Source organism: Dromiciops gliroides, chromosome 3 (assembly GCF_019393635.1).
Source record: "Dromiciops gliroides isolate mDroGli1 chromosome 3, mDroGli1.pri, whole genome shotgun sequence".
NCBI classification, from domain to species: Eukaryota; Metazoa; Chordata; class Mammalia; order Microbiotheria; family Microbiotheriidae; genus Dromiciops; species Dromiciops gliroides.
This window is the reverse complement of record NC_057863.1, coordinates 511,690,764-511,822,183: the sequence shown is the minus strand read 5'-3', so window position 1 is coordinate 511,822,183 and position 131,420 is coordinate 511,690,764. Positions and strand designations below refer to the sequence as shown.

General features: G+C 38.3%; 1 protein-coding gene and 1 pseudogene across 1 annotated transcript; both read right to left on the bottom strand.

Moving 5' to 3' along the window:
* Positions 1 to 4,007: 4,007 nt before the first annotated feature.
* Positions 4,008 to 4,500, bottom strand: LOC122746062 (annotated as a pseudogene).
* A 12,023-nt stretch (positions 4,501 to 16,523) lies between these two features.
* On the bottom strand, positions 16,524 to 105,332 carry HEPHL1 (hephaestin like 1). Its single transcript, XM_043996385.1, has 20 exons — positions 105,163 to 105,332; positions 81,347 to 81,591; positions 70,024 to 70,236; positions 68,928 to 69,107; positions 66,372 to 66,626; positions 64,219 to 64,387; positions 61,909 to 62,048; positions 61,633 to 61,764; positions 57,012 to 57,223; positions 53,396 to 53,546; positions 46,931 to 47,143; positions 41,191 to 41,404; positions 38,755 to 38,894; positions 34,076 to 34,216; positions 30,480 to 30,586; positions 24,713 to 24,935; positions 22,178 to 22,317; positions 18,595 to 18,757; positions 16,816 to 16,890; positions 16,524 to 16,723 (listed from the first exon to the last, which is right to left on the bottom strand). The coding sequence occupies exons 1-20, from the start codon at positions 105,330 to 105,332 to the stop codon at positions 16,524 to 16,526; spliced, it is 3,483 nt and encodes a 1,160-aa protein (XP_043852320.1).
* Positions 105,333 to 131,420: the final 26,088 nt, after the last annotated feature.

The window sequence follows — 131,420 nt, the reverse complement described above, 5'->3', positions numbered from 1 at the left end:
TACGTATCACTCTCCTTCATAAAATGAATATACAGAACATGCAGTGTATATTTCCTTCATACAAAATATATAGTATATATTATCACCAAACTGGCTTTCTTACTGTTCACTTCACAGGACATGCTTCTCTACTTCTTCCTTTCCCTTACCCCTTACTCGGAATGTTTTGTTGTTGTTGTTGTGGTGGTGGTGGTGGTGGTGGTGGTGGTGGTGGCATTTGAGTCATGTCTGGCTCTTTGTGACTCCATTTGTGGTTTTCTTGACTGAGATCCTGGAGTGCTTTGCCATTTCCTTCTCCAGCTCATTTTACAGAAGAACTGAGGCAGAGTAAAGTGATTTGCCTGAGGTCATATAGCTAGTATCTGAGGCTGGATTTGAATTCAGGAAGAAGACTGACTCCAGAGCTGAAGCTCTATCAACTATGCCACATAACTGCCCCTAATATTTTTACACAGTGGAAAACAGTAAAATGAACATTAATGTCAGTCATGGTGGGGAAAAGAAGTCAGGAAAGGTCAGCCTAAGTGTGGGGAGGGGTATATAAAGACAAGTAAAAGCAGGACTCATCTCCTTGATGGGAAGAAGAGGAAAGTGATTACATAGGATGACTATATGTACATAACTCAGGTCTTTTTTTTTTCTTAAACAAAAGGCTAGGGAGCTGAGCCATCTTCCACCATAGATTGCTCATCTTCCCAGCAATCCTTTGTGGAACTCAGCCCCTAAGCCAATGATCATAAATAAGAAGTAATGGAATTAAAATCAATGAATGGCAACCTTCACAGTAGCAATGATAAATATTTAATTTGGAAATTGTCAGTAAGTAGAAACTTATATTCTGTCAGGGCCCTCGTACAAAACATTCCTACAGGGGGTGAGAGGTTGAACTAAATGAGGCAGTCTGTCCTGGCTCTGAAGCTAGAGGAACTCTGGGTTCAGATTCTGCTTCAGATCCTTAATAAGGGTGGGAGTGACATTGGAAAGTCACTTAATATTCCTGGGTCAGCCTCAGTTTCCTCAATTACAAAATGAGGGAGTAGGAATTGGTGGTCTCTGAGGTCCCTTCTATCTCTGAATTTATAATCTGTCTGTGAGTCTAAGGAACATACAATTGTGGGTGCCAGGATAATTGCCACATTCCTATTTGAGTAGCAAAGGGAAATGGTTTCTCCTCCAGGGATATATGTATGTTACAAGGTGGGGATGGTAACTGGTAGAAACTGAAGAAAGCAAAAAAGAAAGAAGAACCGGGAGGAGAGTGTAGTAGCAACCAGGAGCGTGTTAAAGGATTGTGAACAGATTATCCTGCACTGAGAAAATGGCACTAGAAGTTGGAGAATTTAATAGGTTTCTTCCACCTGCCCTGTGAAGTCAGGAGACTAGATGGCCTTGCTATGGAAACACAAGGAAGAACCCGAAAAAGGAGAGAGAGGTATAAACCCTCCCTGCTCCCATCATGACACAACTTGTGAGTAAGCAACCCTGGTTCCTTCCCAAAGAAGTTCTCATCATGGGGAATGAATAACTGGAGATTTGTTCAACTTAAAGTTGTGAATTCAAGGATGTCTATTTCAATTTCCTCCTTTTTCATCATCAATCAAGAAGAATTAAGAACCTACTAACATTTAGAATCTACTAGAATAAGATTAAAAAGACAAAGAAGGAAATAATCCTTATACTAAAGGAATTTACATTCTCAATGCATTAGTGACAGGGACATATATAACTATATATACAGAATAAAGAGAATAATTACAAATACAATGTAATTAACTATATGGTAGTTTGCAAAGGAGGGCACTGGCATTTGGGGATGGGGAGGAATCAGGGAAAGCTTCATGTAGAAGATGATACTTGATCTATCTATATCTTGAAGAAAGAGAGATTTTAATGAGATGGAGGTGAGGAGGAAGTGCATTCCAGTCTGGGGGATGGCAGTAAAAATGCAATGAACAAATAAAATAAAAATCATTTTTTAAGCACTTACTATGTGACAAGCACTGAGCTAAGGGCTGGGAATACAAGTAGAAAAACTTGCTCTAATTGTGGGAGACAATATATTAAAAGAAAGTTCAGTTCAGGATATGCAACAAGGACTGAATGTTCTAAGAGTGCAGTCACTGTAGTATGGAAAGGTCTTAGGAATAGGCAGGATGACAGTACCTAAGACCTGTAGGATATAGGAACAGAATGGAAGTTAAGGCTTGGAAGACCTTAGGATGCAGGGCAGATAGTAAGGTCTGGTGGTCCCCCATCTCATGAGATGGAGTATTTTCATAATCTTCCTAAGACAATTCTTTTTTTTTTTTTTTTGGTAAGGCCATTGGGGTTAAGTGACTTGCCCAGGGTTACACAGCTAGTAAGTGTTAAGTGTCTGAGGCCAGATTTGAACTCAGGTACTCCTGAATCCAGGGCCGCCGGTACTTTATCCACTGTCACCTAGCTGCCCCTTCCTAAGACAATTCAAATGGAAGCAAATCAATTTCTTGGCATGGTACTGTTAGCCGAACCAGGTTTGACAGGTATACAACAATGAGGTCAGCACAACAGCTCTGAAGACCTTCAGTTTGCTCAGCAATTTAATACCTCTTCTCTCCCATTCTTTCTTTGGAGCTTTCCAAACACTGAGTTTGCTCTGGCAATGGGTACCTCAGCTTTATCATGTGTGTACATCCCTTGGAAGTATACCGCCAAGGTAAGTGAACTTATCCAAAATTTCTCCATTTGCTCTAACCAATGGTTCCATGTGTGATGAAATAATGAGATTTAGCAGATACTCAAAGACCCACCTGGAGATTAATCTAGACTGATTGAATCAAGTGAGAGTGATTAACTGCTGATTAGCCTACTTCAACTTAACTGGATTGTAATCACACCTTCAGAACACCTTCAGAACCAATGGATTTGGATGACGACAACCAATCAGCTTGAAGCAGTGTGTAAGGGCTGCCTCTGTTCCAGACCTATAAAAAGTTTCCACACTCAGCTTGCTGGAGAGAGATCGTGATTGAAGCAGGCTTGTGGCAGAGAACTTGAGGAAGAACCAGACCAGGCTGGAACTCTAGGCTAAATAGGCTTTTTTCTTAACTTTCTGAACTCCATGGGAAGATCTGTATGCTTTAATAAATGTTTAATGCCCAAGGACTGGTGCTAAAGCTTCTAATTTAAGGCGACCACAATTTAGATTTTAAACATCACACGTGTAAGGATGGTATGGTGCTGGCTGGTGGAGAAGCTGCGTTTTCTTGGTGTTAACTGTTAGGCCAAAATTAGCACAAGCAACAGAGAATTATGTATTAACTCTCCTTCCACTTTAGTCTTGGCTTATAGACTTTTCAAGTTAAATAATCACAGGAGCAGCTAGATGGTGCACTAGATAAAGCATAGGCCCTGGATTCAGGAAGACCTGAATTCAAATCCAGCCTCAGACACTTGACATTTACTAGCTGTGTGACCCTGGGCAAGTCACTTAACCCTCATTGCCCCGACAAAACAAATAAATAAGTTAAATAATCACCATCAGCACGGCAGCTGACTTTAATGTCATTTTCATCCTTCTGACAACATTGCTGAAAACAATGACTGGGAAAGCATAAGAGCATCATCCATTACCCAGAACCCATACATGATGCTATCATGAAACTGACGTGCAATACTGATAAACTTCTCCTGTCAACCAATTTTTTTTTGGCCACTGCAGGTTTTACAGGTTTATTTGCAAATTAATGCAAAATAAACTGAATAGAAATTAAAATATTGTTTAAGGAAACATTGTAAAGTAAGAAATTCTTGGTATTACATGCCTTATATAATCTGTTTCAAACCATACAGATACACATCTTTACATGTGTCACTGTTACAAGACAATAAACAAATTTTAACAGCTAAAACATTTTTAAAATACACCGAGCTTATGAAGGCTCAAACAAAACTTGTAATGTTGTGTACATGCTCCTGTCAAATGAAGGCTTACTTCCTGTACATCACTCCTCTTGAAAGCTGATGATCTATTTCCTTTCATTTGACCTAGAGCGATTATGAGACCTGGAAAAGGAACGAGAAGGCTTATGATTTCTCTGTCGTGACAGTGATCTCTCTCTTCTTCTATCTCTTGAATATCTCTTGCTCCTGCTTTGTGAAAAGCCTCTTCTTCATGATGATCTGTGGCGGGGTGGAAGACTTCTTCTCGGATAATCATCCCTTGGACAAAGACCCCAAGAAGATGGTGGACCATGATTATGACTCCTTTTCTCACCATTCCACAGTTCCACCCTTACCCGACAGCCACAAAGTGCCCTTCTATCTATTTCTCTAACAGCATCAGCTGCATCTCTGGGATCTTCAAATTCAACAAACGCAAAGCCAGGAGGATTTCTTGCAACCCATACTCGGGAGCGGTCCATAATATCCAAAAGCTCACACCAATTCAGTCTTGTTGCCATTGTTACTGAGGTTACCTACATAAACCTTATAATCCAGTGGACAAGGGTCACCATGCATCTTGGGTGCTGTGGCTTAATACGTGGGGATCCAACTGCCACTGCTTAACCGGGTTTTTCCCCCTCCTCCCAGCTCCATCCCAGCAGAGCTTTTGTGCTACTCCCCCTCATGTCCACAAAATGGCTGTCAACCAAATTTGGCCATGATTTTTCATGAGTCCTCATATCAAAGGCCTTGAACAGACTGACAAATATTGTGTACAGTTCTCTGTTGTGCTACTGACATTTCTTCTGGATTTGTTGGGCAGCAAACGCCAGATCAACAATCCTTTAGCACTTTTTGAAGGCACACTGGCTCTCAGGTAGATGACCGTCTTCCAGGTGAAGGTCAGCCTACTAAAGAGGACTCTAGTGAGCTTGCCAGGAATGACTAAGAGAAAGACCCCTCCTTTAATTGTCAGAGGACAATCTATTTCCTTTTCCTTTATAGAGATGGACTGAAAGCATCCTTGAACTCTTGAGGAATAACCTCCTCTTGCCATATATCAGAAAATTTCAGTCAGCTTTTGTATGAGCAGTGAATTCCCTTTCTTGTAAATCTCATCAATTTTCCACACAGGAGGAGACTAATGGCATTCAACGCCTCTTCTTCAGTTGGACTTTTGGCTAGAGAGGGATTGACTTCAACCCAAGGTATATGGTCAGTGGCTTCAGCTTTGATTGATTATGGTCTGCTGAGAATTTTATGGAAGTATTCAGCCCATCTCTCCAGTACCATGTCCTTATCACTAATCAATATGGCTCCATCAGCATTGAGTGGTCAAGATGCATCATAAATCTTTGGTTCATATATAGCCTTTAGGGCATCAGCATAAAACTGCATTTTTTCTGTGTTCTTACTGAGCCAAGAATCCTGTATCTCTCTAGGTTTCACTTGCTCTTTACTTTTGATGAAGTTATATGTTTCCTTCTTAGAGATGCATGGACAATCCTGCTTGTAAACCTTGTGAAGTTCTTGTTTTTCACTTGGCAGCTTCTGAATTTCCCCAACATGTTCATCAAACCGATCTTGATGTTTGAGAGTATTCTGGCTCAGATGAATAAATGTAGTGCTGAACACCAAGTTTTTGAAAGCTGCCTAGTCCTTTTCTGCTCCACTCTTGCCAACCATGTGTTAGTTCAGCTTTCCCTTCATGTTAGAAACAAATTGTTCCCACAAGGAGAAGTGTTATAAACTATTGACATTGTCTTTTGGTAGTTGTCTTGCCTTTAGACCACTGCTTTTGTTGAATTCACATGTTTAGCTTGGAGAGGATAAGTCTATGATCAGTCTAGCACTCTGCACCACACATCACCTTTGTTACTCTCACATCTTACAAGGACAGTCTATAAAATGTCAATGTTTGCTGTGGGGGTGAATCCACAAAGTTTTATTATGTTTAGGTAAATGGAAGACAGTGTTGGTAATGAGAAGGTCATGAAATGCACAAATCTTCAGTAGTAAGTGGCCATTGCTGTTTCTGATTCTATTCCTCCCAAGGACTCCCTACCAGTCTTCCAGATTCAAAGACTGAGTCATCTCTGACTCCTCTCTCCCTCACCTCCTCTATACTATCTGTTGCCAAAATCCCTCAATTCTTCCTTTAAAAGTTTATATATTTGCATTCCTTTATATTCCTACTGCAACCTCCTTTATTTATCTCTTGCCTACACTATTGAATTAATCTTCAAACTGGCCTTCCCGTCTCTGATTCCTCTCCTTTCTCATCCATCCTCCGTAGGGCTGCCTGATTAATCTTCTTAAAGCAATCCTTTGATTATGTCTTTCTCTTGCTCAAAAACTATTGCTAGCTCTCCATTGTAAACTAAAAAAAAATGCACGGATCCTTCCAAGTTGGCATTTAAGAACCTTTAAAATTTGGTGTCCACCTATGGTTTCAGTCTTATTTCTCACTGTTCCCTATGTGCCAGTCAAATGAGATTACTCACCATTACTTTCTCTTCCCCACCTTCATCCATTCATTCACGTGCTTTTCTCCTACTGAAATTCCCGCCTCCCTCCATCACCTCTGACTATAAAAATCATTCCACATATTCAAGGACTAACTCAAATGCTTCCTCCTCCAGCTAATCTCCCCAGCTAGAAGACTGATTCTATCTAATTAGAGTATTCTGAGGCCTCCAAATCATTCCTTCCTCCTCTGGACATCTATATAATTTTGTATGCATCTTTCACATGGTACTTACAACATAGAGTCTCCTCTGTTTTTAATTTTAAATTTGCCTTATCTCATCCCAGGTGCACCAAAATATTTATGGCAACTCTTTTTGTTGTATTGAAGAACTAGGAAAAAAGTAATCATTAACTAGAAATTTTAGTACATGAATATAATGAAGTATTACTACACCATGAGAAGTGATGACTATAAAGAACACAGAGAAGTATAGGAATCTATATCTGAGCTGATGCATGTTGTAGTGAGCAGAACCAGGGGAACGATATTCACAGTGACTACAACAATGTAAATGGAAAGAAAAGAAAGTAAAACTGAATTCTATATAATTTAAATAATCAAGATTAGTCTTGGAGAAGAGCTAAGGAAGATGAAACTCTTTTTGTTCCCCTTCCCTCCCAGCCCCACTAATTCTTTGCATAAGTGGAAAACTATGATCATGGAACATGATATGTATTTTCAACTCATCGACATGTCAGTTAGTTTTGCTAAATTACATATCTTCCCCTTCTTTATTTTTGTTATAAATGCTCTGAGCAAAGGAAGGTATTATAAAACAAAATATTTCAGTTTTTAAAAGTAGAACTGGCCATATATCTTCACTAAATAGTAAGATCCTTGAAAACAGGGAGTCTGCCTTAACCATCTGGAAAAAGTCTGTAATAGTAGGCCCATGGCTGAACTAAGGAGGTAGCTTTCTCTTCTTACCAGGTTTGGATCTCCTCAGTTCAAAAATGACCTATCCCTTAAAGGGTTAGAACTCACACCAAAATAAGCATCAGATCTGTCCTAGAGCTTGAAAAGCAAAAGTTACAATTTTTTCCTCTGACCTTCAGGGACAGCTGAGTCATTGTCAAGAAGATGTATTGAAGCATCATAGATTTGGAGTTAAAATGGACCTCAGAGGTCATATAACCCCCTCTTAATAACTTCTCATTTTACAGATAAGGAAACTAAGGCCCAGAAAAGTGATTTGCCCAGTCTTAGTGCTCAGCCTGAAAAAGCTAGAATTAGTAGGAAGGTCACAAGAAAGACATGGTCATAGAATGTTTACTCTATATTTTTTCTCTTCTCTAAGGAACAGAGAAAAAAAACTCGTAGGCAGCACTTTCCCTCTGTCTCTGACTCCATGCCCAGAATCTGGTATTCTTTTTTCATTTTCATTTTCAGAGTCCTGGTTTTCTTTTCTGGGAAACAGAGCAGCAGCTAGCACCAAGGGATGATCTCAACTTGTTTTATGTACAGGAAATGCTTGTCTGTTCATGTGCCATTGGGGTTATTATTAAAAATTATATTCTCTAATTTGTAGGAACCATTTTAGATGAATTTACATGCTTGTATTGCCTAGAAATTTTCCCCAAAGCCTATGTGCTAACAAGGCCTCATTAAATACTGTCCTTCCATAATAAGAGCTGTTGCATCGTCTTGTTTTTTAATTGAGTGAGATCCAGCATACTAGAGCACTCTACATATTACTTGCTAAAATATCCCAATAGTATATTTTCTAGAAATATACAAAAATATCCCCAACCCCATCCCAGAAAAGATGCTATTCTCTCATTTCCCCACCTTCTTCCTTGTCTTCAATACCTCTGATATAAAAAAAACATTATTGTACCTTTTTAAAACTTCACCAAGGGGGCAGCTAGGTGGCACAGTGGATAAAGCACCAGCCCTGGATTCAGGAGGACCTGAGTTCAAATCTGGCCTCAGACACTTGACACTTACTAGCTGTGTGACCCTGGGCAAGTCACTTAACCCCCCATTGCCCCGCAAAAACAAAAAACAAAAAACAAAAACAAACAAACAAAAAAACTTCACCAAGATGTCCAGACAATGTCCCATCTCTGTATCCCTAAATCTCTTTCTGAAGCAATATTACTAATAGTCTGGCACAGAATGCAGGCATAGAATTTTAAAAGATTGAAGTATTGACACGGTATAACCTTGACCTCCCAGCTTCATTTGCCCAAATGAAGAATTGACTCTGCTACAAATTTCACTAATTTGGTGAGATATTTTTTAACTTAGTTTTGGAGAATCCTGGGGAAAGGAAGCCAAAACCAGTACCATTAGGTGACACTTGGGAGGAAGAATCACAGGCAAGGTTGAGAAGTATGTCCACGTTGGATACCTGCTGTTTCCCTGAACCCTCATTCTATGAGCTGTTACCACGGAAGAGCATTTGGAGTTGTGAGAGCTCAGAGATATCACCAAGAGCTGATAGTAATAAGCCCATCGACTTACTTTCCCAGTGTCGATATTCTAGGTGAGGAAAATGCCCTCGTCAAACGCCCAACTCATCTGAATACTGTCTCTCCTCCCTTCCAGTGATGAGGAGGAGCTAAAATGAGACTGCAATCATAAGTAAACTAGCTTATATCTTCTAGCAAGACTTATCAAACTGTTGCACCCCAAATGCCCTGGGGGCTAGTACTCTCAGGATCTGCTACATGCTGGACAATAGGATACCTGGAAGCTGAAACCCACCGATTAACGACTTAATTTTTCTGAAGAGAAAGTATTTAATGAGGTATTAAATTCTGGGCTTACTAATGAATAATACATGTATACTTGATACCTGTAAAGCACATGGACCATTAGGTAAATTTTCTAGCCCAGGATCAATGTACAAATCTATCAAAAATTATTCAAAGAAAACAAAAAAAATACAAATAGCTAGGGGCGGCTAGGTGGCACAGTGGATAAAACACCGGCCCTGGATTCAGGAGGACCTGAGTTCAAATCCAGCCTCAGACACTTGACACTTACTAGCTGTGTGACCCTGGGCTAGTCACTTAACCCTCATTGCTCCACAAAAACAAAACAAAACAGATAGATAGGTAGATAGATAGATAGATAGATAGATAGATAGATAGATAGATAGATAGATAGATAGATAGATATGTAAGTAGAGCGTTGATGTGGGTTTTTTAAAACTGCTTCTCTTTATCTCACCCAGGCTGAAAATGCAATGGCCGCTCATAAATCTAATCCTAATACCTATTAGAATTGAAGCTTAAATGGGTTCCATTTTTTTTTTTTACCTGGGCTGGATTCCCCCTCCTTAGGCGTCCTGGTGTCTATCTGCTACTAGGGGCTTACCATATTGATGCTACACAATTGGTGGATACACAATTGGCGGATACACAATTGGCTTTTAGTCCTACTTCAGCTCAGAACTCCTGAATTCAAGCAATCCACTAGCTTCAGTTTTCCTAGCAGCAGGGTCTAATAGTATATTTAATATTTTATATCCACAGCCCCCCACATATGAATCCCTCATATATGCAAAATATGAAGTGATTTTTGAGGGGCACTAATAGCTGAGGGGATAAAGAAAGGACTCTTAAAGTAGGTGACACTTGAATTGAGCCTTGAAGCAGTTTCTAGAGACAGAGGTGAGGAAGGAGCACATTCCAAGCACGTGGAACCCTCTAGGCAAAGACACAGAGGTGGGAGATGGATTATCATGTATAAGGAACAACAAATAGGATAGTTTGTCTAGAATGTAGAATGCACACATGAGAACGAAGTGTAATCAGGCTGAAAAATGTAGTGGAGATAGATTGTGAAAGACTTTGTCCTTTGTCAGAGGAATTTGTATTTTGTCATAGAGATAATACAGACAAGACAGACAGGGGAGGGGAAGAATGATAGGATGGTGAAGTCACATGGTCAGATCTGTTTTTTAGGAATATCATTTTGGAAACTTTGAAGAGAATGGGTTATAAAGGGAAGAGACTGGGTTCAGGGAGACCAATTGGAAGGTTCCTGCAATAGTTCAAGTAAGGAGTGATGAGGGCCTGAACTAAAGTAGTTGTTCTAGGAGTAGAGAGGAGACAGATGCAAGAGATGTTAAGGAGGTAGAATTGACAAGACTTGGCCACTGTTTAAGTATGGGGCACAGAAAGGCATGCTTCCATTTATATTCCTTCCAAGGAGGATTCAGATCTGCTCAACTGTGCCCTCTTGAGGCTTGAAAGTGACACTGTAATTTCTACATTCCAAGTTTTAAACAAATTAATGAAGGTTTGTTTTCTCTTTTTCCAAGTGTGGGGGCCAAATTTAATATAGGGAGAGTTAATTGAGTGGCTCGCCAAAATGTTGGGGTCCTGGAAATAATGAGGAACCTCTAGGTCCAAAGCTCCCTCCCCTCCGAACTGCCTTTTTAGATATTTCTCCCAGGCTAATAAGAAAGGAGCCTAACAGCCTCTTTTCCACAAACAAATCAGGTTTTATTAATGGGAATAAAATAAACAGCAAAGGTGAAATTAATAAAATCAAAGACAAGGAAATAGGGAAAAAGAAATATGGATAATCCCCCTAACTCTAACCTAAGTCTATACAATCCCCAAATTCCCTTCCAGTTCAGCTAATTCAAAAGAGCAGGGCTCATATGTTAACTCACCACCTGGGGTCCATAGCTTCAATGGAAAACAGATTTACAGCCAGGGCCCATAGGACAGACTGCCAAGAAAGAACCTCTTTCTGCCCGCTCCTGCAGCTCACACTACTGGAAGGAAAATGTGCTCCCCTCAGCAAGCATTTACTCTTCCTCACCCAAAAGTGGAGGTCCTTCAAACTTGATTGGAGATTGGTTTCTCCTGCTGACATCAGCAGCATATGTCACTCAGAACAGGCCAGGTATGGCCCATCCTATTTTACCACACAAGGAAAAACAATATCATACCTAGGAGATCCTGCCCTATTCACAATAGAAAAACACTTTTGTCTGTGAATGATTGAAGATCACTCTTTCCTGAGACTTATTTTCTTGGCTGGAACCAAGTCAGGGCCCTGTCATTCTATAATACCCCATTACCACCCACAACTACCAAGTTTAAAATATCTAGAAGGTAATTTGGCATCAGTTGTTCATGATGATATTGCTAAGGTTGGAATGGAAGCATCCTTTCAAGAAATGCCCTATACTGGTGGGTTCATGATGACTCCAGTCATCAAGTCTACCACATCATGGCTAAATATGCAAGCCTCCAAAGAACAAAACACACACAAAAAAATAGGCAAGCCTCTAAGATTTTTGTAATTGTCTTTAAGCATTACAATATGACCTACATAATATGTGAAGCATATTCATGATATGACCTATCCCTTAAAGGGTTAGGTTCATTCATTTCAGAAGAATTAAAATGACACTCTTGAAGGCAATGGAAAGATGGTGGGCACAAGCAGGCTGCAATATATTAATAGAATGTAACAACTGGCATGGAATGGATGGAAGAAATGGCATGTTGGATATTATATAAGGTATGTCTGCTTGGAAAAGGAGATAAGTTAATAAAGCTGTGACAGTAAGTGTCCAGACAAACAATAGAATGGGATAGCACTATCTCCAAGATTTGTTGTCAATAGTGTCTGATTCTTCTTGACCTCATTTAGGGTTCTTTTTACAGCTCATTTTATAGATAGGGAAACTGAGACAAATAGGGTTAATCAAATTGATAACTAATAAGTGTCTGAAGCTGGATTTGAACTCAGAAAGATGAATCTTCCTGATTCTAGGCCTGGCACTCTATCCACTGGGCCAGCTAGATGTCCCATCCCCTATGATGCTAAATAACAAAAGAAAAGCTTCAGTTGCTTGGGTAGATCTTCTGTATATAACTTAATGAGAAAATGTAGAGAAGATCCCTTCTCTCATGAGAGGAGAAGGCAAAGTAAGTGTACCCACCCTGATAAATCTATTAATCTTTCAAAGATGAAGGCAAAATATTAATAATTTTTAAAATAAATATTTTAATTTCCCCCAATTACACATTAAAACAATTTTTAACATTTAATTTTTTTAATTTTTAAGTTCCAAATCCCATCCTTCCCCTCCTCCCTCCCTGAGACAGTAAGCAATCAGATATAGGTTATACAAGTGCAATCGTGTAAGCATTTCTGTATTAGTCATTTTGTACAAGAAGACTCAAATAAAAGAAAAAGAATAAAAGAAAGAAAGTGAAAAATAGTATGATTTAGTCTTGTGTTCAATCAATATCAGTTCTTTCTCTGAGGTCAGATAGCATGCTTCAACATTAGTTCTTTGGGATTGTCTTGGATCATAGTATTGCTGAGAATAGCTAAATCATTCACATGTCTTCATCATACAATATTGCTTTTACTATGTATAACATTCTCCTGGTTCTGTTTACTTTTCTTTGTATCAGTTCATTTAAGTCATTCCAAGTTTTTCTGAAACCATCCTGCTTGTCATTTCTAATAGTACAATAATATTCTATCACAATCATATACTACAACTTGTTTAGCCATTCCCCAATTGATGGGCATTCCTTTGATTTCCAATTCTTAGCCACCACAAAAAGAGCTACTATAAATATTTTTGTACAAATAGGTCCTTTCCCCTTTTTGGGGGTGTCTTTGGGATATAGTAGGGGTATTGCTAGATCAAAGGTATGCACAGTTTTATAACCTTTTAGGCACAGTTCCAAATAGCTCTCCAAAATGGTTGGATCAGTTTACAGCTCCACCAACAGTGCATTAGTGTCCCTGTTTTCCCACATCGCCTCCAACATAGATCATTTTCCTTTTTTTGTCATATTGGCCAATCTGATAGATATGAGGTGGTACCTCACAATTGTTTTAATTTGCATTTCTCTAATCAATAGTTACTGAGAGCATTTTTATAAGACTATAGACAGCTTTAATATCTCTGTCTGAAAACTTCCTGTTTATATCCTTTGACCATTTATCAATTGGAGAATGATTAGTATTTTTCTAAATTTGACTCAGTTCTCCATATATTTGAAAAATGGGGCCTTTATCAGAGATACGTGTTGCAAATTTTTTTTCAGTTTTCTGCTGTCCTTTAAATTTTGGTTATATTAGTTTTGCAAAAACTTGTTAATTTTGTATAAACAAACAAAAATATCTATTTCACATTTTGTAATGCTTGTCTAAGTTTTCTTTGGACCTAAATTCTTCCCTTATTCATAGATCTGACAAACTTTTCCATACTCTTCTGATCTGCTTATGGTATCACCCTTTATGTATAAATCATATATCCATTTTGACCTTATCTTGGTAAATGGTGTGAAATGTTGAGACAAATACACACACATATAACATATATAGACATACCCAGTTTCTGCCATACTATTTTCCAGTTTTTAAATATTAACAATTTAAAGAATACTTTGTGGTTTACATACATTACATACATATCAAGTGATTTACATACATTAATATAAGTATTATTATCCCCATTTTGCAAGTGGGGAACTGAAATTCATAAAGAGTAAGTGACTTAGAGGGCAGCTAGGTGGCGCAGTGGATAAAGCTCAGGCCTTGGATTCAGGAGAATCTGAGTTTAAATCCAGCCTCAGACACTTGACACTTATTAGCTGTGTGACCCTGGGCAAGTCACTTAACCCTCATTGCCCAGCCATAAATAAATAAATAAATAAACAAACAAATAAATGAATGAATGAATGAATGAATGAATGAAAAAAAAATTAATAAAGTGACTTGCCCATGTAAATGGCTAGTAAATGGTACCGGTGATATTAAACACTAATCTGATTAACCCTGTCTAGTATTCTTGCTACTATTCCACAATACCCTTTTTTTTTTTTTGGCGGGGCAATGAGGGTTAAGTGACTTGCCCAGGGTCACACAGCTAGTAATTGTCAAGTGTCTGAGGCCAGATTTGAACTCAGGTCCTCCTGAATCCAGGGCCAGGGCCACCTAGCTGCCCCCACGATACCTATTTTTTATATTGGCTTTTATTCCCTGCTGGAAAGATCTCACACACATACCCCAATTCTACTTTTACTGATAGGAACACTCTTTGTACCTAGGTGATTAAGTAAAACAAACCATGCACATTACAATCTATTAATATATGAAACTTTATTAAATAGGGTATTAGATAGAAATTAATTACTCTTTTATACTTATAGTTCCATCAAAATTAAATCAATTTAAAAGAAAAAATATATCAAAATAATTTGCTTGTTCTAAGGAAAAAAACTTATGAAGAGTATTACATACACAAAAAAGGACATTTATTATTGGCATTACTCTAAATTCTAGTTAAGTAACTTCACAGCATTCACAGAATTTGTTCATGAACACCATGCTATCACATTACCTATTAGAATACATTATATCTTTTTTTGTTCTTGATTAAGTGGTACTGAGATGAAGATAATTAAGGTTCCCTGATTGACATTAGATATTCATCTAGTAAAGAACAGAACCAAGAGTTACTCAGGTACTGTTAAGATTTTCTGTGTTCTTATAACTATCTTAAATTACTTTTCTCCCTGCTTTTCTCCCTAACCCCTAGATGCAAAAGAATATGCATAAAAGATCCCTCCACCAAGATTTATATTTAAATATTCCTCAGTCACCCCCATATTTGCTTGATCTACTCTTAACTTAGATTAACTACCAGTACACTTAACTGCTTTGCAGTGAGTTTCTTGCCCTCAGTCAGTAATGTTTTATTAACCTAATGGCAAAGAATGTTGCTTTTATCTGTCTTACTTATTCCCTAATAGTAGGGAATAAGGGGCAGGGAGCGGTTAGTTAGTTATGAAACTGGGTGGGCCTATAAAATGTCAATGCTTATCTGCAAGGCTGTTGAAATAAAAGTTTTTAAAAAGTAAAAAAAGTCCCTTCTTTCTAGACACGCCCTTCTCCCGACTGCTTCCTCTCATCTCTTCTTTCCCCTCCTTCCCAAAGCTCCAGTTTTAAAAACATATGAAATCTATGGTTTTGTCAGAGGTCAGTCAGATAGACAAATTTCCTTATAGTGTTTCTCATACTATTTCGATCTCAATAGAAGATGGAGCTTTGGAATGATCCCCTAAACTGAATGGAAAATCAGATTCAAATGTTCAGTACTGAACTCCTCTGCTGGGCAGCAACCTTCTACTTCTGAAATTCCCACTATAGTTTGATTGAAGCCCCCTATGTTTTGCTGCACATGGAGGCCAGACTCAACAGTGGGAGGACCTGGCCTATTATTTCACAGATTCTAAAAATCCTACTTTTCTAAGTATAAATATGAAGTTGATTTAAAAAAAAATACAAACCTTGCTACAGAAATATATTGTCAAAACATCTAGTATTAAAGAAGTTTGTAAACCTTCAAGTATCACTAAAAGTTTGCAAAAAACAAGCAGCAATGTTTAAAAACAAAATAAAACCAAAAAAAAAAAACCCTGATAACCTTACTTTTGGTAATTAACCAGTGTACAACCTGTTGGTGTAACAAAAGAAAAAGGAAGATTAGGAGCACCAGCTTATTGAGCAAAGAAGATTCATTATTAGGTCATATTCTGCCAGCAGATGCTTTAAAAAAATCCTTCAGATTCAGTAGGTAGTGAATTTCCTTGAATAGCTTAGGGAACAGTGTGGATTTGGGAAAAATCAGGGCCATTTCATTGGGTTGCTACAGTGCTTCCTGGTACTTTGCAAGGGATGTTAATCACCCAGGAACTAAGTCTGATGGCCAACTAGGAAAGCTTGATTTCTAGAGTAGGAAAAATAGAAAATGGAAACATCTTTCCAAATGTCCTTCAGGTATCTTCACTTAGAGGACAGCCTTGGAGTGGACTTTTCTCGGCTGAGCTATTATCTTGTTTGTGTGCGTGCGTGCGTGCGTGTGTGTATCCCTGAGAATTCATCAAAGCCCATTTCAAAAAATAAAAACAAATTGCTTTGAGTTAGTTATTTTTTGAGGGAAGACCAGTCTAGGATACAGTATTTTGTCACTGTAAACTTTGCCTTATATAATCATGTTGCACTGGCTTTCCCTCCATCTAAGGGTGAGGTTTGACACCTTTTTCTGCATGCTAGCTGATGAAGGGCAGGTTTACAAAGCATCAGTGGGAAGGGCACAAGTCTGAATGGCTCGGTAAGCCATTCGGTTTCTCAGAGATCGGAGAGTGAGGAAGAGACCGATGACCACTAGGAAGAGAAGGAGGCCAATGATAAAGAGGATGACTAAAGCTGCCTTTGCTGCTCTGGGAGCCAGATTTTTGCCAAAGAAATGTATATTTTCCTTATTGACTCCTGTGAAAACAAGAAGTAGTGTCAGCGACTTCTGCATTTCTCTAGTGGAATTGTTTAAAACATATATAGATAGGTATGAAAGAGGCAATAGCTACCATCAGTAGGCACAGTGGGAGGGACTGGTTCTTCTTTAGAGGAGGTCTTAGTGGAATAAGGAATCCCGTTATCTGGAGAAATTAGATAAAGAGAATATTTTGTCAGCAAGAGAATTCTAAAGAGCAATCTGTCCCACCGTTCACAGTACTGTTTCTTCAGTGTTTCATCCCACTCATTGGGACTAAAATCTAATCACAGAGCCTCCCTGTCATTCCTTGGTAGCTCAGTAGCACCCACTTTGGTCTTTACTATTAAGACCCTTTAAGAAGTCTATCTTCTCACCATATGTATTCTTCACACCACATAAGTGATGAATAATCATACCTTTCAGTTTTATATTATTCCCTTTTATGGGCTATATATTCCAGTCAAATTGAACTATTTCTTGTCCACAAACTGTGTGCTTACAGCCCTGTGCTCATGAAGTTCACTGTGCCTGAGATGTCTCTCCTCACAATCTTTATTTAAAAAACTCTTTCTTTTAATCTTATTTATATTCTGAATTTGACCAACCAGGTTCCCCACCAATCCTGAGCCATGTTGCATGATAGCATAATTAGTGGAGAGAATGCTGACTCAATGTTGCTTGCTATCTGCTTAGATAAATTGGTTTACATACTGTTCATTATTTGTGAGGATCCTCTGTGTAACCTGCATTTGGTGGGAAGGGAGTAAGATGGTGTCTACAAGGTTGGGGTACTTTTCTTTAACTTATAATGGCCAGGGATGCAGTTTTTTGTTTGGAACCAATTGTATCTCTAGATCAACATATTTACAGAGTCAAGCTGGAAATTGGGGGCACCATAATAAAGAGTTGATTTTTCCTTTAGTCCCCAAAAGAATCTGGTACCATACATATCCTCCTTTTGAAGAAATGAAGAATAATTCATGAAAATGAAAATGCCTTTTCAATGCATACAATAACCCATCAGCATTCTCTCCACCTGTGTGGAGAGACTCATGCAAAATGCTTCGGGCTTCACTGGAAACCCAGGTTGCACTAGCAAATGAGCATTTCCTCAAATAAAAAGAAGAGAAAAATATGATTACATGTAAAATATCCTGAATCTCCACCATATATTGCTTTCCTCTTTTCTTCTTTAATGTGTGCAAAAAAGGCAGGATATTGGTTCCAAAGCTGTCCCATTTGTGTTTTCCTCTGAACTTCTTTCTGTTTCTTTCTGTGCTTTTTAAAAACATCACTATCACACCCCTTCCTCCCCCTGTTCTCCCTCCCTGCCTTAAAAACTAAAAAGGCCTTCCTTTGTAACCAATAAGCATGGTCAAGCAATACAAATCATTATATCAGCCATGTCTAAGGAAAAAAATATGCCTCATTCTGCACCTATAATTCATCACCTCTCATGAGGTAGGAGGCATGTTTCATCATTAGTCCTCTGGAGCCATGGTTGGGCCCCCTTTTATATGTTGAATTACTACCTGTCCTATAAAACCCAATTCTAATGCAGCCTTTTGCAGGATATCTTTCCAAGTTGCTCCAGTGAGTGATGATTTTTCCCTTCATATTTCACATAACCCTTGGCTTTGTAATCATGTAACATTGCCTATTTTATTTTTTTAACATTGTCTATCTTAGTAATTTGTATTTGTGTCTTATCCCCTTGTTAGACTATAAATTTTATGAGAGCAAGGACCATGACTCATCAAATGTTATCTCTCCTTTAGCACCAAGTACAAGAAGTGCTATGCACACAGTCCACATAAATATTGATTGTGTTATATAGTATTAAATACCAATGATTCGGAAAAAGCACCTAAATTCCTGAAGACAGTATAAGTTGTTTCCATGCCCGCATGGATGTGATCAGATACGTGACAATGCAAGAGCCATGTTCCTGGATGATCTGCGATCAATTCAATAGTCTGAAATGTCCCAGGAAAGAGATCATACACATCTTCACGAAAAGATTTATCCAACTGTGGAAACAAAACAAATCCCTGAGTATTTTCTTGCCTGGCTTCAAGTGAGGCTAATAAGAGCACAAAGAACTTGGGGGGAATCTAAACTTTCTCCACCCACAAAATGTCTTCTGATTCTTCTTACTCATCTACAGACAAAGGGTTGACACACAGTTGATGGTCATGACAGTTCTAGCATCAGCACTCTAACCATTTCCATAAAAAGTTATTATTTGTCCCTGGCTTTTATTCCCCTGGCTTCCAAATCAAAGAAAACTTACTTATCTGAAATAACAATATTCTAAGGAGTTTCTATCTAAATGGTGCAATTAAATGAATCAAAGTATTAAGATGTTATGTAAGTCAATAAAGTGCTTTGAAGAAGAATTCCCAAGTCAAGTCAAGGTTATTCAGTGTTGGAAGGTAATCCTGAGTGTCTTAGTGCCCTTAACACCCCAGGGTAGAACAGATAGATAGTAGTACTCTAACAGTAGGGGACTTTAATTTTCCCCTCTCAAAATTCGATAAATCTAACCAAAAAATAATAAGAAATAATTTAAGAAAATGAATACAATTTTAGATAAACTAGACATGATAGATATCTGGAAAGAAATGAATAGAAATAGAAAGGAATACACCTTTTTTCTCAGCCATTCGTGGTCCCTTTACAAAGATTGACCATATTTTAGGACTTAAAAATTTTATACTTAAAGCAGAAAAGCAGAAATATTAAAAGTATCCTTTTCAGAATTGGAAGTTGAGGGGGTGCCCATCAATTGGGGAATGGCTGGACAAGTTGTGGTATAATAATACAATGGAATACTATTGTGCCGTAAGAAATGATGAGCAGGAGGAGTTCAGAGAAACCTGGAGGGTCTTACGTGAGCTGATGATGAGTGAGATGAGCAGAACCAGAAGAACATTGTACACAGTATCATCAACATTGAGTGTTGACCTACTGTGATGGACTATATTCTTCTCACCAATGCAATGGCACAGAAGAGTTCCAGGGAACTCGTGATAGAAGAGGATCTCCAAATCCAAGAAAAAAAAAAAAGAACTGTGGAGTATAGATGCTGATTGAACCATATTGTTTCTTTTGTTTTGGGTGCTGTTGTTTTTTTTTTCTATTTTGAGGTTTTGCATTACTGCTCTGATTTTTTCTCTTATAACAGGATTAATGCAGAAGTAGGATTAATGTTACTATGTGTATATATATGTGTGTGTGTATATAGATATATGTATATGTATATAGATATATAGATATAACCTATATCAGATTGCCTGCTGTTTGGGGGAGGGGGGGAGGGAGGGGAGGGAGGGGAGGGAGGGAGAAAAATCTGAAATTGTAAAGCTTGTATAAACAAAAGTTGAGAACTATCTTTACATGTAACAGAAAAAATAAAATACCTTATAAGTAAAAAAAAAAAAGTATCCTTTTCAGAACCTCATCAATAGAGATGGCCTGGTACATAATGGTATGATTTCAGATGAAGCAAACAATCTCATCCAGGTATGTTCAAAACACTTGTCTACCATGCTCTGATTGGTATCAGAAAAGTCACCCACTAAAGTTTCATTCTATTGATTTAAGGCTTCAGTGCTTACTAAAATGCTTTCTTTTCTATTCTTAGTGCAAGCATCATAGTCTACCAGGGCTTCCTAGAACTTAAATCTGCACCACTGCAATAGCCTCCTAATTACCTGCAGTATGGGGGAAAAAACAAGTAGACCCATTGAGGCTGGACCATAGAGTATGTGGATGGGGAGTTAAGAAGAATGGAGGGGGCAGCTAGGTGGCACAGTGGATAAAGCACCGGCCCTGGAGTCAGGAGTACCTGAGTTCAAATCCGGCCTCAGACACTTAACACTTACTAGCTGTATGACCCTGGGCAAGTCACTTAACCCCAATTGCCTCACTTAAAAAAAGAAGAAGAAGAAGAAGAAAAAGAATGGAAAGATAAATAGGGATCGGATTGTAAAGAACTTTTAAATGCCAAAAAGAAGATTTTATGTGCAGTCCTAGCAGTGACAGGGAACCCTTGGAGTTGGCTGATTTGGGGGATTTGTGATATAGTCACCCCTGTGCTTTTGGAAAATTGAGAATGGATTGTAGTGGAGAGAGACTTGACATGGAGAGACCAATTTAGAGGTTAATGTAATAGTCTAGACTAGAGGTGATAAAGGAATAAAGTAGGAGGGTAGCTGTGTGAAAGAAGGGGGCATATGCAAGAGATGTGGAGATAGAAGTAACAATATTAGACACCTGATTGGATATTTGGGATGAGGGACAGTGGGGAGTTGAGGATGCCACCATGGGTCACCCTTGAGTCACTAGGAGGATGGTGGTATCCTGGATAAACATAGGGAAATTTGGAAGATGATTGGATTTTGGGGAAAAGATAATCAGTTTTGTTTTAGGTATGCCAAGTTTATTCCCATATTATAGATGAGAAAACCGAGGTTCAGTTTAGTTGACTTGCCCATGATCACAAAGCTGATTAGGTATCAGAAGCAGGAGTCAAACTCACATGTTTCCTGACTCGGAAGTTCAGAGTTCTTTCTACTACACAGTGGTACCATCATGGTGATATAATATATGTTAGAGATGATTCTTTTAGTCTCTTCAATCTCTAAGGGACACTGATCTAAGCTAAGCTAAAAACTCTTTTTAACTCTTTCTCCAGACCCTCCTCTCTTTGAATGGATTCATAAATATTTTCCTGAGGACCAGGGACTTTCCATTGGTAGAATATTTGTAAAAAGACCTGGGTTCAAATCCTATTTCTGCTACTCACTAGTTCTTATGACCTTGACTAAGTAATTTCATTCCCCTGAACCTCAGTTTCACCATCTTGAGGAATGGGATGATAATATCTTCCTTGTCTATCTTAATAGAGTTATTACAAAGATCAAATAGAATAAGATATATAAAAGCATTTTTCATCTGTAAAACACCATGTACATAAAAATGATGTGTTTTAAACTGGGATGTATTACAGAAGTTAATTAGGTAATGTGAAGGTATAAAATATATATGATCATAGAACACATTGTTAGGAGGGTATCATATTTATATGATTATATTCTGTCATCTATGTGAATTGAGAGAGACACTGTGTGATATGGAAGAGTTAATGTAATAATATGGAAAAAGAATTGGGATTTGGAGTCAGAGGACTTGGGTTCAAATCTCTACTTTGCCACATATTAGTTATCTGACCTTGGACAAGTAATTTTCCTTCTCAAGGGCCCAAGTTTCTACCTCTGTAAAATGAGAGAGTTGAGCTTACTTCTAAAGTCCCTAGATCTTAAGAGTTTATAAATCATAATATATCACAAATAGTATGATATAACCTCTATTTCATGGTGAAAATAAATTAATTCTATTCTGTAGTGTCTCTCTAGAAAATTAAACATTTAGAGCTTTTAACTTACCTTGAAAAGAAAACTTTCGGCATGAAAATGGACCGTATGTATGTCAACTTCATTTCCTATTCCCAACAGGTACCAGTTTGTCATCGTATTTTCATTCATTATTAAACCATGGAGGTTTCCAAAAATCTTTCCATTAATTGCTGGGGAGATGAAGAGCTATTCATTAGTCTAAGGATATTTATTATTTAATCCACCTTTGAGCTGAGCAACAGCTTTGTGCCAAAAAACATTTTCATTGGTCTTCTAGATTTGGAATCATCTTTCCATGTTTACAAATATTCCCACTTATCAAGTCAAACCTGTCCCATATATGTCACTAGTCTAAAATAGAACAAAAGCATCAGATACAACTCCACATTCTGTTTTTTTTTGGGGGGGGGGGGGCGCGGGTTGGCAGGGCAATTAGGGTTAAGTGACTTCCCCAGGGTCACACAGCTAGTAAGTGTCAAGTGTCTGAGGCTGGATTTGAACTCAGGTCCTCCTGAATCCAGGGCCGGTGCTCTATCCACTGTGCCACCTAGCTGCCCCACAACTCCACATTCTGAATGATATGAATTCCTAATAATGAATAGACAATAAAGTATTTATTGAGTGCTTTTGTTCAGTTATTTTTCAGCCATGTCCTACTCTTTGGGACCCTATATGGGGATTTCTTGGCAAAAACATGGAGTGATTTGTCATTTCCTCCTCCAACTCATTTGACAGATGATGAAACTGAGGCAAATGGGGTTAAGTGATTTGCCCAGGCTCACACAGCTAGTAGGTGTCTGAGGCTAGAGTTGAACTCAGGAAGATGAGTCTTCCTGACTCCAGGCCTGGCACTCTATGCACTATGGTGCCACCTAGCTATACTACTAAGTACTTACTACAGGTCAAGCAGTGTTCTTAGGTGCTAGGAATACAAATACAAAAGTAAAGATAGACCCTGCCCTATAAAAATTTATATTTTAACAAGGAGGGATATGTTGCTTGCTAAATTATAGGAATGGTGATTGGAATAAAAAAAGGAAACCAATGGAAAGGCAAAATTCAAACTTTCTAACCTCAAAGGTCAGATTTCAAACTATTATTCCTCAACTAGGTCCTCAAAGATGCTTGATAATCCTCTATTCATCTTTAGCTTAGTACCAAGTAAATTCCCCACAGCATGAGTTCCAAACCTTGAATACTCTCTGAAGCTCCTAATCCCCACTCCTCTCTCTTCTAAAGGTCTGTCATATGGGAAAAGGTTTACTTTTCTTGGCTGTAGATTAGGCTTATTCAGCTTGGTCTTAGACAGTACAACTGATAACAGTGGGTTGTTGTTGTTTGTCCTTTGTTCTCAAAGAGAACCATGACATCGGGGTGATATCATGACTTGCTTGCACTGAATTGGATTTAACTGAGGGAGAGTTGTGCAAGGTCACCAATCTCAGTTTCTCCTCCAGAGCCATCTGGTTCCAGGGCAAGATATACATCAGGACAACTGGAGATGGCCCCATGTGTTTTTAAGGCAATTGGGGTTGTGACAGAGTCACATCGCTTGTAAAGTGTCTGAGGTGAGATTTGAACTCAGATACTCCCAACTTCCAGGCAAGTGCTCTATGTACTGCACCACCTAGCTGCCCCTGGTAACAACAGGTAGGAATTACAGGAAAGCAATTCTAATTTTAAAAAAGGAAAAATTTCCTAGCAATAAGAGCTGTCCAACAATGGCTGGTGTACACTGGAAGTCTTTCATCAGAATTTGTGGTTACTTATCAGGGATGGTGTAAAAGGGATTCATACTGCAGGGAGAGTTGAGCATTAGGTCTTCCCTTCCAACTCCCAGGTCTGTGACTCTAAATGCTGTGATAATTTTCTGTGCCCTGGAGAAAAACAAAATATACCTCCAGGAGAGGCCAGACAGGAGCTATTGCTAAAACTTAGATGGGTGTGCAAAGATACATGCCTTTGATAGTTTTAATTTTAAAAAATACTGCACAGTCTCTATCACATGTTAAGGATGTGTTGACATTCAGAAATAGAATACTGTAAGTTGAATCAGTGACTCAGTGATATGATTCGGCCAGCTCACCAAAGGCTAACTAAGACATTATGTTGAAAGAGTAATGGAGAACTTTCTTTAGCTGTCTTTTTGGAAAGAGGGGTAGTCGGCAAGATGAGGAAGAAAGTCACAGGATCTCAGAGTAAGAAGGGACTTTTTTGGTCATCTAGTCCAATCTATAGCTAAACAGGAATCCCTTTTATAATGTAACCAACAAGTGGTCATCTAGCGTTCTGTCTAAAGACGCCAAATGAGGGGGAAACTATTTCCTCTTAAGACAGCCTGTTCCCTTTAATAGACAACTCTCAACATGAGGAACTTTTTCTTGATTCTTCTATCCTTGATAATAATAAGTCTAAATCTATTTCTCTTCCATTTCTATCCATTGAGCCTAATTCTGCCTCCTGGGTTCAAAGTGAAATAAGACCAAGGACTCTCAGTAGTTAGAGATTCCAATGGCTATGTTTTTGATCTGACCTTTGCATGCCCTTGGCCCAGCCCTTACATACCATGCATTTTGTTGCTCTCCACAAAATCATCTGTGTGCTTAAATTTTCGGGGATCTTTGTTGAGATACTTTTTGATATTTTCATCCAGATACCAGGATTCATTTTCATTAAAAATCAAAAACAGAAGGGCAAATTCATAGTCAATATCACTTCTTAGTCCCTTTTCATTCAGCACTCCTTCTCTGCAAGTTATCAAAGCACCCGTTAAACCGCTATATGTGTCCTGGAAGGAAAAGAGGCAATAATTAAAGGTATATTTAAAAGTACCATTCAGCTCTTTAATAATTTGAGTAAAAGACTCTGGAAAATACATTAAGAGAAAAATTTTGATTATTTGAGATAACTATGTTAATAAACCATATCTCATAAAACCCAAATCCTGAAATGGAATTAGTGCAGAGATCATCTCATAATTTATTTTGTATCCCTGACTGTACCTAACACAGGTTAATTATCTGTTGGATGAACTTGCCCTAGATCCCAGAAGATAGAACTACATAGTTTGTTTTATCACTTTCATAAGACCTTTCTTATATAACTGAACTATAGCTTCAGTCTGTAGAGCCTAAATATTTACAATATGAGTCATCATTTATCTGAAATTGAAGTTGAGATAATTCTTAATTTCAGCTAAGATAGTAAATACTGAAACTTTCTTTTGAATCTGGCTTTAGTTTGATTTCTGGTCATAGTATATATTTCATGTTTGTGGTTATTTCACTTCATTACTTCAAAAGACCCATGATTCCATCAATGCAAGTATTTCCTCCACCCATACAGATTGCTACTCCTTCCTGAGTTACTCTGACTACAGAATTCATCACTGGGTGATCAGAATTCTGAGGGTGGGCTTCTCTAAACTTGGCTGATCATAGGGTGTCAGACGAGCAGTCTAAACAAGACATAAACTTGAACCTTTTTTGGGCTGGTAGGTCTTTCTAGGGCTTGGGCTCTGAAAGCAGCAAGCCAGAGTGGAAAGAGCACTGATTCTGGAGCCAGAAAACAGGATTGATCCCTCCTCTTCAGACTGCTACATGTGTACCTTTGGGCAAAACACTTTATCTGCACCTTTGTAGCCTCATCTATAAAACAAAAGGGATGGACTAGATAGTTTCTGAGGATCCTCCCAGCTGGCAGGGAGGAAGGGAAATCTATGATCCTTAGAGAAACCAGAGTTAATTCCATGTTACAATTTGCCATGAGAGGAGGACTTGAGTGGAGGCATGAACCGAGAAATGAACCAAATATAACCTCATTCTCTTAACATTGATTTAACCTTTACTTTATGAAACCACATCGACCTCTTCAGACATTTAATTGTTTTTTTTAATCTGGTGCTGGACTTGGAAACAGGAAGACCTGAGTTTTAATCCTGCTTTAGATGCTTACTAGCTATGTGAACTTGGGCAAGTCATTTAACCTCTCTAAGCCTCAGTTTCCTCATCTGTAAAATGGGGGTGATAATAATAGCACCTACCTCACAGAGTGATTATGAGGACCAAGTGAGATATTTGTAAAGCTCTTTGCAAACCTTAAAATACCATCTAAATATTGTTTATTATTATTATTACTAGAGCCTTTGCTTTATCCACCTCCTCAGCAGCCCTGTGTTTACATTAGTTCCTTCTCCAGGACCCTGCCCACAACCACCTTCCCCAACTCCCTTCCAGCCCGTTTTTATGTTTTGTCTTCCCCTATTAGAATGTAAGCTCCTTTAGAACAGATCATCTTGTTTTCCTTTATTTTTATCCTCCCTACTTATCCCAGTGCAGCTTAATGACTTCTAATCTATCAGTCAAATGAGAATAATACCTTTATTGCAAGGCTCAATATACACACATATATATACACATGTATATACATATATGTGTATGTGTATGTATATACACATATATATGTATAGGCATAAACATATATAAACATATATTTATAATGTAAAGTACTATATAAATATTATTATTATTACTTCTAAGTGAAATTAATCCCTTTTACTTTAAAAATGGTCCACATGGATGAAGTCTTCTCTCTTTTCTTTTTCCCCAAAGTATAACCCATACAAAGTTAGATATCCAAAGGGGGACAATAAAGCAATTTCATTTCTAAAATGTGTTTGATTGTGTCTAATTCAAATATCCCAAGGTTCCTCCTACAGCTGGTTTTAAATAAGAAATTAACATAGAAATTTCCAGAATGACATTTTGAAATTGACTTATATGTTCTGTGGTCTTTGTGATTGAGCCTGTAGTGAGAAAGTACAAGGAAGAGAAAATATGAGATAGCTAAGAAAATTCTTCCCACTTGAAGACATGTACAACTCTCAGGGATAGAGACTTCCAGTTCACCTTCATATTCCCAAAGAAGTCAAAGAAAAAGTTGACTAGGGAAAGATAGGAAACTCTTATGAAGGTAATACCATAGACGCAAAAGAAAAGCAACTAAGATGAGAAGGAAAAATGGGAATTGTCTGGAGAGTCCAATATGGTTTCATAGAGAACTTACCAAATAACTTAGATATTTTTTAAACAGATTTGTAGAAAAGATGGCAGCAAGAAAAAGCAATGGAGGATTAATGCAAAAGTGTGACAGAGTCCTATAAAAGTTATGTCAGGAAAGCTAATGTTGAGAATGAGCAGAAATTGGCAAGGAAAGCTAAGAACAATATACTAGATTTGGGGGTTTTGTTTATTCATTTGTTTTCGTCATATTGGGGAAAAGGGAGAATCAGAAAAGGGATCGGACTTTCTTCTTTTGGGGGGTGAGGCAGGGCCATGAGGGTTAAGTGACTTGTCCAAGGTCACACAGCTAGTAAGTGTCAAGTGTCTGAGGCTGGATTTGAGCACAAGTCCTCCTGAATCCAGGGCTGGTGCTTTCCCCACTGCACCACCTAGTTACCCTCAGGATTGGACTTTCTAAGGGCAGGTGAGATGATGATAATTAAAAACAGGAAGTTGACTCAAGTCTTTTATTTTTTTGCTTTTGTCTTCTGCCAAGGTATTTATATATATATGTGTGTGTGTGTATGTGTGTGTGTGTGTATGTATATGTATTTATGCATATATTTGTATTCCCTGATAAAAATGGAAGTTCCTTCATTTTTTTCTTCACATCCCCTGTGCCTACACAGTGCCTAGAATATAGGAGATGCTTAATAAGTGCTTGTTACTTGGTTGATGAATGGCCTGCTATTAACAATTGACTATCAACAATTGTGCTATGACAGTCTAAACAGCCAATGACATCTTGGGCTGAATTGAGAGTTGTCCTTAGCTTCCTGGAATATCGAAGTGACAGTCCCACTGGACTCTACCCTCATCAAGCCCTACCTGAGTATTATTACATATATTTCTGGGTACCACAATTTTTAAAAAGACATTAATAAGCTGGAGATGGTCCTTCAAGGTGGTAAAGGATATTGAATCTATCTTATAAGAGCTTTGGCTGAAGGAATTAGGGATGTTCAGCCTGCAAGAGATAAGACTTCTAGTGGGTATGATAGCTATCACCAAGTATTTGAAAGAATACTATATGGAGGAGAGATTAGACATGTTCTGTTTGGCCCTAAGGGACAGAACCAGGAAAAGTGGATAAAATTTAAACTTGCTATCAGGAAAAACTTTCTAATAATTAGCACATTCCAGAAGTAGGATGATGGGTTAAGACATCCTTGGATGTCTTCAAACAAAGGCTTGTTGACTACTTGTTGGCTATGGTATTAGGGATTTATTTTAGTATATGGGCTAGACAAAGTGTTTGTTGAAGTACCTTCTAACTATCAAATTCTGTGATATTGGTGTGACTATGGGCATATCATCTATCCTTAAAACCTCTGGCCTTTACAGGCAGCCATGTGACAAAGTGGATAGATTGCTGCACCTGGAGTCAGGAAGATATGAATTCTAAAACTGCCTCAGATACTCACTAGATCCTAAACACGTCATTTAACCTCTCAGCCAGTTTCCTTATCTGTAAAATGGGGGGGGGGGCTATAATAATACTTATCTCAAGGGCTTATTGTGAGGATTAAATGAGACCACATGTATGGTGCTTTTTGAACCATGAAGCATGAAATAAATGCTAGCCACTTATATTTTTAAAATAATGGGATTGGACTTTGATGACTCTTTCCTGGAAAGTCCCTTCCAACTATGATCTTATGGCCTGACAAGGCTTGCTTTCCATAAGAATAGTCTTTGAAAATGCAAGGTCATGGGGCAACTAGATGGTGCAGTGGATAGAGCACCAGCCCTGGAATCAGGAGGACCTGAGTTCAAATTAAGTCTAAGACATCTGCTAGCTATGGGATCTTGGGCAAATCACTTACTCCCAATTTCCTCAAAAAAAGAGAAAGAAAATACAAAGGCATGTTCATTTCAGAGGGTGGAGCTTAATCAGAAGAAAAAACGATTAATTCAAAGCACATGTGCTCTTGACAGTGACTCAGTGGGGTCATTTCTGTAGAGGAAGAGCCGTATATCTTCTAAAGATGAGCATATTTTCAACAATTATTTAACAAAATTAGTATGATTGAGATAGCATCTCAAAGTAAGAATTCTAAGTTATTAACAACTATATGATGGATTTCTTCAACTCACTGGTATTAAGAGAAATAGAAATCAAATCATGCCTGAGGTTTCATCTCATACTCAGCAAATTGGTAAAGATGACAAAATATAGGAAACAATCAATGCTTGATGGGTTGTGGAAAGATAGGCACACTAGTACACTGTTCATGGAGTTGTAAATTGATCTAACCATTCTGGAAAGCCATTTAAAACTATGCTTTAAAAAGTGACTAAAATGTTTATACCCTTTGAGATCCTATGGCAAAGAATATGCCCTAAAGAGGTGAATGTAAGGTCTCATTTATATGAAAATGTTTATAATAGCACTTTTTGTAGTAGTAAAGAACTAGAAACAGAGCACATGTCCATAGATATGGGAATGGTTAAACAAATTGTGGCAAATGAATGTAATGGAATATTATTCTGGAATGGAATGGAATAAGGAACTATGACTATGAAGAGGTATGAAGATGCACACAAACTTCTGAGAAACAAAGTAAAAAATCATAAAAATGGTACATATAATGAGTACAGCAACATAAATGAAAGAAAAATGGCAAAAAATAAGTGAAAATTTGAAATTATAATGACTAAGAAGGGCTAGTAGACTATACTCCCTCCCTTCTTTTCAGGGGAAGGTAGAGTGTCAATGAGTGTGGAACACCACATATACTTGGTCCTAGAACTGATTTTGGTATTGAATGGCATTTTCCCCCATCATTTAAAATGTTTTATTATAAAGAATGACTTTCTTGGAGAGGGAGAGTCAGGGACATGTAGGGAAATGAAGGTGATAAAGGTATCAAAAATTAAAATCAAAAATTAGAATGGCAATGATTGATATATGGATGACAGCTTTTGTGGAGGCTGAATTTCTCTTAGTTGTACAATGACTGACTAAAGACACACCATTCTGAGTCTAACCAGCAGCACTTACCAACCATTTAAGTAGCACAAAATTTCAGCAACAACTTTATATTTATTTCAGTTTCTCTCTATATTATTTTTGATACTTACTCCAAGAAGTCCCAAACTTGAGGGCTTAATTATTAGCTTTTCTTTTTTTCCTTCTTCAATATTTTGCACTAGGAATGACATACACCTTCACCTTGTACCTGTCATTACTGTTTGAAGGATCAAGTTAAAGGTATATTTTTAACTTTACTGCTATGTATATGAATGTCATAGTTGCTTCTCCATGTTACCTTTATAAAATTTGCTGTTGAGTAGTAGGCCCAAGGGATACAATTTGGGTCAGAGGGGCCTGGCCCTGACCTTTTAGGGATATTCCACTGGTATGTTTTTACTTCTCCTGCAACAAATAAAAATAAATAGAAAGGCTTTATTAATATTAGCCACTTATGCAAAGTATGGCCTGTGGCTCTTCAAGGTGCTGATCCATAGTTGTCCTCGACTGGCGGAAGCCCACCTACCTACCCAAAGTATCCAAAGCCACTTACCTGAAGTATCCAAACATGTAATTGTACATATTAGTCTCCCATTGGGTCATGCTTTTTAATTGTGGACATAACTGTCAGGTCCTTATTATCCACATTTTGATTCTTTACTTTGTGGAGTTTTCATGGCAAAGTTTCAATCTCATTCAGACTTGTCCCACAACAATAGATCACAGCTCTGGGACATATTTCTCCTTTTGTTCACCCCCCCCCAAATATCTTTTTTCAAGAAAATCATTGATACATGGCTGTCATTGACTGTCATAAGAAAGGTACTGATATGACTGTTAAGTCATATATGGTCAAGGAATTAAAACTCATTTTATTAGACTAGATTACATTTTATTAGGATGGTAAATATGCTACAAAATACATGTTTTGAGGCCAAAGAGAGATTCTTTTGAAATAACTTTTGTTTCACATTATTTGGGGGGGGGGCAGGGCAATTGGGGTTAGGTGACTTGCCCAGGGTCACACAGCTAGAAAGTGTCAAGTATCTGATGCTGGCTTTGAACTCAGGTCTTCCTGAATCCAGGGCCAGTGCTTTACCCACTGCGCCACCTAGCTGCCCCTTTGTTTCACATTCTTGTCATGTCTCTGATCGACTAGTGGAAACCATGTAGAATTGAGTATGTTTGCAATAAAATAAGTAATTCTTTTCAAATATCAAGATGATACATGGTATACTGGGGAAAAAATGCTGGACCAGAATTCAGAAGATCGAGGTTGATAACCAACCTCTGCCACTAGTAACTGCGTGACTCTGACAAGTCACTTAACCTCACTGATCCTCAGTTTCCTAATTTATTGACTGAGGTTAATAATATTTGAACTCTCAAAAAGTTGCTCTGAGAGGAGCAACTAGATGGCACAGTGGATAGAGCACTGGCCCTGGATTCAGGAGGACCTAAGTTCAAATCCAGTCTCAGGCATTTGACACTCACTGGCTGTGTGACCCTAGGCAAGTCACTTAACCCCAATTGCCTCATCAAAAAAAAAAAAGTTGCTCTGAGGATCAAATACACTAGAAGTAATGTTCACATAAAGTGTTAAATCAGTATCATTTTGTATATATTTATCTTTCCTAGCTAGAGCATAGATAAAAATATTTAACCCAAACTTAAAATTTCAGGATGAACCACCTGAGCCCCATTCCCACCTTTTTCAATAGACATGATTTCATGGGTGACTCAAACTTCTGGTAAGGAAACTTACTTTATCAGTTCAGGTCAGCAATTGTACTGCAATTTGTGGTTTTAGAGATTTGCCTGGGTAAAAGGCAAGGTTCAAGAGATTAAGTGACTTTCCTAGAATCATTCAACCAGTATATGTCAGAGTTAGGACTTGAACACAGGGTTTTTTGACTCTGGCTGGTTCTCCATCTATGCCACGCTGTCTCTTTGTTAACTGCATAATAATGAGCTTTCCTGTTTTCCTATAAAATGTGCAATTGTTTGGGTGTATAGCAGAGAGGGAGAAGAGTGGCAATGTGTAGGAACTAATTTCTCACCTCTGAATTTAGTCTTATATTTATTGTTTTCAACATTTTTGCTCATTCTTACCCTCCCTATCCTGCCCTACAAGTCTACTTCCCCATTACTGTAGTTTCTAGGTCACTTCCACCTCTAGAATTCTTGCAGTCCCAATCCTTGCAGATTATCCTTGAGCCATAGCTATATTGATAAGCTCTATAAAGAAAAGACTGGTTCTCCAGATTCTCATATATCCCTCCAGCATCACTGTAAGAGAGGGATTGACCCCATAAAATGATGCAATAGAGAAGCCTATAAGCAGAAGGACAAGAAATCTTGTCCATATTCCACTACTGCATTCAACTAGTCTGGAACCCTGCCCAGTGCAGTTCTAAGAGACTCACTCAGGGGAAGGTGCAATAATTTAAACCAGAATTGTCAAACATGTGGCTCACAAGGGCACATGGCCTATAATACTCTATGTGTTCCCCAAACAAGATTTAAAATGTAATTGGGGGGCAGCTAGGTGGCGCAGTGGATAGAGCACTGGCCCTGGAGTCAGGAGTACCTGAATTCAAATCCGGCCTCAGACACTAAACACTTACTAGCTGTGTGACCCTGGGCAAGTCACTTAACCCCAATTACCTCACTAAAAAAAATATATATATATATATAATTGGGAAATATTTAGCAAAATAAATACAAATACAATATAACATAGACAAGTTAATTTGTAGTTTTCTAAATCAATGTGTGACCTGTAGGGATCCTTGTGTGTAGTTCAGTGTGACACCTCTAATCTAAAGCATTGTTACCACCAAAAACTAAGGGATATGAGTGAAGGAAGAGTTATTGCCTATTCCACCACTTACTCTCCTGATGCCCTTGTGAAAGGCCACTGTTTACTTTGTCCAGCACTACATTGCAATTCTCTTTGCTCTCCCTACTTCCTAAATAAATCCTACCCATTCTTTAAGCATCCTTTCAAGACCTTCCTCTTCCATGAAGAGACAATATAATGGCAGTAGGAAAAACACTAGCATTGGGAGGAAAAGACCTCATTCTGCCACTTATTATCTGTATGACCTTGGGTAAGTCACTTAACCTACATGGGCCTCTGTTTTGTCACCTGTAAAATTAGAGGGTTGGACTCAAGAGACCATAGCTCTAAATTTATCATCCTGTGGCCTTGAGATTCTATGCTCCTTGCTGTGATTCTTACTAACTTCGTGACCTTCACCAATTCACTAGGCCCTGCTGGATCTCAGTTTCCTCATCCGGAAAATGGGAAGGATTGTATTGATTGGGATCTCTAAGGCACCTCCCAGCTCTAGACCTATGGAGATGATGTAATCAAGGATTCCCCAACTATCCAGCCCTCACTCATTTCCCACTTAACTCCTACATCTCGTCAGCATTTTTCCATAGCATAAGATTCAGTGCATGATTTTGCTGCCTTGAATGGTTATTTGTTGTTGTTGTTGTTGTTGTTGTTGTTTTGCTGGGGTTTTTGTGAGGCAATTGGGGTTAAGTGACTTGCCCAGGAACACACAGCTAGTGAGTGTCAAGTGTCTGAGGCTGGATTTGAACACAGGTCCTCCTGACTCCAGGGCTAGTGCACCACCTAGCTGCCCCTTGAATGGTTATTTGAATGTTTCCTGGTTGTTATCTATGATTCTCCAGCCAAATTGGAAGCTTCTTGATAAAGCCTGAACTGGACATATAGGAGGAACTCAGTAAATACTTGCCGATTGATTGATTCATTAGTTATCTTATATCGAGATTAATTATTGAACCCTTAGATGATGCACAAGAGGATGCTGAGCCTGGCACGGCCTCTACACTGTCATTAGAACTCAAGTTGAGCCTTACCTGGCATTGTGATTGGCACTGAAAATCTTTCCCCAGTATTCACATCTTCCACACCATGGGCTGATATGGAGTAGGGTCTGGTGGCTTTGTTCTTAAATATGATGAGGACAGTATCACCGACCTCTGCACGGATCAATGGGCCTAAGGTAAAACAATAGAACCATGAAGATTTTTACTACTGCTCTTTTCTTTTTTTTTTTTTTTTTTGCTGGGCAATGGGGGTTAAGTGACTTGCCCAGGGTCACACAGCTAGTAAGTGTTAAGTGTCTGAGGCTGGATTTGAACTCAGGTACTCCTGAATCCAGGGCCAGCGCTTTAACCACTGCGCCATCTAGCTGCCCCCACTACTGCTCTTTTCAATATTCACGTCCTTAGCATTTAGGAAAGGGTTAACAAAGCAACATTGGAAACAAAGTCACGGAACCTTCAACATTAGATTCATTCCCTGAAACTTGAGTGTTGCTTCTCAATGAACTTCAACAGCACCACCCGGTACTGTTGAGTGGGTTTTGTCTGTCCCCACTAACAAGATGAAGCCTAGTACAAATTGTTTTAATTTCTCAGCGACTTAGAATCTCCATCTCTAAAAGGCACCTACTCTTCCTGGCTCACAAACTTGTTGTAAATGTCCAGTGAGATAATTTATGTGAAAATTCTTTGAAAAGAATAAAAGGAGGATTCAAACGAGAAGCAGTATGATACAAGGGGAAATAGATAGATTTAGAGTTAAAGTCCCTCGGTTCAAGTTCCAGCTCTGACATTTGCTACTTACGTGATAATAGGCAGGGCACTTACCTCTCTGGGCCTCAAGATCCTCAGGTGTAAAATGAGGGGATTTGACTAGATGGTCTTTGAGGTAACATCCAACTCTAAGTCTATCCTCTCAAATATTCAAGTGGATCTATGATCAATCTCATCTATTCAAGAGTTTCCTCCAATAATGCAAACCCCAGCCTGGGCACATCTGCCCATGTTGTGAGACTTTCACCCATGTTCTCCCAAAAGTTTAATTCATTCAATGCTTTGGAGGACTTCTTTGATTTCTCCTGATATCTTGAGGGTACTAATAGAGCCTGGTCATCTGACTGTCATCCCTTGATCATTCTGTATAATCAGCCCACTTTTTTTCCCGATCATGCTAGTTGTATGACCCTGGGCAAGTCAATTAACCTCTGATTGCCTCAGTTTCCTCAGCTGCAAAATGGGGATAATAATAGCACCTATACTGCAGGGTTGTGCTATGGGTCAAATGAGATCATAATTGTAAGGTGTTTAGCACAGTTCCTGATACATAGTAAGTGCTATATAAATGTTAGCTGCTATATTGTTATTATGTTGTTCTTTGATGATATCCTTTACTCTTTGGAGATCTTCATTGGTTATATTTGCAGCCTTGCTTATATCAGCTATACTGGACTCCATGCGCTCTGCAGGATACTCATCTTAGCTCTTCAACAGTGGAGATCTTCCAGGTCTTGTTGACTAAAGCTGAGTGGTACAGTGGATAGGGTATTAGGGTCTTGAGTCAGGAAGACCTGAGTTCAAATTCAGCCTCAGACACTTACTAGCTCTGTGACCCTAGGCAAGTCATTTAACCTCTGTCTGCCTCAGTTTCTCAATTATAAAATGGGAGTCATAAAAACACCTACCTCTTAGGGTTGTTGTGAGGATCAAATGAGGTAATATTTGTAAAGGGCTTAGGACATAGTTGGTGCTTAATAAGCTTCTTTCTTTCCTAAAGCTTGTCATATTCCTTTTGCTCTTTGTTGCATAAATAGTTGGTGACCTTCTCTTGATATCCAATTCTCACTTATATGGGAACTACATGATATCATTGAAAGAGTGGGGAAGCTGGAGTTAGAAGATACCTGCTTTCAAATCCTTCTCTGATCCTTTCTAGGTATGTGACTAAGAACTGGTTAGCAAACCTCCCTAAACATCAGTTTTCTCATCTGTAAAATGGGAACAGTGGTAATCTGTAGTAATTGCTTCATAAGTCTAGTGAGAGCATCAATTGAAAGAATGTATTCACAGTGCTTTGCAAACCTTAAAATACCATGTAAATGTTCACTATTGTTTGTAACTATAGCTTGGAACATTTTTGTCAACCAGATCACTGACCTATCACAGAAATAAATTTTTTTCACTGTAGTAGTGAGTTTTGAAGAAAATTAATTCCATATTAATTTCTCTGAAAAGTGTCTATTTTCATCATAAAGTTGTTGAATTCAATACTTCATATTGTTGTTAAAAGAAATTTAGATATTCTACATCTATAGGTACATGTGTGTATTGTGTACATATGTATTTGTGTGTGCATATACATCTGTGTGTGTATGCACACATATATACATATATAAGCACCAAAAACATATATAAATACAAACCATCAAATAATTTAGAAATACAAACTCTTATATGCCTAGCTTCACTGGGCAAGAGCAAAATGCCTTGGATCATGAGGGTTTATTTGCTCTGTAAGGGTGTGGATTTACTGAAGGTGTGTCTATTCTGCCCTTTGTGCCAACTTTAGAAGTGAAACTCTTGCCTTTAGCTTTTGAAAATGAATAGCAGCAAGTCAACTGCAATCATACAATTTTAATTCTCTCCCCATCCCTTGAAGCCCAACTTAAATGCCACCTCCCTGACAAAGTATTCTTTGATCTTCACTACTCATGCCAGTTTGTAATAACTTTTCCCCTCAGACCTTATAACATTAGTATGTAATATTGTATATTATTGCTGTGTTGATATCTTATACCTTCCATAAGGGTAAAAGTTAATATCTTTTCTAAATATTTATTATGCCTATATTATTGTACTTTGCCACTTTAAGTACTAAGACTTTCAGTCAGACACTAATACACTATTGGTGGAATTGTGAACTGATCCAAATATTTTGGAGAGCAATTTAGAATTATGTCCAAAGAATTATAAAACTGTGTATACCTTTTAACCCAATAATACCATCATTAGATCTGTTTCCCAAGGTGACCAAGGAAAAAGGAAAAGCATCTTTATGTCCTAAAATATTTATAGCAGCTCTCTTTGTGGAGGCAAATAATTGAAAACTATGGGAATACCCATCAATTGTGGAATTGTTGAATAAGCTGTGGTAAGTGATTGTGATGGAATGCTACAAATACAAAAAGAAAAAGAAAGGAATAAAGAAAGAAAAAGAAAGGAATAAAGAAAGGAGGGTAGAATGGAGAGAAAGAGGAAGGGAGGGAGGGAGGGAGGGAAGAGAGAATGAGAAAGAAAGAAAAGATAAAAGGAAGGAAGAAAGATTTTAAGCCCTAACATGCTAGTGAAATGTGAGTTATTACTATTATTGTTGTCATTAACAGTAAAAATAAAATAATAAAAAAGTTTGTTGTGTGAATGCATACTTCCAAGGTTGTTTGGTTTAACCATGGTAGAATCTGTCTGTTCTGTGATACGATGTATACTATCTAAAACCATTATATTTGTAGTACATATTGGACTATAAATATTAATTGAAATATGCCTTCAAAATTTAATATCCCTCAAGAAAGTCAAAGATCCTAGATCTTCCAAAGGTCATCTAGTTCAGTGCCCTTTCTTCAGGCTCTCTGCTTATCAACCAGTTCCACTGATTTCAGATTAAATAAATTTAAGATGGAGAAATGGGAAACAACTGTCTAAACAAGAAGTCAGATATTTCCAGGAGGCATAAAAGTCTGGAATACTATCTAACCAGAATTTTGGCACTTTACCCTACTCTCCCCAGATATTAATCTTTCTTCCTTCTACAAAAGCTATTATTACAGTTATTACCAGATTAGGTCCTTCTAGGACCTTAGAGATATTGTACATACTCTGATTTTCCTCCTCTGTAATTATTATTGTTGTTGTTATTATAAAGGAAAAAAATCATTCTTCTTTTGTTCATCTTCATCTTGTTCGTTCTTCATCTTGCTCAATGAAGGTACAAATGATGTGGGAACAAGTTCTCCTGATCCTATTCTCTTATATTCAATGTCTACACAGATGAATAAATCAAATTACTTTCTCTATTATATTACTGTTGGTGGTGGTGGTGATGATAATGATGATGTATTATCAGCTCACATTTATATAGTATTTTAAGGTTTACATGGTGTTTTCCTCACAGCAGCCCTGTGAGGGATGTATAACAAGATGATTGTGACCATGTTTTAGATGAGAAAACAGTGGTTTAGGAAGGTTCATTGATATAGTGACTGGGTTTTTAGAGGGGCTATATAATTTTGGAAAGGCAGCTTTATGATAATTAATGTCATTAGGATTACTCTGTAAATAAACTCATGTATCTGTGCTATACCTGGCACTAATTTTATAAAAATAAATAACTACTTTCATCTAGGCAATTTTTCATATAAACTTGGTACCCATCAATCCTTTAACAAAAAATAATCACAGAATATCAGAGTTGGAAGTAATTTCCCATAGGTGATCAGTTCAACCTGCACCTCATCAGGAACTTCTCAATGGAAAGATACTAAGAAACTCTACTGTCAATGCAAGTTTTCTCTACGGTAAAAGAATCAACCCTTTTGGAAGAATTCAGATTATATTTTCTTCCTTTCCCTTCAAAGTCACAAAGCTAAAAGGAAACAAGGATGGGTATACAGAGGGAACAGACAGTAAGTTGGTACGGGATTGTACTTTCCACTTACCCAGGATTTCCAAATGCTGTTCCCGAGGGGAACGGGCTTTGATCTCCACAAACTCTGCATTGGTGTACTCCCTATAAACCACCTTCTTGTATTGAGAGCCAATCCAGTTTTCAGTACGATTCATAAATATGTCCCCATGTCTACAAATGAGAAACACAAAAATTAAAGATGTCCCCAATTATATTATTGTTGTTGTTGTTCATCCTTTGTTCTCAAAGAGGACCAGTGTGATGTCTTCACTTGAGCATTAATTGGATTTAAGTGAAGCAGTTTCACAAAGTCATTAGCCTTACTTTCTCCTCCAGAATTATTGAAGCTCTGTGGCAAGACAAAAGTCAAGACGACTGGTGATTGGCTGGGATGAGAACATTAAAATGAGAGCAACTGAGGAAGGGTTTCTAGTTACCATGATGATAGCACTCTGGTTTTCTCTACCTGTTCTCATGTACTTGTTTTGTTTTGTTTTGGGGGGCGGGGATACCCTGATCCTATGAACACATACACATTTACAGCAGGCATTCATATCAATTCTCTAGTAACCCCTCAAAAAGACTGGCTCTGAAATCTGCCAACATTTAAATCTACAGACTATCTCATTTTGTCCTTGTTTCTACACTATGGTTTGTTTTCTAGTCGTTTCTTGTGTGTAAATATTATCTCCCAAGTTAGACTGTAAACACTTTCTTGAAAGAAGATTTCTCTTTTTACCTCTGAGAGTATGTAACATAATGTTGGGCATTCTTGAGATAAATGTTTGTTAAATGAATTGATGTTAATTTCACCATCTTTCAAAATCATTGTCAAAGAAATTCCTACCTTGAGGTAAGTCCTTTCCAACTCTGAGATTCTATGATTGTGTGAAATACTTGTAGAATGAAACAAAGCATGAATAGATGGCTTGCTCCAAAAGATAAATCATACTAATGAAAATGGTTTTGTTATTAAGGGGGGGAAAGGATAACATTTCTTAAGAAGTGAACTTTTTTTTCATGGAAATATTTTTAGTTCAGATAAGAAAAAAATAGAACCATACCTCGCTGAGTTCTCCTCTTGTATCAGAACCAGTTAAAATCATGTACTAGCAACACCAGCTCAAGAAGGGAAAACTACTTGGTGAATTAATGAGTTGATGAACTAATTAATTTTTATCTTTGAAACCTATCTTTTAAGTTTTATGCTTTCCCAATTTTAAAGGATGATTCCCCTATTTATCCATAAGGTGGCACTGTTGTACTTGCCCTCCTCAGTAAACATGCAGCCGGTAGGTCTGGAAGAGTCCTGACCTCAGAGCTTGAAGAGCTGTTGAAGGTCATCCAGCTCAACCTGCAAGGGAGCTCAACCTTCTATGATATCATCCAGTCTCCATGGCCAAAGAGAAGTCAAAAATGAAAATGAACTGAACTTTATTTCCAGAATAGGCGCATTTGCCATAAACCACCTTAATGTACTGAGAGCTATATATTTATAGAAGTGGGTGTATATATATATATATATATATATATATATATATATATATATATATATATATATATATATATATATATATATATATATATATATATATATATATATATATATATAAAGAGTACGTGTATATAAGAGTTATCCAGGAAGGCGTGTTTACGTGAATGTGTTTCAATAAGCAAGCATTTATTAAGTGTTTACGATGTGCCAGGTATATGCTAGGTGCAAGGGACACAAAGACAAAAATGAAATTGTCCCTGCCTTCAAGGAACTTATGTTCCATTGGAAGAAACTACATGTCGAGTGAGAGATGTATATATGTAAAATAAATTAATAATAAATGTAAGGTAATTTCACGAGGATTTGTTAATAGATTGTGTCTGGGATATGTGTGTATATATACATACATAGTTATATTTATACACATACACACACAAATATAAACACTGGTCCCCAGTCTTCTTTCTAATTCCATCCCCATCCAAGCCAGAACCAGTCCTCCAAAGTCACTCCCAGCCCACTTCCTGTTGAATTCAGTTCGCTTTCACTTACCTTTCCCCTCCCCTAAATCTATATCCAAGCTTCCTGAGGGTTCCGTCCTTTGTTTCACCTTTCATCTAAAGTATTACACAGTCTCAAGACATTCATTCACTGTGAACTCTGCCTTTCTTAGCATTCAGTCTTTCATCTTTCCATGCCAACTCAAGGGGGACCTTTCACAGAGAGACACTGACCACCATCCAAAAACGCTAGTACTAGGCGTGCCCACAAAGAAAAATGGGCTCAAATGAGGGCTTTCTAGTTCCCTTTCAGTGATAGAAATGGGCAATTCTCATACACAGTAAAAGTCCTTCTCAAAATCCCACTCTAAAACCTGTAAAATCAATGCATCTTTGGGTTTCTATCTTTTAACAAATTTTAGCAAATGTTCCTATCAGTCACATGACCACTCATTGGATTAGTCTTTGATACCTTTCTCCTCCTGCATCCAAGTGCTGTTTTTCAGTCTCCCAATTTTTGTTAGGTGCATAATCCCATTCTACCTCTTCAGCAGCAATGTAGAAGGTCCTTATCATCCCATAGGGCTTCTCCAACACTTCCATGTTGCCACAGCCACTGACTTCATACATTTGTTTCATACCTCTTGCAAAGTGATCCATTGTGCTACAAAATACCTTAAAAATGCCTGAAAGAGAAATTGTTTGGGATTTGTGCAAGTGGTTGCTTGACTTTGTCTTCAAGAAATCTAAATATTTGTCTCCAAATCAAACTTAACCAATCTGAAATTATCTAATTCAGCCAAAAAATGTTTTCCAGTATGGAATTCATTTATGATGAAAAAAATATTTTGTGACCATAAAGCAATTTATGTCTTTTCTCCTGTTAGTATTTAATGAATATATGTTATTTTGTGTCATTGATAGAATATTACTCTATTGGATCATTTTACCATGGTATCTCACTTCTAAGTCTTTGAAAATCATGTGTTTTCCCCTAAAGGCAAATGCATTATTTTACACAACCTACAGCCAAAGGAAAGTTTTCGTTATTGAGGCCATGAACACATTATGACAGAACTAGATGAGTTATAAAGGTTAACAACCAGTTGTTTTATATCTGATATCAAAAAACTTAAGTGATTTTAAATTTTATACTAATGATTATCATTAATCATCACCATTACTATTTTGCTAAATTAGCTCAATGTTTTGGCAATTTCTAAAACACATGCTCATCAAATGCCATCAGATAATATAAAACCCAATGAGAATTTCTACAGGGATCCAAACTGGAGAATGGAGAAGTACTTAGATTGACATTACAGTTATTTTTTCCCCTAGCAAAGACTTGCCCCCAAAATGAACTGCTCAGTGAACCTTCCATTACCCATCTTTGGATTCTGAACAACTGTGGAGAGGGAAATTTCAAGTTATCTTCTTTGCCTCAGTCTAGATGTGCAATACTTTGCTTAGCAGAGTGAAATAGAAGCTGACACTATGCAAACACTTTCAAGATAAGCAACTTTTGTTGGTATTACTCTCTAACCAATCAACTCCGTGTAATGCTTGGATGCTTCCTTGCCCCAAAAGGTGCATGCATGATGAAGGTGTTTCTGGGGATACGGAGCAGGAGAGAGGCCCTTATGCAACCTTTTTTGGTGGGACTAGAAATTCCTACAAATTTAGGAACTGAAAGTAATCTAGTGGGACTGGTATGCAATGATCTTTTCAAAGGATAAAAAGGAAATAGTTGAGGTGGATTAAAAAAAAAAACCTAGCCTATTTTAACTACTCTCTTGGCATTCTTTCTTGTTTTTCAGAGAATGAGGGATAGGGATTGATGAAATGAACAATTTCCAAATGTCAAGAATCATGTCTGGTATAAACACTGTAAAATGTCATTAAGAAAGCTTTGAAAACTTTAAAAAGCTTTCCAAAAATTGAAATCAAATGAAATGGAATGAGCTGCCATAAAACATAGTGAATTCCCTGTCATTGAAGATTTTAAAGGAAAGGCTAGGAGACCCCTTAGAATTGTAGCTTTTGAGTTGGAAGGAGTCTTATGGGCCATTTAGTCCAACCTCCCCCCCGCCCCCGATTTTTTTAGATAAGAAAACTGAGGGCTGGGGCAGCTGGGTGGTGCGGTGGATAGAGCGCCGGCCCTGGAGTCAGGAGTACCTGAGTTCGGGTCCGGCCTCAGACACTTGACACTTGCTGGCTGTGTGACCCTGGGCAAGTCACTTAACCCCAATTGCCTCACTAAAAAAAAAAAAAAAAAAAGAAAGAAAGAAAGAAAAAAGAAAACTGAGGGCTAGAGAAGTTAAATAATATGCTCAAGATGATACAGATAGTAAATGGCAAAGCACTGATATTATAAATGGGATTTATGTATCAGACAGGGCATTAAATGCCATCACCTTTAAGGTCCCTTCCAAGTCTGAGAGTCTGTGATACTATGGTTTTAAGAGATCCAGGAATCTTATTTAAGACATTAAGAATCGAATTAGGACCTAAAATGAATTCTACAAATCTTATAAAAATATTTGTCATTATGAAATTCTAAAATTTCCATGTTGCAAGGGATCTCATTGGTCATTTAGCCCAATCTATAGCTGATCAGAAATCCCTTCTATTGAATTCCAAACAAGTGGGCAATCAGTCCTCTCTTGGTGACCTCTGGTGATAAGAAACTCACAACTGTCAATTCAACCCATTTTTTGGTCAATTCAGCAGCTAGGTGGAACAACAGAAAGAGCACTGGGCCTGAAAATCAGGAATAACTGAATTCAAATCCAGCCTCAAACACTATATATGACCCTGGGCAAGTCACTTAACTTTTACTTGCCTCAGTTTCTTCATGTGTAAAATGGGGATGATAATAATAGCATCTGTCTCCCAAGGTTATTGTGAAGATCAAATAAAAAAATAATTGTATAGTGCTTAGCCCAGTGCCTGGTGCTATATAAATGTTAGTTACTGTTGTTCTTATTATCGATTCTAATTGAGAGGAAGTTTTTCTCTATACCAAACTGAACTGTATCTCTACAACTTTCTCCCATTGTTCCTAATTTCTGTAGTGGGCCCTAATTCTGGGGCCAAACAGAACAAGAATCAGTGGGCTCACAGTAGCTAGCTACCCCAGGGAATGACACTTTTACAGGGCTCCCTCCCCCAACCCCAGCCTTCAGTCCAGAAGAGTGAAATTTGAGGAAATAGCTTTGTGTTGGGGGCTGCCCTCTGGTTTGGAAGTCACAACTGATCTTCTAGTCTACCAGAGATAGGTTAAAAACTAAGACTGCTTACTAGGCAAAGATTACGGAGCTCCTAGTCTCAGTCAGTTCTCAGGCAAAGATTTTGTAGCTCAAGCCTCAGGTGTGTATTGCTGACAACGTCTTCACTGACGATACTGAGAGGCCTCTAAACAGCGATTCAGTGTTTGGGGCAAAGAAGCAAAATGTGCATTAATAAATTTGACACAGCAGGCAAAGACTCCTTTTGAAAGGCAGACTGATTTCTGGACACAATGTAGGTTCAGTGTTTAGAAGATGAGAAATTTGCTCTTCGGTGTTTCTGTCAGTGCTGAACCCCCGCAGCACTTACTGCTGCTACTCTGATTGATTGTGTATGTGTTTTAAAGGCAGGGACCCTGCTTTACATCTCTTTGTATCCTCAGCATTCACCACTGTGCTAGTATATGTTCATTGTTTTGGAGAATGATGGAATTGAAAGTATGACACAAAAGAAACATCTACTCCAATCCAATAAGTATTCATTTTGTGCATTCATTTCAGTTGTGTCTGATTCTTTGTGACCCCATTTTGGGTTTTCTTAGCAAAGATACTGGTGTGGTTTGCCATTTCCTCATCCAGATCATTTTTACAGATAAGGATACTGATGCAAACAGGGTTAAGTGAGGTGATGAGTCTTCCAGCAGACTATCCACAGAGCTATATGCTCAGTGTACATAGCTATGTGCAATTCAGGACAGCCATGTGGTATAGTGGATAGAGCACTGGGCCTGGAGTCAAGAAGACTCATCTTTCTGAGTTTAAATCTGGCCTCAGACCCTTACAAACTGTGTGACCTTAGGTAAGTCACTTAACCCTGTTTTCCTCAGTTTTTTCATCTGTAAAATGAGCTGGAGAAGAGAATGGTAAACCACTCCAATATCTTTGGCAAGAAAATTCTAAATGGGGTCATGAAGAATCAGACACGACTGAAATGACTGGACAACAACATGTGCAACGTATGGTTGTAGGCACTGGAGATAGACAAAGATAAAACAATTCCTGTCTTCAAGGTACTTACATTCTGTTGGAGGTTATACATATAAACAGATAACTATAACTATAACCACATATATATATATGATATTTTGAGAAAAGAAGGGTTACAACTAGTGGGTGGTAGTGGTGGTGGAGGGGGATCAGAGAAGGCTTCCCAGAGGAGGCAGCACCTGAGCCTTGAAGGAAGCTAAGGATTCTAAGAATTGGACTTAAGGAATGCATTCCAAGCAAAGGAGCCAGCCTGTACTAAGGCATGACAGGGAGAGGTAGGATGCTAAAATCAAGAAAGCCAGTTTGTTTGGAATGTAGATTGAACGAAGGGAAATAATGGGACAAAAACCTAGAAAAGTTAGACTGGAGCTAGATGGGGAAAGTCTTTGTGGGTCATGTTGAGGAGTTGCTTTTTCATCCCAGAGAGAGCTGCTGAAGGTTACAGAGAGGGATGTGGTCAGGTAGACTTGTGCATTAGAAGATTACCCTGCCAGTTGTGCAGGGTGTGGACTGCAGAGGAGAAATACAGAAAGCTGGAGATCCAATAAGGAGGTCACTGCAAGACTCCAGGTGAATGGTGTAAGAAGGGCCAGGCTTACATTTATGGGATGGGAAGAAAGGAAGTAATGCAAGGTATGTTGTGGAAACAATTTCTAAAATGCAGCAACTGACCAGATAGGGTGGTGGGGAAGGGGATGGGGATTAAAAGTTGAAGATGACTCCAAGATTGAAGACCTGGGTGACAGGAAGGTATGGTGATGCCTTCAACAGAAATAGGACAGTTTGGGTGGAGAGTGGGCTTTTAGGGGAAGGAGAAGGTAGTGAGTTCCATTTTGTACATGTTGAGTTTGAGATGTCTACAGGACACCCAGTTTGAGATGTACAACAGACAGCTGGTAATGTGGTCCTGAATCTCAAAGAGAGATTAGAGCTGGATATCTATCTATCTAAAGGCAGACAAATAAAAATGTATGTGTACGCAAATATATGTGTATGTGTATGCATATATACATACATATATGTACACATTTGTGTGTGTTTATATATTTGTGTGTATATATACATATATATGTCATCTGCACAGAGGCAATAAGAGGAACCCAGGTAATATTACGATCTTATCAAGAGATGGTATAGAAAGGGTAACGAAGAGAGTGAAGGACAAAGCAGTGAGGGAAATACGGTTAGGGGGTGGGCCATGGATTATAATCTTGTAAAGGAGACTAAGAAGGAGAAGTCAGACCCATAGGAGAGCAGGAGACAGCAATGGTACAAAAACCCAGGAAGGAGATCCAGGAGGAAGAGTTGGTCAGTAATGTCTAATGCAACAGAAAGATTTTTAAAATTCTGTACATACATATATGTGTGTATAGGTATATATGTATAGGTATATATGCCACATATACATACATATATACACATGTGAGTAGGTTTTACCTTTCTGTTGCATTGGACATCACTGAACAACTCTTCCTCCCGGATCTCCTTTCTGAGTTTTTGTATGCGTGTATGTATACCTATGCATATATATATATATATATACATACACACATGTGTGTATATGTATATGTACATGCATACATGCATACATACGAAATGTGTCTTTTCTGGGAATTGGGTTGCATCGTTTTCTTTCTTTTTTTTTTTTTACGGGGCTATGGGGGATTAAGTGACTTGCCCATGGTCACACAGCCAGTAAGTGTCAAGTGTCTGAGGCCGGATTTGAACTCAGGTACTCCTGAATCCAGGGCTGGTGCTTTATCCACTGTGCCACCTAGATGCCCCTGGGTTGCATCATTTTCAAGACTTTTATGGCTAGATATGGTTTCAGAGGATTTTCCAGTAACATGCAAGGAAGTCATTCTTATACAGAGAACCCCATAGAGATATAGAATCTAAGAATCTGACCAAGTAAGACAGAACACACAAATTTACCTGCACGGTCTGGCTGCATAAATGCTGTTGTGGCCATATGTGGAAATAGAGCCAGAGTATCCCTGTGAGTCCCTCTCAGATGAACAGTATTCCCTGGAAAGTAAACTCCATGCATATCTGTGTCAGTACCCATTCCAATCAAATGCCAGGAAACTTTATCACCTTTGCACATATCCAGGCCTGGCTGATTGCCAAACATGTAACCATTTACAGCTAAATAAAAGAAAAAGAAGACAAGTGGTTAGAGACCGTGCTGATATTATGGATGCTGATAAAACACTGGGGCATAATCTTAGTGAAAGATATTGACTTATATTGAGTAGGAAGATTTGCATTAAATATCACTGATAAAAGTTCAGTATAGGGGGGGCAGCTAGGTGGCGCAGTGGATAAAGCACCAGCCTTGGATTCAGGAGGACCCAAGTTCAAATCTGACTTCAGACACTTGACATTTACTAACTGCATGACTCTGAGCAAGTCACTTAACCCTCATTGTCCCACAAAAAAAAAAGTTCACTATCAAAGGTATTTAAGAAATCTATAAAATAGATAAAGCCAAGAGCTATTCACTAACAGAAATGAGGTCAAAGAATCTGAAGAGTTTTTTGGTTTTTGTTTTTTTTTAGGGCAATGAGAGTTAAGTGACTTGCCCAGGGTCAAACAGCTAGTAAGCATCAAGTGTCTGAGGTTGGATTTGAACTCAGGTCCTCCTGAATCCAGGGCTGGTGCTTTATCCACTGCACCACCTAGCTGCCCCCTGAAGAGTTTTAAAAAGAAAAATTGCAAACTATATACAACCACATGAAAACATGCTCCAGATCTCTAATAGTAAGAGAATTATTAATTAAAACAATTCTGAAGTTCTTTCTCCCACTTTGCAAATAAATCGAGATGACAAAAAATGGGAACAATGTTGGGGAAGTTTGGGGAAGATGGTCACATTAATCATTCAGGCAGCTAGGTGGCCCAGGAGATGGAGTGCTAGAACTGGAGTCAGGAATACCTGAGTTCAAATTCTGCCTCAGACACTTCCTAGCTGTATAACTCTTGCCAAGTCATTGAGCCTCTCCTTCCCTTCATTTCCTATCTGTAAAATGGGGATAATAATAGCACTTACCTCCCAGGTTTGTTGTGAGGATAAAGTGAGATATTTGTTAAGTGCTTCACAAACTTTAAAGTGGTTATAGAAATGTTACTATTATTGCTATTAGTAATAATAATAGTGATTTGTTGTTATTGTTCAGTTGTTTTAGTTGTGTCTAACTCTTCTTAACCCCATTTTGGGTTCTTTTGGCAAAGATACTAGAGTCGTTTGCCATTTCCTTCTCCATATCATTTTACAGATGAGGAAACTGAGGCAAACAGAATGAAGTGACTTGCCGAGAGTCACACAGCCAGCAAGTATCAATTAATATGGAAAAACATACATAATAATAATTATAACATATTTTCTGTACTATAGTCGTCCTCGGGTGCCTCAACATACCATAGAGGGGGCTGTGGATTCATACTAGCTGTAAGGTACCTTAAAAGCCATCTAGTACAACCCATTAATTTTACAAATGAGGTAACCAAGGTCCACAGGTGTTAAGTGATTTGCCCTCGGTCACACAACTATGAAGGGATAATGGTAGGATTCTGGAAGGTTAAGCCAGTAAAGCACAAGATCAAGCTTGAAAGTGTTACCCGATTTGATATTATCATTAAAATCCTAAATTTCGAGTCTAACCAGAGAGGGCAGATTCCTGCCAACTGCATTCCAGTGTACTGGAAAGAGCACTGGCTTTGGAGCCAATGGAACTGCATTTGAATCCTGGCTCTTGTATTTATTTACTATCCTTATGACCTTGAGAAAAATCATTTCTTGTTGCTGGTCCTCAATTTCCTCTCCTATAAATTAAATGTGTTGGAACTTGTAAGGTACCATCTGGATCTAACTGAGTCATTGCAGAGATAACTCAAACACAGACCCACATACATAAATACAATTACAAATGGAGAATCACTGTACATAATAATGGGTCTGGAAAAAAGTCTGCATTTTACATTAAAATTTTGTTTTTTAATTAATAGAAATCTACGTTTCTCTCCCTCTCTATTTGTTTTGAAAAAAGAAAAACAAATTCCTTGTAACTAATATGTATAGTCAAGCAAGCATTGGCCATCTTCCAAAAATATATCTCATTCTGCACCCCAAATCCTCTCTGTAAGGAGGTATTAGTCCTCTGGAATCATGGATGATTATTGGGTTTATCATAGTTTTTACAGTTTTCAAAGTTTTTTTGTCTTTTACAGTGTTGTTGTTACTGTGTAAGTTATTCTTCTGGTTCTGCTCATTTCATTCTTCATCGGTTTATAAAATCTTCAAAATTGTCCATTTTTATAATAGCGATATTATAGCATAAATTGTTATAGTACTGCTTACTGTGAAGTGAGTCTGAGTCAGTCCATACAAGTTTTTCCACATTTCTTTAAAGTAGTCTGTTTCCTCATTTGTAACAGCACAATAATATTACATCACATTCATAAAATAGTATTACAGCACAATAGTATTACATCACATTCACTATTTGGTTGGTCATTCTTCACTTGATGAGTGTCCCCTTAGTTTTCAGTTTTTTGATACCACAAAAAGCTGTTATAAATATTTTTGTACTATAGGATGTCTTATGGAACGGTTTAGCTAGGTCAACTGGTCACTGCTTAATGATATTTTATGTATAATTTCAAGTTATTTTCCAGATTGGTCACACCTATTCACAGTTTCAACAACAGTTCCTGTTTTTTCATAGCCCCTCCAACATTTCTTGTTTTACATTTTTGCCTGGCACATAGTAGGTGTTTAGTGAATGCTCATTTACAGACTGACTGACTGGCATCTTTGCCAATCTAATAGGTGTGAGGTGGAGTCTCATAATTACTTTAATTTGCATTTCTCTTTTTATATCATCATTAGTAGCCAATGTGTATATGTTCACCTATACACATCTTACACAAGTTCACCCCTTTTATCTGCTCTAAAAGTTTGGCAATTGCAGAGGAGACTTAAATAAACTCTGTATTGCCTATGCCTCTATTGACAGCTTCTTGGCTAGTAGTAATGATTGTAGACTGTCTCATGCATCCCACAATTGTTACATAACCACTGCGGATTATGTAACCATTCAGTGCCATCTACCCTTCCAGACATCTTACAGGGCTCCATTCCACACACTCTACATCTGGCCACAGTCAGGGCCTTCATGACTAAAATACCTAATGCCCTCCCTCCATCTGTCTATTTCCTACCTATCATTTAAAGTTCAAGTGACCCTTCTTCTAGCTAGTTCTCCAATTAAGCTCCTTTCTTCTTCTTCTTCTTCTTCTTCTTCTTCTTCTTCTTCTTCTTCTTCTTCTTCTTTTTTGCAGGGCAATGAGGGTTAAGTGACTTGCCCAGGGTCACACAGCTAGTAAGTGTCAAGTGTCTGAGGCTGGATTTGAACTGAGGTCCTCCTGAATCCAGGGCCAGTGCTTTATTCACTGCTCCACCTAGCTGCCCCAAGCTCCTTTCTTCTTCACCATACCCAGGTTAGTTTCCAAACACTTCATGGTCAACATAATCCCTGAGGCTATTTCCTGACTCCCTGAAATGGGTAGAGAGAATAACTAGCAGCTACATGCCCTTCCCCTATTCCCAGGTACATCCTCAATCTCAGATATCTTTATTTTCCTCTCACTATCCCTTTGCCCATACATGTTCTCTGTGGCTGAAAGACTCTCCCTTCCACTCAACCTTAATTCCTACTCATTCAGTAAGCTGAACTCAAGTGCCACCTCTTCTGGAAAACTTTTCCTGATCTCTTTTTTCAAGAATGACCTTCCTTTCCTAATTCATAAAACATGTATAGTTATTCATCTGGCATCACAAGATCATAGGTTTAGAGCTGGGAGGACATCAGAAACATTTAGTCTAACCAATTCATTTTTTAGATGAGGAAACAGACTTAGGGAGGATAAGTGACTTGCCTAAGGTCACAGAAGTGACCAAATAAGCATAAGAGGCCAGATTTGAACCTAGGTCTTCTGATTCCAAACCCAGTGCTCTTTCTACCATACCACATGGCTTTTGTGTATCTTGCTAAATGGCAAGTTCCATGCTAATGAGAGGGTTTGTGTCATAGGGGATAGAGAACTGGCTTTGAATTTAGGTTAGGTTCAAGTCCCACCCCTAACACATAGCAGCTATGTAACCCCAAGTCACTTAATCTATCAGGACTCTAGAAAGCTTTCTAAGAATTATAAATTGTAGAACAGTTGCTGAATTTCACTGGTAAAAGGGGTTTCTTCATGGGAGATTCTCTACACTAATGAAATCACAGTTGTAGATAAAAAAAATCCTTTGGTTGGACTGTAGTTTCTATCATTGCAAGGACTGTGTCTTATCTAAGCTTTATGTCTTCCATAGTGTCCTAGTAGGTGCTTAATACAAATTTACTGAATTTATTTGAATATGTTGTGAAATAAAGTCACTAGCTAATGGGATGGATTAGTAAATTCTACTGCTGAGACTGCCATATTGAGATGATTAGATACAAAACTGGGTTCCATGGATGCCTCCTGTCCAGTGGCAGGTTTTTTAGACCTTTAGTTCCCCATAAATTTGTTGATTCATAGACAAAAGCTTAGGAAATCTACCATCCTCTTTCTTCCATAATTCACAGGAGGGTTTCTATAGTGTTGAAGTAGTCATCTAATATAGGAAGTCCAGAAGGCTGAATACTGTGGTAGAAAAAGGGTTGAATTTGAAATTCAAAGGTCTTAGTTTGATCCCTATTTTTTTTGTGGGGAAATGGGGTTTAAGTGACTTGCCCAGGGTTACGCTGCTAGTAAGTGTCAAGTGTCTGAGGCCGGATTTGAACTCAGGTCATCCTGACTCCAGGGCCGGTGCTTTATCCACTGCGCCACCTAGCTGCCCCAATCCCTATTTTTGATACTACATTCATAGCCATAGGAAAATGACTTGAGCTTTCTAGGCTCTGGTTTCCTCATTTGTAAAATGAAGAGGTTGGACCAGATAGTTTCCAAGGTTTCTTTCATCTCTAAATCTATGGTCCTATGTTTGGCCAACCAGACATTGCCCAGGACCAAGTTTTAGTCATCTATAACAAGATAAATTGCTATTGTTATAACTGATCTGAAAGGAAAAGACCATTTATTTAATAAATGTTTGCTCAATTAAATTGTCGAAAGTGAAAAAAATTGACAAATGAGTTTGTACAGAGGTGTACAAAGACCAAATGTTTTCCAGCTTTAAGCAATCACTAATTCTTGGAGTCTTTATCTTTTTGTGCCCTGGACCCTTTTGTTAGTTTAATGTGGGGTATTCTTAGAATAATGTTTTTACAAGCATAAAAATAATGCATAGGATCACAAAGGAAACAAACTAATTAAATTTTAAAAGTTATCAAAAACATTTTTTTAAAAAAGAAGTTCATACATTGTACACAGTATCATCAACATTGAGTGTTGACCTACTGTGATGGACTATATTCTTCTCACCAATGCAATGGTACAGAAGAGTTCCAGGGAACTCATGATAGAAGAGGATCTCCAAATCCAAGAAAAAAAAAGAAAGAAAGAACTGTGGAGTATAGATGCTGATTGAACCATATTATTTCTTTTGTTTTGGGTGCTGTTGGGTTTTTTTTCTATTTTGAGGTTTTGCATCACTGCTCTGATTTTTTCTCTTGTAACAGGATTAATGCAGAAATAGGATTAATGTTATTATGTGTATATATATGTGTGCGTATATATCTATATCTATATCTATATGTATAGAGATATATAGATATAACCTATATCAGATTACCTGCTGTCTAGGGGAGGGGGGAGGGAGGGGAGGGAGGGAGAAAAATCTGAAATTGGAAAGCTTGTATAAACAAAAGTTGAGAACTATCTTTACATGTAACGGAAAAAATAAAATACCTTATACATTAAAAATAAAAATAAAAAAAGAAGTTCATAGACCCCAGATTAAGAGCTCTTTTTCTACTTATGTTCTATGATGGAAGGATGTCTGAAACTGTGTTGGGTACTCTAATTATCCCAAAGCTTCACTGGACTTGTAAACCCAGCAGAAGGTATTTAGTTAATTGTTTTCTGCATTTATTGAGGGAAGGTTGGTTAGACTTGATAATACAACTGAATATTGCTGCTGAATTTGTGTTGAGCCATTCAAGGCTTATAGTTTCAGAAGTATTCATTAAGCTTCACAACATTCCTGAAAGACTGATAAATTACAACATAATAATTTAAAGGTTATGAATTGGGAAACTGAAATAACTTGCTAGTGAGCAAGGACATCAAAAAGAAATCAAGGAATCAAAATAGCAACAGCTGCAAAATGTAGGTTTGAAATCCCCAGAATATTTTACACTTCAAAGCAAATGGTTTTCCATTGACAGAGGTCATAAAGGTTTTTGGTACCATGCATTCGGTTGGATTTCACAAACTCTTTATCCTCTTTGTCAACACCAAAGGGACGCCAGGTAAACTTCCGAATGTTTTCATCCAGGTAGTGGCTCAGATTCTCATCAAAGACTGTGAAGACTAGGTAGAATTCTTTGTCTATTCCTTTCTATAATGAAGAAAGAAACAAGTGCATGAAAAATGCATGACAAACAACAAAAAGGAACAATTCTTAGCATTTTCCCCTTTAAAATTGAATACAGAGTGCATCCTAATGGACATATGTTTGCCAACTCAGCACTTTATTTTTTCAAATGAGGAGTTCTGGGGGCAGCTAGGTGGCGCAGTGGATAAAGCACTGGACTTGGATTCAGGAGAAGTTGAGTTCAAATCCAGCCTCAGACACTTGACACTTACTAGCTGTGTGATCTTGGGCAAGTCTCTTAACCCTCATTGCCCCACAAAAAAAAAAAAAATTTAATTAAATTAAAATCAAATGAGGAGTTCTGATGAATGTCAACAGTGCATCATTGACAGTCTCCCATTCAGAGCCCTTGTTTGTTGACAGCTAAAGTCCCTCTGCCCTCTCCCTTCCAAACAAGAACACATAGGAAAGGAGCTGCAAAAATATAGACATATAGAATATACGAGTGCCCAGGTATGGATGAGAGGGAAGAGATAGTGAGCAATGAAAAGAGTTCTTAGAAACTGATGCAATCTTCCTCATCAATAATAGATATAGCCTAGAGGCTTGCCTCTACCAACTCCAGGAAAATTACCATGGAAGGAAGTGGCCAATTATTTCCTAATTGCAAAGTGCATTTTTGGTCTTTACTTATTGCTTTCAATCCTGCAAGCGGTAGTAATTTTGATTTATTGGTTATCCAGTTCTAATCCTCTAACTCAATATTTCCATTCCTGTAAAAGTCATGCCAGTCAATTGTTCTGTGGCTCCACTCATTCCTGTGACTTTGTGGTTCAAAACATCCTATCCCCTGTCACTATTTCTTTATATTCTTGTTATAGGATGCTGTCAAATAAAAGCAGGTACTAGGTTTAAAGAAAAATGTATCTCTAGCACTTAGTACGGTGTCAAACAGAAAGTAAGTCCTTAACTGGTGGTTTTTCATTCATTTGTTCCTTCCTTTTTATGTGAATTTCTCAATGTACCAAACTCAGAGTTGCTGTCAGTACTTTTAGCATGCCTCCATTTCCTCCAGAGCTCTAAATGTTGGTGCTATCCTTGCCATCCCAGAAATTACTTTGTTTTTACTTTGTATATATTTTGTTCATTCAGTCATTTTAGTGGTGTCTAACTCTTTGTGACCCCATTTGGGGTTTTCTTGCCAAAGATACTGGAGTAGTTTGCCATCTCCTTCTCCAGCTCACTTTACAAATAAGGAAAATGAGGCAGACAGGGCCATGACTTGCCCAGGGTCACACAGTTAGTAAGTGCCTGAGGTCAGATTTGAACTCATGTAGATGAATCTTCTTGATTCCAGGCCTGGCACTCTATCCACTGTGCCACCTAGCTGCCCCATGTTTTGTATTTATTTGTCCATATACATATTGGTTTTGCCCAGTAAAATGTAAGCTCTTTGTAATCAGGGGCTATTTCATTTTTGTCTTTGTGATTCCAGGACCTATTACTGGCACACATGAACTCATGATAAATATTTGCTGAATTGAAACTACTTCATTTTGTTAGGGTGCCCTATTAGGAACATTCACAGAACTATGGTAACCAGGATTTCTTTCCTCAAAGTGTTGGTAACCCTTGTCCCCTCTTCAATCCATCCTTTATACAATAACTGTTAAAATGATTTTTCCCAAAGCATAGGTTTGACCACTTCATTCCCCTACTCAATCAACACCAGTGACTCCTTATTGTCTCCAGGAACAAATGCAAGATCCCTTTCTTTGACATTTAAAACCCTTTACAACCTGGCCCCAACTAACCTTTTCAAAGTTATTATGTATTACTTCTCTTCATGCATTTTACTATAGTGCAACAAAACTGACTTCTTACTGTTCCTTACAACAAAGCTCTCTATCTCTTGTATGTCTTCTTTTGTACTGGCTCCCATAACAGGGGAATGCTCTCCCTGGCTAGATCCTAAGTACTTTGAGGATTTGTATTTGTATTTGTATCCTCAGTGCTGAGCATATATTAGACACTTAATAAATACTTGTTGGATGACTAATGGATGGACTTGTATGGGTTAGTGTATCTCCCTTATAATATGTCTGTTTCGGTCTGAGTCAAAGAAGCAATATTTTTCTCAAGAGAATATAGATCAGGGCAGTTAGGTGGTGCAGTGGATAAAGAACTGGCCTTGGAGTCCAGAGAACCTGAGTTCAAATCTGGCCTCTGATACTTACTAGGTGTGTAACCTTGGGCAAGTCACTTTATCTGAATTGGAGAGAGAGAGAGAGAGAGAGAGTGAGAGAGAGAGAGAGAGAGAGAGAGAGAGAGAGAGAGAGAGAAGATATAGATCCTTGCTAGGGGTCCTATCCCCACCTCTTTGTGAATAATGCGTGGAAACTAGGAAGCTTGTCTCCAATTAATTACAGAAGGCAAGAAGGGAAGTTGACACTGAGTAGCTTGGTTAGGCAGAGTGTGTAGCTGAGGCACTCCCAGACAGTACAGTACCAGTCAAAGAATTATCCTTCCTAAAAGATTCAAACAAATTTCTCCCTTGCTTTGAGCATCATTCTCCCAGAACATACTTTATTCTCTTTCAGTAGAAATACTTGCGAAAAGAAGAAAGCATGGACTGAAATTCAAAGCTGAAAACCCACAACTGGATTCTTTTTCTCTTGGGAATAGCTCATTTATTAGCAATGTATTCAGAAGGCCTTTATGACCAACAAATTGATAAAATTTAGCACCATTTTCTAGTCAGAAATTTTCTTTTTAGGGCTAATAATAAAGAGACTTTTAAATTATACATATGCCTTTGTCACTGGGAGAAAATACGGCTATAATGCTTAACGTATGGTATTTAGAACTTAGCACTCCCAGGAAATTCAGGGAAGAAACTTCTAGCAGACCATGTGTTCTACTACATAGCTACCTACTAGGACAGAATTGTTTCTTCCTCTATCCTTTCTTATATTAAGGTCAACATAATGTTTTGGGGGAGGTAGTGAGGTGGTACAGTTTTTAGAGTATTGGGCTTGAAATCAGAGAGACCTAAGTTCAAATATGGCCTCAGACACTTACTAGCTATGTGACCCTGGGCAAGTTACATATCTCTGTTATTGTCAGTTCCCTCATCTGTAAGATGAGCTGGAGACGGAAATGGCGAAGCACTCCAATATCTTTGCCAAGAAAATCCCAAAAAGGGATTTCAGAGTCAGACATGAATGAAAATGACTACGCAACAGAAGCCTACTATTGGGTGCAACTTGATAGAACAGAATTGTTTCTTATTCTATTCTCTGATATTTAGGTCAATTTGATTTTATCTATTTGAAAGAGACTAAATAAGGTACTGAAAAAAGGACTTGACAAAGAAGCAGAGGACTTTTCTGTTCCTGTTCCCACTACTTGCTAGTTGTGTGACCTTGGATTAGGTATTTCTGACCAAGTAAATTCAACAATCATTAAGTGCCTACTGCATTGATGTACCTGTCTTCCATCATCTTTGAGAGTGTCCCTTTTACACACCAATAATGGCCCTATTAGACCAGAGCTCGTGTCCTTGATTGGATCCACTGCTGAGAAGTACATATACGTCAAACAGGGGGGGTCATCAACTGCTGGGCTTACACTTTCAGGCACCATCCACCTGTATGTGAATTTGTCACCTGGTTTTACATGAGCTCCAATCTTCTGAAACCCTTGGGAAAAAAAAAACAAAGTAAAATAGTCAATTATACAAAGGGAAGCATAAGTACAGAACAACATAAAAAACCTTAGACTTTTGATCAATCCAGGCTGGGCTGTTCCTCCCTTACAGTGGTACTAAAGGATATCTAGCTTAATAGAACTGTTGTTCTTGTGTCTAAAGCAGAATGCAATTAAAGTATGGCTACAGCTTTTTAGAAATTTAAGGCAATGGACAAACGTCCTAATCTTTGATCCTGAATAGTTGAAGGATAGGAGAGAAGGGTTTAAAGATGGGGGCAGGGCAGGGGAATGTAAAAATGCCAAATTTTACTTCTCACTTTCTTCTTTGTCCCTGAAGCAATCCTTTTGAGTTTTCCTGAGTACTTTGTACTATTGACAGCAACAAGAAATAGATGGGTAAAAATAACATGTATTCAATTTGATTTGACAAATATTTAAGTGTTCGTTGTGTTCAAAAGTAATATGGCAGCATAATTCCTACCCTCAAAGATGGCAATAGAAGTTAGAATATGGTGAAGGGCATAGGACAGGTCAAATAGTCATGTAAAGTTTAAACAATGCTTAAGAGTCTCAAGAAAGATTGTGAGATTCAGTGGAATGTAAATGGAGCTAAACCCTAATCATTCTAACTTAATGGTCTTCCCACTTTACCACACTTACTCTGACAAAGGATAGAATTCACCCTAAATTTCTGATTTAATGCATTAAGCATCAGTTGAAGGTAAGAGAACAACATGATAGTCATCCTTCTTGGCATTAATCCCCAAAGTTGGATTCTTCCAATATCCTTAAAACCTCAACTTGTCATTGATTCATGAATTCATCTAAACCATTAATTTCTATCTTTATGTTTTCAGTTCCTCAGCTAGAATCATACCCAAATGTTGGATGACAGAGTGAAGGTGGCCAAGGGTATGCTAATGGAATACAAGATCTGTCAAGTCTTACCGAAGTGGAAAGTCTTCAGATATGAGCCTAACGATAAGCCATCTGTTGGTATACTGAGGCCAGGTATGTTAAACTCAGAGACTCATCACCAGGTTGACCATGGGGTGATACATTTTTTAGCCACTGCAATTTTCAAAGTAAGGCATAGAGAGGTTGCAATATGCCTGGGTAGAGGGAAAGCTCCCACTGATGAAATCCTATATTGTTTAAGTATTAAGGTATATTTTCACCTGTAAAGTCTCTTGGACAAATGCATTCCCTAAGTTTATTACCTTTTGACAGTCAAAATAAAAATATCCAGAATTCTGTTATGGGCTGTAGGTCCTTGGAGACTTTTGTATAAAGGATTGACAATGGGTTACATATCCTCACTGCCCAAGCCTATGGCTTAGAAGATCAGACAGGACCTGAATATCCTATACCTTGAGCCAGGTTGGAATTCTACCTCTCCACCATCCTTCAGCAGCACTATCAGGATAGACCAGCAGAACATATGGGTCTAACCTGAGTAAAAAGCACTGCAGCCCAGCTGTCTACACCAGCAAGACATAAACAATCAGTCTGGCCAAATTCTGCACTCAAGAGCAATGTCTGGGAATCTGGGAATCTGCTCCCCTTTGTGGCTGACCTCTCCGGGGCATGTGCTGGCAATGATCAGATGCAAACAGGAATTCATACAGGAAGGACCACACCTGCTTCAGCCTACATAAGTGGGAGCTCACCCTGTGTTCGGTTTTACATGTGGTTTATGAAGAACTGGTCGCAGTACTGAGATCAGGAAATAGACAAAAGAAGAGAGCTGCCTGGTTTGGGCTATTGAAATATGTTTTCTTGTGTTGTTGTTTCAATCAGAACTGTTTTCCAAGTGATAGTTACATTGTCCTGGGGAATGATTCCTTTTCTTAACTAGACCAGAAAATATTACAGGGACATTGTGTAAGAAACTTTGTTCTTTGTAATGAGAGACAGCCCCATATAGGGAAGAGGGGACTGCACTGGAAATCGGGAGACATGCAATGAAGTCTCAGATTTGCTAAGAACTAGCTGTGTGATAGGGCAGTCAGTTGAGATCCCCGAACCTTAGTTTTTTCATCTGTAAATTGAAGAGGTTGAACAAACTTAAGTTTATATGGATGGAGGTAACAAGGAGATAAAACCTGGCCTCAGAATGCTGCTGATGAGAACACAGCTGTAAGGAAGGGGAGGAGTTGTCATAAAAGTTTGGCCTCTCCTTCTTCTTCTTTGCCCTTGCTACCTGGCGGGCCTGCCACCACCCAGCCTATCCTTGACTGAAACTGGACTAGTGGTCGAGCAAGCAAAAAGCTATCGTCAGAGTTCTGGAGGTAGATATGCCAGATACAAACTAGCAGAGCTAAAACTACACATTTTTGTGCCCAAGGCAAGGAGGAGTTGCCTTAGCCAGATATCTGATAGCTTTCTACTTTAACTAATTATTCTTGCTAACAAGATGCTAAGCTCTGGGTTGTTGGTTTTTTCTATACTGCTAAAGGACTTTGACTGTCATTAGTACCTCATAAATCTGTGGTCCTGGGGCCAACTCCTAATAATTTTCCCCTAGTTAAAGCTCCTGACAACAAGCTCTGAACTAGCAAAGGAAAAAGTGAGGGTTGAACTCCTTTCAAAGGAAAAATGAAGATAGAAGATAGAAGGGAAGTTTCCTTAATCACCATTCATAAATAAAGACATATACAGCACTATATATACTATTTTCCTAAGTTAAAATCTGGCCTCAGACAAATGCTGTGTGACCCTGGGTAAATCTCTTAAACCTGTTTGCCTTAGTTTCTTCATCTGTAAAATGAACTGGAGAAGGAAAAGGCAAACCACTCCAGTATCTGCCAAGAAAGCCCCAAATGAGGTCAGGAAGAGTCAGACAGATTGAAACGACTGAACAACAAATTACATTATACTATAGATACACATACTATCATGTCATATATTTTGTCATGTCGTGTAAAGTTGTTATATTACATTGCACGAAAATATGTTATAGGAACAATGGTTCACTAATTGTTCCATATGTGTATGTCTTCTTCCTGGCTAGGCTGTAAGTTCTTAGTAGGCAGGAAATATGCCTTTTACTTCTTTTATACTCTCCAAATGGTAAGTACATAATTATCAGCACAAATAAATACTTGATTGCTACTGATCAAAGATCAAATAAGACTGATATGAACTGAATACAGAATACATATGAATTCTATTGCCTTCACCCACAGTATCCTTTCCAATCTTCCCTCCAAAAGATCTCCTAATGGACCAATGCTTATAAACTATATTATATATATTATATTATATATATATTATATTATATATATATATTATAATTATATAAATAATTATTGTATAAGCTATATAAACTAGCAAAACTAATAATTAGCAAACTAATAATAATAGCTAATATTTATATTGTACTTACTATATGCCAGGCACTGTGCTAAGCACCTTGCAAGTATTATTACATTTGATCCTCACCACAACTTTGGGAGGTATATTTTATTATTTTCCCCTTTACAGATGAGGAAAATGAGGCAAATGGGGGTTAAGTGACTAAACTAGGACACAACTCAGGTGATATTGATGCAAAGTCATCTCTGACCCCACCAATACACATGCCTTCTCTCTATGAAAGTTATTCTTCCCCAAATAGCTCATTCTCCTTCCCCTTGACCTGTCCTTTGCATTTTTCTCTCTCCACCTCGTATGCCTTCTTCCCTGTTATTTATGTACCTGTCTTTCTTCCAAGTAAATGGGAAACTCTCTGTGAGCAGAATCTGTCTTATCTATCTTTGTAGCCCTAGTCCCTACTGTTGAAAGTGGAGGAGGAGTTTTGCTGTACCTGACCCTTCACAAACACCAGTTGTAGCTGTAGCAGCTGCACTGTCCTTCAGTGTCTCCTTTTCTCAAACTCTTATTGGTACAAAAAGACTTAGTTTCTGAAAATGGAAGATTCCAGAGTCCTGCAAATATCCTCCTTCATTTTCTGGCTTAATGGGCAGTTTTCTTTGATTTAGTGAAACTAGTCATACTAATACAACACCTGCCTTATCTGTCTCTGTATAGCAAAAAAAACCATTTTTTTTAAACAAGCGTACGCTACTTTGTATGGCCACCTGCATTTATAGGAAAAGCAGTCTTCGTTTTTCTCTGTTTCATATAATGTATAAATGTTGTTTGCTGAATTGTGAGTAATACATTCCCCATCAATGGAGAATATGTGGAAAGTGCCACACTCTGAGTATAATAAAACCTATTCCTGATTCATTTTTGGCTTATTGGTGTTAGTTAAATTGATAAGTAAATTTGTGTTATACTAACACAGTGCTTTGCTCCTAAAAGGAGTTTAATAAATGTTTCTTGAATTGAATTGAGCTAGTGAAGCTGTTCACGCTTTGACTAGCTGCACTTATACATACAGAACAGCACTTACCATCAAGGTTTGGTGCTGCATCCGATGCCTTGTTGTAGAACACGCCATGGGGCAAAATGCTATAGACCCTGTCTGCTTTGTTGGCAAAAGTCACTATTATTGTATCACCCACCTCAGCTTTGATCACTGGGCCTGTGAGAGATTGAGAATGAAGAGAAAGTGAAAGGAAGAGAGAAGGGAAAAGGAGAGTAGGGAGAAAAGAATCTATTTAGAATGATCAGGTGTCACAACAAAAATCTATCCCCAGGTTGAAATATTTGGAATGATTTACTGTACCAAGTATTCCAAGATGCATTTCTGCCCCAGACCGGCTCTTTCTTCTGGTAAAAGTTGCATCAGTATACTCCACATACTGAACTTTCCAGTATTTTCCTCCTATCCTAGTTTCCCCTTGTGTGAAGAAGGGCTCAGATTCACTGTGAAAGGATGCGGGAACCTAATTGAGAACATTTCCAAGTGCACACCAAATGCTTCACTTAAAGGCCATAAGCTCTTTATCTCTTTGACCCCCAGAAGAGATTCTGGATAGGTCTTGGGTAAGTATTCTTCAACAAAGTCCCTAGAGACATTTAACCAACTGAAAGTGAAAAGGCTGGTAGAAGCTGGCAAACATTTATACCCTAGCAATTCAATCCAATTCAATAAGCATTAATGCCTACTATGTTCAAAGCAGTGAGGGCATAAAAACAAAATGGAAAATAGTATTGCCCTCAAGGACCAATATCCTACTGAGGGAACACAAGCATTTAAGCAGATAAATAAATGTAATATAATTTGAGGGGGTGAGAAAGCACTAATAACTAGGACAGTCAGTCAAGATTTCTGTGCTACCTGGTGAGCCTTCAAGGAAGCTAAAGATTTTAAGGCTGGAGTTTTTAATCTCCTTTGTGTCATGGATTCCTTCAACAGTCTATTGAAGACTAGGGACCCTTATTGAGCACTTTGACTTTAAATACATAAAAGAAAATAATTATGATTACAAAGGAAACCAATTATATCAAATGCAGTTATCAATGCATATTTTAAAAAAAAGTTCTTGTACCCCAGATTAAGAACTCCTATTCAAAAGGATGGAGGTAAAGAGAGGATACATTGCAGGCATTCAAGACACCAAATACAAAATCATGGAAGTGGGAGATAGAATACCAAGATCTAGAAACAGCAAATAGACCAGTTTGACTGGAACTGAGGATGCCCAACTTAGCAACATGAAATAAGTCTAGAAAGGTAGACAGGAGTCAGACCATGAAGGACTTTATGTGACAGTAAGTATAATAACCATGAATCTACATTAAGCAACAAATAAATAAATGAAAGAATAAGCAAATAGAAGAATGAATAAGTAAGTAAATGAAGGAATGAATGCACAGACAAATGAATGAGTAAATGAATGAATGAATAAACAAATGAATGAACAAATGAATAAATAAATAAATAAATAAAAATTGTTATGCCACTGTCCTTCACAGAGCTCTAGTAAAACAGGATTAACTCCTTCCTTATTAGTGACTGGATCCAATAAGGACCAGATTTTGTATTATGATGATTTGCATATATGTTTTTACTAGAATGTAACTCCTATGTGGGCAGGATCTAATTGTTTTTTGCCCAGCATAGGGTTCTGCATATCTTAGACATTTATATATTAGACATTTGACACATTTTTTAAAAAATCAATTCAACAAATGTTTGTTAAGGTTTTCCACAAAGGAATAGATAACTTTTCTTTGCATAAAAAAGTCTCATCACCTCAAATTTCAGTCAGTACCAATATATATAATATATAATAAATTCCTAATTATCTGAGCTCTTGATTTTCTACTCAAAACCCTTTCATAGATTTCTACTGCCTACTGAATAAGGAATATGATATTATTGATAACCAAATATTCTGATTAAAAGCTACTTAATAGGCTATGCATTAATTATTTTTCTTTAAAGAAGAACACAATAATACTTATTTCACTCTAAAATTATGCTGACTATAGAGTTTAGCACAGAACCTTGCACATGGTGGATCCTCAATAAATATTTCTTTTTCTTGAGTGACCAATTGAATTCTATTCAGGCTACCATATATGCTAATGAGATATAGCAATCTCATGGACAAATTTAATGTGTCAAATAGTCTGAGCCAAAGTATCCTTTGTCATTTCATTCACCTGCTCAGTGAAATTCTGCCATTTTCTTTTCTTTGTCTTACCTTTATTCCAGGGGTTCTTAACCTTTCTTGTGTGGCATGGACTTCTTTTGTCAGTCTGGTAAAGCCTATGGACCCTTTCTCACAACAGTGTTTTTAAATACATAAAAAGAAATACACAGGATAATAAAGAAAACCCAATTATATTGAAATACAGTTATCAAATTTTTTTAAAGTTCTTGGACATATACTATATATGTAGTATATATGTAGTACATATACTATATATGTAGTATATATGTAGTACATATACTATATATGTAGTAGGCACAAGACCCAGCAGGGAGGTATTTAGTTCTCAAATAGTACACAATAGATTTTTCTTGTGAGAGTCTTAAAAAGTATCTCCACTAGCAGTAATGATCTCTCAAAGGGCAGTGACTTACCTGCCAGTGTAATTTAAGGGCAGACCACTGTACTTATTGTAGCCCTGAGGACCATAATCCCAAAGAACTTTTTCTGCAGCAATAAAGTAACTTCTCTCCCGGCCTTTCATCGTGGATTGATAAATATCATTTGTGCATGTCTTGACATTATACTGTCCCAGCATACCGGCTGTATAACAGAAGGAAACTATGAGTCAAGTTAAAATATTGCTGATGGCTACCTGTTTTTAAAGAGTTTTCTGATATTGCCATTGATTTTCAGGGCATATTATTACATTCCAAGAAAAACCTAAATGCCATCTATACTCAAGGTTAATATTAGCCTGAAGGGTCTTGCTATTGTTCTTTGGGGAGGGGGGGCAATGAGAGATAAGTGACTTTTCCAGGGTCACACAGCTAGTAAGTGTTAAGTGTCTGAGGCCGGATTTGAACTCAGATGCTCCTGAATCCAGGGCCAGTGCCTTCTGCACTATACCACCTAGCTGTCCCAGGATCTTGCTATTGTTAAAAGGTGATAACTTAATGATAAAAAAGTCACAGATTTCTGCTTACTTTTCACAGATTGTGTACCAATATTAAAACTAGCTAGGCAATGTTAGCATGAGTCATATTTCAACTTTTTCAGGAAACTATTCGGGTTGGGTGGACTTTGGGAAAATCTACCAAATGGGCATATTCTTCTTCCCTCCTTCAATTTCCTTCTTCCCAGGAAGCTGGGTGGCACAGTGGGTAAAGATGAGTTCAAATTTGGTCTCAGACACTTACTAGCTGTGTGACCCTGGGCATGTAACTTAACCTCCATCTTTCTTAACTTCCTTATATGAAAAATAGGGATAATAATAGCACCTACCTCACAGGGTTGATGGGAGAATCAAATGAGATATCTGTAAAGCACTTGGCAAACTTTAAAAGTGTTATATAAATGCTAGTGACATTTTTATTGTTGTCATTATTCATTTTTATTAATTATTAATTATTACTGTCATTATTATCATTGCCAGCCCCTGCCCCAGACTGTGTAAGAACCTATCCCAGCAATGAGAAGACCTGCTACTATTTTACCCATGGGGATACCAGGCACCTTTGCCTTTCCCACTTCAGCTTTGCCCAAGTCGGGGTCCCTCAGAGCCCATCTGGGATGTTTGACTACTTCTAGAACTTATCTGAGGTGGGAACCCCCAACTCTGCTCATTCTGATAAAATGGAGGACCACTGGGCTTTACCAGGTACTTTGCCATTGCCTCCTAAGACCCTCTATGACTTAATATGTGCTCTGTACCCTATCATCATCATCTGATCTACAGTATCTAAGACTTGAAGACTTTTCCATCTGGCCCCCAGCTAGCTTTCTTCTCTACGTTTTCTCTCCTAATTAGGGGACAGGCTCCTTGGGAACAGAAGCTATCTCACTTTTGTATTTGGTTCCCCATTGCTTAGCAGGTTCCTCTCTAGGCAATTAAATTAATTGACATCTCCCATAATAGGTTATAACAGCTTAAGAGGAGAAACACTATCACATATCTCCCTGTGTGCTAAAGGAGATTGTCTTCTTTAGGGTTAGAAGATGGCCCTGTCCTAGGTTGTCATTTAATAAATATTTGCTAAATAAATGTTGTAATATATTCACATATATGCATGTATATATTAGTGTACATTAGTCCTATCTCCATTTGTGGCAAGTTTTAATAATTGAACCATCTAACAAAAAGAAGTACTTACCATATGCAAGATATCATGTGAGATATTGTAGATGAAAGATGAAAGATGAAAGTTCCCATACTTACAGTCTAATGGTAAGGGATATGCCTTTTGGAGGAGAGGATGCTGGTATATAACTTGTTTTCTATGCAGTGTCTGATCAATGAATGCTAGTAATTGATGGGAAGCCACACAGTATAATGGAGAGGGTGCTGGCTCTGCTATCAGAGAATCTGGATTCGAATCTGTCCTCTGCCATTTAGTACTTGGGTGGCCTTAAGCTAGTCATTTTAACCTGCTGGGACTTAGTTTCTTCATCTGTGAAATAAAGGGTTTATACTAGATGAGCTCTAGAGTGTCTCTTACAGCTCAAAATCTACAGGACTCAATGATCAGTGATCCCATGATGGTCAAACTGAGTGGAGGTATCTTTCTATACTTCCCTATCTCTTTACCTTGTAAGTGGTCGCTGACTTGACAGGTGATCATCCACTTCCCAGCATTCTCAGCTGTCATTTCTGTGGTAAGAAAAGTGGCTGGGAACAGGTTGACAACATCTGTCCGATGTCCTCGGCTGATGAAGGTGTTCCCATAAAAGTAGATGGAGTGGATGTCAATCTCATTCCCCATTCCAAATAAGTGCCAGGACACAGAGTCTCCCACACACATCTCTGGCTCGGGGAAGTTTCCAAAAAGATAACCATTAAGAGCTAGAAAAGAGGGGGAAAGAGGGAGAGGAGAAGAAATCAGAGACTTTCAGAAAGTAAACAGACTCTTTTCCTGAAGTGTAAAGTGGGAATATTTATTTTTTCAATATTCTGAAAGGTTATAATTTAAGGGAGTTAGCCCTTCACACGACACACCAAAAACAAACTAAAAGAAATAGGGAGGAAATAATTAAAAAAACATACTCATACTAAAAACCAACTAAAAATCTTTAAATGAGCAAAACAGTGTCAATGAACTAAAAGATGCCATATAACAACTGAATCAGTAATGGAAACTGAACAAACAATGTGAGGTCTCCTCAAATGGATACAAAAGAAAAAAACAAGGATTTTATTAAGCATCTACTATGTGCCAGGCATTGTGCTAGGTGCTTTTCCATAGTGTTTAACTCGATCCCCACAACGACTCTGTGAAGGAGGTACTATTATTAATTCCATTATCCCCATTTTATAGTTGAAGAAACAAATAGAGGTTAACTACCCACGGTCACACTAAAGCTAGTAAGTGTCTGAGGTCAAATTTGAGCTCAAGTTTTCCTGATTCCAGGCCCAGGACTTTATCTACTGCATCACCTACCTAGCTGCTGAAAGATTATAAAGAATTTAAGCAAGAACAAATAAAAGAAGGCCTTGAGGTAAGAAGTGGCGCGAAGAAATCAAGTGAGAACTAAGATACCAAAATAGAGTAAGAGAATTAAAAAAAAAAAACATTATGGAGAGGGGCAGCTGGGTGGTGCAGTGGATAAAGCACCAGCCCTGGATTCAGGAGGACCTGAGTTCAAATCCAGCCTCAGACACTTGACACTTACTAGCTGTGTGAACCTGGGCAAGTCACTTAACCCCAATTGCCCTGGTCCCCCCCCCCCACAAAAAAAACAAATCCAGCCTCAGACACTTAACAATTACTAGCTGTGTGACCCTGGGCAAGTCACTTAACCCTCATTGCACTGCCCCACCCCCACAAAAAAAAATTATGGAGAATATAAGAGAAAACCTCCCAAATTCTGTAGACTCCATCAATAATAATAGAAAATAGAATTGCACATCATGCAGAGAAGTTGGTGATAGAGGCTCAAGATATCACTGAATTGTCCAGACTGTGGGACAACATGTAGACTCAACTGATGGACCTGAGCAATAGACCACACTCACCAATCTCAGGATTGTTGACATCACAGAGAACTAAGAAAGATAAAAGGATATGAATTTTTTTTGGCATGGCAATGAGGGTTAAGGGACTTGCCCAGGGTCACACAGCTAATAAGTGTCGTGTCTTAGGCCAGATTTGAACTCAGGTCCCCCTGAATCCAGGGCCAGTGCTTTAGCCACTACGTCACCTAGCTGCCCCTGAATATTGTATTTGATGGAATCTCTGTCCCTGAACATTGTATTTGAGGAAATCAAATAATTTTTCCCAAAATTTGATAACATAAATATTAGGTTTACACAGGATGCTAATAATATTTTATATGCCATGCAATTTGTTAAACTCCAACACTATATCATTAAGGAAAAAATATATTACAAGCAACTAGAAGTGAATAAATCAGTTACAGAAACAATAATTATGAAGAAAATAGAACTTTGAAGGAGAAAGGGGTAGGATTGAAGAAAAAGGAATGCAACATTTAAAAAATTAAGAAGTATGGACTATGAACCAAGAATTATCTCCCCAGAAAAATTCAGCATACTCTATGAAGGCCAGAAATGGTTATTTGAGAAGTAACCTTCTAAAGATTTTCAGAGAGCTATAAAGATTTCAAAGACATCTTTGAAAAAAATAATCCTCCCAGAGAATGAGATAAGGATTTAAAGTAACTCAGACTTCTCACACCAAATTAAAAGACTTGATAACAAGACATGAGAATAGAGCATTGATACTTTCTACCTTCATGACATTGGGGAAGTCACTTGATCTCTTTGATCCTCAATCAGTTTTTTCATCTGTGAAATGGGAAAAAGAATATCCTATCTATTGTCAAGGGGTCATTGTGAGGAAGTGTTTTATAGAGCTGAAAATGCGATATGAATGTAAACTATATTAATATCTTATATATCACAGCATCTTACAGCTGGAAGGGACCATAGATGTCATCCTGTCCAGTCCTCTCATTTTACAGTTAAAGAAACCAAGGCCAAGAAATTCTTCTTCCAATGTTCTCTCAGTAAGAGAATAAGTGCCTCAAGAACTGGAATTTTCATTTATGCCTCTCTATCCTCCACAATTCTGGACATACCATAGATGCAAGTAATTTTTGTTTTAAACTCGTTGATGACACTCACCATGCATTTTGTTGCTCCTCTGGAAAACGGCATCATCTTTGTCAACCGTACCAGGGGCAGTGCAGAAATTCCTAATGTTTTCATCCAGGTACCAGCTTTGATTTTCATCAACCAGTGTGAACATCACTATAAATTCCTTATTGACATCAGTCCTGATTGCTGGATTATTAGTCAGAATTCCTGCAGGACATAGATTTTTTAAAAATTGTAACATCAAGATGGATGCTAATTAAATTAGGAAGTAAGTTTTAGCACTAAGTTCCTTTGATGGTGCTATTTGATAAGCATTGAAGCGTTTCAAAAAGCCATGGGTGTTTTATCATATAAATAATAGTCATTATAATAATAGCTTATATCATGTAGTCTATCATAATTTATAATACACTTCTATGAATTCTGAAGACACAAAGAGAAAATATTACTTTGAAGAGGAACTGTGTGCTATGCTGTAGAGGGGATTCTTATTCAGGTGTGGATTTGGCTAGAGGACCTCTGGGGTTCCTTACAATTCTGAAATTCTAAGATTCTGGGATCTAAGGACTATCTTCCTTGGCAATTTCATAAAATGGGAGTAGCCTGGGGAAACAAACTGAACTCTGAGGGAAAAAATGAGAAGCCATGTCCTGAAATGAGGGACTGCTGATAGTATTTTTCTGGAAATCAGCACAACTTCAGGCCTAAAAATCTTCTGCCTGTTCATAAGTAAATCAGACCATATCAATTTAGAAAAACAAACAAAAACTGGTCAGTTTGTTGTGAGAATAAATGACAAAGAATCCATTAATCTGATCATTTGTTGTCATACAGACAAAAGCCAAACAAATTATGTTATTTTGCTAAGTCAAATGTGTCACTTTTGAGCTTATTGTGCATATAGGTATAGCCTAGATACATCCATCAAGGCAGATTTGTTCTGAAAGAATCAGCCTAATGACAGGTCTTAAAAGGTTGTGAATGTTAGTCACCATCCGCTTGATTTACTGTCCTCTTCTTTTTACAGTCACCCACTGGAACTGTGACTGTTATGTGCACAAGCTAGCAAGCAGTCCAAGAACAAAGTTCCCCATGGATCCCCATGAGGATTGGTTCTTCATACCTTTTTTACAAACCAGCAGCGGCCCTATTAACCCAGAGCATATGTCCTTTGGTGCATCAATGTGGGAATGGTAAACCCAGGTCAGGCAGTTGGCATCTGCAAAAGTAGGGGCATATTCTTCCCTTGCAGGCCAGACATAGGTATAATTTTTACCAGGAGCAACCATGTCATCATCCTTATTTTTTCCAGATGTTCCATCAGGATACAGAGCTCCTAGAAAGAAAAAGAAAAGGCAGTCATCACCACCTTGACATATAGAGAGTTTTCTATGTCTGCATTCCCCCATTAGTCACCCACATTCAATTCAATTCAAAGCTAAAGGCGCTTTATTGAAGGACTATTAAGGATAGGAGGAAGTGAGGTGATGCAGTCAAGAAGATTTATCTTCCTGACTTCTGATCTGACCTCAGACGCTAGCTGTGAGATTCTAAGTCACTTGACCCTGTTTGCCTCCATTTCCTCATCTGTAAAATGAGCTGGAGAAGGAAATGGCAAACCACTCCAGCATCTTTGCCAAGAAAACCCCAAATGGAATCATGAAGAACTGGATGCAACTGAAAAGTGACTGAAAAGGATAGGAACTAGAAATTATTTCAATAGGACAGGGAACTCCCAGATAAGGAAACTTCCTTTATCAATGCTGGTTACCATCTTCTCAGCAACTTATAGTTTTAGGGAGGTATGTAGCCAAGTGGTTGTGTTTACTCAGGGTCATACAACCAGTATATTTCAGAGGTAGGAGTTGAACTCAGTCTCTTTCTAGTTTCAAGACAAGTTCTCTGCCCAACAACTACACAATTCTGTCTCTCCTTTTCCTATCCAGCATCATACAAATAAATGTGGAAACACCTTCTGAGGAGGTGCCTTCAGATCTGAAACTCCTCGATGGAAAAGGAATTTTATATTTTGAGGGTGAATGAGTTTTAGAAAAGACTGGGTCGAAAATGGATGATTTTGATTACATTAAATTAAAAAATTTTTGTACAAACAGAAGCAATGCATCCAAAATTAGAAGGGAAGCAGAAAGCTGGGAAACAATTTTTATGGCCAGTACTTCTGATAAAGGCCTCATTTCTAAAATATGTAGGGAACTAAATCAAATTTATAAGAATCCAAGTCATTCCCCAATTAAGAAATGGTCAAAGGATATGAACAGGCAGTTTTCTGATGAAGAAACCAAAGCTATCTATTCCCATATGAAAAAATGCTCTAAATCTCTAATGATTAGAGAGATGCAAATTAAAACAACTCTGAGGTACCACCTGACACCTATCAGATTGGCTAAAATGACAAAAAAGGAAAATAATAAATGTTGGAGAAGCTGTGGAAAAATGGGAGCACTAATGCATTGTTGGTGGAGCTGTGAACTGATCCAACCATTCTGGAGAGCAATTTGGAATTATGCCCAAAGGGCAATAAAGCTGTGCATACCCTTTGACCCAGCAATACCACTTTTGGGTCTTTTTCCCAAAGAGATCATGGAAAGGCGAGAGGGACTCATATGTACAAAAATATTTATAGCTGCTCTTTACGTGGTGGCAAGGAATTGGAAGTTGAGGGGATGCCCATCAATTGGGGACTGGCTGGACAAGTTGTGGTATATGAATACAATGGAATACTATTGTGCTGTAAGAAACAATGAAGGGGCAGTTAGGTGGTGTAGTGGATAGAGCACCGGCCCTGGAGTCAGGAGTACCTGAGTTCAAATCCGGCCTCAGACACTTAACACTTACTAGCTGTATGACCCTGGGCAAGTCACTTAACCCCAATTGCCTCACTCTCTCACACACACACACACACACACACAAAAGAAACAATGAGCAGGAGTTCAGAGAAACCTGGAGGGTCTTTTGTGGGCTGATGATGAGTGAGATGAGCAGAACCAGAAGAACATTGTTCATAGTATCATCAACATTGTGTGTTGATCTACTGTGATGGACTATATTCTTCTCACCAATGCAATGGTACAGAAGAGTTCCAGGGAACTCATGATAGAAGAGGATCTCCAAATCCAAGAAAAAAAAAGAAAGAAAGAACTGTGGAGTATAGATGCTGATTGAACCATATTATTTCTTTTGTTTTGGGTGCTGTTGGTTTTTTTTTCTATTTTGAGGTTTTGCATCACTGCTCTGATTTTTTCTCTTGTAACAGGATTAATGCAGAAATAGGATTAATGTTATTATGTGTATATATATGTGTGCGTATATATCTATATCTATATCTATATCTATATCTATATGTATAGAGATATATAGATATAACCTATATCAGATTACCTGCTGTCTAGGGGAGGGGGGAGGGAGGGGAGGGAGGGAGAAAAATCTGAAATTGGAAAGCTTGTATAAACAAAAGTTGAGAACTATCTTTACATGTAACGGGAAAAAATAAAATACTTATTAACTAAAAAAAAAAGAAAAGAAAAGACTGGGTCGGGGCAACTAGGTGGTACAGTGGATGAAGCACTGGCCCTAGATTCAGGAGAACCTGAGTTCAAATCCGACCTCAGACACTTGATACTTACAAGCTGTGTGACCCTGAACAAGTCACTTAACCCCAATTGCCTCACACAAAAAAAAAATAAAGAAAAGAAAAGACTGGGTCTCATCCACAGTCAATTCTGATGAATGGGTGTCAGGCAAACCCAAATAAGTAGTATCATTTTTGGTCCAAAAGGCAGCGTAACCATAAATTAATTAGAATGAATGGTTGAATGACTCACTAAGTAGTTCTGAAGGCAATTTCCTTATTATTAATTTACTCTTAATTGTGATTGACTGCAACCTGAAGTAGGAAGTGGGGGGTGACCACAGATTCAGACAAAATGAATAAATAATAATGACAGCAGTGATTCATATTTATGTACCACTTTAAGAATTAGAAAGCATGTTATTCTTTACTATGAAGTAATCAGGTCAAGAATTATCATTCTTATTTTGAAGAAAGGAAATTGAGGCACAAGATACAACTGGAAAATATCATAGCTAGGATTAAGTCATTCAATCAACAAGCATCTATTAAGCATTTATAATATGTCAAGCACTGTGTTAAGCACTATGGATACCAGAAAAAAAGAAAGGAGATAAAATATTGTTCTGCCTTCAAGAAGTTCACATTCAGATGAGGGGAACAACATAAATATAACTATACACCTTCCTTCAGGAAGAAAAAAAACCAATCAAATAAAAATTGATGCACTATCTTGGCACATTCCTGCACTTAGTCCAAACCAATCCAACATAGCAAGCGTTTATTAAGCATCTATTATATCCAAGACACTGTAAAAATACATAGCACAAAACATGCCTTGCTTTCAAGGAACTTATTTCAACTTCTTGAATACAATATTAAAATAGGTTAAGTATATGCATTATCTATATCACTTGTCCTAACTTTGGTCATGTTCCCCAAGGTTCCATCCTAGTCCTTTTTTCTCCCTCTAGCCCTTAGTCATTGAATGGGTGTTGCCTCAGACAAACTGGGATCTGGGAAAGGCCTTACTTTTAAAAGGGTAAGGTCACCTACTGCATCCTGGGTGATTGCCAGTCATCTTGACTTTTGTCTTGCCACTGGACTTAAATGACTCTGGAGGAGAGAGTGCCTCACTTAAATCCAATTCACTCACATGTCAAGACATCACCCTTATGATGTCATTGCTTCTCTTCGAGAATGAAGGATGAACAACAACAACAAGAATAACTCTATATTGGCAACCTCAGTGGTGTCCATAGGTTTGATTATCATCTTTATTCATACTTGTAGATCTATAACTCCCAGATTGACATATCCAGTCTCAGGCTCTTCTTCTAGTTTCAGTCATGTATTAGCAGTCACTTACAGGATATTTCAAACTGAATGTGTCAGATATATCCTAAACACAGCTTATCTAAAGCTGAACTCATCATCTTTTTTCTTAAACCTTTCCCTCTTCCAAATTTCATTATTTCTGCTAATGGCACCACTATACTTCCAATGTTTCATGTTCATAATCTTAATCCCTCACTCTCCCTCATTCCACATAACCAATCTTGCTATTTTTAACTTCATAACATCTCTTGAATCCTACTCCTTTTTCTCCATTCAAACAGTTGTCACATAAGTTCAGGTCCTGATCCCCTCTCACCTCAATTATTATAGTAGCCTCCTAAGGGGTCTTCCTGCCTTAAATCTCTTACCATTCCAAATCATTCTATATACTGCTGCCAAAGCAATTTTCCTTAAGCACATATCTCACTGTGTGATTTCTCTATTCAATCAACTCCAGTGACCCCCGGTTGCCTCTAGAATAAAATATAAAGTTGATTAAACTGTTAAAATTTAAATTATTTAGCTTTTAAAGTCCATTACAACTTGGTCCTGACCTACATTTCCAGCCTCATTGGATATAATATCATTATGCCCTCCCACACTCTGCAATCCAGCCAAACTATTTACCTCCTCACTCTTCATACACAACATTTAATCTCCCATTTCCATGCCTTTGCATTGGCCATCTCCCGTACCTGAAATGCACTCATTCCTTAATTCTGACTCAAGTCCCTCTCTTCCTTTAAGATACTATCTACTTGGGGCAGCTAGGTGGCGCAGTGGATAGAGCACCGGCCCTGGAGTCAGGAGGACCTGAGTTCAAATCCGACCTCAGACACTTAACACTTTCCAGCTGTGTGACCCTGGGCAAGTCACTTAACCCCAATTGCCTCACCTAAAAAAACAAACAAAAAGATACTATCTGCTTGCTTGCTTGCTGTCTTGGGGAAGGGTGAGGGAGGGAGAAAAATTTTAAACTAGAAATCTTATCAAAACAAATGTTGAAAATTATTTCTACATATAAGTGGAAAATAATAAAATACTTTTATAAAAAAAGACACTATCTGCTCTGTGAAGATCACCTGAGTAGCTAATTCCCTTTCTAAGATTATTTCATTTTATTCCCTTTCCCTCATTCACTGTTGCTTACTTGCTCTTCCCTCAATTTGATATTACAAATACTCCTTCAATGTCTTTGCATAGGTGGTGCTCACATTTAGAATGTTTTCCCTCTCCTCCTCTGTCCCTGAGAATGCCTGGCTTTCTCCAAAGCTCAGCTCACACACTATCTCCTACAGAGGCTTTTCCTGAACCTCCCAGCTGTTAATGTTCTTTTCTTCTTCAGACAATCATGTATAGAGCTATCAACCAATCAAATATTGTTAAGCACCTGTTACGTTCCAGATACTGTGCTAGGTTTTGGGGGTAGTAATACAAAGAATAAAATAATCCCTACTCACAATGATCTTACATTCTTGTGGATGAGACAATAAATGCATATATAAATACATACAGCATGAATATAGTCAATTAATATATGCATATATATTTACAAAGTAGTTAAATATAAGCTATTTTAGGAGAAAGGTTATTGCAATACTTCAGGCTAAAGATGATGAGGGACAGAACTATGTTACTAGTCAGAGAGGTGGAGAAAGTTAGAAAGATGTAATATTTATTGTGAAGATAGAATCTATAAGGCTTGACAATTGTCTGAATATGGGGGTATGATGGAAAGGGAAAGGGAAAGGTTGGACTAGGTAGCCTCTGAGGTTCTCCGCATTCAAATACCTTAGATTTCTTTTGTATATACTTGATAGATACATATATACATAAATTTATGTACTATTCCTTGGCATAATGTAAATTCCTTGATAGTAGAAATTATTTCATGTGCATTGTTGTATCTCAAGTTCCTACCAAAGCACTGGGCACATAGTGGGAACTTTATAAATGCTTGTTGATTGACTGACTGATTCCAACTCTAAGATTCTGTAAAGGATGACTCTGAACTTATGAACCTGTGTGAATGGAAAGATTCTGGTGCCCTCCACAGAAATAGAGAAGTCTGGAGAAAGGATATATGAAAGAGAGAAGTTCCATTTTGGCGCCACCAAAGTTGAGATGAGATATTCATTTTGAGATGTCTCATAATGTGTTGATGATGCAAGACCAGAGCCCAGGAGAAAGATTAGAATGGGATGTATAGCTTAAATCTGGGAGCCATCTGCGCAGAGATAATTAAACCCATGGGAACTGGAGAGACTATTAAGAGACAGGGTGTAGGGGCAGCTAGGTGGCGCAGTGGATAGAGTGCTGGCCCTGGATTCAGGAGGACCTGAGTTCAAATGTGACCTCAGACACTTAACACTTACTAGCTGTGTGACCCTGGGCAAGCCACTTAACCCCAATTGCCCTGCAAAAAAAAAAATTAAATTAAAAAAAATTTTTTAATTAAATTAGACAGGGTGTAGAGTGAGATGAGGGCCCAAGACAGAATCTTGGGGGACACCAATGGGTAGGATTCAGCAAAGTACACTGAGGAGCAGTCAAACAGGCAGAAGAAAGCAGTGTCATGAAAACACAAGAAAGAGAGAAAGTCTAGAAAGAGGAGGTAGATAACATTGTCCAGTGCTCCAGAAAGACGAAAAAATATTAGAACTAAGAAAAAGCCAGTGGGTTTAACAACTAAGAAATCCTTGGTAACCTTGTAGAAAGCAGTTTCAGTTAAATGTTGAGGTCAGAAGCCAGGCTGAAATAGGTTGAGAAGTAAGTAGAAAGAAAGCACATGCAATGAACATAAATTGTTTTTTCTAGAAGTTTGGCTATGGGGGGCAGCTAGGTGGCACAGTGGATAGAGCACCGGCCCTGGAGTCAGGAGGACGTTAGTTCAAAGCTGGCCTCAGACACTTAACACTTACTAGCTGTGTGACCCTGGGCAAGCCACTTAACCCCAATTGCCCTGCAAAAAAAAAAAAAGAAGAAGAAGTTTGGCTATGGAAGGGAAGGGAGATGTAGGACCATAGATTATGGTAGGGTCACAGGAAAGTTATTAAGGATGTGGGAGACTTTGAAGTGTTTTCAGGCAACAGGGAGGGAGCCAATGACTAAGGAGAGATGAAAGATTAGAATAAAGGTCTCCACAGGAGCATGATACAGTCAATTAGGGAAGAATTAAAGGATTGATGTGAAATAAGAAGGGCCAAGCTGGGATTACATAATACAAATGTATAGTGGACCTAATCCACTATATTGTGTGACTTTCTTAAACAGTGTTCTATAGGCCACATTCGGGAGCAGAGATGGTTTGGAGATAACCCAGAGTTAGTTTTAGCAAAGCGTGAGTGGCCACAGAACAAGAGCCAAAGCTTTTGAGAACATAAATCAGTGTATAATTGAACTGGTTCATTCTTGAGTCAAGATTGTGAAGGAAGGAAAATGAGGCCAGAGCTGGCATGATCAACCAGCAGAACAAGGAAGAGAAGATTTGATCAGGCATCCAGATCTATAAAAGCACAGTGACATTGTTCCCAAGGACCTGACACTAACAGTTAGTGCCAGGCCTTTGCCTCATCCCAAGATGTTGGGTGACAATGCACACATAGAATATTCCTTATATACTAGTTGTGTAACCCTGGGCAAGTCAGTTAACCTTCTTTGCCCCACACAAAAAAAAATCCTTATATATTAATAATAACAATGATAATAGCATTTGTATAGCACTTTAAAGTTTATAAGGTACATTATGACTATTATCTTGCTATATTCTCCCTAAAATCCTGGGAGGTAGGTACTATTATTTTACAGATGAAGAAAATTACTTGCCCAGGCTGTATTTGAATGCAGATCTTTCTGATTCTAGTCCAGCACTCTAGCCACTGTGCCACCTAACTGCCTCAAACATGAAAAATGTCCTGATGGCAAGAAGATTAGTATCCTAGATTTTGGTCCTTGACTGGGCTATGGAGAGGAGGCTCTGAGTGATTCAGGCTAAGATCCTCAGGAGGTATCTAAAGATAAGCTGTGTATCTGAGGCTGTATAATTGGGTGGGGGTCTGGAGGTGAGAGACCTGATATCTGAGTCTCACAGTTCAATGGAGCAGTGAGAGATTATCCCAGCCCCACGGTAAAGGGGAGCTGCTGTATTGCTGTGGTAAATTGGGGCAAAATATCAGTAGCCTCCAGGGAAGTAGGGGTTGATGAAGGCCCCCAAACCCAGTCTCAGAACAAGACCAGAGCTAAAGCATCACAGCCTTGCCTCCCTAGGATGACATCTGGAACTAAGGTTATTCCACAGATTCCCTGTAATTCACTATGATGGGGCCTCTCCTGGTGTTTTTCCCTCCCTTTCATGGAACCTTACTGGACATCAGTTTTGTTATCTGCAAAATGGTAACAATAATAGCATGTACCTCACAAGATCTTTTGTTCTACAAACTTTAAAGCCCTATATAAATGTTAACCATTATTATTATTATTATAACTATACAGTTACCAAGACTTGTTTATCTCAGGTGTGGGGAAATAAGTAGGGCATCCATGGAGGAGTGGGGGCCTTGGCACATGTGCTGATGGGGACATTGATGCCTCACCCTATACTCCACTGAGGGTCCTCTACCAGTTAAACCCCATCTGCAGAATGGTAACCAGTGCACCAAAATGTTGGAGGTAAAACAGCAGTTAAGAGTACATGCAAAAGGGAGCTAGGTGGCACAGTGGATAAAGCACCAGCCCTGGATTCAAGAGGACATGACTTCAAATCCAGCCTCCGACATTTGATACTTACTTAGCTGTGTGACCCTGGGCAAGTCACTTAACCCTCATTGCCCTGTAAAATAAATAAATAAAGAGTACGTGCAAAGATCCTCAGAACAATAACTTCAGATGCTTCTAGGTACTCCTGAGGCCATTTTTCCCTCAAAGCTCACTAAGTCTGCCAGCAACATCATTGCTCCCCATTCCTGGGCTCCCATTGTTAGGTCCCCTCTATTTATATAGTGTTTAGAGTTTTCAAAATGCTTTTAGATACATGAACTAATGAATCATGTCATCATTGGCCTAATGCTTCCAATGAAGCACCAGCCAGTGCCATGGGTACCATCTTTGCTGTGCACTAAATAAAGGAAAGATGCATCATCTAGCAAGGAAAAATAACTGCATGGTCTATTGCATTATTGTATTCGTATCTTGCCTGATGTGTTTCCCGTTGCCAATAAAGTAATACAGATTGCATAATGTGTCTGGGATTATTCATTCTCTTCTTCCCACAGTCATAATGCAAAGGTGAAACCTGGGGCTGAAAAGGTGATGTTGCAATATTCCCCTCACATATAAAGCTTTAATTTAAAAACATTCCCTAATGGATGATTTCAGAAAACCTGGGAAGACCTATATGAACTGATGCAAAATAATAATCTCCAGTAACAGCAATATTGTAAGGAAAACCAACTGGGAAAGACTTAGTAACTGATCAATACAATGACCCACCACAACTCCAAAGAGCCTGTAATGTAAAATGCTATCCATTTCTAGTCTGAGAACGGATGGACTCAGAGTACAAATGGAAGTATATAGGTTTTTTCTGTCATGTTTTTCTTTATTTTTTGGAACCTGGCGAATGCAGAAATATGTAATGGGTCTTATATTTATTGCCTTCTCAGCAGGTGGGAGAGGGGGAGAGGGAGAGAGAGAATGAGAAACTAAAAAATTTAAATTTAAAAATAAAATAAGAAACAAAAAATTACCCCTAAGAATATCATTTAAACTCCTTTATGTAGCAGTGGAGTTATTGCTGGGCACTGATTTCTATGTTTCTGAAGCATGCACACACATGTACATGCCCACGGGTTGTTTTGTCAGTGTATAGGAAGTAATAGCAGACAGTCATCAGACTTAAAACAGAAAGACTGTATATGAACTTATGCCAGAAAAACCCAACATGGTTGTGGGGATTTTCTTAAGTAATGTGGCACTAGAAATGGTCAAACAGTTGTTTAGATGGCATATTGTTCAATGACAGATTGATTAATAAGATTGCTGAAAGGATTGAGCTCTGGACCTGGGGTCAGGAAGACCTCTGTTCAAATTTAGCTTCAGTCACTTGCTACCTATGTGACCCTGAGAAAGTCACTTAACCTCTGTATTACCCCGATTGTCCCTGCAAAAAAAAACCAAACCCTGGGTGCCTCCATTTATTCATCTATAAAATGAGAATAAATAATAATACCTACTTCCCTGGGTTGTTCTGATAATAAAATCAAATAATATTTGTAAAACCCTATGGAAACCTTAAAACACAGTGAGAAATAATCATTAATAACCAATAAATTGGGGACAATATTCAGAACTCTCTTCTTCCAAAGTCCTGACAATCCAGTTTTTCTTGAATCTCAATCACTGATAATGAGATGGCATTGACTCTCCTGATCTTTTTCAGATGCCACCTAACTTATAAGGAATTTAATCTAATGGGGGAAGCCCATTGTGTTCTACTCAAGCTTGGGTGGAGACAGAATCTTTTGTTTAGATAACTCAAGACTGGGGATGGTCTGAGTAAAGATTTCTCTGTCTGGAGGTTTCTCTCAACCCCCTATTGAAAAGGGTCTACATTCTTTGAATTGATATCCTAAACCTATGGGTGGTCTGGTATAGAGGTGCTTTCCCTATCCAAGAGATACTCAATCCTTCATTTTAATATAGTCCCTCTCCAATCACCCCATTAGCCCATGAGATTTGATTGCTGTTTGATGGATCACCTACTGTTTCAAAAGGATATATAAACTGTGAGTCCACCATGATTGTCATTGGTCTAAGAGAGATTGCCAAATGACCACCCTTTTATTAATAACCTGAAGTCCTTATTAATAAGATGACTAAATTACTCAGAAAATATGTCTTTCAAACTTTTTAATCTTCACTGTTATGACAACAACAGCTACTACTACCAACACCCACCACCATTATTAGAAACTTTCATCAAGAGAGTTGGCATGACTGTGCAACATTGTCTATATATGAAAACAAAAAAAACAAAAACAAAAAAAGACAATTTATGTCACCAGAGTGGCATCAAACTCCAGATGAAAATGGAGACCCAGAAAGGGTAGAAAATGGAGGGGAGATAGGAAGGGAGGAAAAAAGGAAAGAAGAAGGAAAGAGTTGAATGGAGGAAGGAAGAAGGGGGAGGAAAGGGAGGGAGAAGAGAGGAAAGCAAGGAGAAAGGGAGTAAGAAAAAGTCACAAATGAAGACTCTAAATCACTTTACTGTCTTTCGTGGTTTGCGCTATTTAAAATGCATCTGGGGCAGCTTGGTGGTGCAGTGGATAGAGAACCAGCCCTGGAGTCAGGAGGACCTGAGTTCAAATCCTGCCTCAGACACTTGACACTTACTAGCTGTGTGACCCTGGGCAAGTCACTTAACCCCAATTGCCTCACCAAAAATAAATAAATCAATTAATTAATTAAAATGCATCAGATTGAAGAAGACACAGTCAGGCAATACACGGGGACTAGTCTTTACCTTCTGAATCTTTTGTGTAGAAAACTCCATGCGGATGCAGAGAGTAGGGTCGAGAAGCAAAGTTCTTTAAATGAATGACAATCACATCATCCACTTCAGCCCTCAAGATGGGGCCTAGGAATCCAAGCCAGGGAGGCTTGGGGATCTCCTTGGAATAGGTTCCATCTGTGTACTGTTTGTAAATAGCCTTTTTGTAAACATTTCCAATCCTGTTGGGTCCTCTTTCGAGAAATAGAGTGGCAAGCCTGAAATCAAAGGGAGAAGATTTTGAGATTAACTTTTAAAAGCTCTAATAACAACAAGAACAACAATTATGATGTCAAATTCAAGGTCGCTATGCCAGTTCTGCCCTTTGCATCGAAGAGAGAATCACAATATATCCTCCCATGGCCTCCCTCGCATCTACCCATTCATTCAACTAATATTTATTGCAAGGCACTGAGCCAGGTCCTGTGACAAATATAGGAGAAATTTAAGACACGTCTCTTGCCCTAAAAGAGCCTACAGTCTAGATATATCTGAGACACGGGTACACATAAAAATAAATAACTTTATAAGATCAGATTCCAAATGAATGAGATGGACGATACTCGTAAATATGCTCCTAAGATCTACAATGGGTTGGATAATCAAAGAAGACATCATAGAGAAGGTGATATTTTAACTAAATCTTGAGGATTAGATAGAATTTGAGCAAGTAGAGAGGAGACATTCTGAGAGGACATCAAATGAAGAAAAGTGTGGAGTAAGAGTATAAATGGCATGTTTGAGGCTCCAGGAGGGGAATACCCTTGCTGGAGGAAAATCCAAGTAGTGAGAGACAGGTTTGGATAGGTAAATTGGGGGCAGGTTATAGAGGCAGGTTTATGTCAGATTAAGGAATTTAGACTTTATCCTATAGGAAACAAGGAACCATTGAGGTTTTTTGTTTGCTTCGTTTTTTAGGTTGTTGTTTTGGTTTTTGGTTTTTTTTGCAGGACAATGAGGGTTGAGTGACTTGCCCAAGGTCAAACAGCTAGTAAGTATCAAGTGTCTGAGGCTGGATTTGAACTCACGTTCTTCTGAATCCAGGGCTGCTGCTTTATCCACTACACCATCTAGCTGCCCCTCCCCACCTAGTTGCCCCCACCATTGAGTTTTTAAACAGAAAAATGGTACTATCAGAGCTATATTTTAGGGAACTCAATCAGAAAAATCAGAAAAAAAAAAGGCATTCAGGTTGATAAAAAAGGATGATACTGAGAGTGTGGAAACTAATTAGGAATAATAATAACAAGAAGGCCATGATGGGCACTGCTTGATTGGCTGTGATGGAAACAAAAGGAGACATATTGTGGGATCCTAGATTATAAACTTAAAAGGGACCTTGGAAGTTATCCAATGCAACTGCCTCATCTCAGAAATTGAGATTCTGAATCCTGGAGAGGACAAGTAAGTTGTTGAATGTCACATAGGTAGCTCATCCAAGATTTTATCCCACATCCTCTGCCTCTGAATCCCACAGTCTTTCCAACATGCTGGATCATGCTGGATCGGAGAGACATTATTAAGGGAGAGTTGACAGTATTTCACAACTTAATTTTCTGTTTTCAACCCTAGGTCTATAACATCACCATTTCCCCTTGTTGTCAAAGTCAGAAACCTTGGGGTTATATATTATTCTTCCTTTTCTGCTTCTTATATCTTATTAGTTGCCACATTCTACTGACTCCATTTCTAAAACCCCACCTACATCCATTCCCTCTTTTATTTCCACTGCCACTGGCTTAGGACAAATTCATTACCAGGACCCAGGACTATTTCAATGGTCTAACAGCTTCCCATCTCCATCCCTTCCATACAGTCTTCATATTTCCTTTTTTTTTTTTTTTTGGTATTTTAATAAACATTTTATTTAAATTTTTGAATTCCAAATTTTATCCCTCCTTCCCTTTCCCCCCACTCCCTAAGGCAGCAAGCAATCAGATTTAGGTTATATATGTGCAATTATGTAAAACATTACCATATTAGTCATTTTGTATAAGAAAACACAAAAGGAAAAAAAATGAAAGAAAGAAAGTGAAAATAGCATGCTTCAGCCTGTGTTCAATCAATATAAGTTCTTTCTTTGGAGATGGATGGTATACTTCATCTTTAGTCCTTTGGAGTTATCTTGGATCATTATATTGCTGAGAATAGTTGTCATTCACAATTCTTCATCAAACAATATTGCTGTCACTGTGTACAATGTTCTCCTGGTTTTTCTCACTTCACTATACATCAGTTCATATAACTCTTTCCAAGCCTTTCTGAAAGCATCCTGCTTGTCATTGCTTATAACACAAAAATATTCCATCAGAGCCATATACCACAGCTTGTTTAGCCATTTCCCAATCAATGGGCATTCCTTTGATTTCCAATTTTTAGCCACTAAAAAAAGAGCTGCTATAAATATTTTTGTACAAATACATCTTTTTCTCTTTTGGGGCATGTCTTTGGGATATAAGCCTAGCAATGGTATTACTGGATCAAAGGGTATGCATGGTTTTATAACCCTTTGGGCATACTTTCAAATTGCTCTCCAGAATGGTTGGATTAGTTCACAACTCCACCAACAGTGCATTAGTGTCCAAGTTTTCCTACGTCCCCTCGAACATCCAACATTTTCCTTTTTCATTATATTTGCCACTCTGATACATCCTTCATATTTCTGCTAAAATAATCTTCTATATGAATGAGTTTATAGTCATGGCTCCTTATTATCTATCAAGAAAAGTTCTGCACCATAAACAATCTTTCCCATCTTCTTTCATATTTTTATTTTCCATTGACCCCAGCCAAATTAAATTACTCCCCTTAGTAGAGACTACACCATACTGACTTGGTTTGGGTTGTCTGTTAAATGCTAACATTCTTCATCTCCCTATACACCTATTGAATTTCTACCTAGCCTTCGATGATCAATTCAAACCACCTTTCCTCCACAAAGTCTTCCACAAACTTTCAAGTTGATTATGATCTTGTCTCTCAAAAGTCACATAGTTTTATACTTCTCTAAAGTATTTATTGAGTAACCTTTACATATTTTAGCCATCCATATTTGGGACTTATTCCCCCTACTAGACTGTATACTCCATCAGGGACTAGACCATGAGCTATCTAAACTTTGTGTACATAACAGTGTAGCATTCTGCATTAAGTAGGTGCTTGACAAGTGTTTAATGGAAAAACAAAGCAATGAATGAGTTTGGGTACATTTGCTTGAAAAAAAAATGATCACTAATGAGGTGACTTTTTTCCTCCTTTTCTACTTTTTGAAGGTTGATTATAATGTACTCAGACAAATTCTTCATGGCCCACACACACACATTGCTGCTGTTAAAAGGGTAGGTCCCTTCACAACTGTTGGTAGCCTGCACTGCCACCAACAATGATATACCTCCTTAGAGATGGTATAACTGCTGTCTTTTGAGAAATTAAAAAAAACAACAATCATTTACTTTTAATTAAATTTTATTTTATTTTTTGGTTTTGGTGGGGCAATGAGGGTTAAGTGACTTGCCCAGGGTCACACAGCTAGTAAGTGTCAAGTGTCTGAAGCTGGATCTGAACTCAGATCTTCCAGAGACCAGGGATGGTGTTTTATCCATTGTGCCACCTACCTGCCCCCACTATTTTATTTTTTAATGAACAAAAGTTGTTTTTTCTCTCCCTCCTACCCCCACCATTGAAAAATATCTCATTTTTTCCCCATCAGCTAATATTCCCAGGTTTCTTTGAAAACATTCCCTTCATCATTTCTCACAGCATGATAGTATTCCATTAAATTTATATACGACAATTTATTCAGCCCCTCTCCAGGGGATGGAAACGTCCTTAGTTTTCAATTATTTGTCACCGCAAAAAAGCTACTATAAATTTTTTTTGTACATATGGGTCCTTTCCCTCTGTCTTTGATTTTTCACATAATAGCTTATAAAATGCTGGAAGACACCTCCTGTGGTCCCCACCTAAGTATTCTTTTCTACAGGTTAAACATCCTCTGGCTTTCATATGTCATAATATGGAGACCCCTCTCTTCTCCCAACAATCCTGAAAGGGAGATGCTATTATTATCCCCATTTTATAGATGAGAAAACTGATGCCAAGAAAGATTAAGTGACTTGCCAAGGTTATAAAGCTAAGCAATTCCTGAAATGAGATTCAAATTCTGGTTTTTCCTGACTTCAAGACCAGTCCTCTATTCACAATGATATTCTGCTTTTCATGAATTCGAGTGTGATAAAATAATGGGATTTAGCAGATACTCAAAGGCCCACCTGGAGATTAATCTAAACTTATTGAATTAAGTGAGAGTGATTGACTGCTAATTAGCCTACATCAAGTTAACTAAATTGTAATCACACCTGGCTAGCCCTTAAGAAGGTATTGTTCTCAGAAGCTAGACTGTGAACTCAACTAGAGAACATTTTCAAAACCAATGGATTTGGATGATGCCAACCAATCAGCTTGAAGCAGTGTGTAAGGACCACCTCTGTTCCAGACCTATAAAAAGCTTGATTGAAGCAGGCTCATGGTGGAAGACTTGAGGAAGAACCAGACCAGGCTGGAACTCTAGGCTAGGTAGGCTTTTTCTTAACTTTCTGAACTCCATGTGAATACCTGTATGCTTTAATAAATGTTTAATGCCCAAAGGCAATCACACAATATAGATTTTAAACATCACACAAGTCACCAGGTCCTGCTGAACTACATCTTGGATTCTGAAAGAGGTGGATAAGTGTGATTACTTACCCATGGTCAGGGATATCTGGGAGCCTGTGGGAAATGGGAGAAATCCCTAAAACACTAGAGAAGGGCAAATTGTGTACCAATTTTCAAAAAGGGCAGAGAATAATATTTGTTGAGCATGCCAGTGACTTTGACTCCAATTACTATAAAAATTTTTGAATGTATTATTAAAGATGTAGCTAATGGATGTCTAAAAACAGAGGCAAGGATGACAAAGAGTTAGTTTGACTTCCTTGACAGGTCACACTAGACTAACTTTATTTCCTTGTTAAGGTGACATTAACAGATCCTGGGAATGGCATAGATATAATCTATCTAGATTTTTAGAGAAGTGTTTGGTATAGATTATGCTACATTTGTATAAGTGATGAAGAGAGTAGAGTACAGAAGAGAGTATTGTCTAATAGGATAGTTAAATGGACTTGGGGTGAATGGCAGGACAAAGAAAGTAGCCATTGATAGTTGAGCATTAGCTTGAAAGGAGTCCCTAGTGATTTCCCTTGGACTGAATGGCCTCTGAGATCCCCTCCAAGAGCTAGGTGGCACAGTGGCTAAGAGTGGCTTTGTGTCAGAAAGACTTGAGTTCAAATACTGTCTCACACACTTACTTAGCTGTATGACCATAAGCAAGTCATTTAATTTCTGTCTCAGTTTCCTCATCCTTAAAATAAGGATTATAATAGCACCTATCTCATAGAGTTGATGGGAGGTTCAAATGACCTAATCTATGTATACTTTGTAAACCTTAAAGTGCTATATAAATTCTAACCATTCCTACTCTGAGATTCTATATTTCCATGATACTATAATTCCATAGTATATAATTTATAGTTGTGACTCTTACAATATTCCCATGAGGTAAAGAGGAAATATTTATTATGAAGAGACATAGGGAGTCTAGACAAAGCAGCTTGGTGGTGCGGTAGATAGATTGCTGGATCTGGAGTTCCAAAGAGCTCAGTTGAAACTCAGCCTCAGAAGTTTGCTTAGCTGTATAACCCTGAGTAAATCACATGCCCTATCTCAGCTTCCTCTATAAAAATGGGGATAATAATAGCACTTATCTCCTGGGGTTGTTGTGAAGATCAATGACATAACATATGCAAACATTTTGCAAACCTTAAAGTGTTGTTGTCTTTGTTATAGTTTCTATTCTCCATAAGATCATATGGAAATTCAGAGGTTGCACCAGGAACTAAGCTCAAGTCCCCATTTATTATCTAAAAAATTCTTATTGAGAAGCTATTTGTCATGTAATGAGCACTGTCCAGAATTAACTGAAAAGGACCCAATCCCTGTTCTTAAAGACTTTGGGTTCCAAGGAAGAAAAGATAGACTCAAACCAAGGAATGGATAGTGTTAAATGTTTGCATGATTGTTTTTTCTCTTTCTGTCCACTCATTAATGGAGTGTTAGGGAGGCAATGGTAAGGAAAGTGAAAGAAGAAAAGAGGAGGAATAAGAATCACAATCTCAGGAGATATGATTAAGGGAAAGGAGAGGGAAAGAGTTTCTGAGCATAGAAAAAAAAAGAGGTAACAAGAGGAAAGGATTAAGAGGGGGAAAGGAAGGATGAAAAGAAAAAGGAAGGAAGAGAAATAAAAATGGATGGTAGAGGAGAGGGGAGAGACCTGGTGGGGGTCACAACACTCAGCTTCCACATCTGTAAAATGAGCTGGAGAAGGAAATAGCAAACCACTCTAGTATTTTTGTCAAGAAAACCCCAAAAGGGGTCAAAAAGAGTCATACCCTACTGAAATGACTGAACAGCAGTACCCGACACAAAATAAGCTTGTTTCTTCCCTCCTATTTTCATTTTCTCTGTCTCTCTGTCTCTGTCCCTTTGTCTCTCTCCCTCTCTCTCTCTCTCTCTCTCTCTCTCTCTCTCTCTCTCTCTCTCTCTCTCTCTCTCTCTCTCTCTCTCTCTCTCCCCCTCCTCCTTTTGCATCTCCTCTTCCTCCTCTTTTTCTCCCTCCTTTGATACTTTATTCATTCCTACCTTTCTTTATTCTGACAGCCCCTACCAATAGTGACAATCCTTGGAAATATTCTGGAAGTAAGATCTTAAACGTGTTCTAAAATACCTTCCAAGTCGGAGAATTTGTGATTTCTCCCTCTCCTCTTTCAATTAATTTCTGTCTCCCTTCTCTACTTCCATTAATTTATCACTGACCCTTTAAAATTTCTCTCCCTTTTCTTTTGTTTATCCTTTATTTTCCTAGGTTCCTCCCCCCCCCCCAGCAATAATGTGACATAGTCCTGCCCAAGAAAGAGGCATCTGCTCCTGATAATCTATGTTGTTCAGTTGCATTCAGATCAACAGTGGATGATCTGGTTATTTCCAAGATGTAAATATAGGTCTGATCCAGAAGAGTTTTGAGAGGTTAGATATGCTATAGAGACTCTCAGACAGTGTGCTTCCATGTCACAAGAGTAACATTCACCGACCAATCCTTCATTTTTTACCCTCCCTCTCCCACTTTGCAACACAATGATGTCAATGACCCCCACTTTTCTTTATACTTTATTCTAGTATCATTCTTGTTTGCTTTCTAGCCTCTTCCCTACATTCTTTATCTGACCTTTTACTTTATTTTCTTAATTCTATTTCATTCCTAAAAGGAAATCTCCTAGGCTTAATCTAAGCAGAGCAGATATAAGCTGAATACTCCAAGACCTAGATATCTAGCCCCAGTTTCTCTCCTTAGCTTCAATCCCACATCACCAATTGTTGTTTGGACATTTCCAACCTGATGTCCTGAAAACAGGTTCAACATGCCCCAAATAAAACTTATCTTTTCCTCCAAGCCTATGCCTCTTCCAAACTTTCAAATTGTTTCTATTGAAGGCATTACCATTTTCTCTGTCTCCCAGCTTCATAACCATGGCACTATCCTGCACTCACTTTCCGCACACTTCACATACCCAAACAATCAGTTGCCAAATCTTTCCATTTCTACATCTACAACAGTTTTCAGATCCAACTTCTCTCAATTCAGTTTCCATTTTAGTTCAGACCCTCATCACCTCTTGCTTAATTACTATAGTAGATTCCTAATTGGTCTCCCCATCTCAGATTTCTCCCCATTTCAATCCATTGTCAACACTGTTACCAAAGTAACTTTTTTTAAGTGCAGAACTGGCCATGTCACTCCCCTACTCAGTAAAGTCCAGTTGCTTCCTATTTCCTCTAGAATCAAATATAAATGTCTCTGTTTAGCTTTTAAAGCCCTTTACAACATTACCCCAACCCATCTCTCCAGCTTCATTGTAAAATAAATACCCTATCTCTGGACACCATGCCTTTGTACTGACTGTACCTCATCCCAGAATGCACTTCTTCCTCATCTTCTTGTCATAGAATTCCTCCAAGACACACCTCAAGCACCACCTTCTATATAAAGTCTTTCCTGAACCCCCCAACTTCTAGTGTCCTCCCTCTCAAACTACCTTGTATTTAACTACTATTTTCTTTACATTTATTCTGTATGTATTTATATATGTTCTTATTGTCTCCCATATTAGGATGCAAGTTCCTTACAAATAGAGATTGTATAATTTAATTTTATTTGTATCCTCAGTGCCTAGCATAGTGCCTGGTACAAAGAGGTCACTTAATAATAAATGTTTGTTGATTAATTGATTGATTGATTGATTGATTTGGGGGAGAAAGCTTATCAAGTCTGGAAGTCCAGTCTAAGAGAAAATGTCTTGGGGTAACTAGGTGGCACAGTGGATAGAGCACTGGCCCTGGAGTCAGGAGGACCTGAGTTCAAATCCAGCCTCAGACACTTAATACTTACTAACTGTAACCCTGGGCAAGTCACTTAACCCCAATTGCCTCATCAGAGAGAGAGAGAGAGAGAGAATGTCCTCATGACATCTCCCTTGGCCAAGTTTTCTATAAAGCATAAATAGGTGGAATAATTAAGGAAGAGTCAAAATGCACAAAATGGATATGTAGTTCTTGCATTATCTTTCAAAGTCGATTTTATACCTGACTCAAAGGCAAGCCCCCAGGTACTTCTGACATCACAATTCCTGCATGATCTCAGTGGTGAGGGGCTGACCCAGTTTGCTCTGCCCCTGACTGAAGGCAAATGTATAGGCAAGATTGGATGGGAGGGGAACCTGGGTCCATCAAAGTCAAGGCTGGTGAACCAAGAAGTCCGTCACTCTATTTGCCCCATATGTTATCACAATTGCCCTTAACCATCAGCTAGCTAGATAAATAGGTAACACATCACTCAGAGTACCCAGTAATTAATCATCTTCTTTATGTGGAGATGACATAATTGACTTACTAACAAAAGGAATGAACTCTTCCATAATGGGACATGGTAGAGAAAAGAATTTTGGACTTAAGAGTCAGAAGTCCTGGGTTTCACTCCCACCTCTAACTCTTACTAGTGTAAAGAATTAATTGTTATTTGAGGTTTTTATGACCCCATCTTTTGGCTAGAATTTTTTTAAAAAACCTCAGCACACGCACTGCCCTCTGGGACTCCACAAATGGCATGGTGTTCCACCCACTGGTTGTTGCCGTCGCCATGGCACTGGCACCTCATGTCATCACCACTTGCCGATGCCTACATGAGCCTAGCAAAATTATAATGATTGGAAGCCCAGTGACGGAAGTCATGTGACTGTCAGAGCAGACAGCCAATTGGTTGGGGGCTGTGTGTGGTCAGCCTGGGGTCTGCTGGGAAGAAGGGAGGGTTTTTTCGCCATTCTAGCTTGAAGCTGGAAGGCGACAGGATGCTGCTGTGTGTTCTCAGCTGATTCCTGGGCGGTGGTGTTGTTTAGGTTGTATAATTTCCCTTTCCCCATTTTATTTCCTTTCCCTTGATCCTACTGATCCTGTTTGTGTTTTTTTTAAGTTCGTTCTTGTTAAATAAATCCTTCTCTGTTTTGAGGGAGGCTGTCTGTCTCCTTCCTTGCCCCAATATTGTGGTGAGCTGCTTAGCTTACACCCCCCAATTAAAAATTGGTCCCCACACTAGCTTGGTGACCTTGACAAGGCATTTCATCTTCTTGAACCTCAGTTTCCTCATCCTTAGAGTAGAGGTAATACTTTTACTCTTGGATCCACAATATTGCTGTACAATCCAAATGTGTATGTGAGGGAACAATATGGCGCAGTGAATAGAGTGACTGAACCAGGAAGCCCTGGGTAGAGTCACCAAGTCAATACTACCATCGTGGCTGAAAAGGGAGTATCAATTGACTTCCCTATGGCTCCACTTAGCAACCTTGTGACTCCTTGGATCAAAACTTCCCTCCTTGGACACTATTCCTCTAAATGTATTGTCTCTCTGGTCTCCTCACTTTTGTATCTCTAGCACTTAGCACAGTGTCTGGCATATGGTCAGCACTTTTAAATTCATTTAGTCATCTTTTGATAATAACTGTGTGAACCTGGGGAAATCACTTAACCTCCTTGACCTCAGTTTCTTCATTTGGAAAATTGGAACAATAGTGCCTGTCTCATGAAGAACAAATGAGATGATGTATGTAAGGCACTTTGCAAACCTTAAAGTGCCACGTAAATAACACCTATCATTATTATTATTGTCATTACATGAAAGTGTTTTGTAAATGCAAAGCTCTCTACAAATGTAGAGTATTATTGTTACTGTCTACATTTCCTGCCACAGCTGCCCTTGTCCCCAGTGGCACATAGTGCAGTTGTAAGACTTTTGGTTGGGTCTATGAATATGTTTGAAAAACATTAAATCAGAAGAGAAAAAGCAGGAGAAAGAGAAAGGCCATTGTGATCCAGAAACTGAGTAGTCCAGAATTTCCTGGGTGATATGATTAGCCAAAGGTTGATCAACAAATCTGTGAAATAGCAGAAATGAGATACAAAATTCACTCACTCAACCAAAAACTCATGAAGTTCTGCAATTGTGCTCCTGAGCAGGGCTATGTAGGGACACATGGACACAGTCAGTCTTCTCTACTCTCACCTCTAGGTCACCCCTTCTCACAGCCTTCCCAAAAGTACAAAAACCCCCAAACATTGCTACTCCTCTGCTCTGCCAGTCTCCTATTCTTCTCTCCCTTCTCTCATCTCATCTCTCCTCTCTTCTCTCTCCCTTTTCTTCTCTCTTCTCTCTCTCCTTCTGTTTCACCTTTCCCAGAATCCCTCTCCTCCTCATATGACTCTCATTCTCTTATACAAAGAATGTGCTAGGAATCTAGATACCAGCCCCACACCCATCTCTGCAACCCTCATTCAGACAACAAGCATTGATTAGGTACCTAATATATGCCAGACATTGTGCTAGGTGCTGGCAAGAGTCCTGTGAAGTTCCAAATAATCTATTTGCCTTCTCCCAATGCTTCAGACTGAATAAGTCAACTCGCCTGGCACAAAAACCCAGATTCAGGAGATATGAGGCTCTAACCTTACGCAGCACCTTTTGGAAGGAGGGGGCACTTTCAGTTTTATTGATGTGTTTTCTTTTTACATTACATACATATATTTGTATTACATACATTTCCAGTTTAGTCCCATTTTGTTAGTAACGAAACAAAAGTTAAAAAAAATTAATAATACAATGAATCTGAAAGTTTACCCAACAGGTCACATCTGTACTACCACCCCCAAACTCTCTATTTTTAAAAAATTTCATTTGTTTGGGTGTTTTGGTGGGGCAATGAGGGTTAAGTGACTTGCCCAAGGTCACACAGCTAGTAAGTGTCAAGTGTCTGAGGCTGGATTTAAACTCAGGTCTTCCTGAATCCAGGGCCAATGCTTTATCCACTGTACCACCTACTTGCCCCCACAAACTCTCTATTTTTAAAAAATTAATAGAAATCTATTTTCTTTCCCTCCCACTCCTCTACTCCATTTAAAAAAAGAAAATTTTTTTCTTGTATCAAATATGTGTAGTCTAACAAAACCAATTCCTCCAATGCCGGTACACACATACACACACATTCAAATGACTGTATACATACACACATATATACATATATATACACAATCTACATATACACATTTTTGTATACAGTCATAAATATGTGTGTATATGTATATATTCATACATATATAAATATACTATACACTATAAATATAACCTCCCTTAAAATGGATAACATGTTTCATTATCAGTTCTCTGGAATCACAAATGGTTGTTATATTGACCATAGTTCTTACAGCTTTCAGAAATATGTATACTTCTTTCTATTTCCATTCGATAATCATCAAGGGTCTATCATCTCTATTTTTTTAAAGCTATTCCTACCCTTAATTTCTTTCTGGATTTTTAAATTAGATTTATCTAGGGCTGTAGGAGTAAATTGAGGTCCCCTATTATAGTTTTATTGTCTACTTCTCCTTGTAATTCATTCAGTTCTTCCTTTAAGTATTTAAAAGTCATGCCATTGATTGCATGTGTTAAGTATTGAAATCATTGTCTGTTTTCAGTCAAATGTAGTTTTCTTCTTTTTTCTTTTGTCTATTTTTGTTCCTCACCTTGTCTGAAATCACAATAGCTACCCCTGATTTCACTTTCTTTTTTGTTATCATCCCAGAGGGAATTTCTTACTGCTGAGATCTGAAGTCTTTCACCTTCATTTGTAAGGGCATCTGGATCACATTTACTATTTGTCTAAGGGGCAAATTGTTTAGTAATCCTTTTGTTTAATGGCAAGATAGAGCTTAGCTCTGCTATTTCCTTCTATTCAGACATTTTAGTACTGTACTACACATGTAGGTGCTTAAATAAATGAATTAATGAATTAAATGAAAAAAAATTAATGTGCTTACCATAGGGAAAGTATTGTATTAAGTGCTGGGGATACAAAAAGAAAAGCAGGGCTGGTCCCTGATCATGAAGCTCAAATTCTGCTAAGGAAAGGAAGTAACATATATAGGACTCAGTCCTTGACCCATTTTTTGTTTGTTCTTTCCTATTCTAGGTAAAAAAAAAAAAAGTAGGGTCTTTGACCTTCAGAGAACAAGCCATAGAAATCCTGGAATCAGAATCCAGGTTAGGTTTTGCATTGAGGAAATTGAGGGGAATCAAAGGGATTAGGACAGCAAATGATTAATTGTGGGAATTAGAGCAAACCATACTGACTCCATCTTGTGACTCGATTCTAGAGCCGGATCAGTTCCTTTCTGTTCAAGTATGGATCTAGTCCAATTTCTGTCCTGTGAGAAATTTAAAATGACCTGTAGTAAAACAAATTGACAAGACAATCACAGGCAAAGAGGAGAAAAAGAACAAAAGACTCAGAAGTGGTAATATGTGAACAAACTAAGCATAAAATACTTAGCATTTGTCCAATATCCAAGCAATAGTGCTTAGTTTCTGTTCATCTTGAAGAGTACAAACCAAGTAAGTCCCTGCAAGGTGATAAGGGTGTAACTTCAAGGGAGCTCTCCAAAGGAATTAATCCCAGATGAAATATTAATTAGAATGCCAGGGAAGGGTGAGTTTATTGTTTATAGCATAGCCCCAGGAGGACAACATTGGGAGCAAGTACAAAAGAGCTCCTCCTCACTACTCCCACCCCCAAGACATTCCACCACTCGCTACTGGCAGGAAGCTTATGAAGAACTCATTTCCTATTGCTAAGGAATCCAGTTGAGTCAGGCTTCCTTGCCTTACCTGCTGCTATGACACAGGACAAAGATTTGAAACAGGATGAAGCTGCTAAGATCCTTCCAAGGCCCTGGGGGCAGTGATGTCAGAACAGACACCTTTTAAGCCAAAAAGAGAACTTGTTTGCCAAAATTAGTCGTATTACGGTTTATTTTTTTAAAAAACCAATTCCATGGAAACTGCTTAAGGAAAGTAGTTACAAATCCTTGGAAATTAGTTTTGTGTTGTTGTTTTTAAACAAGTGAATGTTAAGGTCTAGGTTTAGATAGTTTTTAAAGTAAAAAAAAAATCTATGCCTGGAAAATCAGGTCTTTGAAGCACATTTCGGTAATCAGTCAGCAGCAGCATCACCCACTGTGTTGAACATTTAATAAATGCCTGTTATTTACTGAGCATGGAGGATCCAGAGGTCTAAGACTTTTTGTCTGATCCCTAGGAGATTCCAATCTAGTTAAGATCATTGGACATATAAATAAAGGGATTGACAACAATACAAGTGTAATGATTGGAGTGATGCCATCTGCTGTTCCACCATGAGGAGAAGGCATCTGAGGGCAAGCCATGAGGTCAGGTCCGAGGCATCAGGAAGTGACATTTGCTCATGGGTACTGTCTATCAAACCTACCAGCCAATCAACTTGAGGAGCCTCCCATTTCTGGGAGGAGGACTCAAAGTAGCAAGCCGATGCTGGTGGAGGGCTTCTTCCTCTTTTGGTGTGAGACATTGGCTTGGTGGCAGAGGATTTCAGGTGGGAGTTTAGGAAAGCTAGGATTTCCATGCTATAAGAAATCTGTTCTCAATCTTTTTCTTTTACCATCTTTTAATAAACCCTTAAAAACCTAAACTCGGGGCAGCTAGGTAGCACAGTGGATAAAGCACTAGCCCTGGATTCAGGAGTACCTGAGTTCAAATCTGGCCTCAGACACTTGACACTTACTAGCTGTGTGACCCTGGACAAGTCACTTAACCCCCATTGCCCCACAAAACAAAAAACAAAAAAAAACAGAAAACCTAAACTCATTTATCAGTGATTTTAGCCAGTTTGCCCCCCAAAACTGGGGGGACAGATTAGAACCCACATTTAGAATTTTAAATTACACACAAGGTAGGATGGGACAAATACCTATAAAAGGAACCCTCAATTATGAGTCAAAGGACCTGAGTTCATATCCCAAATCAACTACTTGCTCCTTGTTTGATCTCAGATAAGTCATTTAACTTCTCTCAGGCTCAGTTTTCTCATATGTAAAATGAGATGATTTCTGAAATCCCTTCTAGCTCTAAATCTATGATTACATGATGTTATGATTACACCAAAAGAAAGGATAATAAATACTGTAGAAATTAAGAGAAGGGGAGTATCAGTGTGGGCTGGGACAATTTGTGAAAACTTCCCAGAGGAGTTCAGGGTTTGAGGTGGGCCCTGAAGGAAGGGGATGATGAAGATGAGGGGAAAGATTCCAGATAGAGAGGGAAAAAAATTTTACAACTAATTAGAAGCTTACTAAGGCTGCTTAGGGAACAAGCATTTATTAAGCACCTACTATTTGTCAGGCACTAGGCTAAGTGCTTTAATTAAGAGTTGTCTGAAATTGAGGAAGACCATCATCCCCCAACAAGAAGCAAAAAGGACTTAGAACAACTTCAACTCTGGTTGAAAAAAAGAGGGTGGAGATTTTGATTACACACTAGTACCAAATGTAGAGCCTACACACCCTTGCTAATTAAATTAATCATTTTAAAGTCCTCTGAGAGATGTACTTCTCCTTGTGTTCTCTTATCCTGAAACTCCCTCATTTCCCTCAGTCTTCTCTAAAACATACAAGGTTCATTCCAAAATGAATCACTAAGTTGTAACTGATTATAGTGGGGAGAAAGGGAAAGTATGAAGACAGAAGTGAACTTTTCCCCAGAGTGGGTATTCTGGTCCTGATAGTATGGGGAGGCATCTTCAAGAGAGGAAGGTTATGGCTCAAGAATCCCTGTGTGTAAATTGTAACCTGCCCTGAGACAATGTGTCAGGCCAGCCTGGGTTTTGGAAGCAGTGGGGTCTGTAGCATGGGTGTGCTGGTAAGTGTTTAATGGCTGACTCTCCAAGAAGAAAGAAAATGTACATGTGACACACTTTAAAAGTTTACTATGCATTATTAATATTTTCTCCATCACATTCTGAATTCTAAATCCATAAAACAATAAATCAAGCCCCAATTTGTGGCCTTTGCTCATTGCAAAGGTATAAATGTTCATATGAAAAAGTTAACAATCAACTCTCGAGCCAGTTGGAACTGACTCCAACCCAGCCCTAGTATGTGGTGCCCTTGCAGACAAAGGAACCGGTTCTCTAAGAAGAATTGATAACAGAATGGCTTATCAGAAAGAGCAATCAGAAGACACGAATTGAAGCCCACCTCTGACACTAGTAGGCTTTTTGATGGTAGACAATGAAATGAATCCTCTCTGAATTTCAGTTATCTACCTCATCTGTAAACTGAAGATAATAACATGTGCACTGATTGCTGCCATGAGATTGTTGTAAGGAAAGCACTTTATAAACTTTTGGGCAAATCACTTGCACTCTCTGGTCCTTTCCTCCTCTGTGTGATGATAGACAAGATGGCCTCTAGGTCCTTTCTTTGGTTTTTTGGGTTTGTTTTTTTCTTTTCAGGGCAATGAGGGTTAAGTGACTTGCCCAAGGTCATACATCTAGTAAGTGTCAAGTGTCTGAGGTCAGATTTGAAATCAGGTCCTCCTGAATCCAAGTCCGGTGCTTTATCCACTGCACCACCTAGCTGCCCCCCTGGAAAAAATTAAAATAAAATACTATTTAAATAAAGAAACAAATCATAGAATAAAGAGATAAGGAGGGTAGGAATCCATAGCATGTGACAACATCCTTACCTAAGAAGTTAATAAATACTTGTTGGTAATTATGATGATGATAGTTGAAGTGAGATAGTAAATAGTGAATGATATCCTTTTTCTAAGACATGGTCCTCATAAAGTGGCATCTTCCTCTTGCCTTCAAAACTTGGACAAGTAGCTCTGTCTCTTTCTTGCCTTGAACTAGTCCTCCTTGAAGACATACGAGTCTTTCCCTAGCATCAGGTTTTGTAGCCAGTGTTTCTTGTTGACTCCTGAAGCAATAATGTGGTTAGCATAGCTTTCTTTTTACCAGCTCCTAAAATTCTGGGATGAGGGCAGTTGTCACCATATGGTCACCACCACAATCAAGGTCCAGGAGCCATTTTGCCTACATCATTTTCTTTATGAGTTTGGCACTGACCAGAAATTAATTCTCCTCTATTGAACCAGCATGATGTTCAGGCCTAGGGTAAGGATTGTGGCTTGGATACTCCAAAGAGGAGTATCCAAGACTCAGAAGCTTTAATTAAATACTTTATTGGTCCAACCAGGATTAGCTTAAGTAGATCAAAATGTTGGCACAGCTGCCAAGTGAATCAAAGGAGCTCCTTTGTTCAAATTAAATACAACTAAAAGGTGCAGAATGGGAGCCTGGTATGAATCTTTCTCAATAAACTCTAGTTCCTTAATGCCAAATTTTCTTAAAAACATTGTCACGTAGTCTCAATTGTATTTTTAACTCTACTTTTCATTTCACTGGCCAAGTTACTTACATAGACGGGTAGTCTATAAAATTGTCCTGTCTTATTTTTGTAAAAAATCTTATTATTCAAGACCCTTCCCAAGTTGATGCTAACCTACCTTTCCAGTCTTATTTTGAATGACACCCCCCCTTCAAGTACAATTAGTCAGCCAGAATAGATGCTTTTCTCTCCCTGCTTCCACATCAAACACACACCCCATGTCCCCATCTCTGTGTCTTTTCTTGGACTATCTCCTGAGCCTGTGCTGTCTTTACCTGTTGAATTCTTATCCATCCTTTAAAAATCCAATTTGAATAGCATTGCCTATAAAAAACCTCTCTGATAAGTCAGTAGCAAGTTTCCTGTTTGGCTCTCACATAGCACTTTATCAAGTAACATGGCATACTATATAGCTATTTTGTTTTTTATCCTCCTACTAGACTATAAGCTTCTTTGGGGGGTGGGGGAGCAATAAGGGTTAAGTGACTTGCCCAGGGTCACACAGCTAGTACGTGTCAAGTGTCTGAGGCCAGATTTGAACTAGTTCCTCCTGAATCCAGAGCTGGTGCTTTATCCACTGCAACACCAGCTGCCCCTAGACTATAAACTTCTTGAAGGCAGGTACCACATCTTACATGAACTTTGTACCTCCCCTAGTACCTAACATGAAGATCTGTACAGAGTAGGTATTTAATAAATAAATAGTGTTTCTGTTGGAGAAGTGATAATGCAGACCATTTGTTTTCCATCTCATCCTCAGAACTGAGGAGTTAGTAAATACATATGATATTGACCAGTTTGGGTCCCCAAACTTTTTCTGCTTCTAATTCCATCTGATGTCTCCTAGTTTATACTTGTGTTGATATCAAGAACAGAAATAAAATTAACAAGCCTTACTCTTATGATAAGCGACACAAAAAATGCCCTTACATCTTGTAATTTTTCCTCTCAAATCTTTAAAAAGACAAATTAAATTTAGGTAGGTAGAAAAAGAGCTCTGACATCGGGACATGAGTTCCCAGGGGCTTAGAGATCCTCAGACTCTGGGGAAAAGCTGAAGAGACTGCTATGAAGAATTCATCCAAAGTTAGACCAAAGGATTGAGGAAAAAGGAAGTAAGCTATCTGTTAACTTCCTCTTTTAACTAATTGCTCTTATTACTTAGGTATTAAGGTCAATTGTTTCTTTCTGGCAAGGAGTAGAAACACTGTTAGCAACCTCTAAATTTCAGAGCCCTAGAATGAGATCCAGTTTCTCTCAACTTAGTTATGTCTGTGGTCAAGAAAACCTTAACTCTTCAATTCTATCGATATTATTTTATTAACTGCTAAGCAACCTACTAATGATTACAAGATGTTAAAGTAGCCTCTGATGCAAAAGATCTTACAGTCTAGTAGAGGGGAAAAAACTGACATACTTGAAAGGATTAGAAAAAATTGGAACATAATCAAGCACCAAAAAAGCAGGATATGGCTCATAAATCCTATGAGTATTTAAGAAGGGAAGTGATTGGCTTGGATTAGGGTTGTATCTAAAGTCTTTGTAGAAAAGCCTAGGCTTGAGTTGAGCCTGGAAGGCAGAAATTGGATGTATGTACATTGATTTGAAATCTTTCACATGTTGTCCAGTTCATTCCTTGATATCTTCCACTCTGGTCCATATCATTAAATAGATAGCAAATCATTTTTGTTTTGTTTTCATTTTACTGACTTCTTGAAAGAAGCCTTCCTGGAATAAATAGCTTGGGTGAAACTTTAGGAACTTTAAAGATGATCTAATCTAAGACCTTGATTTTTTAAAATGAGTTCAATATTAGTTACTAAGTAGGCAATGAGAACCAAAAAGTTTAAGTAGTGTGCCCGAGGTCACATAACTATTAGTGACCAAGTCAAAAATAAAACCCAGTTCTTTTTCTCCTAGTCCAGCAATTCTCCCAATACCCTACATTGTCTACATGTACAGATTATGTGTCTCCCTTACAGCTAGTTCTGGTTTTCATTCTTTAATTTATACCTCTTCCAATCATGATTCATTTATTCATGCAACAAACATTAAAATTGTGTTCTACTTCTGTGCAAAACATTGTGCTTCTAATAATCTTGAGGTGACAAAATTAGAAGAAGAAAAGAGAGAAAGAGAAAACCAGAAATCTAGAATTAATCACGGGGAGCAATGAACTTGACTGCACAGTTTTCACATTTATGATTAGAATCACAGAATCTCAGAGCAGAGATGAACCCACGACAACATGATAGACAAGTGTTCATCCTGTCTTCCCTTTTAAAGACCTGCTCTGAAGGGGACCTGGACCGCAGGAGACAGCCTGTTCCACTTTTGGATAGTTTTGCCATCATAAGATACAGAGCTGGAAATGTTCTTAGACATCCTCTATTCTAAGTGTCTAATTTTACAGTTGAGAAAACCGAGGTCCATTGAAGAGAGGTGACTTGCCCAAAATTATATAGTTAGTTAATAGTTAGACACAGAATTCAGACCCTGGTCATGTGATCTTCAGACCTGAAAATCCAGGACACTTTTCCCAAGATCATGCCTGTCCCTATCAGAAAGTCCTTGTGTTAAGCCCAAATAAGTCAATTTCTTTGCAACTTGTACCCATTGTGCTTAGTTTTATCCTCTCAGGCAAAATAGAATGAGTCTACTATCTCTTCTACATGATAACTAATTAAAGACTGCCACAATGTTATCCTTAAGTCATCTTCTCTCTTCCAGACTAAAAGTTTCAGTGTTGTTCATATGATATGGGGATGTCATGGTAGATTGCCCTCACTCTCCTGGTTGTCCTCCTGTGGATGTAAATGATTTCCCAATTGTCAATGTCCTTCAACAAATTCAAGAAGCATTTTAAAAGAACTTACTATGTGCAAGGTCCTTGGCTGTGTGGGAATCCACAGTGACCAGCTGGTTGAACGTAGAACACATTTGTTCATGAAGTGAAATCACAGACCGGACTAAACACCCTAGTGCTCTGTTCATATGATCATAAAATTTGAAGTTGGAGGGGACCTCAGAGAGCTTCTAGTCCAACTGCCTCCTTTAGTAAGTGTTAAAACTGAGACCCAGAGGAGTTTAAATGACTTACCCAAGGTCATAAAATTAAATAATATGGCCAGGATTCAAACCCAGAGTATCTGGCTCTAAATTCAATTTAAGTTTACATTTTTCCATAGTTTCCTGCCTCTGGGTATAGATCATACTCTTATTTCCTGTCCACTATCTGACAAACACATCCTGTTACTCATGAGGACGACTAGGGAAGAAAGTGAATGTATACATTACTCAAGGCAAGCCATCCAAACTACTGTCCTTCATATAAGATGGAAAGCCTATCACATATGTGGTGCACACCTCATTGCCTCAGAACAGAGGTCAGTGCCCCCCCCCATTGGCCCAAAGCTCTATGCAACATTTTATGACCACCAGCTGCTCATCCAAAGAATCAGCCAGCAGTGGGCACCAACTCTCCAACCTCCCTCTCTATCTTGAGAGTCAGGATTGAAAACAGAGTCAGTTGGCACCCATCCTCTTCCTCCTGGTAGAATCAATGTGCAGGTTGTTCAAACTCATTTGGCTCCTAATTCTGATCCAACCAAATTCTATGGATCCCCTTCCATCTTGCCTCATACCCCACCTCTTGCTTCTTTTCCTTACTGTTTCTGATTAAGAAGATTTTTGTGTTAAGATAGAATGAAACAAACAAAAACAACTCCTTGGAGCCCACTTTGGGGAAGCAGCAGCCCAGACTTTACATGAATAGGAGGTGTTCCCAATTTGATCCAATTGACCATTTTCTCCCTGAGAGGAGGATTTGTGTGGGTATTTGGACCCTTCAAAATATTTTCAAGGGGATTTAAGCCTTCCTTGTAATTAGCTCTCAGTTGTATTTCTCTGTAATTAGAGCCAGGAGTTGGAATATCCTCAATACACACCTGGGGAGGCTATTTCACCTCCCAGCTCTAAGTACAGAGAACTATAGAGTCTCAGAAACCATCTTGTCCAACCAGTGTGGCCAAATAGAAATACCATCTGCAATATTCCTCCCCAGTCTTCATCCAGTTTCCATTAAAGACCTCCAGTGGAGGGAAACCCATTTTAACCACTGGTAGTTCATTCTAATTTTTAGGAAGCTTCTCTTTATATCTATCAGAAATATGGCTCTTGGCAACTTCTACCCAAGTCCTCTGGTGCTGATGGAGAAATTCTTCTCAACTACCTCTATAGTAGATGCACAATGCTTTCTCAGAAACCAAATTTGGACTGTGCCCTCTTTGTGTTTGGGTTGAAGGCAAAAATTGTTTTCTTTTTCTTTATATCCCCAGTACATAACATGGTGCCTGATACTTAGAATGCATTTACTAAATGTTTGTTGACTGATTGGATTGGTAGAAAAGTAAAGAGATCATTGGACTTGGGGTTAAGAAAAACTAACTTGTGTCATATCTTGCTTCAGACTCTTACTAGCTGTGTGACCTTGGGCAAGTCACTTCATGGCTTTGTTTTTCAATTTACTCATCTCTGAATTTAGGAGGTTGCACTTGATGGCCTTTAAAGTCCTTTCTAACTCTTAATCTATGACTCTCTAATTGAGTGATTGATTTTAGGGACCTTAAACACCTAATACAGTAAGCCAATTTGTTCTCCACCACTGCCACCACTACCACCACTACCATCTCTAGTCCTGCTATGTCTTTAAATTTTGCTGGCTTGCCCTCAACTCTTCAGAGGAAAAAAAAAAAACTTTTCCCAAAAATTGTCAGGTCCATTCAAACCCTTAGGAAATTTGGACTTTGGCTATTCCATATTCCCAATGACATTTTTACTAGCTGACCTCCTTAGAAATGGAGCTTGGTTGTCCATGGGAAAACCTCTGCTTATCTGAAGCACAAATCTCTGGACTTCCAGAAGCAACCACCAAAATAACTGTAAGGATGTTCAAAAAGTATGAAAATGAAAGCAGATACTAATGCTTCTGGGGTCAAAGACAGATGCTTATGATGGATAGGAAGAGAAGGGAGGAATTCCAGGTGTTTAACCCTTGGGGTATCAGGTGGAAGGAGCAGAAGGGGAAAAAAGGAGTCTCTGGGAAGAAATTTTCTTAGGCTATTGTACATACATTGTCCCCCTCTCCTCTCCACAAAGTAAATTAAGAAATAAATGTCCATAAAACCATAGCAATAATTCATTATGTGCATAACTCTTCACAATGTACAAAATGCTTTCTTCCCAACAACCCCATAGGATCACAAATCTAGAGGTAAAGGGGACTTCATAGGTTGTCTAATCCAGTCTCCTCATTTTACAGATGAAAAGACTGAGACCCAGAGAGGTTATGTCAGTGGCATCAAACTCAAATAGAAAGGGGGCCACTATGGGGGGCAGCTAGGTGGTGCAGTGGATAAAGCATCTGCTCTGGATTCAGGAGGACCTGAGTTCAAATCTGGTCTCAGACATTTGACACTTACTAGCTATGTGAGCCTGGGCAAGTCACTTAACCCTCATTGCCCCACCCAAAAAGGAAAATAAAAAAGAAATGGGGCCACTAAATAGAATATAATGTTTCCAACTGCTGCTTATTGAATTAGAAAAACACATCTTAATATTATTTATGTTACATTGTATATTTTTTTAAAAGATATTTCCCAATTACATTTTAATCTGGTTTGGGACTCACTCTAGAGTATGGGGCCAGCAGGCAAGTGTGTGTGTGTTTGATACATATGGATTAAGTGACTTGCCCAACGTCACACAAGTAGTAAAGGGGAACAGTTGGAGTAAGTAGTTAAAGCAATATTATTCCTATTATATAGATAAGGAAATTGTGGTTCATGGTGGTATGCCCATGGATGCACACCTATTAAATGCCGGAGACTTTACTCAAATCTAGATCTTCTGAATCAGTCAAATCCTTCACCCACCACATCATATCGACTCACTTCAAAAACCTGAAAATTTAGTGCTACCCTATAAACCTGTGATGTGGGCTCTCATCATGCTACCCTACTCCAGGAAGGAGTTAGGAGAGGAACAACCCTCCTCCTACCATTGATGAAAGAGAAAAAGAAAACAATGAATCTAATTCAACTTAATTACTGGTTGAATCTTTCTGATGTTTAAGGCACTCTATAGGATCTAACAAACTGTGAATTCCTAAGTTGCTCTAAAAATTAGGGTTAGGGGACCCTAACCCTAACCCTAAAAATTAAGATAAATGAATCTAATATTATCTTATTCTCTTTTAAAAGTTTTTGAGATAACTGCCTGGAGGACACTCCTAATTCCTTATCATTGTAAAAGAAAAAACAAAACAAAGCACCTGTAAACAAATATACAAAACAGAAGAAGTGTTTTGCCTTGGAAAGAGTTTTTCGAAATCCAAAAATCCATAACTTTTCACCCTAAGGCATATACAGCATTTTCCTAGAAACCAAACCAAGGCTACTGTCAACAATACCAGGGCAGGTAGGGATATGTTGGTTTATTATTGTCATTGGTTGTTTTTTTTCCAAATCTGTTCTAGAATGTAAGTTGCTGTTAAGGAAGAGACCTGCTTTTCTACTTCTCTTCATAGAATGAGATCCATCAACTCATTCTCCACTGGGAACTTTAAATACATGCCATGCCTCCCAGGTTATTGACAAATGCCATTTATTGTCATTCAACAAAATCAAATCCCCCTTTCCATCTAACTAAATTGACACAAGCTCTAACTGGCCACTTTAGTGCTTTCAGAAATGTAAAACCTTCCAAGCAGGGAATTTAAAAGCAAAAACAAACAAACAAAAACAAACAGCCTCAAATTTACTCACTTGTCTTCTGAGAAACTTTTCCCTGTAATGACGTTCTTCCCTTGGGGTACATAGTCCCAGAGTTCTTCCACAATCCCAATATAGTAGGTCCTAGTGACTGCTTCAACCAGCCCAGACAGATGAAGGAATGTGAGGAAAAGGATGCAGCCAGTGAGCTGCTCTGGAGGCATTGGTGAGTGTAACTTGGGCAGCAGCGTGCTCAGCAGAGAGCCTTGCCCTGTCCCTCCCCCTCACCCAGAACTAGTTATAAGTAAGGAATGGATGAAACATGACTCCTCCTATTTTCGGTTTGGGGTTGGGACGGAGTCTGAAAGTTTATTGAAGTAGAGCCGGTCCAATGAGGGAGTTACTATGGTGACAAGGCATTTTCCAGCCTTCCAAAAAATGTGGAACTGGTTAATTTGCTGCCCAGGTATATTTTTTCAGTTAGAGTGCCCATTAGTCATATGTGTTTGTTTTTTATTTTACCAGGAATGACAGTTGGACAATTTGACCCCTTAAGTGCTTGAGGGCTTTTTTTTTGTTTTCCTTCTTCCTCTTTTTTTCCTCCACACCTATTTCAGTCATATATTAAAATCTGAAAACCAAATTAACCTGAATAGGGTACAAGGAAATATCATGAATTTATGGGTAACAATCTTCCATTGAGAGAGGGACAGAAGAAGGATGATGTAACAGCTCTCTGCCATCTCCAACTTGTTTTATAGGGAAACATGAAAAGATCACTCATATCATAAAATACAATACACAACCTGGCTATACAACCTCAGTAATTCTCCTTTTACTCAATGCCCAAATCCCCCAAATTCTCTCTGGGAAATCCCACCATCACCAAAGAAGAATCTGACTGCCCAGCTCAGCCTAAGATTGAGAGATGGCTTCTTTCTTCAAGGGTGGCACCACGTTCTCCCAAGATGAATGAGAAGGTTATGCATTGGAAGAGAACTTTTTAGACACATGAATTCAGTAATCAGCACTAGGTCTTTGGGTCTTGAACATAATTTTTTAAAGGCCATGTCTACTTAGAGTCCACTTTTGCCATGGAAAATAATGGACACTGGAGTGGTAGGAGCTGTCCAGCTGCTTCAATTGAAGGGAAGCCCTAGGAGGGTGGGGTTGGCTGCACTGGGCCAAACATAAAAACATCCACACCCTACAGAATGCTGAGTGCAGCAAATTGAGTAAATGAGTTGTCAAACATGTACCCCTGTTGCTTATCTCAGTGTCCAGCCCCTGTAGTTTGACCCTAGAGCACGTCTACTTGGATACTGTTATATATCCCAGATCTCTTCCCCCTTTTCTTCTGAGCATCATTTTCTACCTCTGTCCTATTCTTCACAACCTATGTCTTACATCTTGACTCTGATTTATTGAATGATACTTCTGGTTCTTAAATGTACATGAGTTTTATAGCAGTAGCATCCCATCATCCTCCAGACAGGTTGGCTCCATTGACTGAAATAGAGAATTAACTCAACTTTAGCTCATGACAAGTACTATTATATCCCACATAATGCATCCATTTTATTTCTGTATGTATCCAGTCTAATTTTACAGGCAGTGTGGTATGATGACAGGACCACAGCATTTGGAATTCCTTACTGCCTATGGGATCTGGGACAAATCACTTGATCTCTCCAGGCTTCAGTTTCCTTACCTGAAAAATAAGAAGTTTAAATTAGATGACCTCTAAGGTCTCTTCCAGCTCTAAAACTATGATTCTATAACCTGGGTTTGAATCCCCGGTTTGTTACCTGTATGACCTTGGACAAATCAGTTAATCCCTTTGTCCTCAGTTTCCTGATCTGTAAAATGAGAAGTTTGAACTAGGTGTGATTATAATGTATTTGATGTCTCCATACCTTAATAGCATGTGAAAACTTAAGATTCAGGGAGGTTTATGCATACAGTTGGGTTGATAGGAGTAATTTGCTATCTTCAGTGTCCACAATCAATTCCTTAGGCTTTTCACCACCATTCCCTTCATACCCCGCCCTGATGCCTCTCATCAGACTTAAGTAGACTTTTTTTTTTCAGATGATAGAACCTGCATTGGAGCACAAAGGTTTTGAACTAATGTCTTGATTAAATTAATAAATTTCAATGCTTGACATTCTGGTTTCCACATCTGTAAAATTTGTGACATGGATTGGGCGGGGGCGGGACAATGTGGGTTAAGTGACTTGCCCAGGGTCACACAATTAATAAGTGTCAAGTATATGAGGCTATATTTGAACTCAGGTCCTCCTGAATCCAGGGCCAGTGCTTTATCCACTGCACCACCTAGCTTCCCCTAACATGGATATTTAAAATGAATAGTTATATTAAAAAGAATGTAGTGAGTGCTTATTATGTGTCAAGCAGTGCTAAAAATTGTTGTTCTGTCATGTTCAACTCTTCATGACCCCCATGTAGGGATTTCTTGGCAAAGATACTGGAGGGGCTGGCCATTTCCTTTTCCTCTAAAACTAGAGACACAAAAACAAAAATGAAGACTGTTTCTGCCCTCAAGGTGCTTATATTCTAACAGGGAAACAACTTATAGAAGAGTAGTGACTAGGCAGGGATATTTTGGTTGGGAAAGTCACAGAGATGAAGAATAGGATAAGGGGGCAGACTGACATACTTTTCCTAATAGTGGTAGAATATGGGTTGAGTCATGGCCACAGAACTGGAAGGGGAAAGGGGGGGTGCTACAAATAGTATGTGAATATGGTGGCAAGGTAGCTTTTGAGAAGATGGCAGAATGGAAAAGTGAAATATGGCCAGGGTAGCCATACCAGGATAGTGGGTCGCACATGAAGGATTCATTAGTTAGGACCTCAGGACCTAAGGGCTTTGACCTGGAAATTCTGGAGATTGAAGTTTTTCAGGGTCTTCAGTATCGCTGGTCCTGGTGGCAAGGCATCTGGTAATAGAAGATAATGGGACAGTAGAGATACCAAGAACAATGAGAACCATTGGACCAGGCAGTCTCCAAGGAATCCTTTGGCTTTAACATTCTATGCTTCTAGGACCCATATGTGCCAGGCACAACAATGCAGCACCCAGCTTACTACATTGAGCATTAACTAAGAGTTTGAAAGGTTTACATGGAGTGGGCCTGCACAGAAGCTTCTTCACAAGACAGAAAAGACTTGGTGGGCCTGCTACTCTCTTTTACTACATCTTTCAAAGAGTTTATTTGAGGGAATTTCTCTACCAAAAAAAAATCCTAGGTGGATTCTAAAAAATGCAATTCTTGGTTTATTCTCTAGAGAAAAAAGTGATGTTTAGTTTAGTATTTATGATATATACTATTTAAATACCATATTTCTAGCATGAAGAAGAAAAGATACAGACCACCTCATCCCTACCTCATTCCAAATCAAGAAACATGAAAGTGTTGACTTTTTTATGGCAGTTAGATGATTCAGGGGATAGAGCCCTACATCTGGAATCAGGGAGACCTGAATTCAAATCTAACCTCATACACTCACTAGCTGGGTGACCTTGGGTAAGTCACTTAACCTCTGCCTGTGTCAGTTTCCCCATCTGTAAAATGAAGATAATAATAGCACCTACATCACAGGATTGTTGAGGATCAAATGAAGTAATGGTTGTAAAGTGAATAGCATAGTGTCTGATGCATAGTAGATGCTTAATAAATGCCTGTTTCTTTCCCATCATTACTTCAAAAATGTTGAAACTCCTGTAACGAAAACCTTTGGAGGAAATATCACTGAACCAGGGTTTCATAATCAGAACCAAGTCATGATAGGAACAAGTCAATAGAAAAAAAAACATTTTGGAAGAAGTGATTAATGCAATTATGCTCATTAGTAACAAAGAACTCAGCTCACTCAAGGGGCAAAAGAGTCAGCACCAAGCTTATTACTCAGTTTTCTCATCTGTAAAGTAAAAGGGGTGGAACTAGATGACCTCTGAGGTTCCTTCTACTTTCAGATCTAGGATCCTATGAACCTAAAGAATGAAACCAGGTATCCTGTGATGTCTTTAAAATTCTTCCCTAATCTGGGTCCTCAGCTGGAAATGAGGTCTCTTTTGGTCCATTGAAATCTGGGCTATTATAGGTTATGTTACTGTATAGGGATATAACCTATATTGGAGAAAGGAATTCCTAGTATCTTTTCCCTTTTTGTTAATGTCCTAACATTAACACAAAAAGTATATAAAAGCTCAGAGAGGCCACAAAACCTTTCAGTGGGGATGGATTTTGTTGATTGGTTTATTATCACTGTTCTTGTTCTTACTATAAATAACAATTCACATTTATTTAGCACTTTACAAATAAGTTGCCTCTCAACAACCCTGTGAGATAAGTGGTGTAAATATTATCATCTCCATTTTACAGATGAGGAAACTCTGAGGATTAAAGAAATTAAATGACTCCTATGGTCACATAGTTAGTAAGTGCCAAAGCCAAGATTTGAGATTGAATTTCATTCTTCTAAATCCAGGAATCTTTCCATGACACCATGTTATGGAAGGCCAGAAGGTCTAGGTCTGCCCCTTACTTCCTTATCTAAATGGTGCAATAGATATATGGATTTGGAGTTGAGGAGACTTGAGACCAAATCTTGCTTCAGACTCTTAACTAGCTATGTAACCTTGGGCAAGTCACTTAACTCTCCCTGCCTTTTCTCATCTATAAAATGAGAAGGATAATAGCACCTACCTCACAAGGTTATTGTGAGGATCAAAGGAAATGATATTTGTAAAAATACTTTGCAAACTTGAAAGCACTATATAAATGCTAACTATTATTGTTATCTGATGGTGCCGAGTCCTCCTCTTTTTCCTCTCCTCCTTTTGTCATTTATCCTGGTTCTCCCTCCGCAGTAACGGCTCACCTGTGCTGTCCTCACTGAACCCCACAATGACATAGCACCCTAGAGAATGTGGAAGAACGGGAAGGGACAACCTAGGAAGGGAGGAGTTTCTGGGTTTTCTGGGAAAGTGCCAGATTATTGGCCCCAGTGATTCCTAAAAGTCCCACCTGTGGAGAAAAGAACTTCAGGAAGCCCTGTTATATAGCATCAGAGACGCTATTAACTGGAAGCAAATTGCAGGGTGTGGTTTCAGGAAGTTACTTCATGTCGGGAAAAAGGGGGCTGGCTCTAGGTGGGGACTTGCAGTCCATGAGACCTCCTTGACAGAGGGGTTCCCAGGAGACCTGTGGCCTCCCGACATCATCATGAGATACCCACAAAGGACTTTCTAGATAGGAATTCCTCCTAGGCATTTAGGTACCTAAATACTCAGACTAAGACAGCGATAGAGCAAGTAGCTACCTATCTTATGTGGCTTCATAGATCCTAAGGAGAGCCCTCTGATTAAAAAAAAAATCCTCCCCTACCTATTCAGGAATACCTAAAATTCCACAATTAGTGTTTCATTCCTTAGGCTTGAGAATGTTCTAGTAAAGATAGTGGTATACTTTGGGATTTATCAATGGCTTTTAAAGCCCTTCACAAATTGGCCTCTTCCTACCTTTCCAGTCTTTGCATTTTACTACCCTACCACATACTTTGCAATCCAGCGACACTGACCTTCTTAAGGTTCCTCACACATGATGCCATTTCCTGCCTCTATCTTTATCCCCTGTGGCTGTCTTCCATGTCCACAATGTTCTCTCTCCTCACCTTCCCATTCTGGCTTTCCCCACTTTCTTCAGAACTCAAATCAAATATTACCTTCTACAAGAAGTTTTCCAGGGTCCATTGTTCTTGGTAGAACATTCCCAATGAAAATACCTCCCATTTACTCTGTATATATCTTGTAATTACATAGTTATTTGCATGATTATTCCCCTATTAGAATACAAGGTTCTTTGTTTTGAATCTTTCTTTACATAGCACTTAGCATTGTGTGTGGCACATTGCAAGAGCTTAATAGAAATTTGTTGACTAACTGACCTTACTTACAATGCAGTATTTCAAGAATACATTTTTACATTGGGATGAATGTTTCCTCCACTGAAGCCTCCCCATAGGGGCATCACAGTCCCTCCATTGCCTAGTTGATAGTTGTTATAGAGTTGTCAAGGCTGAAAAATTCATCTCCCTGAATCCGAACCCCAAACTGATTCCCTCCAAACTTGGCTAGAATAATCTTTGTTGACAGATCAAGCCTTTCTAGGTAGGAAGAAACTTTAAGAGCTTACATATTGCTGGCAAAACCTTTGGTAACCCAAAGGCACCTCTATGCTCTAATGAGGAATAGCATCAGAACTTGAATGGAAATGGTTCTTTGAGTTGGATCTCAATGAGAATGAATCTGTTGCCTCTTTTCCTGACAGCAAGTTTTGATAGTGGACAAATAGGAACAAAAAAGAGGGGAAAGGTAAGAAGAGAGCAAGACATAAAATTTTAGAGTTGGAAGAGGTCTTTGCCTCCATTTCTCTGTCCAATTCAAGAATCCCCTCTCCAACAACCCACATCATCTTTGTCTAGCCCCAGTACAAACAGCTCCAGTGATGGAACTGTTCTGTTTCTGGATAGTTCCTTGTATTTAGCCAAAATCTATCTCCTTATAACTTCTGCCAAATGATGCTAGTTCTGCCTTCTGGAGCAACATAGAAAAAAGTCTACTCCTTTTCCCAAATTACTACAAAACTCCATTGCTGCAATAGGTCTGTGATTTCCTTGATATGATGTTCCTTCCAATGATGAAGTGATAAATCAGTAAATATTATTAGTCACCTACAGTGTACTAGGCACTAGGGCTACAAATACAGTGAATGAAACAATCCCTACTTGAAAGGAGATTAAATTCTTTTGGGAAAGACAATTAGTAAACACACAAGCATATATGGTATAAATACAAAATGAATTAACTACATGTAATCACAAAGTCATTGTGAGGCAATTTGGGATGAGGGGCATTATTAGTTTGGGAGATCAGGAAAGATTTCATGTTGAAGGTGGTACTTGAGCTACATTTTGAAGGAAGAGAGAAGTAAGAAGGAAGGAGTCAGTCTAGGCACATGGTACTGTCACTTGCAGAAGCATGAAGACCAGAGGAGTTATGTGAGAAATGGAAAAAAAGGCCAATTTGGGTGGATTTCAGAGGGTAGAAGCACAAATTTTATCCAATGAGGCCAGAAAAAATTATTGAAGGTAGGTTGTATAAGACTTTAGGAGCTAAATAAGTAATATTTTACCCTAAAGGGAATAGGAGAGCCCCTGGAACTGATTGAGTAGGGAGTAACATGGTAAGATCTATATTTTAGGAAAATTAATAGACTGGAGTAGAGAGAGACTTGAAGGTCTAGAACCAAATAGGCTCTTCCAATAATTTAAGCGAGAGGTGTCAAAGGTCTGAATAAAGTTGATATTTTGTGACTGAAGAAAAAGTGTCAGACACAAAGATGTTATGAAGTTAGGAATAACAAGATTTGTTGACTGATGGGACACATGGGGTAAGTCTGAGGAGTCCAGAATAATGCTGAGATTATAAACCTGGGAAGATGGGGGGTGCCTTTGACAGAAATACTGAAGTTTTGAAGAGGGTAGGGTTTCAGGGGGGAGTGTGATTTCTGTGTGGATGTTTTGAGCTGATATAGATTGCCACCCATCCATATTCATCTATCCTGTGACTATCTTGCCAAAGGGGTCCACTCAACATGCTGGGGTCTCCCCAACATTATTTTGTCATCATGAGAATACAGTAGCTCATGGGGGCAGTCAATTTAATCCTGACTCTTGCTATGGAACTAGTCTATCTTTATTTTTCTTTTTCATTTATCTTTGAAGGCATCATGATAACCCTTCAGATATTTGAAGGAAGTTCCCTCTTTTCTGGGTTGACCACCCCCAACTTCCTCAATCATTCTTCATCTGGCATAATCATCATCCATGTATCCCTCTTCCATTTCATCTAGTTTGTCAATGTTTGGCTTTCGAAGTCCTTCATAACCTAGATTTTCCTAACTTTCCAGTCTTCTTACACTGAACCACCCAGCTGAATGTACATTACACACATATACTCTAAATACAGTCTGATCATGACAAAGAATAGCACCTTGTTCATAAGAATGTAGCATTCTTCCCCACTCTCTGCCACTAAAATAGTCCCATATTGTTTTTACAGGCTCTGTCATCCAACTATACTTTTCCCATCCAGCTCTTATGTGGTTGTTGTTGTTTTTTTCCAAATCTAGGCATAGAATTTTTTATTTAATTGGATAATATATTTAGAGCTAGAAGGGACTTTGTAGGTCACCAAGTACAAACCCTTCATTTTGAAGATAAAAAAAAATGAGTCAGAAAAGTTATATGACTTGCCCAGGGTCACATAGCTAGTAAATATCTGAGCTGGATTCAAACCCAGTTCTTCCTGACTTAAAACCCAGCACTCTGTCCATTATGCCTCTCCATTTCTCCTTATTAGTTTTTAATTTATTGGGTAATACCCATACTTCTAGCCTGTCTAGATCTTCTGGGATCCCATCATCATCATTTATGTTAATTATGTCTATCAGCTTTGTAATGGTTGCAAATTTTATAAATATGCCAGCTCTATCTTTAACTGCCAATAATAAAATGTTTACTAGTACAAAACCAAGAAAATAACCTTGGAGTACTCTATGGACATAGCTTTCTAGTCTAAGTGGACATTGATCCATTAATCACTCTTCTTTGGGGATGTCCATTCAGCCTACTTTGGTATTTATCTTCTCATCTACAGATTCACTCATTCAACAAATATGTATTAAGTGCCTTTCAGAGCACAGCATTGTTCTAGGTACTGGGGTAGAAATAGGGGTGTGCTGGAGCTGGTTTCTAGGAGAGCAGATTGTTAAATTTCCAGACTATTTATACCTTGGAAATTGGCAAATACTACATATTAGGGCTTGGTTTTTTGTTTTGTTAGTTGTCTAGACTTAAGAAAGTGATGAATGAAATCATAATAATACACTCTAAACTTAAAATTGTGCCAGGAGTACTTTCCCCCCTGAAAAGCTGGCTGTTAAACATTTATCAGCTTACTCCTGTGTAGACACAAAGCTTAGCCAGACCTTTGACCTTTTCTTCAGGAGGATGAATGGATTTGGAGTCCATTTTCAAGTGTGAGACTGACAACTAGAAAAGTTAAGACTGATAACCAGGGATGGATGGTTTTTTAGCTATTTCCAAATTAATTGAAAGCTATTCAATTACAGAGAAGCATACATAATAAAGTGCTGGACTTTGAGTTAGGAAGACCTGGGTTAAAATCTAGCCTATTATATTTACTAGCCATATAACCAAGGACAAGACACTTGACTCCTCTGAGACTCAAGGAGCTCTCTAAAAAAAATTAGTAAACTGGGGAATTTGAACTTTAAAAAATACATAACTGTATTTAAGTATAATTAGCTCCCTTTATAATTCTACATGTTTTACTTTATACATTTAAAAATGTTATTTTGGAGAAAAGTCCATAGGCTTCACCAGACTGACATATGGGTCCATGTCATACAAAGATGTAACAAAAAAAGTTCAGTTCACAATAAGAATAATCAAGGACAAGAAGAAATAATCAAAACCTATAATATCCAATTTTATGCTAACAAAATTGAAAACACAAAAGAAATAGAAGAATACTTTCAAAAATATAAAATACTCAAACTATCAGTAAACCAGACAGATATCTTAAATAACCCAATCCCAGAAAAGGAAATAGAACTAGCTACAAAGTAATGGCCAAAGGAAAAATTAATTGGTCCTAATGGATCCAAAGGAGATTTTATCAAACTTTTAAGATCAGTACCTATACTACACAAATTATTATAAAAAAATTTGAAAGAAAGTACCTTACCAGAATCCTTCTTTGAGACAAATACGGTCCTAGTACCAAAAGCAGGCAATAGTAAAATACAAAAGAAGTATAGATTAACATCATTAACAAATATCAATTCAAAATTTTTAAATAAAATCAGACAATAGCAATTTGTCCAAGAAAGCATTCATTAATATTAAATTGGATTTGTATTAGGAATGCAAGGATGGTTCAACATTAGGCAAACAATCAATATTATTAACCATATTAAAAACAAAAACATAAAAACACACATAATTGTCTTAATATGTACAGAAAATACAATACTCATGTTAAAAACCCTGCAATGTATAGGCATAAAGAGTGCTTTTTTAATATCATAAAATGTATTATCTAAAACCAAAAACAAGCAACCAACAAAAGCAAAAGCAAAACCTTCTAATAAATATGAAAAATAAAATAAGATTCCTCTCTCCCTCCTGTTATTTGATATAGTTCTGAAAATGCTAGCAATAACAATAAGACAAAAAAAGAAGTTAAATGTGTAAATATAAGTAAAGAACAAATAATATTCCTATTTGCTTATGATATTATGCCAAACCCTAGGGAGTCAGCAAAAACTACTAATTAGCAGACTACAAAATAAATCATCAAAAATCAACTATGTTTCTATATGATAATAGCATAATCCAAGAGGCAAATAATAAAAAGTGAAATCTTTGTACAAATAACTACAAATTGCATAGAATATCTGGGGATCAATCTACCTAAGTGCACAGAAGAACTGAATAAATTCAATTACAAAGTGTTCCTTAAAGGAAGTAAATAACTTAAATAGCTGGGGGAATATTTAGAGCTCCTAATTGGGCCATGCCAATATAATAAAAATGGCAATACTGCCAAAGTTATTATATACTTTTAATGCCATGTCAATTAAATTGTCAAAGGAATACTTCATAGAACTTGATAAAATAATAACAAAATTCATTTCGGAAAAAAAGAAATCTAGAAAAGGTAAATGACAGAAAGAAATAGAGACAAAGGGGGAATAAAAATTCCAGATCTCAAACTATACTATAAAGTAACCGTCATCAAAACCATCTGATATTGTTTAAAAAATAAAGGGTTAGCTAAAACAGACTAGAGAAGGGAGAATTGGGGCAGGAGGCAGGGGCTGGGGGAAGGGAGTAATGAACTAAATAACCCAGAGACTCACAAAGTGGAAAATAGTAATTACTTAGAAGAAAAAATCTGGTTTTTAAAAATCGCTGGGAAAACCAGAAAGCAGTCTGGCAGAAATCAGGCTTAAACCAACACATACCACATTCCACAATAGTGTCAAAATTGACATGTGACCTAAATATTAAAATCATGCTACTAAAAAATTAAAAGAGAAGCCGATCATATAATTCTCAAAGCTGAGGGTAGGAGATGTATTCTTAACCAAAAAAGAGAGGAAATTATGAAAGATGAAAAAAACAACTTTAATAACATGGAACTGAAAAGCTTCTGAACAAAGTCAATATACATGTGACAGGAAGGGAAAGGGTTGAAGGGGGAGGAGGATCTTTGTATCAAAGTTCTCTGATCCAAGATAAATAAACATCCAACACATATAAATTATCGTATATAAAATTATACACATATGTGTGTGAGAAAAATTACTAATAATCAATATCTTGGGGTACTCAGTGAGCTCTCCTTCTTTCTTATTCTTTTCTTTTCCCCTCCCCCCTTCAAGGTCTAAGTGCTCAGATCTAAGCTCACAAAAGGCGTCTTGGGTAGAGACATATTTTTATCTATATAGCTCAAGGACATTACTGATAAGATTAAACCACATCTAGATAAAAGGATTTTGCCCTTATCAGCTTGAGTAAGGGTCTTACATTCTTTTCTTTTATGTAATCTCTGGACTTCATTTTAATATAACCCATCTCCAATCAACCAATTAGATTTGAATGATGTTAACCAATTAGATTTGATTGCTGTTTGATGGATCTCCTTTAGTAGGAAAGGTATATGAACAGAGACCTGACTGTAAGGAAGGAGTCTTTGGTCTGAGAGATGCCATAGACCTCCTTTTATTATTCTCCTGCCAGCCATATTAATAAAATGATTAAATTACCCAGAAACTATGTCTCTCATATTTTTAATGGTCCCATACTAAAATATTTACATACTATTACTTTTTGTGATAGCAAAGAATTGGAAACAGAGTAGTGTCAATCAACTGGAGAATAGCTAAACAACTTATGGCACATGAATGTCATGGAATATAGCTATCCTATATGAAATTAATGTGATAACTATAGAGCCACATGGAAAGATCTACGTGAACTGATGCAGAGTGAAGTAAGCAAAGACAAGAAAAAAAATGCACAATGAATACAGCAATGAACATGGGAAAAAGAACCACAAAACCAAAAAAAATCAAAAGTGAATGTTGTATAATTATGAAACATAAGCATAGCTTTAACAAAACAAAATGAGAGCCCTCTAAACTCATCCCTTTTTCAAAGGCGAGAAGTCCACATGGGTTGCATATTGTATATATTTTCATACTTTTTTGATGTATTGATCAATTATGTTGATTTTTTCTCATTTTTTTTTCTTTTTTTGTCTTAAAAATACTATTTTGGGGGACAGCTGGATAGAGCACCAGCCCTGGATTCAGGAGGACCTGAGTTCAAATCCAGCCTCAGACACTTAGCAATTTACTAGCTGTGTGACCCTGGGCAAATCACTTAACCTCGATTTTTTTTTTAATTATTTTTTATATGAGATGGCTCTCTGGGAGGAGGAGGGATAATAGGGGGAAGTATAGTCATGTAAAAAATAAAAGACATCAATAAAAATTTATTTTTTGAAGAAGAGATTGTATGGCAGAGTGAAATAGAAAGTCTACTGTGGAGTCAAGAAAACCTCTAACATAGACTAGCTTATATGACTGTGGACAAATTACTTAAACTCTCAGTGTCCCAAACAACTCTATAAGATAGTTACAGATGATTTGCCAGTCTTCATCAGGAGAGGGAGTTTTCATACCAGGAGTTCCCTACACCAAAAAAATTAAAGTACAAGATACTAAAAAATGTTGTGATTAGTAAAATACAAATACATTTAAAAGTGTTGAATTTCTAGTAGCTTTCTGTTACTGTCCATTTTCTCAATTACCAGGACTACAACTACTGTCATGTTATGGGGTGAGCAAGAAGATATAAGGGAGAGCTGAAATTGAAAAAGGAATCAGTTTTTATTTCTGTTGTCTTTTTGTTTGTTTTGTTTTGTTTTTAAACTTAGGACTACCTTGCATGGGACATCATTAAATATCTTATGCCAATAAATCCTATCCTAAAAGCTTTAGTGGGAAATTACTTGCAGGCATTTATTATATTTGTTTTATATGCATTTTCATATCTATTTATCTATGTTCTTGTTGTTACCCCAGATAGAATATAAGCTCCCTAAGAGAAAGGACTGACTTTGATTTTTTTGGAATGCCCAGAACACAGCAGAACACATGACGTAGTAGGTGTTAAATACACACCTATTGATTAATCCACAATAATACTTTGATATTCTATGATCTCATTTATGTGGGTACTCCCTCTAGTAATGCAGTTTACAATCTACCCATCTTTGTTCATCCTGTTCAAGGCTTGCGCATTTCCTCCTATAAGTCCCTCTTGAGGCGTTTATTCAATATACTGGGCTTTCTGCTAAAGCTCATGACATTCTGTAGGTACCAATGGGGCACATGGGCTAGACACTCTATCAATTACTCCTCACTCTAGCTATATGACTTATTCTACTTCCTTCCCTAGTCATATTGCTCTGACAAACTCTTCATGACACTTCTTCAACACAATTCTTTATTATTAATGTGTTGCTGCCTAACCATCTCCACTGCACATCTCTCCCATAACTTTAATTTTTCGTGGATTGCTATTTCATTAAGTGAAGTTAAACAGCAGCACTGGAAGAATGTTGTCATTAGAAATATATTTCAGGGGCACCTAGGTGGCGCAGTGGATAGAGCACCAGCCCTGGAGTCAGGAGTACCTGAGTTCAAATCTGACCTCAGACACTTAACACTTACTAGCTGTGTAACCCTGGGAAAGTCACTTAACCCCAATTGCCTCACTAAAAAAAAAAAAAAAGAAAGAAATATATTTCATGGAGAAGCATGGAGTCAGTAAAAGATGTATAATTTCACAAAGGTGATCTCACACTAATAACTCATGCTTGTATCATGCTTTGAAATACTTGCAAACCATTAAACTCCTTTTGAAAAAACAAGTGAGGAAGTGGAGGCCCTGACATATTAAGTCCTTGTCCATTGGCAAAGATCTGGTAACTGCCTGAGGCAAGATTTGAACTCAGGTCTCATAACTCTAGAACTAATGGTACACCCTGGCCATAATGCTTTCTACTATAAATTTTAGGAACTACTACTGTAGTTGATATTTCAAGTTTTCTTAGGAAAGGGAAAGTATATTGATTGTGTCAATTATGTAGATCAGCTCCACAAGGATACATAATTACAATAATTCACTTGGAGTTCCTATTTTTAACCTGTATTCCTCTGAGGGGAAAAAAACCTGCTCAAGGGCCAGAGAGAGTCCATCTGTTTCCCTAATATCTGTAAAATCAGAGGGCCTGCATTAATTTATTTTATTTTATTTTTTGGTGAGGCAGTTGGGGTTAAGTGACTTGCCCAGGGTCACACAGCTAGTAAGTGTCAAGTGTCTGAGGCTGGATTTGAACTCGGGTCCTCCTGAATCCAGGGCCAGTGCTCTATCCACTGCACCACCTAGCTGCCCCACATTAATTCCTTTTAAATCCTCTTCTAGCTCTGAAATTTGGTGTTTCTAAGGGAATGATGTTCCATGAGCCTTTGAGTTTCTAAAGAAGACAGGGGAATGTAGATAAGATTTAATACAATCAAGCATATTCATAATGAATTGAATAACCATATTCTGAGAGTATTGGTTCATGAAATAATTTTATCCATGAAGGAGTTCTCTAGCAGTGTGACAAAGGCTTCCTTATTCCCATTTTGGTCAATTTATTATCAGTATGCATGTTACATTTTCAGGTAAGACAAAAGTAGGAGTCTGAGTGATAGTAGAATCAATATTCAAAAGAACTCAACAGGCTGGGCCACAATAAATAAGATGAAATTTAACAAGGGTAATTGTAGACTCCGATCTTTAATTACCTCCATGAGAGGTACCATGGAATAATGATGAATGCCGGATCTGCAATCAGAAGATCTGAGTTGTATCTGAACTCCAAGATTTACTAGCTATGTGATCCTGGGAAAATCCTCTGAGTTTCACATTCCTAATCTGTCAAATGAGGATAATACTTGCACAACCATTTTTACATGGGTATTGTGAAATAAGTGCTTTTTAAACCTTAAAATGCTACACTCATACAAGATATTATTGTTGCTCTTGATAATAATAGATGGGAAAAACATGGTTTAACAGTAGTTGATTTGAAAAGATCCCAGACTTTTTGTTGACAACCTTTCAGAGGAATCAAACTGTAGGATATAGATACTAAATTAACTAATTCTGGCTTGGAATACAGTGTCCACCTAAAGGGAGATATTAATTACACAATGCTCCTCAGTAGTCAGATGGAACATAAAAAATTAAGGCCATTTTAGGACACCATATTCTCAGAGGGTTATTAACAAGCATCCAGAGCAAAGAAACTGGAACAATAAATGAAGAAAAGATGTCATGTGAGAAAAGACTAAAAGAAAGAAAGATTTTAGCCAACATGGCAAGGCTTCGTTAGGAAACGATTGCTGTGGTCTAATATTTGAAGAATTACCATGTGGGAAAGGGATGACACTTGTTTTGTTTGACTGCAAAGGGCAAAATTAAGAGTGCTAAGTAGAAATTATATGGAAGAAGATTTCATATTAAAGTAAGCAAAAACTCGGTATCCAAAACCAGAATGAACTACTTTGAGAATAGTGAATTTCTTTCATGGAAGCCTTCAAGAAATGAGTGGATTATCACTTCTTAGGGACATTGGAGAGAGAATTCATGCTCTCTAGGAGTTGGATTAGATAACAAGAACTTTGATTTTAAAGCCAAGTTTCTTAACTTGGAGTTCATGAAATATATACATTTTGAAATATATACATTTTGATAACTGCATTTCAATATAATTGATTATGTTTATAAACTATTTGCATTTAAAATATTGTTCTGAGAAGGAATCTGTGCTTCACTAGATTGCCAGAGAGATCATGACACACAAAAAAGCTAAGAATCCTAGTCTAAAGTGACTTCCAACTTTAAGAATCTATGATTTAATGTTGTATAAGAGACTTAATTTTATCACATCACATCTTTCATAGGGTTATTGTTGCCTCCTTAAACCTTCATGGCTCTTCCTCTCCTCATTCTCTCAGCCAAGAACTTTGCCTTGTGCCATACAGAAAAAAAAAAATTAGTTCATTCATTGAGAGCACCTTCCTGCTCACCTCATATCACTTAGCCTCTGTCTCACAGGAAGAGGTGAACCTTCTCCTTGCCACAGTAAACCCATCTACCTAACACAAGTAATTCCATTCCATCCATCTCCCCCAACAGATTACCACCTCTATCATCCCTACTTTCTCACTTATCTTTCATATCCCCTTGTCTATTGGTATCTTCTCTACTGCCTATAAACATGTCCATGTCTTCCCCATCCTCTAAAATATTACCTCATTTGATCAATTCATTCCCACTAATTATCATCTCATATCTCCCCTGCCTTTTGTGGTAAAAATTCCTTGATGAGTATTTAAACAGTTGTTTTAACTTTCTCTTCTCTCACTCTCAACTTTCTATAGTCTGAGGTTTCTGACCTCATCATTCAGCCAAAACTGCTCTCTCTGAAGTGACTTACCAATGATATTTTAATTGCCAAATTCAATTGTTTTGTCTCAGTCCTTATCCTTCTTGACCTCTCTGAAGCCTTTCACACTGTTGATTACCCCCTTCTTGATATTCTCTTCTATAGCTTTTCAGAATACTCCTCTCTCCTAGTTCTACTCCTGTCTAACTGCTCTTTCTCAGTCTTTTTAATTGGATCTTCATCCAGGTCATACCCACTAACTATGAGTGTCCAACAAGGTTCTGTTCTGTTTCCTCTTCTTTTTCCTTCTACACTATTTCATTTGGTGGTCTCATCAATTCCCATGGATTTTAATTCCCATCTCTATATTGATCATTCTAAGATCTAATTATCTAGCCCTAATCTTTCAGTTGACCTCCAGTACTGTAACTCCAACTACCTATTAGACATTTCAAACTGGATGTCACATAGACATCTTACATAGCTAAACTATATATGCCCCCTCAAACTCTTTACCCCCTTCCAAATTTCTCTGTTGCTATCAAGGCTACCATCATACTTTCAATCACCCATACTTCCAACCTAGGTGTCATCCTCAGCCCCTCACTTTTATCCCTATATCTAATCCATTGCTAGGCCTGTCAATTTCACTTTTACAACATCTCTCAAATATGTCCACTCTCTCTCCTTTGACATTGGTACCACCCGATGGAAGCCCTCATCTCTTAACACCTGGATTATTTCAATATCCTTATCATTAGTCTTCCTAACACAATTCTTTCCCCAATTCTGTCCTTTCTCCAATCAGCTGCCAAAGTGATCTTCCTAAAGCACAGGTCCAGCCATGTTAATCAGCCCATTCCCCACTCAATAAACTCGAGGAGCCCCCTATTACTTCCAGGTTCAAATATGAAAGGCTTTCTTTGGTATTGTAATGATTGGAATGACACCACCTGCTGGAGACTTACTGTAGAAGAGTTCCACCCATGAAGCGAAGGTCTTTGAGGGCAAGACCAGGAGTCTTTTCTTTGGCATCAGGAAGTGACGTTGGGTAGTGGGAGGAAGAAGGAAGAGACTGGCGCTCTGTCTTGGGCTCGCTTTCCTTTGGACTCTGGTGGAGAGCGGAGCTAGAAATGTGCTCTCCCTTTAATAGATAGGAATCTAGGCCTTTTTCTCTCTCGTTACCATATTCTTATTCTCCTTAATAAATGCTTAAAAGTCTAACTCTTGCTAAAGCTTATAATTTATTGGCAACCACTCATTAGATATTTTAGACAGTTTAGCTAGAATTTTAGCCCTTAACAGTATTCAAAGCCCTTAATAACCTAGCCCCCCTCCACATTTCCAGTATTCTTATACTTATACTTACATCTCCCCATATACTCTACAGTCAAATGACACTGACTTCCTTACTATTCCTTGAACAAGAAACCCCATTTCCTGAGTCTTGGCATTTTCACTGACTGTCTCCCATGACTGGAATACTCTCTCCTCATCTCTGCTCTTTGACATCTCTGGCTTCCTTCAAGTCTCAGCTAAAATTTCACCTTCTATAGGGAGCCTTTCACAATCCCTCTTAATTCAAGTGCCTTCCCTTTGTTAGTTATTTCCTATTTATCCAATATGTAGCATATTTATACATAGTTATTACATGTCACCTCCTCCATTGGACTGTGAGCTCTTGAAGGAAGGGAAGAATTCTGAAAGGCAGAGAAGCAGAATTGTATTCTAGGCATGAGGAAGGGCTTTGATGTTTTGGAGAGTGTCCTTCAGTGGTCCTCAAATCACAGGAGAATATAAGTAAGGTTACTTAGACCAGGGCAGGTACACAACATCAAAACAGCCAATTGAGATGTAGAAAAATCAGTCCAGCACTTTAAAACTTTAAAAAAATCAATCAAATGGACTTAGGCAAGATTTTACTTCTCTGTACCTCTGTTTCCTCCTTTGTATAATGGGGGGGGGAGGGTAACTAAAGGTCCAGACCTGAGGTTCTTTCCAGTTGCCAATCAATGATTCTGCAAGCTCATTAGTAATTTCTCTAATTCTACCCTGTAAAACATAGCCCAAGGCTATTTTGAAAAATCCCCAGAGCTCATTAATTTTTAGCATTGATTTGCCTAAGTCTGTCTGTCTGGGTCTATCCACAATATATGCTTAATTATAGGAGCTCTGCAGATTGTTCATCTCACCACATCAGAGCTGTTCCTGACAAAAATTCTCCCAGTCTAGCAAGCACAGAAAATCAAAGCTATTCCCTTATTTAGGGAGTTGGACCACAGGGGAGTATAGGTCTTAGATACAAAACAAAATCCTAATTCAGTGTCTGCCCTCTCCTAATTTATAATTAATGACAGCAAAGGGACAAAAATAACTACATCCACCTCCAAGGAGGCAAGAGCACACACTATGGCCATATTAGTTGAAATGGCCCTAGAATATGGAAAATGCTAAAAGCAAATCTATGACTGGAAGTCAAGGGAAGGAAGACAGAAGAAGACATTTCAGAAGCTACAGACAAATAAGGTAATAACTCTGTAGAGAAAGTCATAACTTTTCTGTAGTTTCTGATAAACAGCCACCTCTGCTCAAAAAACACAGGCAATAAAAATTCATCTTTCCTTCCAAAACTCTTACCAGAAAACCCTTCAATTAAAATCAAAAGCATGGGCTTGATCTTTTCAGGCAACTCCTTTCTTTGATCACAATCGGTTGGCATTCCACTTCTCTCTGCTTTGACACCCCAAATTCTATTCCCCACTCTCCTCTTCTTTTGTTTCCTTATCCTATTGCCTTTTTTGTCCAGTCAAGTCTTAGCCTTGGTTTATTATCATGATCTGCTCCTGCTCAGGAGCTACTGAACAAAGGGGGAGAAAATAATCAAACTGTGCTGATTGTGTACACTACTTTATTTTTATGTATCCCTCCCTATGTGGCAAACAGGATAGAATCCCATGTGAACAGGAGAACATTGTACACAGTAACAGCAATCTTGTAACAGTGATAAACTACAAAAGACAGCTCCTCTGATCAATACAATGATCCAAGACAATTCCAAAGGACTCATGATGGAAAATGCTATCCACCTCCAGAGAGAGAACTGATGAACTCTGAGTGCAGACTGAAACATACTTTTTTCTCTTTATTTTCTTGTTTTTTATTATGGATTTTTTTTTGCAACATGGCCAATATGAAAATATGTTTTGCATGGCTTTGTGTGTATACTTGATATATTGCTTGCCTGCTCCATGGGTGGGGGGACGGGCAGGGCGGAGAGAATTTGGAACCTCATTTAAAAAAAGAAATGAAATGTTGAAAAGGAATAAAAATTTTCAAAAGAGCCCCATGTTAAATTGGTATTGCTCCTAAGAGAGGGAACATCTTAAGTCATGATTGACTAATGGTTCTTTGTTAGAAAGGCAGCATAGTACTTTGGAAAGAGTTCTGGATTTGGAGTCAGAGAATCTGACTTCAAATCCTATGTTACTTTCTCACTGTATGACCTTGGGTAAATTAATTAATTTAACCTCCCTGGGTCTCCTTAATTATAAAGTGAAAGACTTGGACTAAATGACCTCAAAGATCACTTGCAGCTGGAGCAAGAGAATCACCTAGAAGCATCAGGATGGCTAACTTCTAGACCTGCCAGCAGGGTTGAGGAGGTACTGGAAGGGATGATGGAAGAATGCAAAAGAAAACCTGCTGGACCTTGCCTAGGGTTAGACCCACCTGCAGTAAGGAAAGTTACCCTGATTGCTCTTTCCTAGGAGGAATGCCAGGTCTTCCTGGGGGCAGCTTCAGCAATCTATCCACTATGGCCAGGTAGCCTCCTCTGATTGGAAATTAGTGAGAGACAGAGAGAGACAAAGAGAGATACAGACAGAGATAGAGACAGAGATAGAGACAGAGAGACACAGAGAGCAAAATACAGAGACAAAGACAGAGAGAGAAAAATACGGAGACAGACAGACAGACAGAGACACAGAGAGAGACAGAGACAGAGACAGAGAAAGAAACAGAGAGAACTGTGCCCATCTTCTTATGGTTAGTGCTTGGGTGATACTCAACACTTTACACCAAATGTATCAAAAGTCAGGAAAATTTTCTCTTGGATATAAATTCAGAAGCTACATATTACCTTCAACTTCTGGTCAGTTCCTAGAAAGCAAATCCATTATCAGATTTGGCACCAACCCAGATTTTTTCCTCTGGTGTGTGGCAACACTCTGGGCCTGGGGAATGAGCCTGGCAGCCACCTCAGCTTTGCTTTGCATTCCCCTAAACTAGTACCCACCGATTGCTTCACTCACAGGCTTCATGCAGCCAACAATTATCACTGAGATGGGCACAACAGCAACCACCCCATTAAAATTAGGTCCGGGATAGCACTCTATGAAAGTTACACAGGCTGACTGAGGCCGGGTGAGTCATCAGGATAAAGAACATTTTTTAAATCAGAGTATTTCTTGGGAAAGTCCCTTGGGCTGCTGAGCGACCAGGTTAAAATTGCCGTTTTGGTTGGCAGGGCTCTTTGTGGTTTGAGAAGCTTTCACATCTCCTTTGGCATTTTTCAGTGAAGTATGCTGGGGAGACCTCTGAGCATCTCACAACCCAAGATCCTAGCAAAGAGGGAGAGGTGGAAGGGGACAGAAAACAGGAATAGGAGCTGCATAGTAGGAACTTAATGCTTGTTTCCTTCCTTGCTTTCTTTCCTCCCTTCCCTTGCTTTCTTTCCTTTTGTGCTTCTTTTCTTTCCTTCTTTCCTTCCTTCTTTTCTTTCCTTTCTTTTCCTTTCCCTTTCCTTCCTTCCCTTTCTTTTTTGCTTCCTTTTCTTCCCTTCCTTCCTCCCTTCCTTCCTTTTTTCCCCCCCTAAATCTTAATCCTTTCTCTCCTGATTCTATCCCCTTCTGGAACTCAGAGGTTAGCCATCTACTTCAGCAAAGAAAGCATGAGCCAAGTAATAAAACTGGTCTGCCCTCCTCTGACTTTCACAAGGCCATAGAAAAAGACCCTCAAAGGTAGATCATAAGCCAGGTACCCAACAGAACTAACCCTATATTTAGACTGAGTAAACATGACTATCTGGGCTGTCCGTATGGTGTGAACAGTGGGGCACAGAAGACCCAATTAATCTTAATTATTTCTGTCTCTGATCTGAACAGAAATTATCACCATTTGAATCATTAATTAAATGTGGGCTTGACAAATCCCAGGTGCCAGGACAGCATAACTCCTACCAGGTTTACCTTGGCACCTAGTATTTTGGATGCATAATTACTTGAAATTACAAAAGTGCCTTTCCTTTCAGTCCTGCATGTTCACATTTTACTGAAAGTGAGGTGAAAAAGGAGTCCACACGATAAACCCAAAGACTCTAGCCTCCAGGATAACAACTCACTATTTCACAAAAACTGCTGGGAAAACTGGAAAATAGTATGGCAGAAACTAGGCATAGACCAACATCTTATACCATATACCATGGGTATATGATCTAGACATAAAGGGTGATACCATAGACAAATTAGAAAAGACAAATTAGTTTACTTGTCAAATCTATGAAGAGGGGAAGAATTTATGATCAAAAATGAGATAGAGAACATTATGAAATGCAAAATGGATCATTTTAATTACATTAAATTTAAAAGATTTTGCACAAACTAAACCAATGCAACCAAGATTAGAAAGAAAGCAGAAAACTGGGAAACAATTTTTACAGCTAATGTTTCTGATAAAGGCCACCTTTCTAAAAAATATAGAGGGGGGGGCAGCTAGGTGGCGCAGTAGTTAGAGCACTGGCCCTGGATTCAGGAGGACCTGAGTTCAAAGCCAGCCTCAGACACTTGACATTTACTAGCTGTGTGACCCTGGGCAAGTCACTTAACCCTCATTGCCCCGCCAAATATTAAAAAAAAATTTTTTTTAATTAAAAATTTTTTAAAATATAGAGAGAGGACTGAATCAAATATATAAAAAATACAAGTCATTCCCCAATTGAGAAATGGTCAAAGGATATGAAAAGGTAGTTTCCAGATGAAGAAATTAAATCTATCTACAGCCATATGAAAACATGTTCTCAAACACTACTGATTAGAGAAATGCAAATTAAAACTACTCTGAGGTACCACCTTCCACCTATCCAATTGGCTAATATGACAAAAAAGGAAAATGATAAATGTTGGAGATGTGGAAAAATCAGAACAATAATGCATTGTTGGTGTAGTTGTGAACCGATCCAACCATTCTGGAGAACAATTTGGAACCATGCCCAAAAGACTATAAAACTGTGTATACCCTTTGACCCAGCAATACCACTACTAGGTCTATATCCCAAAGAGATCATAAAAAAAGGAAAAGGACCCACATGTACAAAAAATATTTAAGGTGTTCTTTTCATGGTGGCAAAGAATTGGAAATTGAGGGGAAACCTATCAATTGGGTAATGGCTAAACAAGTTGTGGTATATGAATGTAATGGAACACTGTTGTGCTGTAAAAAAACGATAAGCAGGCAGATTTCAGGAAAAAAACTGGAAAGACTTAAATGGACTGATGCTGCATGAAATGAGAAGAAACAAGAAGACCTTGTATACAATATCAGTAACATTGTGTGATAATCAACTGTGATAGATTTAGCTCTTCTCAGTAATACAATGATCCAAGACAATTCCAAAAGACTCATGATTGGAAATTGTCTCCACATCCAGAAAAAGAAATGTCAAATCTGAATGCAGATTGAAGCATACTATTTGCACTTCTGTTTTTGTTTCTTCTTTCTTGTGGTTTTTCCCTTTTGTTCTGATTATTCTCTCATAACATGACTAATGTGAAAATATGTTTAACATTATTGTAATGTATAACCTATATCGGATTGCTTACTGGGTTTGGGAGGGGAAAGGGGAGGGAGAGTGGGAGAAAATTTTTAGAACTCGATCTTACAAAAATTAATGTTGAAAACTATCTTTACATTCAACTGGAAAAAAATAAAATAACATTTCTTTAAAAAGGAGTCCAGAACACTAGACAGGGATATTTAGTGGAGGCAGCATTCAGGGGACACCCCTTCCCTCTTTTCAGGCTTCTCAGTCTACCAAACCAGCTCCAATTCAGGCTTGGGCATTGCATCCTTCAAGCAGAATAGGGAAGTAGGAATGGATGGGCCAGGAGAAAAAACTGCTGAACTCCAGTCCTCTGGCCAAAAATGATCCATTCCCTTTTTGAGCCTTTCTAGAGGTTCCCACAAGACCTTTCTGTAGATTCCCAGGGATTGCGATTTGAGTTTCAACTCCAGGTTGGAAGGTATAGCTCTCTGTGGCAATATACAACCTTTTTATTTGTTTTGTTTCTTTCCTTGAAAACCAGACAATTAATCTGTCTTACTTGTTGCAGTTGGTTTCTAAAACCAAAATGAATTTGAACCCAGAGTCACATGACTGGATCTAAAAATTGAGGGCTAGAAGAATTTCTCCATTGAAGAATTCCAAAGATTTACATTTGATCTTGCACTGTCATATTTTTATCAGGGACTCACATAAAAGTGTGGGTGGCAGGCTTAGCTTATCGAAAATGCAAATATAAAGCAAAGAAGGAAGAGATAGCACACTGGACGACAGTCAGAATTCAGGAAGATCTGACAGGCTAGAACTTTGGGCTAAATTAATAGCATTTAATAGGGGGCAGAGAATAAAGCACCAGCCCTGGATTCAGAAGGACCTGAATTCAAATCCAGCCTCAGACACTTGACACTTACTAGCTGTGTGACCTTGGGCAAGTTGCTTGACCCTCATTGCCCCACAAAAAAAAAATAATAACATCTAATAGGGATAAAAGTTCAATCTTATATGATTCAAAAAAGCAAATTCACACATCCAAGGCAGAGTGTTACAGCTATAAAGCAGTACCTCTGAAAAAGATTTGAGGCTTTTAGTGGCCTAAAAGCTCATTATGAGTCAACAGTATGATATAGGAGAGAAGGCTGATTTAACCTTGGACAGTGTTGAGAAAGGAAGAATGTTCAGCAAAAGGGAGCTGACAATCCTGCTAGCTCTGTCCTAGTTGGACCTATGAAGCATAGTGTTCAGTCCTGGATGCCACAATGCAGAGAAGTCATGAGGATAAGCTACAGAACATTCAGAGGAGGACAAAGAGGAGAGGGAAGGGCTTCCAGGTCATACCATGTGAGGACTCACTGAAATACCTGGGAACCTTTCATCTGGAAGAAAAAAGACTTAAGGAAAAGATGGTAACCATCGCCAAGCATATGAAGGCTGGCCACTAGGAACAGATTGATTCCACCTGGCCTTAAAAGGTATGATGAGCAGGCAACAGGAAGAAGTAGAAGAGGAGCAAATTTAGGCTTGATTTAAGTAACAACAGAGCTATTGAAAAGTGGAATCAGCTGCTTCAGGAGGTAGTGAGGTGTTTAAGCAAAGGCTATAGAATCTCTTGTCATTGGTTTGCTGTAGAGGAGATTTTTCTTAAAGTAGAATTTGGATTCAATGACCTCTGAGATCTCTTTCAACTCTGAGATTCTGGGATCCTGTGAATTAAATAATAGTGAGGGGGCAAGCATTTACTAAGCACCTACTGCAGGCACTGTGCTAAGTGCTGAGGATACAAAGATAAGCAAAAATAGTCCATAGCCTCAGGAAGCTCATAGCCTAACGGATGAGACAACATGTAAATGTCAATGTATAAGCAACAGGTATAAAGGTGTATACACACACACACACACACACACGAAATACCCAACAGAGGTAAAGTAAAGTAGTAGCATTAAAGGCTTCTTGAAGAAAGGCAGACTTTAGCTGAGACTTGAAGGAAGGCAAGAAAAGAAGCGGTAGAAGGAGGAAGAGAATTCCAGGTATGGCAGAAAAATCACTTATCTGGACTTATGTTTCTCATTCATAAAAATAAGCTAAGGATCAGATTAAATTGCCTCTTCCAGACTGTAATTCCATGGCTCGATTGGTATAGAATTAGAGATTTAAAGTTAGAAGGGACCTTAGAGTTCTTCTAATCCAATCTTCTCACTTTATAGACGAGGAAATTGAGTCTCAGAGAAATTAAATGTCTTGCCTAAGGTTGCACGGGTAATATCTGCCATCTCCAGTGGCAGAGCCAGGATTTGAACCTATACCTTATGACTCCAAATCCACTACCCTCCCCGCTGTCCTAGGCTGCCTCCCATTTCTGAGGTTCCTTCTGCTCTAAAATCCCGTGATTCTCTGCCAAGACAGTCTCTAAGATCCCTTCCAGTTCAAATGTTCTGTGACTTGTAGTCTTACCTCTTAATACTGAAATGACATTATAAAGGGGGTAGGGAGGTGAGGGGGTTATTTGTTGTTGTTTTTGAAACTAATCGAGTATCAATAGCAGATGCAGTTTTATGATGTCTATTCCCAAAACAGTTGTGGGAATGGCTAAAGGCAATGCTTCAGAATTATCCACTCACTGTTTGCACTGCCAGTTGTAGCCAGACTAGAGGATGAGGGAAATGAGAGAAAGAGAGAGAGAGAGAGAGAGAGAGAGAGAGAGAGAGAGAGAGAGAGAGAGAGAGAGAGAGAGAGAGAGAGAGAGAGAGAGAAAGTGAGAGAGAGAGAGAGAGAGAGAGAGAGAGAGAGAGAGAGA

Bases quoted from the DNA above. Each gene is read 5' to 3' on its own strand.
- HEPHL1 (XM_043996385.1), bottom strand. From the start codon at position 105,332: ATGCCTCCAGAGCAGCTCACTGGCTGCATCCTTTTCCTCACATTCCTT. The intron at 69,108-70,023 runs GTATGAAGAACC...TATGTCCTGCAG, and splicing joins GCTGCTGGTTTGTAAAAAAG to GAATTCTGACTAATAATCCA. The intron at 30,587-34,075 runs GTAAGGCTCAAC...TATTTGTTGCAG, and splicing joins AGTGCCAATCACAATGCCAG to GAGAAGTAAAAACATACCAG.